The following is a 144179-nucleotide window of genomic DNA, read 5'->3' as shown; positions in this document are numbered from 1 at the left end:
ATTTCAGAACGGCGTCGACCTTGTGCAGGTCCATCCTGATGCCTCCTGGAGTAAGGATGAAGCCTAGGAACTCCACTTCGGTTACATGAAAAAAGCACTTTTCCATCTTGGCAAATAAACAATGTTCACGGATTTTGTTGAGGACCGAACGGACGTGTTTGATATGATCTTGTTTAGAAGTTGAGTACACCAGAATATCATCTATGTACACTAGGGCGCAGACCTCAATTAACTCTCTCAGGAGGTCATTCATGAAGTATTGGAATGCTGCCGGTGCGTTGCATAAACCAAAGGGCATGACTTGATATTCGAATAACCCATATTTAGTACAGAAATCGGTTTTCCATTCATCGCCGCTTCTGACCAGAACCAGGTGATACGCTCTCGAAGATCCAATTTGGTGTAAATTTGAGCGTCCTTGACCTGGTCCAGCATTTCCGGAATAAGTGGCAAAGGGTAACGGTTCTTCACCGTGATCTGGTTTAAGGCACGGTAATCAATACAGGTCCTTAAGCCCCCTTCTTTTTTCGGCACGAATAACAAAGGACTGGCTGCCGGGGACTTCGATGGATGGATGAATCAGTTTGCGAGGTACTGGTCTAGATAGGACTTCAGATGAAGATTTTCAGGTTCAGTCAGAGCATAGATTCTCCCACAGGGGACTTGGGCACCAGGAACAAGGTCGATTTGACAGTCGTAGGGCCTGTGGGGCGGCACGGTATTGGCTTGGTCCTTTTGGAATACATCCTGGAAATCGCGGTATTCCTCAGGTAAAGTACTGGTTACACCTAAGATAGATGTCGTGGTTCCGGGAGTCGTAGAATTACTGAAAGCAGTCTTCTGTTCTTGATAGTAACAGGCTGGAGAGCAGTCACTGGGGAAGGTTAATTTCCTGGCTCGCCAGTTAATCGAAGGATTATGAGCGACTAACCATGGCATCCTTAGTATAAGCCGAAATTGAGGTGCCTTGATGAGGTCGAACGAAATGAGTTCCCTATGCCCGTCCTGGCACAGCATTTTTATCTCAGCTGTGCATTGGGTTACGGGTCTGGAAGTGATTTCAGTCCCATCCACTGCAGTCACCTTATCTGTAATCGGCTTGGAACATAAGGGAAGTCCCATCTCTGCAGCCAGATCTTGATCAATATAATTCCCGACTGCCCCACTGTCGATGTAAGCTTCTATGGCATGCATTCTGGACGACCGTTGGTTATTGATCAAGATCACTGGTATTGCAAAGTGTGAGGTCGGTGGCTCCTTTCCCTCACTCGACAAACTGACCTCTGCGTTTGCCGAGCTGGGTAGTTTTCCAATTGATATTCTTTCTCTTGGTCTTTTTCCGTGGCCCCAACGACCTTCCTAGGGGGTTTCGCCGGGCAGTCCTTCAGGAAGTGCCCAGATTTTCCAAAATACAGACACAGTTGTTGTTGCCTTCTTTTATCTCGCTCTTGTTTTGTTAATGTGGGTCGCACTCCTCCAAGTTGCATGGGCTCAGCAGGATTTTCTTGTGCATGAGTTACATTGTCTCTAGACCGAACATACACTGCCCGTGGACCCATTTTGGAGTGATCTGCTTTTCGGTCTTGCAGCCGGTGGTCTAATTGTACAACCAAATTTTTGAACTCCGAACAGTCTCGAGGAGGGTCCACTACTTGAGCTAGAACATCTTTTAATTCGCCTCGTAAACCCCGATGAAACAACGTGGATCTTTTGTTTTCAGGCCACCTAGCTTCAGCGACCAATCTGTTGAAAGTAGCAATGTACGTTAACAGGTCCTGATTTCCCTGTCGGAGGGAAAGGAGTTCATTGTCCACTGCCTGTTCTCGGGTATGACGAGCAAAAAGTTTCTCCATTTCCCTCTGAAATCCCCCAAAGTCATGTAACAAAGGATCATCATGTGTCACCAATGGTACTGACCAGTCTGCTGCGCTACCGCTCTGGTATGACAAGACAAAGACCACCCGAGCCTGGTCGTTTGGAAATGCTCCAGGCCTGCAAAGAAAGTGAAGGCGGCATTGATTCATGAATGTGGCATATTTCCGTGGATCACCTGTAAATCGCTCCGGTGGGGCCAAAGGAACTGTTCCTGGTAGCATGACGTGCACCACAGTAGAAGTGGATGGAAAGGTAGGATTCTACATCGTTGGGTTGCTTCCCGGTAGGGGGATCTGGCCCGCTTGTGATTGCAAGTATTGTCTGCTAATGTCTTCAGTGCGCTCCTTAGTCACTATTAAATCTCTTCGGAGAGCATTAGTCTCCTGACGGGCAGAATGAACCTCGGCGCGCAGTTCTCCTAAAAGTTGGGCCAATTGGTCTAATTCTGAGGTTTCCATGGCGCCCAGGTGGATTTAATTTTGGAGGCTTCGTGTTCTGTTACGCTCACCTGGTTCCACGGGGGCGCCACCCAGCAGTTGGGGTTCAGATGTCCCTCTGTGCGATGCCCAGATGCGACGAGCGGAAGAGTTCTGCCTGGAATACACGTAAGCTATGTTCAGGACTGGGCAACCGGGGTAAACAGCCTCCCACCTCCATGTAGGTCTGCGACCCTTCTGGACTTCTCCTCAACTTGTTTTAGATGTTGACGGGTTCTCCGTCCTGCTGTCTTGGCAGGGAGGCATTGTGCTTGGTGGGCAATGGCGATCGAGTTGCTTCACTGATGCCGGCCCGTCTTGAGTCTTTCAGGTAGGTCTTATTGCTGTGAATATTGCTGTTCTTGCATGCCTTTTAACAATGTCTTTTTCTTCCTAGGTACGCGGAAGTCCAATATATGTGGCAAGGCGGAATCTGTGTTTCGCCAGTAAGTATGGGCGTTTTTGGAGCGCCTTGATGCGGTGAATAGGCGCTATGCCCTGCGCTTAAGATGTCTTGCCTTTGCTAACCTGTTATCTTTGCCTCTCCACAGGTCGCGGTACTCGGCCGGAGTATGGAATTTCCGTAGTGATGCTGATTGAGAAGCGGCTGGCGAGGTAAGCCTTTCGGCACAGTTCGTTAATTGTACAATGTCTAATGCCTTGTTTCTTCTCTTTTACAGGTCCGTCGATCCGAAGGAGCGCTGGTTCCAGGATGATGGTCGGGAGAGCTGCTGACCGCTGGCGATGAAGTTCAGGTAAGCTGCTGCCATTTCTCACAATATCCTCTCCTTTCCTTTGCAGGTGCTGTTCTTCCGAGGTTCGTGGCTGAAGCTGAACACGGTGAGCGTTACGTTGCAGAAATGCAAACTAACGCGAAGCGTGTCAGTCTATTCGGGTGTGGTTTAAATAGCTTCAAGAAAGAAGTCCAGGTAAAATAGTCCCCATGGTACCACACCCAAAAACACTACACTGCAAGCCTGGTTTCAAGGAGCCAGGGTATGAGGATGCCTCCACATGACTGGCATTCATGAAAAGTAGTTCCCAAGTACAAGTCCATATTCAAACATGAGCCTGGCGCCAAAGGTGCCAGGACTGGCCCCAAGAAGGCCTAGGATGCAATTTCTTGGGTTTAGTGGGGACTGGAATCAAGACTCTCCCTGGCCCATAGGTTGGCCAGGGGGGTCTTCAGAGTGTGGGTCGTGGCAGGACCCAAGTTGTACCTGTGAGGGTCGATCAGAGAGGAAAGAGGTCATCCAGGCCAGAGCCTGATCAGTGATACCGAGGTTGTCACAGAGACGGTTGAGCAGGGTGGTGTGGTTGACCGTGTCAAAGGCAGAGGAGAGATCAAGTAGGATAAGGACAGAGGGAGTTTTAGAGTCAAGGTTGGAGAGCAGATCGTCACGGATGTTCAGGAGAGCAGTTTCCGTGCTTCTGGCAGCTCTGAAGCCAGATTGGTGGTCATGGAGAGAGCCAACAGAATTGGAATGAAGGTTTAGCTGAGAGATGGCCATTTATGTGTTGATTGTTGTGATGTAGTGAAGTTTGTGCGGTTTGCTGTGCGAGAAGTGGTTGTGTGGGTTTTAGTGTGACCTAGGTATGCAGAAATTTGAGCTTTGGGTTAGTGGGTTATATTGTATTGTGTTGTATTTGGTTTTATATAGCGCCTTTCACACACCTCTGTGACCTCAATGAGCTTTTTCCTTGGTTGAATGTCCTTGGTGACCGTAGTTGATGTGGTTGGAAAATTCTTGGGGGATTAGTTTAGCAGATGTGTGTGTGCATGTTGCCGTTCTAAGACTGGGTGGCTGGCAAGGCTCGACTAAGCATCCCAAGAGAGGTCAGACGCATGGGTGGGTGCTGTTGTGGGTTTGAGATAGATTGCCATTGTTGAGAGAGTTTATATGAGGTCAGCTATACCAAGTTCCTTTGGACATTCCTCCAGCGCCATGGCACACCCTTTCCCTCGACTTCATCACGGATCTGCCTACCAGTCAAGGGTTTAACACCCTTCTTGTAGTCATAGTTCTAGTTTGAAACTGCATAAAAGAGTGAATGTCCAGATGTCCAGTCCCACTCACTGAGCACACCGAACCACGCTGGAGTTTGCTGTGTTGTACTGAGGGCCGATAGCTATCTGATTTGTCTTTGACTTTTTTGTAACTGTTCAGAGTAAATTAAAAGATCGTTGTATGTTCCTTTGTAACCTTTGTTTGGCGTATTTCCTTTTGGGCTACCCAGCCTCAATATTATTTCTTTGTTTTAACAGTTGGCGCCCTGAATAGGGACCCTCAAGATTGATGCCGGATTGTTGAAGGTTGACCCACGCTATCGGACCGGGATTGGACGGTGTGACATAAGGGGCCCCACTGAACGAGACGCGACACCTCAGCAGCGCTGCACGAGCCGATCCTTGGACGATAAGCGTGTGGTCCGAGACAGCAACTTGACGAGGGTCCTTTTCTCGAGGCGGGCAGATTTGCCGAAATCACCAAACACGAGGTCAAATTAGTTAGGTAAGTTCTTTGTAATCTGATCGGACCTCCTTAGGTTTGGTCAGGTGAGTCATGACCCGACTCTTAATTCAATCCTGACAATTTGAATTTGGCGCATTGTATCTGCAGACACAATTATTGACCAGGTAACACCAAGAATTTGAGATGTGCCTGGGAAATTGTCTACCTGCTTTAGGGCATTATTCTGCAGCGATAGACAATCTTTGGAATTTAGCCGTCCCGCACCACAGGAGGGGTCGCCGGCATGTACTATGTACTGTAAGCATGGCATTGGAAGTATAGTATTTAATGACATTTGGCACAGACAAACCAGACATGCCTCTGAACTTCAGTGGCCAATCAATGGTAGTTTTGAGATCCCTCGTCTTGTTAAAGAAAAAGGCTAGACCTGCAGCATTTGATGTTTTGCAGAATTGGGGAAAAAGAAGCGTTGCAGCAGCTTAAAAGTAGGGAAAAACATGCGCGCCGTCATAAAATGAACGCTGAAAAAGCGTTGTTATATGATCAGGACAAACAGTCTGAGGCGGCTAAAAATATGGATAGGGCTTTCTCACTTGGTATTCAGAAAATCAATCTTTCTAAAGATCTTCATGTTTCTGATGAGTTTATTGACAAATTGCTAAATGAACGAAGGCCTGGTGCCTCCGCACCACTTCCGTATGTTCCTCTTCCCGCTGCTGTTCCTCTTCCTGCTGTTATTCCTGCTCTTCCTGCTCAACCTGTTGTTCCTATTTCTCCGGTTGTTGTTCCTCCACCTGCTCCTCCGCCTCTTCCCATTGCACCGGTAATAGTACCTCCATTGAATTTGCCTGCACCCCCACTCCCAAGTAGTCCTGTACCGCTTGTGATCAGGGTGCGGGGTCGAGGGTTGTTACTCGTAATACTGTTCCTACAGAAAAGAAACGGGATTTGATTGCATGGGCTAAGCATTGTATGGAGAGGGATGATCGAGCTAATGTTCTTGCCACACTATCTAATATGGATAATTTTCCTGAGAAAAATGTTTTTATTGAAGGTTTAAGGATTCATTTATGTGTAATGTGGGATACATTACATAATGCAGATCTCCCACAAGGGTTGAGGGATCTGAACACTTTAGCATTTTCAAGAGACACTGTGGAGAAAGTAAATGAGCATGTCGAGGGGATATTTGAGTATAGAAAGGAGTTGGAAAGGTTACAGAATGAGGATGATGATGAAGAAGGTATGTATGTACAGAAACTATTCTTTCCGTGTCGTAAATCGATACCTGAGGAAACACGAATTTGTACGAAAGACGCACTTAGATGAATCTCAGATATGTCGATAACTCCAGTTGAGGTATATAATACATACAGTCAGTATACGCCAGAAATGCAGAGGGAAGGGATACAGGTTATGGTAGAGTACCTGCAGGATGAATGTGTAAAGAGAAAGATTAGTTGTCCCACAGAGTTACTGGGTATTTATAAGACGCCTTTTTCACTTGACACTTCTTCGACTGCTTTAGCGCTCGATTTAGCTCTGCTGCTTAGTAAGCGTTCGGAGTTCCCTACATCTCAGTTGCCTATGAGAGAGGTTCCTCTGACATTTGTCCCAAAGGTTGAGATTGCGGCCAATGCTGCACGGGGTATAGTCGCTATGGACATTCCTGCACATTATGTATCACAGTTTGTTCACGTCCCGTTCTCAAGACAGGAAGTGAACACCATTAGACAGTCTATTCCGACATTAGGAAAAATCTGACAGGATTCTATAAATAAATAGAATCTGTCTTACAGTCCTCAGTATTCACCTTGAGTGATATTGATTTGTTATTTCCCGTACTCCTGCCCGTAGATTTGTGGAAACAAGTTAGAACTATAGACGACGTACCAGGGTTGGGAGATACATGGGCCAACAAAACTAGGCTCGACAGGGAAAGGCCGGCTGGTGAAAGACCGCCTCAGGTAATACTAACTTTGCCTGATAGAATCGTTGCTAAATTAAAAACCATAATTCCAGAGAAAAGAATTATTTGGGACAAGCTTACGGCCTGTGTACAAGGAAAGTCTGAGGGTGCTACCGAGTTCTTTAATTGGTTCAAACAGGGATAATCGGATTTCAGTGGACAAGATTTAGGCACAGAGTCTGGGAAAAGATTATTTGTGGACAAATTTGTACGTGGATTGCTGCCTGACATCCAGTCACAAATTATGTCTTCCGAGAGCGCTTGGCAGGCGAAATCCCAATCAGAAGTACTGCACATGGCTCAGTACTATGAGAACCGGGTCAATAATGAAAAAGATAGAGTTGAGAAAAGGTGATTTAAAGACTAAAGTATTGTTGCAGCAAATTGTTAGAGGCCCTAGAGGGGGTAGTTCGCAGATTAGAGGTCAGTATGCTCCACAAGGAAATGTGCCCTTGGGTCCTGTGAACATTAATCAGTGTGCCTATTGTCGCCAGGAGGGTCATTGGCGTGCACAATGCCCCGTCCTTCGACAAAGGTCGAATAACACATTTGGGATTATGGATAGACGATCCAGAGGTCGCCCGGGTATAGGGGGCCCTGGTAGAGGTCGGTTTTCACAGGATCCTCAGCAACCTTTTTCACAGGATAATCAAACTTTGAGCGTGGATACTAGAAACATATTTGATCATCCTTCTGCTGCATATCTATCTGAAGAGCTTCCTTTTGATGATATTTTGTTTCGATAGGATTGCCCGAAGCAGGATTTGGAACCTACACCTATTCCCGTTAATCAGAAAGGTCCCTACGTTGAAATGGTAGTGGGAAATAGGAAACATCAGTTTTTGATAGACACTGGAGCACAGAAGTGTTCCATTAATCATTCACGGGTTCCAAACATTCCACTGTCAGGGCAAACTAATGTTTCCGTAGGGTTTTCTGGCACACCAGTTGTCTGTCCGGTTTCTTCACCGGTTCCTATTTCTTTGGGTCCCTTTACGGACCACTGTCCATTTCTGCTGACTTCGAATTGTGGAGAGAATTTGTTGGGGTTGAATCTGTTGAAGGAATTAAATGTGGTAATTCATTGTTCTTCTGATGGAGTGCGTGTGACGATTTCACCACAGCAATTTTCTGTCTCTCAATTCTTGACTAGACCTTTGCCGCCAGAATTCAGTAATGTACCAGAGTGTTTATAGGCAATTGACGACAATGATGTCGGTGTTCTACAGATTGAGCCTGTTAAAATAGTCTTGAAACATGGAATTAAGCTGCCATGCATTCCACAGTATAAGATCTCAGTTGAGGGCGAGCAAGCTTTGAAATGCATTGTTTCCGATTTTGTACATCGCGGGGTGATTGAGGAAATTACAGGTAGTTTGGGCAATAGTCCGATTTTACCCATGTACAAGAAAGGCGATAATGCAATTCCATTTCGTTTTATAATTGATTTGCGTGCCATTAAGAAAGTCGTTGCTCCGCAATTTCCAATTGTGCCTGATGTGACAACAATATTAACCATGATTCCAGCTACAGCTACTTACTTTAGTGTTGTGGCTCTGAAGAATGCTTTCTTTAGTATTCCTATACACAAGGATAGTAGATACTTGTTCGCGTTCACCTTAGGGGGACGCTCGTTCACATTTACTCGTGCACCTCAAGGCTACACAGAAAGTCCCAGCATCTACAGTAGGGCTTTGAAAGAACAGCTTGATACCCTTGAATTGCCCCCTACTTGTACATTGCTTCAATATGTTGATGATCTGCTTTTGGCTGCTGACTCCGAGAGCTCTTCTAAAGAGGACACTGTGTTGTTGCTTATTGATCTAGCTAAACATGGTCATAAAGCTTTGCTTAAAAAGTTTCAATATTGTTGCCAGGAGGTCGCCTATTTAGGCTATCTCCTGTCAAAGGAGGGAAGAAGATTGACACCTGAAAGAATAAAACTCATTTCTGGCATGTCTGTCCCAAATACACAGAAGGAAGTTAGAGCCTTGATAGGTATGGCTTCTTACTGTAGGTTATGGATCCCAAACTTTTCACTAGTGATCAAGCCGATGTTGGCCTTGACGAAGAAGGGCATTTCTTCACCATTGCCATCAAACACGGAACACCAGCAATCATTTCAGTTGCTCAAGACTGCATTGTGCTCGGCACTGGTTTTGGGCACACCAAATTATGAAAAGGCCTTTGTGTTGTTTGTGCATGAATGTGATGGATGTGCTTTGGCTGTATTAACGCAGGAACATGGAGGGAAGAATAGGCCATGCGGTTACTTTTCCTCCGCCCATGATCCTGTAGCATGCGCTTTGCCAAGATGTTTGCGAGCTGTCGCTGCTGCTGCTGCTGCGTCTGTTAAACAGAGTGAGGGAATGGTCCTAGGCCATGATCTAACCCTGATCGTGCCTCACTCTGTAGATGTTCTACTGAACAAAACCCAAACGCAACACCTCCCTTCCGCATGGTTGACGAGATATGAATTGATCTTGTTTGCCCCTCACATTCAAATTAAGAGGTGTTGTGTTCTTAATCCGGCTGAACTCCTACCTTTCCCGCAAAATACTGTTTGCAGTGACGAAGAGTCAGATGACTGTCTGTATGCTACCGAACAAGAAACGAAAGGTAGAATTGATCTAAAGGATGCTCCTTTGGTTAATCAACAAGGGGAGCTGTTTTGTGATGGCTCCTGTTTCAAACTTCCGGATGGTACATCCACAGTTGCTTATGCAATCACTACATTGAGCACGGTTGTGGAAACCAAGAGAATCCCGCATAACTCAGCGCAGGCCGCAGAGATTATAGCATTGACCCGAGCTTGTGAACTTTCCAAAGGGCTTACAGTAAATATATATATACTGATAGTCAGTATGCCTTTGGGGTGGCTCACAACTTAGGGAGACTTTGGTCAGAAAGAGGGTTTTTAACTTCGCATGGCACCAAGATTCAACATGGCTCCCTGATAGTACAACTGCTCTCAGCGCTTGCACTCCCTACTCAGTTAGCAATTGTAAAATGTGCAGCACATCGAAAGGTTATAGATGATATAGGAAAGGGGAATGCTTTCGCTGATCAGATAACTAGACAAACTGCTACCGATCTCTCTACAGAGATGTATGTTTTGAGGGAGACTGTAAATGCCTACGCAATAGATGAGGGTGTTGGGTCTGTACAGGATATCCAAGCCGATGCCACATTAGAAGAATCCAAGAGGAGGGCTGAGGGCTTGGGGAAACTGGATGATGATGGGTGTTGGGTGGACATGGTTGAAGAGAAATGGCTACTTCCTGACGCTTACATGATGATGATGGTCATCATGGCACATGATCCTACGCATGTGTGTGCCCAGCAGATAACAAAAATGTTAGAGAAAGTTTGGGTAAATGACAACATTTCGAAAATTGCTCAGCGTTACGTTCAGAACTGCATGATTTGCCTACAACATAATGTGGGAAAGGGGACAGCAACTCGAAGGGGAAGTTTTGGGCCACCCTCTGTCCCATTCGAAGTAATCCACTTTGATTTTATTGAAATGGAACGATGCAACAATCTAAAGCATGTCCTCGTGGTCATTTGTGCTTTCAGTAAGTGGGTCGAGGCTTTCCCTGTCAAAGATGCTACAGCCATGACCATTGCAAAGACCATGTTAAAGGAATACTTCCCGCGGTTCGGGCTGCCAAGAGTCATCTGGTCGGACAATGGTCCACATTTTGTCGCTGCTGAAATTCTGCAGATATGTGCGGCATTACATATTGACAAATGGTTCCATTTGGCCAGACACGCTCAGAGCGCCGGACTGGTAGAGAGACATAATGGTATTCTGAAGAACAAGCTCGCTAAGACGTGTGCCAGCACCAAACTAAAATGGCCAGACGCCTTACCGATCGTGTTACTAGCCATGCGTACAACCCCTCAAACTAAGACTGGGCTCTCTCCATTTGAGGTGGTAATGGGGAGACCTGCCAATATCTGGAACCGCCCAAAATGTTGAAAATGTATTACTTTCAGACTATTGTAGCCAATTGACTAAAAACCTGTATTTCATTTATCACCAGGTACGTGAAGCTTTACCTGCCCGCTACGAGGGCCCGGGCCGCCGCATACGGCCAGGGGAGTGGGTGTGGGTGCTCGTGAAGTCCTTCGAGTGCTCTTCCTGCCTTGCACCTCGGTGGCGGGGCCCATTCCAGGTCCTGCTGGTCACCCAGACAGCGGTTCGCGTCATAGGCCGGAAGCATTGGATCCACACGTGGCATGTCAAGAAACTTCACCCAGTGCCACACGTTACAGAAGAAACAGAACCCCTCGCTAACGCTGCAACCAACGATCCCAAAGCAGTAAAAAAGCGTGTGTGTCGGAGAATCTCTCTGAGCCTGTGAGGCTTGTGAGGCTTGGGGAAGCTGCCATTTTGTCTCTGCACTCTACAAAAGTTTTGCATCTGGAAACTGCTATCCCAAATTCGGCATCTGCACTTGTTTCTGATACGTTGCTTCCAACGGAGAGTGACAACACATTGTTTCCGGATCAATCAGTACCAGGAATAGCAATATACAATCTGCATCCAAGAAAATAGACTTACGGCACAGTCTTGCTGTGCATCTGATAGACTTATGGCACGGTTCGGCTGTGCTTTCGGAGAAGGAAAAGAGTCATCGAGGGCTTGTCTTTGCCCAAAATTTGAGGAAAGGGGATTCTGTTGGCTAGGGTTGTGGAAGGACTAAGAAGTCGCGCCACAGGGAGGTGGCCAGCAACGAACATTGGGGTGTCGATTGAAGACTACAATGCCTGCTTCCGCCACTGCTCATATTGGACTTGTAAATAATTGGGTGACCGGCCAGGACAATGGACATAATGCCTGGGCCCCAAGAACGTATTGCTGTGTTTTTATAATGATATTTGGATTTTTAGTAGTCACTGTCTTAGGATTGTGGTACCTTGAGGAAAGGCATCCTTTAGAGTCTTTGTTACCGACTGAAAATGTACCTACTGTTTCCACTCCTTTTGTGCATTTGCATACTCTGTCCCCTATGGACTCTCAACATAGAGAAAGGTACAATAATAATACTCTGTTACTTATTATGAAAGCTACGCATGCCATTTTTAATAGATCTAACTGTTGGATCTGCTCGCATTTACTGCAACATGGGGATAAGGGGCTAGGTTGGTATATTCACCCTTTACCTTTGACAACTGCTTGTTATGCTTCTCTTAGAGGACTGTTCTTTGGCGATTGGAATGATAGCATCTCGGGGGAACTTTGATGGCACTAATTTGAATAGTTTTGAGAAACGTGTTTTGACTCCCCTGGGATGCTCGCTTTTTGCATATAGGAGCAAGCTCAACGTTGCTCCTATAAGGCCTTCTGATAGACTGTCTCGTCCTTTCCAATCTTTGATTTCCTTTAAGATGGCTCCGATAGGCAATAAGGACGCCATGCCTCCTTCTTATACTGTTAACCATAGCCCCGATTCAGTTTCTTTCTGCATACAGAGGAATGGCACTCAGTCAATGGGGGATTTTAAAGGTTGTGCCAATGTTGCAAATTTGACTGCGGAAGAGAGATCGTTGTATGTATGCGAACCTGTCTGTTTCGTTTGCGGTAATGTAGCATTTCCATGGTTACCCAGGGATTGGCAGGCAACTTGTTATTTAGGGATCCTGTTACCTGGGGTGTTCATAGCAAGTACTGTAGAAGTTTCAAAGGCTCGTCCACGGCGGGATGAGAATGGTGACACTCCAGCACAGGTTTTGGGAGATATAGCAAAATCAGTTGTGCCATTTTGGGGGCAGATAGCGAATTCTGAAGATATCAGGAGACTAGCGAGAGTACTGGAGAGGACCATAAACCAGACCACAGATATACTCTATAACATGACATTAGAGCAGAAGGCGATAAGATTAGAAGCACTTCAGAACCGAATGTCATTAGATGTTGTTCTGGCTGAACGTGGTGGAGTATGTAAATTAGTGGGGTCCGCTTGCTGTGTTTTCGTGCCAGATTCCTCCCCAACTATTTTCAAGGCAATACAGAATCTGCACGTCCTTAGTTCAGAAGTGCATGTTCCCGAGGGAAACTGGGATCTTAGCGCTTGGTTCTGGGACTTCCTGCAATCTTAGGGTTGGAAAGTGCTTCATTTTGGGAGTTTTTTTGTTCCTTTGTTGTTGTATCCAATGTCTACCTAGTATATGTTCGATGCTAGGGGGATGTTGCGCTCAGGTGATAGGTATGATAGGACATAAAGTGTATGCCTGTATAAAAGAGTGAATGTCCAGATGTCCAGTCCCACTCACTGAGCACACCGAACCACGCTGGAGTTCGCTGTGTTGTACTGAGGGCCGATAGCTATCTGATTTGTCTTTGACTTTTTTGTAACTCTTCGGAGTAAATTAAAAGATCTTTGTATGTTCCTTTGTAACCTTTGTTTGGTGTATTTCCTTTTGGGCTACCCAGCCTCAATATTATTTCTTTGTTTTAACAATTCAAGGAGGTACCCCTTCCCCAGAATATTTTGACCGATGGCTTTCTGATGCTCTTCCTCCCCTAACTCCCACAAGACCCCCTCCCGCCGCACAGGTCCCTCCCCCAAGTGGTTCAGCCCATTCCTCAAATCCCTCTAAACCCTCAACCATCGTCTTGAACGCCTTTGGCGGGCCAACCCTACCGCCCAAAACAAAGCCACCCTTGCTAGACAGACGAGGGGCTACAGATTAGAAATCAGAAAATCCAAACAAGCCTTCTACAGCTCCCGCATCAACAATGCTGCCAACCCCTATGAAGAACTCCACAAGATTATCACTGAGTTAAAGACAACAATCTCCGCCTCCACTCCACTCCCGCGTATCCCACGCACCGAGCGACACCCTGTCTGACCACTGCTTCAACATAGCCATTAAAAGGAACCTCTCCATCAGTGCTAAACTATCGCCCACTTCCCCCTCAATTCTACTTGACACCCCTCCACTGAGCCCGACACACACCCTCTTCAACTCCTTCTTGGCAATCTCCCACCCTGAGTTCCTAAGGATTCTCTCAAATAGCCATCCCTCAGGAGCCCCAGGAGTCCCTTACCCCGTCCCTCGTCAAAAACATTCTCTCCTCCGCCTGTGCAGGCACCCTCGACAGATCTATAATGAACCACTCACTGACAGCTGCGATCTTCCCAGCAGCACACCAAACCTCTCGCATCAAACCGCTATTAAAAAACCTTCTCTTGACCCCATCATCCCCTCCAACTATTGCCCCATTTATAACAATTGCTTCACAGCCAAATTGATAGACTGCATGGCCTATTCCCAGATCAGCCTCTTCACAGAATCCCACGGCCTTCTTGGCCCTTTCGAGCCTGGCTTCAGACCACTGCATGGAACTGAATTCTCCCATGTCTCAATCTGGGACAATCTGAAAAGGATAGCAGACTTTGAGAGCTGTGCCGCACTCATCCTCCTCGACCTCTTGGCAGCCTTCGACATGATCCACCACTCCATACTTATGAACAGAATCTTCGACCTAGGCATCAGGGACTCCACCCTTAGATGAATCCCCTCTTTCCTATGTCACCGCTCCCAACACTGTTCTCCATCATTTCTCCTCTGCCCTGCACCCAGTCCCCCACAGAGTCCCGCAGGGAGCCTCCGCCTGCCCCCTCCTCTTCAACCTTTACCTTACGCCTCTCCCTGTGCTCATCTCCTCCCACAATCTCATCTGTTAGAACTACGCAGATGAAACTCAGATCCTCCTCAAGATTCCCAACTCCCCGCCCTCACCGCACCCTGATCTGGCATCTTGCCTCTCAGACATTGACCGATGGATGACGAACAACTACCTCCTTCTCAACCCCAGAACAAGTGAAATCCTAACACGTGGCAAAACATCTCTTGTTCCATAAACTACTCTTTCTCCGCCTTCCTTAGGAACCGCGTCCTTTGCATCCTCTTCAGTCAAAAACCTAGGATGCACCTTTAGCTCGGACATGACCCTCTCAAGCCACATCGATGCAGCCTCCAGATCATGTTGCTTCCACTTTTGCATTCTCAAGCAGATTTTAACATATCTCTCCCACCCCCATAGAGTCTCCGCAATCATGGCCATCATCATCTTGCGCCTAGATTATTCTAGGTGTGCCCGCAACTTAACTCAGAAAGTTCCAATGGATCCAAAATACAACAGCTAGGCACCTCCTCACACTCTCCACCAGAGAACACCTCCTCCCGCACTCATGGTACTTCACTGGCTGCCCATCAGCTGGCGGGCCTCCTTCAAAGCCATGTGCATTCCACAGGAAAGCCCTGTATTCCTCCAAAGCAAACTCTCATGCTACCACCCCACCCGAATGCTCAGATCCAGCTCTGTCCACCTCCTAGTAGTTCCCCCCTTTCAGTTTCTCCAGACTAGGAGATGCCTGCTTCTCTGTTCTTGCACCCACCTTTTGGAACTGCCTCCCCCTCACCCTCAGCCTCATAGAGGATCACCTGGATTTTAGGAAAGCCCGTTCGGAGGACTAAAGAAGGTATCCAGTAACTTACACACAATGAGAACCCTTAGGTGGGCCAGGTATTGCACTCAACTGGGCTCTGAGGGTGGGCAATGCGTTGACCTTAAATGCACCTACGGTCAAGCAATTGAATCTATTTGGAGGAGGCTAATTAGTTACAATTCTTTTATCGTTGGCGCTGTATGCAACGTGAAAGCATATGAGGGAAGTTATTGCCGCCGCAAAGACATGTGAGCTGGGAATCTTCCTGCACTTGATGGACGTGGGGCTGGCAATGTATCACTCCAAGCTTCACTCACACGGTGAGTATTTACATTTATTTAACAATGACACTTAGATGGCATGTGAGACTAAACACTGCCCTTTGCACAAAGAATTCAATCCAGGGGATAGACATTGTTGTTTGTACAGCTAACCCATTTTTTCCTCTTGCACTCCGCATCTTCGTAACTTAGCCAAAGGCATGGCCCCACTCCCACACATTGCTGCACTCACATACAACACAAATACTATTGTACAAAACAGCACAACACCTCTGCCATAAGAATGAAGCTACCTTTCATGACAAAGAATGTTAATTGTAGCTACTCACATAATTCTCTATCCACACACAACCTTTCCTACTTAGTTCATAGTTTACCTGTTTCCGCCCATTCACATGCCATTCAGACATGAGTGACTAGCAGGGTCTTGGTCACCCGCTCTAAACTTTAATGGCTGAAATGCACAAATGCTTAATAGCACCTCCACATTATTCCCATACTCTGGACTTTGGTCCCTCTGAGGGCGTTCAACCAACAGCACGTTGGGACCATAATCACGATGAAAGGCAAACTAATGAATACATGAATGATGATACTATTGATAGTAAGGACAATGGTAATGATGATGCCAATGCCAATGACGATGTTGATGATGATGATGATACTAATGACACTTATGATAACAGTAATGATGATACCGATAACAATGACGATGTTGATAATGATGATGATGATACTAATGACACTTATGATAACAGTAATGATGATACCGATAACAATGACGATGTTGATAATGATGATGATGATACCAATGACACTTATGATAACAGTAATGATGATACCGATGACAATGACGATGTTGATAATGATGATGATGATACTAATGACACTTATGATAACAGTAATGATGATACCGATAACAATGACAATGACGATGTTGATGATGATGATGATACTAATGACACTTATGATAACAGTAATGATGATACCGATAACAATGACGATGTTGATAATGATAATGATGATACTAATGACACTTATGATAACAGTAATGATGATACCGATAACAATGACAATGACGATGTTGATAATGATACTAATGACACTTATGATAACAGTAATGATGATACCGATAACAATGACGATGTTGATAATGATGATGATGATACTAATGACACTTATGATAACAGTAATGATGATACCGATAACAATGACAATGACGATGTTGATAATGATGATACTAATGACACTTATGATAACAGTAATGATGATACCGATAACAATGACAATGACGATGTTGATAATGATGATGATGATACTAATGACACTTATGATAACAGTAATGATGATACCGATAACAATGATGATGACGATGTTGGTACTGATGTTGATACTACTAATGATAATGATGATAAAATATGTGAGGGTATTAGGTCTGGAGAAGGGGGTCAGTGGTGAATGAAAGAGTTTGATCATTCTACACAGGAGTTCGCACAACAAAGCTCTTGTACCGCTGATGTTGAATTGGCTTCCAGATGGAACATGGTGGGTGAAGGGTTCATTTAACTGAGAGTCCCAGGGCCCATTTCAATGCTACAGATCTTCGAGGTTCGAGGCTTCAAAGGGAGTAGATGCTCTCAAGATTTATTTATTGCATTTTTAAAGCGCTCACACAGCCCTCAGGCATCGAGGCACTGTTACAGAAATTGTTTGTTTTTTAGTTGTGTAATTGTTTTTTTTGTGTCTTAGTTGCGTATTTATAACGTGCTTAAATCCCCAGAGGTTTCTAAGCACGACCCGGGGATCGAACCTGTGTTGCTTCGTGTCGTCTTGCTTCCAAAGCGAACACGTTGCCGCTGAGCTATCCTCCCGGGCTATTTTACCGTTGCATGAAAGGGCCACCACCTCTATAGGGGAATGGACTTTCCACCGCAGCCCCAGCACGAATGATACTGCACATTTCAAGCTCACAGCAGAAAAGGGAAATAATGCCACAAGGGATACAGGGGACGGGCCGATTACCCCACCAGACCTTGAGATTAATCCACATGAACCCAAGACCCTGGGAGGATTCTGTAGGGCCCTGAGTGAACAGTTAACCCACGAAAAGTTATAAAAGTCATCTACAGGATCTGCTAGGTCAGCACAACCACAAGAATTGGTGGACAGCATCTTCGTCTCTTGAAGGTGGAAATGTTATGGAGCAACCCATGACACGAGAAAGAGGAGTATTCCAAAGACGCATTCAAGCATATGAAAGCGGCATGGTGTGCCAGGAGGTCTCAACTGTGTATAAGTTGGGGTTTCAGAGGGAAGGGTATGAAAGGGAACGAGACCCAACAATAGAAAGAGAGAAAGTGTGAGAGAGTGACAATGAGAAAGAGATATAGGATGAGAAATAGAAAGAGTGGGAGAGAAAGAGAAAACACATAGAGAGAGAGAGAGTGAGAGAGAGAGAGAGAAAGAATTAGAGATCTGTCCCACATGTAACACTGAAGCATAGTAATACAAATACATATAATAAAGTACCCATACTCTGTGCAGGTTCTATATACTTTTATGATAAAACTCTCATCAATTGTTGAAAATCAATGATCCTGTAGGTTATGTTATAACATTTCTATAGCGCCAAAGCCCTAAGGCATCTATGCACTCCTTCACAAGCAGAATAGGGTCAGTGAGGATGGCCGAAGATTAGATAAATAGTAACATTTTCAAAAGCTTTCTGAAAGCCAAGTGGTTGGTCTCTTCTCTGAGCGCCAGAAGTAGATTGTTCCATGCCTTTGACTCAAGCACTGGGAAGGAGCGTCCATTTCCACGTGCTCTCTTAGTTCTTGCCACCTGTAAAAGCTGGGTGGAGGTGGAGCGAAGGTTTTTAGTGGGCTGATATAAAGTGATCTTATCCTTTAGGTAGCTAGGAGCTGTCCCGTAGACGCATTTGTGACACAGTGCCAGCATTTTAAAGGAGATCCTGGCTGATATAGGCAGCCACTGTAACTCCTTTCTGGCAAGAGAGGAGGGTTCACATCTTTTCATGCCGTAAACTATACGTACAGATGCATTCTGCATTTTCTGCAGTCTGAGAAAATCTTAGGTCGATGTTCTGAGTCGATTTTCTCTTGATGTGCTTAGCGCTCGGAAGTATATTGCACTGAGAATGGTTGCCTGTGGCTGGCTTACATACCCAGAAGCATACGTGGAGGGGAGGAGAGAGTTGGTTTGCTGTAGCATACTGGGAACTTCTGTGCATACTCCCCACCTGTTGCCTGTGCAGTGCATTGCGGTGCAAATATATCGGAAACAGTGTTCCCTAGGTCCTTGAAATGTGTTTTTGAAGGCCTTTAAGTTTTGTTACTCGCATTGAAATGCTTAAAATTAGCTTTGTCCCGTCCTTCTAGGACCACATTGAGGTTTTGCCAATTTGAGGCAACCTTCTCATGTGTGTTGGGGCTGAAATCCAGTGAAAGGGATTGGGGGTCCAAATTTCATGTAGCCAGTAATGTCCGGAGGGTCCTAACAGGTAACTATGCTAAATGTGGTGCATATTGGTGGATCGGTGTGGAATTGTATAAGGAACACACTAACATATTTTCTGTATATATATATATATATATATATATATGTATGTATTCAGTGAAAAAACGTTGTTAAAGGTACGTTATGGTTCAAAGTAAAACCGAAAAACCCCTGAAATTCGGCAGTTATGGTAAGATAAGCAACCATAACTCGTGCCGCCACCGTGCACTGCTAAGACTAACACCCAGGACATCAAAGACGACATCACAAATGTCATTGATGACATCACTGATGACATCACATGTGCATTTACCTTTCATGAAAACTCTGCAGAAGGGATTCTTCTTATTGTAATATTGACAAAAAAGTGTCAAGGATCATTGGAATAAATATCATGAGCTAATTAGTGCCTTAAGGAATGTGTTGATATACATAGCATTCTATTATGAAGTTCTATCCAGTATACTAAGCTATTCATGCAGAAACATAAGCAGTGTGTGCAGCATAAATGATGAAGGTGCAATATTCATAATCTTGCCATGTTGAATACTGAAATGATAACTGCTTTTTTATTAGAGTTTTGCATAATGTGAAACATGTAATAGCTAATAAAACCCAATTACTACATTATTGCATTACTGCACACCAAACACAAACAGACAATAACACATACAAATAGAGCATATACAGGGAAAGTGAAGTAAACATAAGTTTTACCCGACAATTTTCATAACGTAACTGATTATCTACATGTACAGAAATGATTGCTCTGCTTCAAAGCTACTACTTCCCTATGTATAACTATCACATATTGCGACTAGACCCTAATGAAAGTAGTGTACGTGCAATGTGTACAAATATGAGCATATTCAGGGAAAGTACAGTAATAAAAAAACAGAAGTATAACACAGTGTTGATAACCGTACTAATCATCTTCATACATAGAAAGCATTGTTGTCTTCCAAGTTTGTGTTTTCTCCCTTGTATATGGTTCATATGCTTTGGGTGGACCCTAAGTGAATTACTGTAAGAACATATTTGTAGTATAAGTCTACAAACATAGTACTTTGTATTATAGTATAGTGATTTTTTAGTTCCTGATTGTAACTGGCCTAGATATATCAGTAAAGGAAAAAAGAGGGAGCCAGACATGTGATGTCATCAGTGATGTCATCAATGACATTTGTGATGTCATCTTTGATGTCCTGGGTGTTAGTCTTAGCAGTGCACGGTGGCGGCGCGAGTTACGGTTGCTTATCTTTAACAAAGTTTTTTTACTGAATTTCGTAGTTTTTTAGTAGCACAACTTAACAATAATAACTTTGACTTTATGTACATATAATATGGAACATACTGAACCCTTTCTACTGAATTTGACGGTCCGCAGACATGTTTGGACAACAGTACCACCACCTAAAAACTCTGGGGAGGTATGTGTAATAGTTATATCATAACATAGGAACATTTAACAAATTCACAAAGCAGCACACATACAAAGTATATGTAGTAATACTTAAAAAATGTTACCCATATATGTAACACACTAACCATTCATGTAAATACAATATGTTTTAAAATGGAATATACCAAAAGAAGATAAAGTAGCTTCCACCATCATTACCTCACAGACGCTCCACAACCAACAGCAGACCAGACGTATACACTACTGATTACATATCTCACCAGACATAGTAAGTGCACTTCTTTTTACTCATATATTTATAAACTTTCTATATTAGGAAAAAGAAGAAATATTGGAGATTTGTATAGTATTTCTCGTAGATCGTGGTTGTTAATGGTATGAGACTTGTAATCCGAGAGATACACCGTACATTTGTAGTGCTGCTCTATGATGATGCAGTTACATGTAGAGTTATTGGATTTGATTGGTGGATGGTCATGTGATTGCTTAGCTACATCCAATGAGGGAATGGCACAGAGAGTGATATCGAAATGGTAGAAGGGCTGTACATGTTACGATACGTTCGCGGACATGGCGGTAGTTCTAGGACACCGCGTATTACATCCGGGGAATCTGGGGAGGGGAGGTATGGAAATGAGATTGGATGAAGCAAGGGATTGGTCAGAAAAGTTTAGCGAGTGTGTTGTGCTAGGAGAGGTTTTCTCAGATATTGTTTTTGCAGAGAGAAGAACAGATAGCTATGGCTGAGTGTTTCAAAACACAGATTGTATGGATTGTGGGAGACTCGTGGATTCATTGGTTGAAGGTGCATGCAGAAAGCTGTGGAGTATCTATACATCTTGGATTCCCACATGTGGAAGTGCACTGGCATGGAGTGCATGGAATGAAGTGGTTGGACTTGCTACCTCTCTGTGCAACTTTGAAGATAGAGGAACATCCAGACATAATTGTAATTCATTGTGGAGGGAACCGTTTAGGACATGTGTCTGGAATGTCTTTGCAATTTGCAATGAAAGAAGCACTTCAGAAGATAATGGACATGTTTCCAAACTCTAAAATATTTTTTTCACGGATTGCGCAGAGACAAGTGTGGCTTCATTCTTTCTCATGTGGTCCACAAATGGAGAAAGCAAGGCGTAATGTTAATAAGGCTGTTTGTGCCTTCCTAAGAGATTTTGGCATGTCCTCTTTTAACAATGAAAATATTTTGTTTCGTAGTACATACATTTTTACTTGCAGCTTGGTCCATATCCATATACATGAACAGAAAGTACAGGTATGCATATTTTCTACACAGTACATGAACACATTTTCTAACCGACTTTTACCTTCTATAATCTGAAAAATGAATGGACGATCATTGTTTCATTGTCCTAAAATGACCTGTCACTTACAAACCTTTATATCGTTTAATTTCTTCATACACACACACACACATGCAAATACTATTAAACTAACATTTTTGAAATAAAATATATACACGACATATAATCACACAAAATAACATACACACTCTATGATCAAATCTCAAACAATAATATTCAAACACATAATTGGTTTTAATTTTTTTCGTTTATATAAGTACTTACATACATTTATATAGGACAAGCAGACTATGACATTCACTCACTGTTACGTGCAAAAGCAGGCTATGACACATAGCTCTCAACTCACACACTTTTGGCGGGTGTCAAGCCTCCTGCACGCCCATTCATTCTAATGGGCGTCTCACCCACCAAAAACAAAATCAGGTGATTTCACCCGCCTTTGCGACACACATGGTTGAGAGCTATGATGACAATTACTCACTATTACGTGGAAAAGTTTAGTTACAAGAATAGTGGTATACTTTGGTAGATTATGAATTCCACAAACCATAGTAAAGATATTTTCTTTCCTACTCTTAGTCATACCATAGTTTTAATGGTTTTCAGGAAGGCGCTGAGCATTTCAATTTAAAAAAAATCTATGTCTAAAATGAAAACAGTGCCATATAGCAACCAAATTACTAATTTCTTTCTTTTACAAGTGCAGTGAAGCCCATTCTCCTGAATAGAAGCAGCCGAATTTGATTTACAAAGAACAACTAAGAAGCAAACTACTCATTTGTGAAAAAAAAGTAAGTAGATTGTTACCATAATATTTGATTTATAGCTCACACGCACTGTACGGTGCATTCATGGTATTTCTGTGCCTAAAAATAGAGATTCTGCACCATTCTGACCAAAAATCCCCCCCGTCTTAAACAGTGATCTCCTGTCAGAATGGCCCTCAAATTCCTATTTTTCGGCACACAAATTACCCAACTCAGCCGCTAGAATGTAGATGTTGTAGAACAAACAACTGTTTTAATTGTATAGCTTTACCTATATTATTTATTCTTCTCCACACCACCGCATTACTTTTTTCTGTCATCTGAACCCCAGTTTAGTTACACATTAATTGAAGAATACCCATCCCTGGTAGTTCAACTTCCCAATTCACAATCACACACCATTACATACATCTTTATCATCTTACTCAAACAATCATGCACACAACACACATGCATTGCAGAAAACCGCAACCCATACCTTCTGTATTTTTTTCAACAGACGCTACAGAATGCCCACCAAAAAGCAACTCCGTAGAAAGGGACGCAGAAGTAGAGCAAATGAAAAGAAAAGTCTCCAACATAAACACCCATCTATAGCAGAATTTGTAAAAAAACGTTGAAACAAAACAGCTAATACAGTCATGTTGTGAAACAGAAGAAGTTTCTAGTGCAAAAACTTTGCCTCCTCTATCACAAAGTAAAATGACCCAAAAAACTATTAACAGAAAATCAACTATCACTACAAATAAAAGGTCTTCTATATATCTTGATATAGTACAAAGTAAGCATACCAAGAAAAGTATATTAGCCAAAATGTTCTGTCACAAGGTCCTTCAAAGTCTGATAAAAAGAGGAGAGAAACCAGGTTCAACACTTCAAACCTATCGTAGGAAAGTAATCTTAGAAGCGTTGATAGACCGTGCAGTTCTTCTCAAAAGAAACTTATTTATTGTTGTGTTAAAAAGAATTAAACCACTAACAAAACTAATAACTAAACTTAAAAAAAGACTTCTCAATAAATGAAATGTGAACAGAAATAACTTCTTAAATAATATCTGCGGAGGTGAATGGAGTCACACTACAAGCACAGTGCATACTTTAATGAAGAAGCGTACAAACAAAAGCAAACAAATACAATTGCCATACATAGCAGTGGTCGAGGTTATGAAAAAGTTAATAATACCATAATGGAACAAGAAGTACTCCTTACAAAAATATGCCCTGAAAACTTAGATTTACCCCTCCATTCGACTGAATCAGAACATCTAATTTATACATGGCCATGCAAGTCAATGTGTAACATTCCCAAAAAAAATGTTCAAATCTTTACGCCTATTCCTCAATCAATATGTGAAAAGCAAAGACAAAATCAAAATTAAAATACTGCAAAGTATGGATGCTTGTCCAGTATGCAAGCACACAGGACTGCAAGGACATTCGTTGGCCTGCATATCGGGAGCTACTTGCAAAACAACCTTCCATGATATCAAAAGGATATCAACACATCATGCAAGTATAAGAAATCTAGTTTATAAACTGCATTATGCAAAAAGTCCTGCTTTAGCACTAGCCAATTTAAATAACATTCTTCTACATGGTACACCAAAAGGCCTACTAGAAGAAATCGAGTATATACAGAAAAAATATTTTGGAAATGAAACCCACTTACAAGATGAAATAGCTGTCAACCAACTTCGTAACAAATCTGCACATGGCAACCTTTCACTACACACATACAAAAAAGAAATACTAAAATTTCAAAGCACTTCAGCTGAAGTACCAAACCACGTGTGTGTATGTTGCCGGAGAACGTGTTATAAAAGTAACACAAAAAATATAGACCTTTCATACAAAATAGAAGACAATGAAGATTCTAAATGGTTTGAATTAGCTCTCTACCTTATAGCAGAAAACAAATACGAAATAACTGACCCCATAATACTTTGCAGTTACTGCACAACCAAACTTGACAACAACCAAACTCCTTCACACGCTATCTCAAATAACTTGGAATTACATCCACTACCAAAACTCCTTCAACAACTTAATTTATATGAGAGCATCACAATTCAAACAGTTCATCCATTTCAAGCAATAATACGCCTTCAACCAAAAACTGCAAAATTACCTCCCTCTGAATTAGTGAAAGGTATTCGTGGAAAAGTAGTGTATTTACCATTAGATCTAAAAGAAAATGTGCACACTCTAGGAGTGCAACGTCCAATGCAACAATCTTTAATTATCTTGGTAAATGGAGTTCCTACAAAAGACAAAAAAATTTGGCAACAACTGGTAGATTTACATAAAGTTAGAGAAGCCCTGCAATATCTCAAAGAGAATAATGATTATTACAAAGAAATTAATATCGAAGAAAACTTGAAAGCTACAACTGAAATAATTCAAGTGACACAAGAAGCTGGTCAATTTGAGCTCCTAGATCCTGCTACAATAGCAAACACTTTAGACCATTATACAATTCACCCATTGCACTCTAATGACACCACAGAAGATGCACTGGAAACGTACCAAATGTGTCAAACAAAAGGATCACCAATCAGCATATGGGAAAAAAGTATAGAAGCACGTGCTTTTCCTCTACTCTTTCCTACTGGCAAAGGAGGAACATATGATGATAGACTTGTTCAAATATCAGCATCAGAATATCGCTCATTACGAATGTATTCTGAAGATCCCAGATTTCGACAAAATGTGGAATACATATTCCACCTACTCTTTGAAAGTGAACTAGCAACTTTGTTACGGAGTTGCACACATATTAAAATCAGGATCACACTTTCAAAATATGACAGCCACACAATTATTACAAAACGTTCAACAAAAAGATGAGGTTTTACAGACAAATCTTACAAATCTATTAGCAAATATGCGAGGTACTAAAGAGTACTGGTTTCAACGCCATGGAGATGTACGTTGTATGATCAGAAACCTTGGCCCACCCACTTGGTTTGTTACATTAAGTTGCGCAGAATATGCATGGGAAGATTTACACGCTTTCCTACGCATATCAAACGAAAACAAACATAGATATACTAACACCTGGAGAACTTTGTTCTCAGGATCCTGTTAATGTTTCTAGATATTTTCACCATCGCTTCATTGCTATGCTACATTTTATTTGTAATAAAACTGTTCCTCCCGTTGGAGAAGTGCAACACTTCTTTTGGAGAAAAGAATACCAAGCCAGAGGAGTGCCACATGTCCACATGCTTTTATGGATTAAAGATGCTCCTAAATTTGGTCAAGACAGTGATGCCACTGTTTTACAGTTTATTGAAAAATATGTCACTTGTGAAATTCCGTCAGAATCCACAAATAGTGATCTTCATGCAAAATTCTTACAATTCCAAAGACACAAATGTGGCAAATATTGTCGTCACAAATACAAAAACAAAGGGAAAAACCACACCAAATGCCGATTTGGTTTCCCTAGACCAGTTACAAAAACAGGTCAAGTGAACAACCTCATGTCTTCTGTTAGACATAGTGTTAAAGGTAAGTCACCTAAAAATACATATTGCATAAAAGGAAAAGAAGAAGAAAAATATATCAATGATTACAATGCAATCATTGCCCACTTGTGGAATGCAAACATAGATGTGCAATACATTGCAGACAATTCTACTGCAGTTGCACGATATGTCACAGCATACTTAACCAAATCAGAAAAGACAAGAGCTCCAAGACCTCTGGAATGACCTGTCATCAGATAAAACAGTGTCTCAGAAATTATACAGCTTGGGCATAAAAATGCTGTCCCATAGAGAATGTGGATCCTATGAAGCAGCTGATCGATTAACTGGTACTGCATTGTTGTCAGCACCGGCTTCTACTACAATTTCAGTTCCCCTCTTTATCTCTTCAACCTCCTCACCTGTGGAGTCGAAGTCCTCCTCTACTGGGCTTAGCGCTCGGTGAGCCGTGTAGTCCTTTTCTTTTTTCGAGGCTGAGCGTATCTCCCACAAGAGGAAGCCACAGTGAGAGCGTGTAAATACGCCCTGACCGTGTCCCCCTCCCAGGAGGGCAAAAAGGGGAAAAAAAGCCAGAATAGGCAAAAAACCCCTAGGACCGGCAGGTATTCTGATGGCAGATGGGCTTGTGGAAAACAGACGAGAAATGGGATAAGGCAGCAACAGGAGGCACCGGGATACGTAAACTCCAGCAACACCGGAAAAGAATAGTAAACAAACAAGAAGCAAAAAGCCGGGAATACGAGGGAGTAAAAGGAGGAAGGAGGAAGAGTACTGAAGGCGGGGACCGGAGATGGACTGGGAAAAGAAAGGAAATGCGAAGGGAAATGCTCGAGGAGCAAGAGGTAAACAGCGTGTAGCAAAACCGCAGCAGCGAGGAAAGGCAGCTGACCGATGAAGGTTGCAAAGCGCTGAACCAAGGGAGAGGAGTGGTTAAATCACGTTACGGTCAACCAAGCGGAGAAAGACTAGACCGCTTAGTGAACGCAGCGTCAAGCGTGACGGGAATCAGGAAGCCCGTAAGCGGCAACGGGGCCGAAGGCGCCAGCTGGGAATGCGGCGCATGACAATTGTATGGTAAATCTGCAAATATAGTATGGCTAAGTCTTGGTCCAGCTAAATCTAGAAAAAGAGTTCTAAAATCATACGAAGATATAGAAACAATAGCCAAACATGATCCCAACAGCCGAGACAATATAAACAACAATTTATTGGACACATATTACCCAAACAGGAGTACCACTTTGGAAACCATGTGTCTATACCACATAGCCCAAAACTACACATGCAAAAATAATATAAAACCTGATGAGCAAAACCGTAAATACCAAGTGACAAACTGTAATGGCAGCTTAGTAAAACTCACCAAACCAAATTTAATTAATAATATCAAATTGTCATTAAAGACTCCTCAACATAAAGAAATATATTACATGTCGCTGCTACAATTCTTCAAACCATGGAGAAAAGAAGAAGAAATACTAGTCACCTATGACTCATATGAAGACGGTTTCAAAGCCAATAAAAGCAGTATAACTGATGTAAACTTTGCACAGTACAAAACAATGTAGCACAATGAACAACAACACGAAGAGGAACTCCAGGCCCAACTAGATAAGGACACTCCTGACAGTAGTCAACCTTCTGTCACAGGAAGCCAAGAACCACTGGGAGAACCACTAATAACAAATGAGGCAGAATTAGCTATGATAGAAGTAGAAAACACCATTTGTCACTATGAAGATAAAGAAGACTTAACTACACTACAATCAAAACTAAACAAAGAGCAACGTAGCATTTTTCAAGAAATAACAAAAGAAATTGCACATGGTGTGCAACATGAAAACAAAGAATGCACCTGCCAAAATTACAAAGCTATACTATTGTATGTCAGTGGTGAAGCTGGTTCTGGCAAAACATTCCTAATCAAAATCATCAGTAAGTTCCTTCAACAATTGACAAACAACAAACTGTCAGCTGTTGTCACTGCCCCCACAGGTTTAGCTGCCTACAACATAGGTCGTGTCACTTTACACCGATTACTACTCCTGCCAGTAGAACACCAAAACAAGTTAGATTATTACAAACTTTCTGCAGAAGCTGCAATGGAATTACGCAGAGTATTGAAACAAATGAAAATGCTACTAATAGATGAAGTGAGCATGGTGTCCAACCAAATGTTGGCTTTGATTCACCTCAGATTACAAGAAGTACTCAAAACAAACTATGAAGAGCTATTTGCAGGAAATCACATCATTGTTTTCGGAGATCTTCTTCAATTGACACCTGTAAAAGGTGAGCCTATGTTTAAAACATTAGGACTCAAACTCTGCCGTAAAACTGTTGGCAGCATTGGAAATGTCAACCTTTGGCAACATTTCCAATACAGAGAATTAACAGAAAACATACGCCAATCTGCAGATCTCACTTATGCCAACATCTTAAAAAGTATCAGAGTTGGTATACTTTCTAGAGAAGCAGAAGCAATATTGAAAACCCGGCACATTCATGCACTTTATGCTGATAATGCATGTGCTACAGATGTTATGGAACAATTAGCCCACAAAAATGTGAATTGTATGGCCTTAATGCCAACTCGCAAGCTGATTCAAATTCAATGAAATAATGTTAAGCAAAGAAATGCAACCAATTATGGAAATTAGCTCCACAGACAAACTAGATGTACATGGAATGACACTACCCATGTGTGACCAAGCCACAGCAAGACTAAATAGTTTAGAAAAATCAATCACAAACACAGCAGGCTTGGAAAAGATATTCAAATTATCCTTAAATTGCAGAGTAATGCTTAAACGTAACCTTGACGTGGACCAAGGACTAGTTAATGGAGCACTGGGTACAGTTGTTGGCTTTCAAACATACCCACGTGGCAACAAAATTCAGTTTGTCAATATTCTCTTTGACAAACTTTCAGAAGTAAAAAGAATAGGACGCTCAACAGCTTGATTCCTTCTCTTCAAAGACATGTATGTACGCAGAGAACAATTTTCTCTTACTCTTGCATACGCAGTCATCATTCATAAATCACAAGGTCTTACTCTAGACAAAGCAATGATAGACATTGGTAACACAGCCTTTAAAGAAGGCATGAGCTACGTAGCACTGTCACGCCTATGTACAATTGACGGTCTATTTCTAATAAACTTTGATGCAAGTAAACGCTGATATTCCTTGCATTTTAGAATACAATAGACTTCGTTCACTATACACCCCCCATCTACAAACATATCCTGTTCCACAAAAAGGCAAATTTTCTAAAAGAAAACTAAATCAAACAGAAATGCAACAGGATGTCACTGCAAATCCTCCAAAGAGACTAAAAGAAACTAAAACTTCATCAAGTACCACAAGCAAAAAAGAATCAATTAGGGAAAGTAAACCAGGTACTTCTTTAAAGAAGGAAGACAAACTCCAAAAAAAGCAGTTAGATCAGAACTACCTGGACCATTTAAATTCTCAAATATAGTTGGTGTAAATTGCTACGCAAATGTAGCAATGAATATTCTATTTCAATTACCACCAATTGTTGACAACATTTACTTACACAGTACAGACCCATTGTGTTTGCAAATGTTAGTACTTCACAGAAATGCAGCAAACAATCCTGACAACACGTATAGTGTTTTTGGAATAAGACGACAATTGGACTACTGTGCTGGAATGGTGAAATTCACTATAAACTCACAGGAAGATCCACAAGAATTTCTAATGTACTTACTATTAGTACTGGAAAACAAAAACATACCTATAAATGAAATCTTCCAGATTTCATACATGTGGAAACATACATGCACTCTCTGCAACAATGTGACACAAGAACAAATCCCCAATGAGCGCTTTGTCTACATATCAATACCGAATTGTGAATCCGTTCCATTTCAGCAACTTGTACAAAATGCAAACCACGGTAGATTATGTTCTACCTGCAATTCGGATAATCGCTCCACGTTACTAATACAAACACATAGTAAATATGTAATACTAATGCTTCTACGTTACAATGCAGATGGCACGAAAAACAACTGCAAGCTGACTGGATTCACACATGGTCAAATTTCACTTGGTAGGAAAACCTTCACAACGATAGGTATAATCTACCACGCAGGGGCCACAACCAACTCAGGGCACTATACTGCATATATAAAAAAAAATGTGGATGGGTTGAATGTAATGATAGTACCGTTACTCTAAAGCAGAGATTACCAGCTAATCTTACAAACACATATTTAATGTTCTTAAAACCAAAATTTGATAACTGAACTGTACTTAAACATTAAGTACACTTGTAGTAAAAAAATATAAACTGTCACAATATTTCAAAACCTATCTAACTGCCCAAAGATTCTACAACAACTAATCAGATAAATTAATACCACTCAAATAGAGCAAAAAATAGACAGTTAGAATACGCCAATTGGTATCTAACTGTCCCAAAATCTACAAATATGGAAACAGATAAATCAATACCGCGAAATTATATCAAAACATAAACAGTTAGAATACGCCTACTGGTATCTAACTGGGCCAAAATTTTATAATATCCAAACAAATACCTGATATCTTACTGCTCACAAAAACTGGAACAATCCAATGCATAACGCATTAGGCAGAAAGAACAAGTAAACGCGGAAAACAAACAAATACATAAACTGTAGCATAACAGAAAAATGTTTTTTTTTTAATTCAACATGGATTTTTTTTCTCCCACAGACACGATGATTTTAGCAACAAACACAGAAACTTTGCACATTGCACAGTACTCTGGTTTGTAATCTACTAAATATGAGGGTCAATAAAAAGAAGAAAATGTTGATTGTTCAATGTAATAAGTCATTATAAAATACTAATACTAACATGCTATTTTCTTTTATTACAGAAATGAACAAGAAAAACATGGACTCCCGTTACTAAACCAAATAGTACGTATAACAAGATTAATACAACTATCGCAGCATATCACACCCATACAAGCTTATAACATTGTTCCTTATAAATTAGTTTTTGACCCAAAGTAAAAAGCCACTATGGGTGTGATATGCTGCCGTGGTTGTGGCCAGGGCATACACTCTTGGGTGCATGGCCAAATGGCCATGCACCCAACATTCTTTACCCTGGCCACAACCACCGCAGCATATCACACTCATAGATGCAAACATTGCAACCATTGTTATGTCCACGGACAGGGGAAAGGTCCTATGACACATTCAACTTGCCAGAGGACAATACAAACAGCGTCCTCAGGACACCCCCATTTTCTTTATGTACGAACATTTCTGGACATCGCGATTGTTCTTAAAACATTTTCACCTTGCCAATGAAAAATACAGACAACGACTCCAGGACACCCCCTGCAAACATTCAAAGACCCCACGAGTGTTCTTAGAACACTTTCAAGTTGACACCGAATCCATTCTGTTTATTTACGAACATTCCAGAACAGCCGTGTTGTCCGCAGACAAATCGAATACAACAAAAGCATCTAGCACATAAATAAAATACAACTTTGAACCTATCTCATGCTCCCCCATCCTCCCCAAAGACTTCTACTCACCAACACACTCTACTAAATACACATTTTGAACAAACTTTCACCGTGCTGTCCGCGGACGTCCGCAAACGCAAGATGGCGGGCGCGACAGAAAATCTGACGCGCATCACGCCGCACAATCAGCAAACACGTCGCATGTCCGTGGACATGACGCAAGCTGCTGGGCCAATCGGGGTGCTGTCCGCGGAGCGAACAGGGAAGTCCGTCCGTGAAGCGAACAGAGATATCACTAATTTTTTTGCCTCACATTTTGGTCATTTTTAAAAAAACTACTGGACGGATTTATAACAAATTTGCAAAAGCAAGCATTCGGGACCAGGCCGCTGCTCCTGCCGCAAATAAATCCGTCCAGCAGTTCGGGATGTAGCCCGCAAAGTTTTTTCCCATTCAGTCTATGGGAAAAAAAAAGTTTTGGGACCCCCCCCCTATAACTTTTCCCCCCTGGACGTCATCAATGATATTTGTGATGTCATCTTTGATGTCCTGGGTATTAGTCTTAGCAGTGCACGGTGGTGGCGCGAGTTATGGTTGCTTAGCTTACCACAACTGGCGAATTTCAAGGGTTTTTTTGGTTTTACTTGGAACCATAACGTCCCTTTAACAAAGTTCTTTTCACTGAATTTCATAGGTTTTTAGTAGAGCAACTCAACCATAACGTCATTGAATTTCATAGGTTTTTATTAGTGCAACTTAACCATAACGTCCTTTTCAATAGATGAAGACCACTAGCATCCTAGGTCCTCAAAGTGGGAACCACGGGCGGTAAAAAAGGATTTTTCTACCCAAACCGCGACACCTGTGGCATCCCGGTGTAGGAAAGAAAATCTTTTACCAAGATGGCCACCATGGAAAGGGAAGGCGGAGTGTATAAAGAGAACACAACAGGGCATCAGTGGGGGATGTGGGGAACAAGAGGTCAACAAGGGGCATCATAGGAGGGGGGGACAAGAGGAAGACACGGGGCTTGAGCGGGGGGTGGGGGCACAGGAAAGGGACACGGGGCATGAGCGAGGGCTGGGGGGGTACACGAGGGAGACATGGGGCATGAGCGGGAGGTGGGGGGGTACACGAAGGAGACACGGGGCAGGAGCGGGGGTGGGGGGAACAGGGCAGACATGGGGCATGAGCAGGGGGCGGGGGAGACAGGAGGGAGACACGGGGCATGAGCGGGGGGTGGGGGGGAAAGGAGGGAGACACGGGACATGAGCGTGGGGTGGGGGAACGGGAGGGAGACATTGGGGTGGGGGGGAATGGGAGGGAGACATGGGGCATGAGCGGGGGTGGGGGGAACACGGGAGAAACGGTGCATGAGCGCGGGGTGGGGGCAAAAGGAGGGAGACATGGGGCATGACCGGGGGTGGGGTGAACAGGGGAGAGACACAGGGCATGAGTGGGGGGTAGGAGGGGAACAGGGGAGACACGGGGCATGAGCGGGTGGCGGGGGGAACAGGAGACACGGGGCATGAGCAGGGGGCGGGGGGAACAGGAGGGAGACACGAGGCATGAGCGGGGGGTGGGGGGAACAGGGGAGAGACACGGGGCATGAGCAGGGGGTGGGGGGAACAGGGCAGACACAGGGCATGAGCGGGGGGTGGGGGGTAACATGAGGGAGACACGGGGCATGAGCGGGTGGTGGGGGGTAGAGGAGTGTGAAATGGGGCATGAGCGGGGGGAGGGGGGGACAGGAGGGAGACTGACACGGGCATGAGCGGGGGGTGGGGGGACAGGAGGGAGACAGACACGGGGCATGAGCGGGGGGTGGGGGGACAAGGAGGGAGACAGACCAGGGGCATGAGCGGGTGGTGGACAGGAAGAAGGGAGACACGGGGCATGAGCGGGGGGTGAGGGGGAAAGAAGGGAGACACAGGGCATGAGCAGGGGTGGGGGGGAAAGAAGGGAGACATGGGGCATGAGCGGGTGTGAGGGGGAGGAAAGAAGGGAGACATGGGGCATGAGCGGGGGTGAGGGGGGAAAGAAGGGAGACACGGGGCATGAGCGGGGGTGGGGGTGAACATGGGAGACACAGGCCATGAGCAGGGGATGGGGAAAAGGAGGGAGACAGACACAGAGCATGAGCGGGGGTGGGGGTGAACAGGGGAGACACGGGGCATGAGCGGGGGGTGGGGGGAACACAAGGGAGACACGGGGCATGAGCAGGGGGTGGGGGGAACAGTGCAGACACGGGGCATGAGTGCGGGGGGTGGGAGGGTACACGAGGGAGAGAGACATGGGGCATGAGCGGGGGGTGGGGGGGTACACGAGGGAGACACGGGGCATGAGCGGGGGGTGGGGGTAACAGGAGGGAAGACATGGGGCATGAACGGGGGGTGGGGGTAACACGAGGGGGACACAGGGCATGAGCGGTGGGTGAGGGGAACAGGGCAGACACGGGGCATGAGCGGGGGTGAGGGGTACAGGAGGGGGACACGGGGCATGAGCGGGGGGGAACAGGGCAGACATGGGGCATGGGCAGGGGGTGGGGGGTAACATGAGGGAGACACGGGGCATGAGCGGAGGGGTGGGGGGAACACAAGGGAGACACAGGGCATGAGCGGGGTGTGGGGGGTACAGGAGGGAGACATGGGGCATGAGCGGGGGTGGGGGGGGAAGAAGGGAGACACGGGGCATGAGCGGGGGGTGGGGGGGAAGAAGGGAGACATGGGGCATGAGCGGGGGCAACAGGGGAGACACGGGGCATGAGCGGGAGGTGGAGGGGGAAAGAAGGGAGACACGGGGCATGAGCGGGGGGTGGGGGGGAAGAAGGGAGACACAGGGTATGAGCGGGGGGTGGAGGGGGAAAGAAGGGAGACACTGGGCATGAGTGGGGGGTGGAGGGGGAAAGAAGGGAGACACAGGGCATGAGCGGGGGCGGGGGGGAAAGAAGGGAGACACGGGGCATGAGCGGGGATGGGGGAAAAGGAGCGAGACAGACACGGAGCATGAGCGGGGGTGAGGGTGAACAGGGAAGACACAGGCTATGAGCGGGGGTGGGGGGAAAAGGTGGGAGACAGATACGGGGCATGAGCGGGGGATGGGGGTAACAGGAGGGAGACATGGGGCATGAACGGGGGTAGGGGGTAACACGAGGGGCACACAGGGCATGAGTGGGGGGAACAGGGCAGACACGGGCATGAGCGGGGGTGAGGGGCACAGGAGGGGGCCACGGGGCATGAGCGGGGGTGGGGGGAAAAGGTGGGAGACAGACAGGGGCATGAGCGGGGGTGGGGGGAATTGGAGGAAGACACGGGGCCTGAGCTAACTGTGCAGGCAGCAGATCCCGCTCCTCGGCCCTCCGCTGGCCACCGTGTGCCGATGGCATGAGCGGGGGGTGGAGGAACAAAAGAGAGACACAGGGCATGAGGGAGGGTGGGGGGACAGGAGAAAGACACGGGGCATGAGCGGGGGGTGGGGGGAACGAGAGGAAGACACGGGCATGAGCGGGGTGGGGGGAACGGGAGGAAGACACGGGGCCTGAGCTTACTATGAAGGCGGCAGATGCCGCTCCTCAAACGATAAACAAAGATGGCGGGAGTCTCTCAGAATACGACGCATTGCACGCTTCACCGCAGCCAATGAGAGGGCACGTCAGATGTCCGCAGACATCACGCAAGCCACTTGCCCAATCCCCGTCCTGTCTGCGGAGCGAACAGGGAAGTGTATCCGTGAAGCGAACACAGATATCACTAATTTTTTCTGACCTACTTTTTGGTCTTTTTTTAAAAAACTACTGGATGGATTTTCACCAAATTTGCAAAAGCACGCTTTCGGGACCAAGCCGCTGCTCCTGGTCCAAATTTGGTGAAAATCCGTCCAGCAGTTTGGGCTGTAGGGGTGAGCAAAGTTTTTTTCCCATTCAGTCTGTGGGAAAAAAAACACAATTTGGGACCCCCTCTGGACCAAACCTCACCAAACTTTCCAAAATTCAGAGTGTGCCATATACTTTTTTTGCAAAGTTTGGTGTGAATTTGTCCAAGGGGAGCAAAGTTATAAGCCGCCCAAAAAGTGCTCTTGCTGTATACTGATGTGTGTGGTTAGCTATGCCTGCAGCCAGTGGAGTAGTGTGTTATACGTACCTTGCCACCATTGGTGGTGCTTTGATGTTAGGGCGCCCGCTCAGGTATTTGGCTTCTTCTGATGGTTCCTTTGAATGTGATAAAAATGGTTAACAGAGGCGACAGTCTATGCTCCAACTAATCACCACAGGAGGTGCACAGGTTGTGCTTCCAAATTCTTCTAGTGGGTCAGGTGTACGATTGGGGTGGTGGTGGCATTGGTTGTATCACACCACTGTACTTCTAGTACTAGTGCTGTGATCGGCCTGCTTTCTTGCTTTCTGTACATGCCTGGTGCAGTCCTTCAGCAATCCTGTGACGTTGCACATGTGAGTGCTGTGAATCAGATAGTGGCACATGAGGGAAGGCAGGGTGATTATAGGTGTAAGACGGTGTGTGTGGTCCGGGCCGCTGCAAACATAGCTTGTACATTCAGGTGTTTGGAAGAAAAGGTTGGTGATGCCACAAACGCAGCTGGCACCGGCTGGTGGACAGTTCATATACTCAGGGTCTATGGGGTTTTCTGATAGGGTACTAAAAAGCCAGGTTTTGAGGACTTTTTTAAAGGAGAGGTAGTTTTCGGTGCGGCGGATGTGGAGAGGAAGAGTGTTCCAGATGGCGGGCACTACGATAGAGAAGGCTGAGCTGCCAACTCTGGTTGAGTCCTGAGGTGGAAGGGCCAGTAGAAGAGCTGAGCCCAATCAGAGGTTTCTCGGGGGCTGGTAGTGGGTGATTTTGTTCCAAAGGAACTCAGGTCCCATATGATTGAGTGCTCTCTGTGTGATGCACATGGCTTTGGAGGTTGCTCTTAGACTCACCGGGAGCCAGTGCAGAATTCTAAGAGCAGGGGTCATGTGTTCTCTGGGGCTAGAGGGCGAGGAGCAGGCTGGCTGCTTCGTTTTGTATATGTTGAAGTTTCTTTAGCTGGCGTGCTGGGGCGCTGAGATGGAGGGTGTTGGCATAGTCCATATTTGAGAAAAAACTTGGAGGCCATGATGTAGAAATGTGTCAAATACGCTTTTTGTTTTTTAATTGTTTTAGATTTTGCATGGCATTATGTGAACATGGAAAAGGAGGTACGGGTGCCCCTCTGTGAGAACGAACACGGCCTAATTACCTGTTCTATGGTAAGGTGCCCACTCGAGAGTCTGCAGCAATATTTTAGTTCACTGTACCTTTCACAAAGGAGAAATATCCTTTTGCATATCAGTCTTTGTCCTCAGACTTGAGCAGTCCAGCACTGAAATGCTTGAGACTCTCCCGGGGGCCATTCACCCAAGAACAGGTCAATGGGTGGTGTTCGTGTTGGTAGAGGGACTCCCAGAACTCCCACTCTTTTGCTTATTGAGTAACTTTGGGTCTCACCCTAAGTTACCTGGGGAATCCAGATATGGACCCCTTGCTCACTGTCTTTTAGAGAGGCACAGTTCCACCTCACTGATGAGGCTCGCCTCGCTGGAACAGGTGTCTGGGGTTGCTGCTGTGTCATGATTAGGGGTAAGAACCGCCTTGTATCAGTATCCAGGAATGGATCTGGGATTAGGACACTCAAGAGTTGCCTAACGAACCGCCGGCATAAAATATGCAGGTCGGTTTTCTCCAACAAAAGAACACACAGCTGGAAAACACTGTTCCGAGGTTGTTGGAATCTACCATGGAAACAATGGCGTCCTATGCACATGTGCACATGGGCAGAGCGGCGCTTCCGTGAAAGGGACGGAGGTGGGTCATGTGATCTAGCCCTTATAGCTTCGCCTGCTCAGAACTCGCTGCTTCTGAAAAATCGTAAAGTTCTATACTGTGTTTCTCATTTATATCCAATTGCCAACTCTGTGCTTTGTATATCAACTTGTCTTTGTCGATTCCTTGTCTGCTTTGGTGATAAACTCTGACCCTGCAACTTGTACGGAATTGACCCTGCTTCGTTTTCGGACCTGTCTTGCCTCTAAATTTGCCATCTGTTCCCTGAGTACTGCTTTAACCCGGACTGTTCCTCGGACCGCCTTTTCCCCTCCCATTGTACCATTTTGCCCGATTCCAAACTGACCCGGATTGTTACTGGACTGCTTTTTCTTGCATGCCTCTTGCCAGGATATCGCTTCAACAACTTGGACTCAAAGTTGGCTAGCGATACTTTCCCGATGCTGCATACGTCAAGCAACTCCACACGCTTAAAGGATACTGTTCGGCATCGGACATCTACCTGACTCCAAGGTACACGGACTAGAGACTGTCTGTGTGTGCTGTAACCTGTAGGCGTCTGCATTTCATCAGCGTAGGATTTTGTGGACGTTAGGCACCCTCGTGCCGTCGGATGAGGTTTGGGACACTTCTTGCTGCATTGAATGCTCTACACTTCAGGACAAGCAAGGATTCAATACAATAAGACTTGTTACGCTCAGCCTGTCGCATCTTGTCTTCCTGTTTCCACTTTGACTTTACTGAACATCTGTATGTGCTTTGCAGACTACCATCTGACTCCAATTATCCTGTTCATCTTGAATTACGGTTCTTCAGTATTTCTACAACTTGGTTAGCACAGGTCAGTTTTTGTTCTCTGACCAATGCATGCTTGTCATTCCATTGCAAAGTAGAAACCCTGTGACTTGTTTCTTTAGCAGCCATTGGTGTCTCGTTTGGATCCTATCTTTCAATTAATTGATCCCTCTGCATGTAGATCTCTACATTCAGAGGGGTACATTAGTGGGAAGAATTCTTCTTCTACACTATGGATCAACACATTGAAGAAGAGTTCTGACATGAGAATTGCCTAGCATTTCGGGGCTGGACTGCCCCAGGGCAGGACAAAGACTGATATGCTGGGAAATGTCTCGTCTGTGAAAGGGACAGTGAGCTAAAGACTTGGTTTAGACTCTCCCGAGGGCCATCCACACAAGAACAGGTCAATGGGGCGTGCTCGTGTCGGTAAAGGGACTCCCAGAACCCCCCTTGTTTTGCATATTAAGTAACTTTGGGTCTCACCCTAAGTTACCAGGGGAATCCAGATGTCGACCCCTTGCTTACAGTTCTTAGAGAGGCACAGCTCCACTCACTGATGAGGCCCGACTAAACTGAAACATGTATCTGGGGTTGCTGTTGGTACTTCTGTTCAGGGGTGAATTGCCTAGCATTTTGGTGCTGGACTAATTTTGGGCAGGACAAAGACTGATATGCGGGGACATTTCTCCTCTGTGAAAGGGACAGTGAGCTAAAGACTTGGTTGAGACTCTTCCAGGACCATCCACCCAAAAACAGGTAAATGGGCTTTGTTTGTGCCGTTAGAGGGACTCCCAGAACCCCTCTTGTTTTACATATAAAGTAACTTTGTGTCTCACCCTAAGTTACCAGGGAAATCCAGACGTGGACCCCTTGCTCACTGTTCTTAGAGAGGCCCCCCTAGGCCGAAACACATGTCTGGGGTTGCTGCTTGTACTTTTGTTCACTGGAGATTTGCTTAGCAGTTCGGTGCTGGACTGCTCTTGGGCCGGACAAAGACTGATATGTGGGGCAATTTCTCCCCTGTGAAAGGGACAGTGAGCTAAAGACTTGGTTGAGATGCTCCCAGGGGCCAACCACCCAATAAGAGGTTAATGGGCCGTATTTGTGCCAGTAGAAGGACTCCCAGAACCCCCTTGTTTTGGTTATTATATGAACATGCAAATGCCTCATCAACACTTTAATGCTTTGGAATAAAAATAGTCCTTCACATCTGTCGAAGTTAGAAAGGTTTGAAAAACTCCTTGGAGCAAGGTCATGTCTGCGGTTGTGCCCACTCAATAAAGAATTGTGCATATATTGTACATTAGAATGCCTTGCACTGGGTCATAGACAGAGGTGCAAAGCTGGCATCGCTCGATGTCTTTCTAGATCGCCCTGCCCGCCTCCTCAGAGGTATGTACCTGCCGCCCATCTGAAGAAGAGGCGTTTGTGGTGCCACCAGCTCATGAAGTACCATCTGCATTTAGCCTTTCCAGTATTTGACAAGTGCATCTTTTCATGGCAGCATTTTCAGGCATGTCCTGTAGTTTTGTTGATAGTTGTGGGCATATTATCAGAAAAGTATTATGTGCCCTGACAATGCAAGTATAGACTATCGAAACATGCAGGCAGCTAATAAAGCACATTATCTACCAAACAATTATTAATAATAATAATAATAATAATAATAATAATAATAGCAGCAGTAGCTTGTTGTTTTAGAAGCGATCACTATCTCTGTTTTGTCTCATAGCACCTTACAAGTATTTCTTATATTAAATGTACTCAAAGAATGAAATGACTCCTAAAATGTTGATCAACATGGGTTCAATCCCCAGGTCCGCGCTTAGAAACCTCTGGGTATTAAGCGCGTTATAAGTAACCTATCATATATCATATCATATCAAATAAACCATTTAGGAATTTCTGAATCTGGGAGTTGTCTTGGTTACTGGACCAAGATCAAACACATAAAGTACCACATAGGAGAAACCTAGTGAAATAGAGAGAGAGAGAGAAATCAGGAGCACATGTTCATGCCAGCGCTGATGTAACACAAATGCTTTGATGTTCTTGACTCACTGAAATAAAGCGAATTGTGAGAAAGAACTGTTGGGAAACCCATCCCTTGGAAGACCCTTGCTGACGCATCCTGTTTCTCACTGGCAGATGCTGCCAGGTCAAGCCTGCAAGGCAACCCTATCCGGGACCATGGCCAACCCAACACTGTCATGACACAAGGGCGTTGAGGTCTTCCTTCCTTCCTCGGCTTCCTCCACCGCCAGACAGGGCCACTGACAGATCTCAAAAGTTTTGCCAATTGACAGAGCTCTGGAATAATTTTTCACACTAAATGATCAGCTAACGTTGCTGTTCTCCGTTCTCACACAATCAGCTACTCGCAGAAATCGCTTAAAAGCAGTGGCAGAAGTGTACCCAAAAAAGTAGTGGAACAGTGACTGAGGCGGGGGACGGAATAGGCAGGAAGGGAGCAACATGTAACCCATTTGTCAGTGGTTGCCGCCATGCTGGTTGACAGCCAATCGACTTGAAACAGATTTCAGTTTAGCTGTAACTGCTATTGGACGGTAAAGAAGATATGTGTGATTTAACGTCACAAGGAACAGTTCCAGAGTGGTCAAAATGGTTACAAATAGTGGAACTGTTACCAGGACAAAATAAAAGTAGTGGAACGCACCTCCTGACCGTGACCGCCCACTTCGACCACTGGCTAAAAGCCAATGGCATGAGCGACGTCAACTGCTAAAAGAACCGTGTGAACAGAAGAGTCATGTGCTGATTCCGGAAATGTGTGTAGACGTTTCAGGGAAGCTCCCGCAGAGACACCAATCTACCTCTGGCACCTCAGGGTCCTGACACCACTTCCAGTCTTGAAAGATGGACACAATCTAAAATGAGCCAGAGTTTTCTCGAGACTTCAAAATGACCAACATTGGCTGCAGGTGTACAAAGGTCCGACGCTGTGAGAGTGCTGCGTTCAGGGACGGCCCGAAAGTGCTGACGATAGGAGCAACTTTGACAGGGCAAAGCATGTCTCTGGAAAGTGACTCTATTGTGGCGTCTGCCCGGGTCAGAATGAGGCTGTCTCTTGGGATCCTGGACCACCTACCTCTGCGGACCATAGAAGTCTAAAGCCAGAACTTACAACCTCGGTTGCACACATTCCTGCAAAGGAACGCCACACGCGCACCCCTGAGGAAGGAGGCACTTAAACACAGAGGGCCAAATTATCAAAACATTTTTGGTGCAAACCATCAGACACGCTAGGGTATCACTTCATTTGCTCCAAGAAACATGTGGCCCTGTGTTCAAAGGCCATTTGAATGTGTGCATCACAGATGCACACACACTCCGATGTTCTTTCCATGCCCCTAGGGGGTTCTTCTGTGCATTTCAAAGTTCATCCCCCATTTTGCAACGGAGTGCGATATGAAATGTGCAGTAACCAAACCCATCTTCAAGCGCATCCTCTTACCATATAAAGGGCTCATTCCTGCCTCTGTCATGTACCGTTTAAATTAGAAGAGGAGCGCTATGAACCTCTGCTGGTCGAATTGCATTTCTATCCCTCGAATGGGAATAGAAATGCTTTTTTTTTACATTTCACAAAGATTGGCCCTTAAAGGGCTCTTTCCTGTGGGAAGCGCTCCCAGCACCAACGTGAGTGCTGGGAGCCTTTCATACATTATTTGGGAGCGTGCCCCCGACACTAATATATGCACCGGTGGGGCAGGGGGGGTGCTGGGGGGTCTGGGTGTGCAGCGCTTTATTTATGCTATGGGTCAGCCACCCGGAAATGCACTTGTCACCTTTGAGAATAAGCTGACCTGCACATTTCCAAAACCAGCGCAATCAAAGAAAGCGCTGCCTCTGCATTTTTCCTATTTGCACTAGTTTTTATGACTATGCCCCCACAATGTATTGCAGCACATAGTGCTATTTCTCCTGAGCTAACACCAACTTTACTTTTTGAAAACGTGCTCCTGGTAAATCTTTTACCGCCAGTTAACCTCCTAATATCCGTGCTCAGATTGACCTAAGCACCTGCAAAGCATTGCCCACTGCAAGTGAGGGTGAAAAAATGTACCAACCTGTGTATTTTTTCCCCTTGTTCTGCTTGCGATTTGTTCATGAACCGAACAACTAGTGTAGCATCAAACTCTATAATTAAAATGATATAACAATAAAAGGCCAGATGTATGTTTGTCCCTGCATGTTGGTCTGATGCAGTTGCTTCGCCTGTTGTCAATGCTAGAGGGAGCTGCTGCCTTAGGATACATAGAGACAGTGCCAATTCGCATAGCCTCGCCTGTTGTCACCAGTAGAGGGAGCTGCTGCCTTAGGATACATAGAGACAATGCCAAGTAGCATAGCTTCTCCTGTTACAGTGGTCAAATTAGCATAGCTTCACCTGCTATCACCACTAGAGGGAGCTGCAGGTTTAGGATTGATAGTGGTCCTACTGTGTCAATGAAAACGTGCACTTTGGCCGGTGTACACGGGCCTGAACACCAGTATAGCCAAAATAATACATTACAAAACAGAACATAATAAACCACTTTTAAGACTCAACACACTGGTCCTCCTTATATGACCTCAGAATGTTCAGTTCAGTTTGCCAGGCCCAAAGGTTCCTGTGACTTTCAGATCGCATTCGAACGTCTATGGCAGCCGCATTAGCTCACTGAGCTATCTTATCACACGCAAAGTATAGCCAGCCAATGTGATTAACTAAGGACATATTTTTAAATATGGACCTTAAAAACAGGAAACGGGTCACTAGCTCTCCTCGACAGGGTGGAAGTGCCAAAATGGATTTAGGCAATGGGGTAATTCAGGTGAAAACCAAATCTTTAGTAACACGTTCATTACCCTCGGGACTTATGCACACATCTTAATCCCCATAGGAAGCCACTGAAGGGCCAGCACTAATACCGACGACCCCTTCAGAAAGGCTCATGCCTGCCACTGCCTGTCAATGTCCGCCCACCTTCCAGACATCAGCCTACATTCCTTCGCAAGAAAAGGAACGCCATCTACAATAGCAATCGCTACTTCTCTGAACGGTGTCCCTCTCAATGTTCCAACTCGCCCTCTGGTGTGTGATAGGAATGAGTGATATGTGCCATGTAGAGATGTCTGTACGGAGAAGCACGCAGGGCGGCCCCTGATAAGCTATCAACATTCCAATGAAGGCCACGGGATAGACAAGCTGAGGGCAACTGGATTAGGAAAGTAGTCTGAGTGATGTTGTGTGTCTATGTACGTGTAGTTGCACAATGACTTTATTTTTACATTGTGTAGTTGGACAGCGCAACGTGGGTGTTGAAATCATTACGCACGCATTTAACATTTTAAATACTAAAAAGGCACATTTCATCTTCCTATCGTGGGAAGCTAACATTGGCAGGCACAGACTACATCCCCCAGAAACCCCACCAGCACAGTATCTCTTACAGCATGTCACCGTAGCCAGTCCTGGCTTCATAGGCCGCCACCCTATGCATGCTGGTAGCTCAAAGGCCTTGGTAATGGAAAAAGAGAAACTACAAGTCCCAGCAGGCAGGCTGATAGCTTAGTGTTAAAAGTACATTCGGGAATGAGTTCACTGTACGCAGTCTCCTCCAGTCTATTCCGTCTCATTAAACTGTCTTTAGCCTCTGTGTTACATGTTTTGGGGTCATGTAACCTTTTCTCAGCGGTAGGATTCTTATGTTTGCACAATACCAGGTTTTTCCTGCTTATGTAACCCGACTTGTACTCACCATGTATCAGCAAAGTGCTCAGATAACTTACAAAGTCTGCCACCTCTGGCTCCCCATATATTTCTGATTACAATTCTCATGATCCTTTGAAATTGACTTTGTGGACTAGGGCTGATGGGAGGTGTAGTCCAACATATCTGCAGAGCCAAAGATTCCAGACCCCAGATTGTGACCGTTCTTGTGTTCAGTGCCAAAGAATGGAAATCCAGACCATATGAGGTTCTTGCTCCAAAGAACTTATCTAAAGGGGATGAATTAGGAAAGCTATGGAAGGTTTTTCCGGACCAAAGGATGGATAGTATTCACAGAAAGGTGCTCTTACCTTATGTGTAGCTGGTTTCATGGGGCCAAGCCTTAAGACTTAGCCCAGGCAAGGTCATCAAGTTTAGCATGTCCAAAAGGATGAGTTAATTTAGGAAGAATTTGAGGAAGTAAAGCAAGATCCTGGAACAATCCCTGTTCTCAATAGGAAGATAAATTTGCAGAACCAGAGTAGTAATGTAATGTAATGGAATATGGTATTTGTATAGCGCCTGTTCCCATTGGTATGGCCTCAAAGCGCTGCAGGCGCACACCCTTGGAGCATGGTATGAGAGATGCGCCGGAGGAGTCTAGAATGCATCATCAAGATTCTCTATTTCATTTCTCTTCCATGCAGCTTGTGTCAAAATCCTCATATGGGTTTGGCATCTTGCCTAACCTTGGCCAACGGGAATCCGCTCTCAACGAGGTCCAAATGCAGAAGAACATGGAAACTTCTAGTAAAGAGCCCTTGTGTTGGGATTAAGTTGACTTCATCAGCTAAGCTTCTTTAAGAAAGGAGTCCTTGCAAAAGAAAACGTTTTTTAGTTGGCATTTGTTTATAAAGAGAAAGGGGGTGTTGACTTCTGTGGAAGTGGGGGGGCAGGCCCAAATAGGGGAGGCAGTGAGGGAGACCCCAGACAGGGCTATGGTTTTGGACCAGGGAGTCAACAGACTGGTGGGGGGGTGTTGTGTTCGCAGATGGACTAGGTCCCCACCCCACTCTGGAAATAGGAGGCAGGCTGCACTGAAAAGTGGGAACACAAGGAAGGCATCAAAGTCTTTGTAGAAACTAGGAACATATTTATTACAGGAAGAGGAGTAACCTCATTGACAGCAGGACAAATCAGACATGCTGAAATAGCTAGGCACACCCACTAGCCTAGTGGCTGGGGGATGGGGATACCCTTGAATGTATGGGGGAGAGAGAAAGGAAATGGTTGGAGAGGGATTCGGAGTGAAGGGCCGGTTAAGATGGTGAGAGGGAAAAGACAGAGGGTCTTGCACAGAGAGGCAGAGAGAGAGACACACAGGGGGAGAGGGACACTGAAACACAGGGTGACAGACCCAGAGACACAGGGAGAGGGGGACAGGCGCAGAGATAGAGGGAGTGGGAGAGACAAGGGGGAGGGAGGCAGACAGGCCAGGAGCCCTACTGGTGGAAATCTAGAGCAAGTTGAGGAGAAAAGGAGGGGACGGATGGAAGGGAAGATAAGGGTGCCGGCGGAAGGGGCCTCCTGAGCTCTGCTGCCCCCCCATCAGCACACCACCACAAGCAACCAAGAAAGAGAGCGCCCCCCAGTCCTTTCTCCAGAGGCTTATATAAGGCTGTTGCACCCGCCCACTCCAGGGCCTGCCTCCCACCCATGCAAGTGTTTGCTTGACTGTTGCCAGGACACACTTTGTTGCTCCACCCCCTTCCAGGCAAGTGTTTGTTTGGCTGTTGCCAGGATCCTGTTTGATTCCTAGGTCAGGGGAGTTGAGCCCAAAGGTGAGGTTAATTGTAGGGGAGATGAAATGATAGAGCGCAGGGCAGTTGGGCCCAAAGGGAAGGTTATTGGACTGGGGAATGGAGGAGGTTCCCAGAAAGGGTGCAGGAGGTCAAGAGCGAGCTTGGTGACTTGGCAGAGGGCATGATAATTGCAGGGTGTGGGAGAAGTGGCATTCCAGAGCCCCCCACCCATGATGGACTCAACAAGTGGAACTCTTTTTGCAGGGTTCAGAGAGGCTTCATGCCAAGACGATGGGGAGATAGAAATCATAGAGGAAGAGCTGAAAGGGGTCCCAGGCTGCAGCTAAGCAACCGGTAGAACTGGCTCCTGTAGGGATCATGGCTTGGGTCCACAACCCCCCCCCACACAGTGCAGGGGACACAGAGGAAAATGCATTTGGGAAAAATAAAAGTCACCCAATACTTTGGAAAATTAAGTTGTGCAATACATTGAATACAGTGTTGAAATGAAAAGTCATGTACTACACTGCAGATGAAAAGCCGCATAGAAACTGCCATTTCCACATTTCTCACAGAGTTCATGGCTTTATTTCTTATTTTGTGACATTAGAGTGCCCCGTCCCTCGTTCAGCGCTCAGGGGGGACCTGAGCTTAGCATAAATCAGACACTTGGACCAATCCACAACCCTCAAATTGTGTTTCCAGATTTTGTGACAATTTAGGAGGGGACAACACTAATTAGCAAATGTTTCCCATGGTTACAAAGCACTGTGTCAAGCACTCAGCCTACTTTGCCTTAATCACCCTCTACCAGATGTTGTGCAGTTTCCACCGATCCGTGGCCATATGACACCTTGGTGACATAACTCTCCTGCGCTCGAACAGATGTTTCCCTTTATGCCTAGGTTCTATAGGGGAATCCTGGCTTAACTCATTCTGTTTTTTCAGATTTGTTTGCGCACACTCTTTGAGTACAATGTCAACGCTTCCATGGATGCGCATTAGAAGTAGATCTTTTTGGCTTATATCTTTTTGTGCTCTTTGTTTTAGTATTTTTGTATTTTAACAAATAATTTTGACACTGATGACTGAAACAATAGAGCATGAATGAATGAATGCATAGCTGAATGCAGGAATAAATGAACAAATTAAATAGCAATACAGAGTACCTCTGAGAAATGAACTACCCCAAGAACTAATAGGGGGAGTAGAATGGCACGGTATATGCATCGTCAGCAAACACGTCGAAGATGTTTTCCAAGTCAAACGATTCCTGGACTCACCAAACCAATGTAAGTCTGCATGTTTGGCTTCCTATAGAGCGCTTGAAGCTGCCACAGGGCAATTCAAGGTGCTACATAGGAAGGATGGAAGGGGAGTGGAAGAAAGGAAAAGAGTTGTAAAGCAAGGAATTGGAGGCAACACCAAGCATTATAAAGGTCATAAGGTTGTTTGTTTTGGGCCTAATAGTGTCAGCATATTACAAGGCAGGGGAGGGCGGTGGAAAGGTTAGGAGAGGTTTGGAGTAGCAAAGAGGAAGGCTATATGGGAATGGAGAGAAGGCCAAAGAGGCGGGGCCAAAGAAGTAATGTCACCCAGAGCAGAGTCGGCTCAGGGCGCATAGGGGGTTAAATCCCTGCATCTGTGTGGTGTGCAATGCGGTGGATGGGATATTCTGAATCCCAGATTCATACCCTTATAAACAGAAGAAGACATGTTCATGCCAATCCCAGTGAAAGCTGATACCACTACTACTCCATTGCCCACCTTGATAAGCATCTCGCCATGGCATGCCCAAAGCGGTTCTTATTAGAATGTTGCCTTTTCTTTGTAAAATAGCTTATGTAATATTTTCTCTTTTTTGGACTTTAGCCAAGGAATCCCTGTAATTGACTGTTTTGTTTCATCCCGTTGGACCGATTGATTTTCGGCAGTCCAGGCTGCAGAGAAGTGAAAATGATGCTGTCCATCTAAGGTCCAGCCATGGGTGCGAGTACAGGCAGCGTTGCTATGACGTCACTGTGTGCCAGTGCGGAAGTGGTTGCACTACATTAGGGTAAACATTTCTGGTGGCAATGCGAACCAATCATAAGTTATTCTGGGATTTTTATCCACTTTGAGGAATCTTAAAAGGGCAAGCTTGGCCTTATCGAGGGATTGCTTCAGAATGAGAACAAGTTGCATTGTGAACAATAAAAAATTGCAGGCGGAGTATACTGGCTCATTGGTGTCTTACGTCAAATTGAGGCTAGCCTCAATGAGTGCCGCCTTTGCAGATCAGAATGCAATGCCTCATATAAAGGGGTGAAATTAATGGAAAACAAAGAGCCCAAGCCACCAGTAAACCCAACCCCTAAATACTTAATTTGATTTACCTGAATTTGAAGAAGATCGTTTTCTATCTTTTCAATGATATCTTGCACTCCTGGATCCAGAGGGGGTATCAGAAGGGTGTCTGTATTCAACATATAACCTGATAATCGTCCCCAAAGCTGCAATTGATTCAATAATGCCTGTGATGGGTCTCAAATAGGCCTAATTTGTATTGAACGCCCCCGCCCAAATTCCCTGTATCTCTTTGCATTGCCTAATAGTTATGGCAAGAGGTTCATTACCCAGGGCAAAGAAGAGGAGAGAAAGGGGGCAATCATGTCAGCCTCCCAATTGAAAACCAGTGAATGTATGGTGGATTTTGTGACTTGTACCTCCACTGTAAGGGTGAAGACATGTTTGCCCGCCTATCACAGACAATGGGGACCAAACCTGTAGGCTTTAAGATGTTTGACAACTATTGCAAAGCTACCTGGTTGAAATCATTATCAGCATGTAACAAATGCAAGATTGGGTCAGATGTCAAGACCCTTGCCTCTTTTTAAAGCAGACCCTTTTCTAATATTAACTGAAGTCAGGCTGGTCCATACGTGCTGAAGCTGATAATATTCTATTCCAAGCTGAGGCCAATATTCCAGTAAATCTTCTAATAGCTATGTTCAGTAGTGATGTGGGCTAGATGAGGAGCGCTTCATCAGGCCTCTTCTTTCGACACGAATTATGGAAATCCAGGCTTCCAAAAACCTGGCCAGAACCTTTGCTCTTCAAGAACACTATTTAAAAAATCAGCCTATTTAGAGGGGGTTTATAGATTTGGACTCTGAGTCTTTTCAAATGGCAGACATCTACTCAGAGCTCCAACATCCCACCTATTCACAGGTTGCTCGGGGAATGCCAGCTATTCTTCTGTCAGTTTTGAAACCTTGATGTCATCTACATATTGTGTAAATTGTGACTGAGAAGTCTCATCCTCAGCAGCGTGGAGGACCTCACAATACTTTGCAAAGGTTTTAGCAATCCCCCATAGGGTGTCTAAAGGCTAAACCTGTATCTGCGTGAATCCCAGAGACCACCCTATTGGCCCCTTGCTTCATTATCCTCCCAGTTAACAATGAATCAGACTTTATACCCCTTCCTTTTGGGGTAAACTATTAGAAGCATGTTTACCTCTTCACAATGGGACTAAACGTTTTCTTTTAGACCATATTCAATTCATCTTGCAAACCCAACTGAGACCCAACTGTGCATCTCGGCTCTAATTCTCCATCCTGCAAATACTCTTGTGCTTTGATCTGCTCCCTTACCATTTACGTAAACCCTGAAACGCTGCTTTGTCTATGCCCTTCCACCCAGTCCCCTGCAAGAACGGATGTATTTATTTTCTCTGCCATAAACTCCCTAAAAAAGTGAATACCAAAATAATACTTCTTTACATTGCCACCTTCCCGTACCTTTTCTATCTACCTCTTAGATCCAAACATAAAAAAAAACACAATGCGGTCAGACCACATTACCTGGAAAACCAAGGTCTCTTGATCAGATAAGCTTGCTTCTCCTCTAACAGCAAAAGACTAACATGAATAGCTACGGTGCAGGTGGTACGAAACCTATACGTTCACTCTGTGGGTGAGCTACTTTCAAAGAGTCTACCAATCCAAATCTATCTAATATGGAACAAGCTGCTGCTGCCCGCAGATGTGCTCAATGTCAGATTGTCCACATTTTGATTATCAGCCAGTTTCAAATCCCTGTTGATGAGACGCCCATCAGCCCAAGACTCTCCATGATCAGCGCCAGTGAATTCTGCATGCCCCTCATTGTGAACATGGCAACCCTGACGGGTTCACCCTTCCTGCACCTCTTATTATCCTCCTCAGTAAGAGCCTATCCTCCTTGAGTATCGTGGCCGCAACCTGCTCCAGTTTAAAGCTGCACATTAACAATAATTCTACCACTACTCCTTTTTCCTTCAAAGCTAACGCCAAACCAAAGTGCTTCAATGTGCTTCTATGCCCCTATTGGTAGGGGGAGTCTTGTACAAGGTGTATGGTCAATACCAGCGGTAAGCCCTTTAACATCAATGGTGGCTATATTCTACACTTTAACAAAGCCACCAAGCAAGGTCAATAGTTGATTTAGTGTGTATTCACATTTCCCTCCCTCCAGGGTTCAAATTCCACCCAGACAAGAGAAATGAACATAATGGCTTCATTATACTTCAGTGCCATTTGACCATAGTTGATGCATCCCGTCTCCAGCTGTCAGTACTCTCCCTCCTGTCCATTACCTTTCTCAGCACTATACATGACTGTGTACCATCCTCGGCTCGTGTGAGGTTTTTAATGTCTCACCCGAGGCCTCACAGTGACCATCCCACGTTCCCATTGGCTCCCCAGCATGCTTTGACAAGTACAGTTAACTTTGATTACACCCTGATCAACAATTCAACGTTTATAGGCGTCTCCTCTTCAGCTTCCGGCACACCTAGAAGACATACATTTATCCTCCTTTGGCGATTCTCAATATCGTCGACTTTCAGCTCTAATTTTATTTCCTTATATCTCCATTCCAATGAGCCTGAGTTCATATTATAACTTCAATAAATCAATAGAAAGTTGAGAATTTTCCTCAACTTTATTTGTCCTCAGGCTTTCGCACTCTACCCTGGAGCTTAGAAATTAAAGATTGGGCCTCTAATCGCTGAGCCCTCCTTTCCATTAATGTACCTTTTAGGCCTGTTCATTGGCAACATCACTCTGTGACCGCTAAGAATCATCTCAGTGTATTGGTCCTCCGTAGCTGCCACTACACATGAAGTGCAAGAATATTGTCTAAAGCCCTGGAGATTTTGTTGCCAAAAAGTTAGTAAACCGGCCGCTTCTCTTCAAGGTTTACGGCTTTCACATCAGACGGGTGACACCTTCCACTGTCTAGAGCAGGAGTCTGCAACGTTCGGATCTCCACATTTTCTCGACAACAACTTCCATCGTTGGAGCTGCAGTCCAATACATCTGGAGATCTGCAGGTCGCAGAATCCTGGTCTACAGAGATAAGACGTTACAACTATAACGTTCCCACCAGAATGTACAGACATTGTCTAACTGCATGCAGCAAAGGGACGGCTCCCAACCTTCTCGATAGCACCTAGCGCCTCAAGGCCCTTGTTCAAAACTCTCCATTGGGAGAGAAAAATGAGATTCCAAAAGTTCTTACTGCCAGCACCCAGAGCATCAGCAGACCAAACGACGGGTCCAACACCAGATCATATGCACTGCCAACTTATTCCAAGAGGGGGCGCTCTGCAGATCACGTCTGTATTACTAACACACAGCCCTTTGCAGTGTCTCTCACTGTCTACCCCCACTATTTGGGGGAAAAATGTCTACATCGGGCAAAAAATAATGGTATGCAGTAATAAAATTGCAGCAAAAAAATCGCTTTTACAAAAAATCACAGCAAAATGCTGTTGTTTGCCCCGGTAAAGATGTGCCCCATTATACTATTTAAGGGGAGCAGGGGTTGCGGCGGTGTCCGCTGCTCCTCTTAAATGGTATAATGGGTCTGGGGGTGTCCCTTGCATCCTTTACATGGATTGCAGCGGCAAAACCACAGCCTTTTTGCTGTGATATTTTGTGTAAACGGCCATTTTTGCCGTGATTTTAACACATGGAACCAAAATTATTTGCCGAAGTTGACAGTCAGCTAAAGAAATGGACCAAACTTGCCGATTGGGCCGAACATTCATAGAACTTTACCTCCCTGCCTTGATCACTACCTGATATAGGCAGCTGCCATTTTGCAGGACATGACACAATGTCGTAATGGTGTCGTAACGGCTGAAGCCACCTAGCCTCTTGCACACCACCAGGCGGGTGGAATACCAGTTCAGTACGTGTTCCCAGTAAAGTTCTCACCCATCTCTCAATTGTCCACCCGGGTCCCTCTCCAACTCATCTCCTGCAGCAAGAGAGGACTCAGTGAATTGGAACCTCACCAGCCCACCTGATCAAGCCCAGGTGGTGGCTGCTGGCTTTTCCCGCGTCGGTAGCAGTTATGACCGAAATATCAAAGGGGGCATTCGCCTGGGACCCAGCTTGCTGACTTTGCAGTGAGCTTCAAAATTGCAGAGCCGAGCTGGCAGGGAACCATATAGGTTACACCTCACTTGCATCTCCAACAATGGAAACATCACAACAAGAAAACATTTCTGAATGCTCACGGTACCCTGCGAGTACCTTGACAAGCTCCCAACAACACTTTGCTGCAAGAGTCAAGCCAATACCTCACTCTAAGATTTAGAGGTGAGTAGTTGATAGATCAATAATATTATCTTTGCTCTTATTGTAGATGCAACGCTGGCTCCCCGGCCCTTTCCCATTTTACACTATAGGGGCAAATCACCACTCATGTCTCAGACTATACTGAGTAATTCAGAATATTTCCTGGCATCAAGCCTCGAATTACATGTATATTATCTTTAATGCATACTGAACCTCAGACCTCTTTTTTCATAAACACACAGGCTCACCAGGCTTAACACAGAGAGTGTCTTGTGCCCACACTCAGTGGCAATTAGGGATGTCTGAAGGAAATGTGGCGACAGAGAAAATTACCTCTGAACCCGAGACCCTGACGGTGGTCGCTGGCTTACATGCCAAACCCTCAGAGGTGCCCCTGTGGTTGTGTTTCAGACTTTAAGTGACTGTTGGCCACAGAAACACCAACTCAGCTGGAGCGGCATGCCAGCTTTTGGTTGTTTTTGATAAAAGCATGGGGTTTGTGGTGGGGGGCGGATGAGGTTAGGAGCCGCAACTCATGGTTTCACATCTTGGCTCCCCGCTGACAGACTCGGCAAGTCTACATTTCTGTATCTCAAAGAAAACCAGCTCTTATCGGGTGCCACTGCCAGGCTGTTTCAGCTGGGAGGAAAACAAACTAAATATGTTAACAGGAGCAGTAACCATGGTTACTTGTGTTGGGAGTTGTAATCTCCTCATTACTGACTGGTAATCTTCCTCTTCTTCGCAGTCAAGGCACCTTGAGGTTGACCCTTCCTTGTAGACGTCCACAAAGGCCTAAATCTGGAAAAAAAAACAGATGTTTATATCAACCGATGCCACGCCAAATTCGTACAAGACTCCGCCTACCTGCCTGCATGTTTATGACATGATAAGTTATTTGCAACACGCTTAATACCCAGAGGTTTCTAAACGCAGACCCGGGATTCAAACCTGTGTTGTTTCGTGTCATCTTGCTTCGAAGGCGAGCACATTGCCGCTGAGCTATCCTCCTGGGGCATGTTTAAAAAACAAAAAAAAGCAAAACACTACGCTGCTGAGTAATCAGATGCCGATAATGGCAGAATTTATATATCACCCGGTGTATCTGCCTATACCGCCATGTGACTGGCCCCTTATTTCGTTGTGTAGCCAATCACATGGACACATGGGCGGAGTTGCCGGGACTGCTGGAAATCCTGTAGACTCCATGCTCTTCCCTGGGGACCCAGAGAAAAGTGTAAAAACCCAGAGCCTCTGCGCTTAACCCGCAGGTTTGGAGACATCCCACCTATATAACCTTATCACTTTATTCAACACCTCCTGTGTCCAGTACCACAGGAGGGCACTATATAAACAAAGACCAATTCTCCACAGGACAGAGGGTGAAGTAGCACTGCGACGAGGAAGAGTAGGACTAAGTGGAATGAAGATTATTGGTAACCAATCGAGAGATGACCGTTACGTCCCTCAATATGAGGTCATAACGCAGAAAAAAAGACGCCATTTTGTCACATCATTCACAGGCCATTTTCATGGTTATGGTAGGAGTGGACAAAATATTTAGTATTTTGAATGCCTAGGTTTTTAAAATGCTACCAAATTATAAGATGGTATCCCATGGTTTCTGTTTCACCATATGAGTACAAAGAAAATATCACATGGGTTAAAAAACACATATTTACCCGATGATATAGGCTTTTTTGTATTCCACTATTGTAAATTCCCCCATGCTATCAAAACCCATAACCCGTGCAATCAAAACCCATAGACATTTTACAAACCATTCCTATTAAAAATACCCCATTATTTTTAGTTTCCACAATACCCATATTGAGGCCACAGAGTGAACATTTTCCACACATATTAGGAATATTCTTAGCAGTGAACACGGCGCCATGTCCAACCCATGTTGAAGGCACCTTCCTTTCATAGGCAGACTCAACAGTACAGGAATTGTAAAGAGTGGTCAAGAGATTAATATCCCGCCCTTGGGGGAGGAGCTAACAAACGTTCCGAGGATAACGAGTGGCCGTGGATCCGCTCACGTGGTTTCAGCTGAGGGATGAAGTGGTAATGGCGTCCATTCCTTTTGATGACCTTTTTAGCCTCATAGATTGACCGATAAATGAGAGTTTGGGACCTTAATCATCACTTCAAAAGAAAAATCACCCCACCTCCATGGAAATCACATACAATCTTAGCCTTGGTTTTAGGCTGTTGCTTTTAAGTGCATTCTCAATTGCTGGAAAAGGTGTAATTCTCTTACTGTTATGGGAAAGTCTAGGGGCTAGGATATCTCCAGGGGGATCTGTATGTTCACCTTCCTTAGGAAACATTTCTGTGATTGGTCTATTATGTGTTTTATTAGAACTTGCTGCCAGGCGTAGATATATACTCCAAGCGCCATGGCATGCGAAGAACCCACTGTGAAAGCACCTTGCTCTTTAATAGCATAGATTCTGATGGCATTCAACTTCCTTTCACCCCAAGATTGACGAAAGGCAAAGGCAATGATTGCCGCTATTTCTACTGAAGCAGTATTTAAACCTGGAACTAGTTTTCCTAGCATTACATTTCTGATGTGCATTCTTTCTGACGAGGCTCAGAGTATCGAATACATATGCCACAAGACTGCTTAATGCTCCAGTTTGCCGGTCTAGTGCTTCTTGGGCTTCTAACTTTGTGGGGGGCTGCAGTAGACTGCAGTCGACCCCTGTGACAGATCACCTAAGCTGAAAACTGTCCTGTTTCTTCTGTGCCCCAATACGCTTGGGTCTGGCGCGCATTATAAATAATGAAACAAACAAACCAACTCCCAGGGTGGACCACGGGTGAATATCGGTTTCTAAACCATCAATCAGCCCCACACCTCTAATACACCAGAAGGGATCTGAACAGATTGGAATAACAAGCAAATTATAAACTTCCTTGTCCAATTTTGGTAACATGGATGGAACGGCAGGCTTATCTCGGAAAGCTTGTGGATTATTGGTTAGTTGCAACACAGAGAGAAAAACAATTATTAACCAATGAGAAAAGGCACAGTGCAGTCAAGGCTGTATCAAAAATATCTACTTTATTTATATGACAAAGTTCTAGCAACACTACGAAATACAACTCACCCTGTATAGGAATGCAGAAGACAGGCAGTTTCAAAGAAGGAAAGGGTATGCACAGTGGATACTGTGAGGGGTCAGAAATATGAGGCAGACAACTTTTGGACAAATTCTCAAAATATGCCATTTAATTAAATCATGCGTTTCATCAAACGCCTCACTATCCCTACTGTGAAGAGAATTTCCCTGCCTATCCAAAACTAAAGGAAACACTCTAACATCAGATATCTGACCCTCACACTTAAGCATAATATACTGAAGAATATATATGGCACTACACAACAAAAATCAACAATTGTATTTCCAATGTATTCACATTATTTCTTGGTAACCTGGGTGAAACCCCCTTCCCCAGGTTTCAAGTTAGATTCAGTTCCAATGTTCAACATGAAGAAACAAGGAAATCCGGGTTTGCAACAAAGTTCTCACTCAATTCTTGATTCCTTCCCTTTGTCAAATGAAAGGTCTGGTAAATAATGTTGAATCAACAGAAATATTTATTCTTCTTCCTTGAATAATAATTTCCACTTCATCAAATAGCACCAATGATGTTCTGTGTCACGATACTTTGTTAAAACTTGGAAATGTCATAAAAGAAATGTAGTTCCTTGTCAGATTTAAAGAAACACAACATCTGGCAAGGAATAATAAACAAAGAATCCTAGAAGCACTTATCAAGTCTCTATTTATAACTTTAAAAATCACAAGTCATATCTTTGTCAAGATGACTGAACACTCTACCAGCCTGATAACTCTCCTGCCAGGTTCACTTCTGTAAGGATTCACCGCATGGGTCTATTCGCCTACCCCATAGTGCTCGACATTCAACTGGGCTTCTGAAGTTCGAAATCTACTGACAAACAAAATATTTACCACAGCTTCAACAATCCGATACATTGTGATTTATAATAACTTTCCAGAAATTACAATATTCACATCAGTGCGTTCAACACCTTCATGTAGACAAGGCACTCTTCCTCTGAACATTCACCTTTCAGAGGAGTAGCCTCTTTGTCTTTTGTCTTGCTGCAGCATTAGTATTTACCACAACTCCAGTAATTTCCACCTTTGTGACTTTTAACAACTTTTCAGAAAAGACAAGATCCACTTTAGTGCCCCTCAACACTTCCAAGTAAGCAAGGCACTCTTCTTTAGTACAATCACTTAGTCAAAATGGCAGCCTCTTTGACACTCTTGTCTCTCTGTCACATCAGCAACACAGCTTGACCTTAAGGATGCAATTGTAGCTTTCCTCCTTATGGCTTTGGCAATGGGAGTTATACCAAATGTTATGGAACATTTACAATCAGCAGACTTCTCCTTTTTACAACTTTGTATTCGCCTGTTTGTTTTCTCCCCACCAAAGCAGCTTCATTCTATGCCTTTTGTGAATCTCTTTTGGCTGAAGACAAACGTTTGCACAGCTCTTGGCTTGGGCAATGCGTGTGCCCTTCTTGGCCTAGGGCAATGCTTGCACTACACTTGGCTTTGAAAAAACATTTGTTTCACTCTTAACTTGGGCAACGTGTGTTTCATTCTTGGCTTGGGCAATGCCTGTTCCCTCAAACTCAGAATTCATTATTCAGTCACTTAACTCTTAACTTCAGTGCTACTTCAACTTTAACAGCTTCACAATTGACTCTTCGGTCATCCTTCACCTCAGAGTTACTTTTAAGTACACGCGATCAGCCTGTCTTTTAATTCAGATGGTTTTAAGATTCAATTAGCTTATTTGAAAGTGTTTTACTCTCACATGAGTGTTAGGGAAGGAGTTTGTTTACATGCTAGTGCTACTTTTGTAACTTTCCATTGTTCAACAATCAACAATCAGTATTTGACTGCTTTTAAGAGCACATGAGTGATTCTACTTGGCTACAGTAGCCGGCATGTATTTGCGAAAGGGCTCAGACCGCTTTGTCACACTCACTGGCTTCTGTCTTGCTTCCTTCACATGTTGCAGGACTTGTACTGCTTCTGGCTTCTTTTGGACACAAACCCATCCTCTGTGAAAGTGTCCTCATCCTCTACAAACAGTCACAGAGCTCCTCTTTCCCCTGGGACCATCGGCTGTACTCCTATTCTCAGCCACGGTCTCCGGCTCGCTTTCTACTGTGCAATCTCTGTCAATTAGGTTCACATGGGGAAAAGCAGTTATCCTTCATGCTTTCCGCTGCACAACCTCTGCATTTCAGATTTAGGGAGAACATGACTCTCTCAAGACAGGCAGCTGAAATCTGCTTGGTCAAAGTCCTGCCGTCCCTCCATTCTACTAACCTCTGTCTGGATTGCCAACAACGTGCACTTACTCTGCTGTTGCTACGGCTGCGAATATTCCAGCTACACCTCCATCTCCATCTCCACCAATAGCCTGCACCTGAGAGGTCCTTTTAAGCTTCTCTGCTTCTCTCGTGTGTGGTCATTTTGTATAACAAGCTGACCAATTCTGAAATATGGTTCTTGAGCCCTCTTCCTTGTAGCAGTACCTAAGGATTATGGTATTTATAGTCCCAATTAACAGAATTAGGTTTTCTTATCAGCTTTTTTATTTTTAAGTGCAGATTTATCGCTCTTAAAGTCATTTAAGAAAAAGTTACAAGAGTTTATGTGAAAAGGACAAGGTAGTTCATTTAAGCCATTATTTATAGGTTTCCTGTCACTGTACTTATGGGAGTAAGGGGATTTCTAACCTTGGGAATCTCAAACTGTCTTTCCTTCCTAGGGATAGTTAATGATGTCACACCAGCTTTACCCACAACAACAGATTTAATGTGTACTTTAAATGCATCATATCGACAATAAGCCATTACATGTCTTGGTACCTTTTAAAAGGTCGTTCCCTTTTAAAGATAAATACAGTGTCTCATCCCACAGGATCTCCTCACTACTCTGGGCCTTGTCTCCTCCCAGGTGATCCTCCTGCAGTATACCGCCCCCAAAGTCAGGATTAGGAAGTGTCTGGCCTCCCATGGGCAACTGGGAGGAGACTTTAGGCAGGGCTTTATTGAGGGATCATCGCAATACTGACAGCAGGGTAGTAGGTATGGTTAATAACCAAAACAATTTAAGGTTTCTTGGCTTCAGCACAAAGGGAGCAATGGGTCTTATGTCTCTAGGGGCCTTCTAGGAAGGACCAGAGGGACAGAACCACACTGTACCCTGTGTTGTATGTGTTCTTTGTTCTTGACAGGGTCGGGTTGGCTTCAGCGCGCTTTGCAGGCAGAGTTCGAGATGGGAATGAGCTGCGGGTACAAGTCAGCAAGATGGATCATGGATCAAAACTGGATGAACGTCTGTCGGCTGGCCTACACAGCAGCTCGGGCCAGGAATCACTGTCTCAGTGCTTATCAGCGGTTCTGAAGCACTGGTCGAGACTTCTCGGATGTCTTTAAGCGACGGCGGCTTGACAATGGTCAGCTTTGCTTCCAGTTACAGATCGAGTAACTCCATTGTCTGGAAAATGTCCATAAAGGCGTACATCAGTAGACACTCATCGAGGCACTACTCCAGCTTCTTCAATGGGTGTGTGTTGTCCTTTAAGGAGGATGGGTCACAGCTGTGGAGTGCGTTGGAAGAAGCTACCTTGGTTGTATTTTCAGAGACCTTCTGGCGCTCCCTGTCCAGGGAGCTTGCTGCAGAGCCTAGCAGGGCACGCTGTGTGCTGGCTCGGTACCGGTTCTAGAGCGGCTGGAGGGTCCTCCAGGTTCTCTATCTCCCTCTGTTCCCTGGGAGATGTTTAGGGGAGATATCTTGCTTCCCTCTTTGGATATGCTAGCCTTCCTTCATTGGTGGAGGATGTTTGGCAACTGTACCTTCAGCCAGGGTCCAAGGTTTAGTTCTTCTTGCTGCTTGTTGGGAAGACTTCAGGTGATCAGCCTAAAGAGGGCCCCAGCCCTCTTTCAAAGCCAAGTGGGCCACAGTGAATGGTGTAGACTAAGCCTGCCTTAATTAACTTATACTGGGGTCCCTACCAACATTCTCCTGTATTCATGAGTGCATAACAAGAGTGCTTTGCAACAGGGAAGGTAAGGGAGTGAACACAGGAACAAGGAGTGCCCCAGAACTAAAAGTGTTTTAAGCCTCTCAGCAGAAGGATCTCTGGCCACACTACCTTGTGATACTAAGTACAACCCAGCTTCCTGTCTGTTGTTGGTCAGAAAGTCTCTCTGGTTAATAGTCCTCTGTATGTGTTCCCTGTTAAAGTGGCAGGTCTCCCTTGAAGCAGATTCTCTGGATCCTGCAAGCCCCATTCTCGTACCTTATGAATGGGGTTCATTAGCAGGTTGGCTTACTGTAACACAGCAGTCCCAAACATGACAGCTGTCATTGATAATGGGGGCGGAATCTGGCTTCAGGTTGGCACAGTTACATATGAAAGGTTGTTGGGTTTCCTGTCTCCGTTGTTAACCTCTGCAGTCAGGCCCCATGTAGACTGTTTGAAGTACCTTCTATTGTTATGTTAATTGCTTCAACCAGCTGAAGGGCCTAACAAAAGCACACAGTGAATCCATGAAGCATTTGTTAGATAATCAGGCCGGACATGTCAGGCGGAAGCTTGGTCTTCTCCCTTATTGAACATGATATAGTGTACTCCTAGCTGTCACATTCCAACTAAATATTGCAGGGTGGACTGTGCCTGTGTAGGCTGTGTCCACCCTGAGTATGCAGGTATATGTGTTTGTCGTGCTGTGAGCATAGGAAAATGTGTGGGGATTAGTCACACACATTTTCCTGAGGTTGGTCTACCATTATTCCATTTCATTAAACATTTCAAAAAGCCCAGGTGAGTGCACGCCACCATGCGGATGGGAGAATTCCTCACAAAACCCAAGCTCTAGATCTTGTGCTTGAGGGCAGTCCGTCAGCTTACAATGTAGTCGCACATGTGACAGAGACCTTACATACAGAGGCTTCTAACTATAGATATAGTTGCCAGGACACACATATCATGGAGGACCAAGCCCCAGAGAGTAGAACTGGCAGTCTGGCACTCTGGTTACACCGACCTTACAGACTCAGACCTCAGACAGCCGAGTTGTTGTCTGTTGGACAGGCTCAGTTCTCCCTTAGGTGCCGCTCTTACAGGTTCTGGCCACAGAAAGCAGTGCTGTGCATTTGTTTGCCAGATGTGACATAATCACCTCTCAGATAACAGAGCAAGCTATCATATTCAATAACATGGGGTACATGTACACAATGAGCCACCTGCCTCCCTCCACTCACTTTCCAGCACCTTCCATCCTTTCATCTTGTAGCAGGCAACTCAGCTGTGATCAAAACATTTTGCATTGTTATGTCAAAAGGAGATTTCAGAAGGTGTCGGGTTGGTGGGAGGGTTGAGACATGTTATTATTACCCGTTATCCCTACCCTGTACCTTGTATAATGATGATTTGTCACCTATTGTCTCCCCTCTGCCGCTGTACTTTTGATATCAATTATATGTTTCTGATGACGTGCAACCAATCAATGGTATTTGTTTTTACATTATGCTTTTATTTTTAAATTAATAAAAAGTTATTGTGAGGAATTCAAACATCCGCGCGGTGGGTGTGCACCTGCCTGGGCTTTTCTTGAAATTTTAAATGAAATTGAATGATGGTAGATCAACCTCTGGAAAATGTGTGGGGCTAATCCACACACATTGTCCTATGTTCACCGCAAGTCATACACATAGACCTGTATACTCTGGGTGGGCACAGCCTACAGGTGCATTCCCCCGTCATATTTAGTTGGGATCTGACAGGTGGAGTAAACGATGCACCTCCAGAAAGGGGAAGGCCAAACCTTCCCCCTGCCATGGCCAGCATAATTAACTAACACAGACTCCATGGATCTGCCATGTCCTTTTGTTGAGCCATGTAACTGGTGGCAGCATTTGCATACTAATCAGAGTTAAATTCAAACAGGTCCACATGGAGCATGGCTGCAGAGGCTAATAAAGTAGACTGGAACCCCCAACACCATTTCATATGCACTGTGTCAACCTCATGCCACCTCCCACCCTCAGTATCAATTGAGAGTAAAATGTCATGTCTGGCACTGCATGTTACAGTAGTCATCCCTGCAGGAGACCCCATTTAGAAGCTATGCGTATGTGGTTTTACGGATCAAACACAAGGGCAAAATACTCACAAGGCATCCTAGGGACAAATTAGCAAAACTATAAACACAAGCTGGGGGGTCCCCAAGATGAACCATTTAAATTTTTAGTTTTTCAATCGGCCGGCCTCTAATTGGGCATGGCCCTTACTTAAGATGCTGAAAAATCTATCAATAGGCACACACATAAGCATCAAGCAAAACAATTGTTATTTTGTTAAATTTTATGCATTAAACCAAGAACTCCTACAGCTCAAGATACATTGTGGTTCTGTCCGCCTGGTCCTTCTCCGAAGGCCCCTAGTGACATTTTACAACCCATTGCTCCCTTTGTGTTGAAACCAAATATCCTTGAACTATTGCGATTATTTACCAACTACCCTCCTGTCAGTATACAGAGTGTATCCCTTTTCCTTCTTTGAAAACTGTCTGTCCTCTGCATTCCTTTACAGTGTGGGTTGTATTTTGTAGTGTGCTAGAACTGTCTGTTGTGATAATAATAAAGTAGATATTTTTATACAACCTTGACTGGACAGTCTATTTTATCATTGGGTAATAACTGTATTTTCGCTGCGTTGCAACTAACCAATGATCCACGACCTTGCACAGATAAGCCTCCTATTCTGTCCACGTTACCAAAATTGGACAGGGAGGTTTATAATGTGCTTGTGTTTCAAATCTGTTTGGAACCCTTCTGGGGTACTAGAGGTGTGGGGCTGATTGATGGTTTAGGAACCGATATTCATCCCTGGACCCCTGGTGCCCCGGAATTTGAGATAAGAGATAGCAAGGGCCTCTTTGCATGTTTGATATAAACGTGTGAACACCTCTTATATTTATAATCACATTGGGGCAAGTAGAAAGTACTGCAGGGCACACATAAGAGTTATTTACCACAGGAAGGATGTTGTACATTCCCCAATTCCATACATGCTACATGCAATACCTACCTGAAATTAGCTGCTATTAACATACTCTTTGTTTTATAGGTTCCACAGTTTGTTCAATGAGGAGCTTAATGTCTTTCTTTGCCTTGTAATTCCACATTCTTCCAGGACAACAGGGTAACTATGGCTTATTTACATCATGCAGACGCACATATGTGATGCAACCCCAACATTTAAAAGGAGGCATTTAAAACACCACTTGTTTTTCAGTCACTACCAATCATGTACTATGGCCTAAATCATGAAAAAAAACTATGTGAAAACATACTCCTAGTCTTGCAATTCACCGATGCCTCCATGTAGTACCCAAACCCTATCGTCATTTGATGTTTTGTGAAAGAAGGAGACTGGCTGAAAATAGGCACATTCCATAGAATTGTGCATTTGTTGGTTTACATTAGTTTCTTTGTTTTGCATTTTTAGCCTTTTCACTTAGCCTAACATACTAAAAATGAAAAGTGTGTTGACGTGGGTCCCAGCCTGGCTGATTCATTCCCAAGAAGGCAACTTCCCTTATCGAAACCTAGCAGCTCCGTTTGGTCCTGGGACTGACCATGGTTTGGTTTGTAAACTTCCAGGCCCTCATTACAACCCAGGCGTTAAGGGGTAATGGCGCCGTAAAAGGTGGCGGCGCCGTTAAACCCTTAACGCCTGATTACGAGGTCCCTTTGCGGGTTGGAGACTTTAACGCCTGCTTTTTGCAGGCGTTAAAAACCAACCCGCAAAGGGACCTTGGTGCTAAGTACGATGCCGCAATTTGCGGCACCGTACTTAGCGCCTTCCCCATTTCCATTGAGCCCTATGGGGCCAAAATGAGAATGGGGAAGGGCCATGGCGGCATGGGTAATTACCGCCCCGCCAACCTCGGAATGGGGCGGTAATTCCCCATTCCGCCATGGCGGAGTCGGTAAGTTACCGGCATGGACCATGGTGCTATCAGCACCATGGTCCAACGCCAGGGTCGTAATGAGGGCCCCGGACTTGAAATGGTAAATGCAATGTATGGCACTGTTCAGCTCCAGGCCTGCCACAATCATCACTGCTCCCACCTCTGTCTAGTGTGAGGGGTCAGAAATGTGAGGCTAACAACTTTGTAAAGAATTTTCAAATGTCGCCATTTTATTAAATGAAAGGGTTGGATAAACGCCTCACTATCCCGACCCTGACGAGGATTTCCCTGCCGAAAATAAACTAAAGGCAACCAGGGTCAGACTGGGACAAGAAATAGGCCCGGACACCCAAAATAAAGTAGGCCACCCCTCGCCTCAAAAAAGTGTCCCACCCATCGCCTCACAACCCGTCAACTCTGATCACATCACCGGAAGTGATGTTATTTGACCCACCCCAAAGTGACATTTCGGGAAGCGATGAAACACGGCCTTTCACCCCTTGACAAAACAGGAAGTGGCATTAAATAGCACTGTTCCTAAGTACACTACGAAAAATGTGGTTATGATTTAACTAATGTGATATACATTTCATACAAGAATGGATCACCTTATGTATCATTAATATCCGGGTGGATAGATGCATATTGTCAAATTACTGTAAATGCAAGAAGACATCCAAGGCCAAATGATAATATGTTATTGTATAGCACTTACTCTTAAGCTCTTTTTTATCTTTTTTATAGAACAAATATGTATAAGACATCACCCAACCTGTGTTGGTACTCATTTATCGACCTAAGAAGGATGAAAGGCTGAGATGGCCTTGCTGGGATTCGAACCTGCAGATCACACACACATCACATCAGCGAGCGCTCAACCCACTGAGCTATCATATCGGCTGTAGTAAAATGAGCAATTATTCTGTAGTGGATACCATTAAACTGGTTACTGAGATTTAACAGCAGACCAGTTAAGTTCATCTGCAAATCTGGTGCAAAGTTGGCACTTTGCAAGTCAAGCCTGCATGCATCTACTTTCAGGCTTCAGAGGTTGGCGAATTAGGGAAAGCTGCACACTCACAGGACATCCCATACTCTGAGCACTCGTTTCCTCATTCATTTAAACAAACATCCTCAACAGCATGCCAGGGAGATGGGAAAGATAGACACATTACAACAAAGCATTCATTGTGGCACAATGAAGTCAATGGCCACTCGATATGCAATGGTCAAATATTTCTACACTTACAGAAACCTTTAGGCATAAGGAGTTTGTCAAGTGACCGAGGACACAGAGATGGAATGTCTTGTGATGATCGTAACAGAGACAACGGCAGAAAAAAAACCTTGCTATTACTACAACTTGTGAAAGGAAAAAATCATAGTCCGAAATGGATGTTTATGCTACTCTAAAAATTGGTTGTTTATCTCTAATATCACTAATACATATTTATCACTAATACAACAGCACAGCCTCTCCAGGGGGCACTGTTCCACCTGGAATGGTGGCACGGTGACAGCTGCCGGCCTGGGGACGGGCCTGGCCCCTCAACTTTGCATGCTGCAGCAGCATGTGAATGATGCATCCATCATGATTTATGATGCACACATCATGCATGCAAATCAATCATCAAAGCAAGGTAACATTTCTTACCTTGCTTTGATGAATTATGCCATTGGAGGTGTTTATTTTTTTCCCACTTTTTTTGTTTTTCACATTTTCTTTTTTTTCACATTTCTTTTTTTTTTGTCCAAACCGGCCTAGGGGTGGGCAGAAACTGCCCCCGCACCCCAGGGACGAATTTGGCCCGGCCATGAGCCGAGAGGTGAGGGGCCAATCCAACCCTGAAGGCAACCCAAAGAATATCTGTCCCTCACACTTATACTTTCAAAAAATCAAAAAGGAAATGCATGATAGTTCAAAACAACAGAATTAATATAACAGTTGAGTTTGTAGTATGAACACAGTTCCTTTTGTGATCTGTGTGAATTCCCCTCCCCCAGATTCAAGCAGGATTCTTCTCCACAGTCCAAAAGGAAAATAAGGACATCCTGGTTTATACCAAAGTTCCAACACAAGTCTTTGTAGTGTCAACTTGACAACAGAACGTTCCAACACTTCGATGGGACCCAAAAGAAAATGGAACGTTCTTTCTCCTCTTTAAGCAAGAATGAGCCTCAGAATTCTCTTCTTCACGTGAGCAACAAAAGTTGTCTTTGTCAGGATGATTTGCCACAACTGAATACTTCTGAAGAAATGTAACTCCTCCACAGCAGATTTGTACAGTTCTTCATTCAGCACCACAAACAACATATAATGGGCCTCATTACAGGTCCGGTCGTAACCGTGCAGGTAAAACCGGCAGTTTGCTGCTGCACTTGTACATTTTACCGGTGCCTGGCTTGCCGGAAACACCGGGGCATTACAACCCCAGTGTTCCGGGAAGTCGGGCGCCGGTAATTGTAAATCCCCATCCCCATTCCCATGGCAATGGGGACCACGGAAGCACCACCACTGTTAATAACTGTGGCTGTGCTTCTGTTAAACTCTGCGGGCGGCTGCTGTTCCACCCGCCAAGTCTGACCTTGGCGGGCGGGATGGCACCTGCCCGCAGAGTCTTACTATGCTGGTCCGGTAACAATGGTGCCATTAGGCTTACCGGCACCGTTGTTACCAGACCGGCACAGTCGTAATGAGGCCCAATGACTTTGTTAGGACCACTATGCAGCACGTTATCAGCTGCTACCTGGTTTACTCCCATGCCAGTCTACCACTTCAAAGGTTTGCCATTAGGTATACTTTAGAAACTCTTCAGGGAAAGCAAGATTCACATTGGTACTCTTTGACACCCTTATGCAAATTATGCTCCTCTCCTTGTGAATAACCTTTACCAGAAGGGCAGCCTTTTTGCTACGTTCTTTTCCCATCTGCACAAGTAACCAAAGACTGATAAGAATACAGTCTTATTCTGTTCCTTTCTTGGCTTTGGCAATATGTGTTTATATCAACTGTTATTATATGTTTCACAAAGAATGAATAACAAGTTTCACAAAACTTTAGCCTTCCATTACTCCCATTTTGCCTTTGGCAGTATCTGTTAGACTTGAATAGCTTAGTTTTCGGTTTCTCTTTGCTTGGGTAATGGTTTCATTCATTAGCTTTTAACAATGTTGCTCCAGCTAGTTGTTGAATGCTCCATAAACTCACATGCTTAGATTTACTGTCATTTGGCTTTAAGGAATATGAGTTTATCTGTTTTCTGATAGTTCGGTATTCATATTTACTGCTAACACCTCCTCCACTCATACGCGAGTGAAAACGCCTGCCCTGTAAACGCAAGCAGTCTCAGAGTGCTCCGGGGTCACTTTCCAGCTGTGAACTCCCCGGGTAAGTCGCTTCTTTCAATACTTTTGGCATTTTCAGGCCTTCTGCTGCAGTGGTTTATCGCGGCCCAGCAGGCCATTTGTCCACATGCGCCTTTGCCCACGCCACTTGTTTCTGGAGCTTCCTTTGCTCCTGAGAGTCTCTTGTGTCCACATGCGCCTTTGCCCACGCCACTTGTTTCTGGAGCTTCCTTTGCTCCTGAGAGTCTCTTGTGCATGCAAGTGACTGGAGACCCCTAGAGGGGAAAACATCCCACTCTGCTTTCTCTTCCCACTGTACAAACTCTGCACAATGAGTCTTCAAAGACACACATCAGCTCGTCCCATCAGAAAAGCTCAATCCAACAGTCTCAGAATACCCAAGTTCAAGCTAAAAAAAATAGGAGGTGCCATCTTTGCAGTCCTGGCCGCGCAACCTTGGAACTCTATCCCAGATTCTCTAAGAGTCATGTCACCCTTCCACTGCTTTAAAGACTAACGTCAAGAAGTGGCTGTACTCATTTGACTGCTGACCATCTGATCTGCTCTCTGGCAAGCCTCTCTCTATCCCTCTCCTTTACAGAAAATATATTGTAAATGTATAACTTGCTGCCACACTCACCTGTATATACCTGATTATATCTGCACTTTGTACATTTCTCTCTGTTTATATATGCTCGCTGTATATTTTCACTGTATTCGTTTTACTGTCTTTCTATTCCTGTCTTATGTAACCTTGTTACCATGTAACTAGATCTGTGCCCAGAAGCCCATGGGCCCAGAGCGCACTATAAATGAATAACCAATTACAAAGGGCAAGCCTTCCTTTCGCACACTTTGCGCTGCACAACCTCTGCAATTAGAATAACTGGAGACATAGACCCTCTCAGGACCAGCCACTGTCTTTGGCTTCAAAGGGGTCCCGGTATCCTCTCTCTCCAGTCCCGACCTTGGCTGCATACATGGTCTGCACGACTCCTCCTGCTCCTTATGCCCTACTCCTCTCTCTGCCTGCACCTGAGGGAGCCTTTAAAGCCTCTGAGTCTCCCTCAAACGTAGGTCATTTACATAAATGAGTTGTCCACTCCTGCAGTATTGTTCCCCTTTAGCTCCCGTCCTCGTCCCAATACCTAGGGAATTATGGAACTTATAGTCCCCAGTGATAAAAGTAGTATTTCTCACATCGTGTTCATTCTTAAACTTATTGTTGTTCCCTATTCTTTCCTTTACAGAAACATCATAAGGATCCGTCACCATACTTGATTGGAAAGAGGAATCAAGTTTTTGATAGTTTAAGCTGTTATTCACAGACTTCCTTTCACTGTCTCTTTGGAAGTTAGGGGGGTTTTCAGTTTCATAGGTCTCCCTAGTTTTAGAAGGGTGGTTCATATTTCGTATAATGCCAAAGGATTTCAGATTAGTTGTACCCACATTAAGATGTTTGACTTGCGCAACCGGTAGATTGTTAGAGCAACAAGCCATTGCATACTTTGGCATTTGTAAAATATCCTCCTTGTGCAAGACAGATACTGCGTCTCATCCCACGGAATCCTCTCATTCCATGGGCCCTTTCTCCTCAAAGGTGATCCTCCCTTAGAACACCCTCCCCACCCCCCCCCCCCACCAAGGTCTGGATCTGCCTTTCCTTGGCCACCTGGGACGAGACCTTAGACAGGGTTTTATTGAGGAATCTGCACGATTACTCACACTAGGTACACATGTCGAGGTAGATTTATCAAACTTTTTGTTTGGTCAAGTGATGTCAATGCTCATCTCCAATTCAGCAACACAATGGAGAGGCGCAGAAATGAAACACATTCCCCTGCCCCTGTTTGGAATAGGTGAAGGGGGATGGGCAATGCAAGACAGAGACTTTCCCGACCCTGCCATGTATTTTCTTTTATGTAGAACAATACTGTCCCCCTTGCATTTCTATCCCCCTAACGGGGATAGGCATGCCTTTTCTCTTTTTTTAGCATTTCAGTTGTTTCTTTAAGGGCCTGTCATCGCCATGCACACTCAGCACCCATGTGGGTCTGGGAACAGTTATACATCACTGTTGGGTTATGTCCCAACAGTAAAGTATGCAAGGGAGCAGGCCAGCGCACCATTTGCACTACAGCTGAGCCCCCTGGAAATGCACAGATCACATTTGTTGATAAGATGACCTGCACATCTCTACAATGAATGTAAATGAAAAAAGCACATTCTAGGCGCGTTTTAGTTTTAGCTATTGGGTGATGTTTTAGCACCACCTATAAGCCAAAACTATTGCATTTGAGTAGACCTAGGTAGAAATGACATATTAGGAGGGATTCCAAGCTTTTAGGTGTTGGTTGGTTATTTACCCACTGATTGACTTTCTATGTAAATTCCCACCCAATTCTTGCCCACCCCACCCCCCGCCATAACACCTCCTCCTAGGATCTCTTTGAGTTAGTTTTAGCAAGCCTTACCATCAAACTTTACACTCAAAGTGCCTGCTAGTGTTTTTTAAAGCATTCTTCTGAACGTTAATGACTTAATTTGAGTTGTAAAGGGGATTTGGGTTTAATACAAATGTCTTAACCAGGTCTGCTTTCAGCCACTCGAATTAGAAGTACTATGCATGTCCTTCACTTAAGTCCTGTTAAAAACATTAATTAGCAAAGCCAACAGTTTTGGGTTGTGTATACAGGCATTAGGCATTTGCCAGGCACTGCTATTATGTGCCCGGGTACTCGCCCCATTTTTCAGCTGCTGCTATCGATGGCCAATTAATACCACTATGGCATTGCCTGGCAGATGCCTTTCCCATGCCTACACAAAAGCCAAAACTGTTTGATTTTATTTTGATTTTATTTTATTTGCTTGTATAGCGCACTGAACCCTGCGGTAGGGAGGTGCTTGACTTAATATCGAGTTACATACAGGTTATACATAGTTTATAACCTGTATGTAACATAGTGTTGGTATTGTCAATGCTTGTTTCATGTATGTTCAATTTTGAGAATCTGCCTCACAATGCTTTTCAGTTGTATGCATCTGAACAACACACCACACACCACACATCAGCAGACACACATTCTCCATTTTAATTCTTAGGAATGTCAGTAATTTTAACGAACAAGTTAAACATCTGGTGACTAACAAACTGCTGACAGACCTCGCATCAGCCAAACAGTTTTTTACTTACGCAGGAGTCTGAATAATTATAGGCAGAGCCACACATTCTGTAGTCACTATGCCGCTAGAGTGCAGGTATAAGGAAGCCAGTGGGAAACTCCCCATAAACCTCTAAGGCAGGGATCTGCAACCTTTGACTCTCCAGATGTTTTGGCCTACATCTCCCATCAGCCCTAGCCAGCATAGTCAATGGTGAGGGATCATGGAATTGTCAGTTGAAAACATCTGGAGAGCCGTACGTTGCCGTCTGCTGTCCATGGCAACTGTTTTCACAAATAACATTCACTGATCTATGTCCTGCCAGTGACCCAACTAAACCCCATTCAGAGCTGTCAAATGACCCCACAACTCGCAGGTTAGACCGGCCAAAAAACACAGCAAACTCTAGGAGCCGCAAACGTGTCAGGAAACCCACTAGCAGGTCAGGCTGAGAAAAAGGGTCATCACTTACTAAAACGAGGATACTTTTATACGCAAAGTGAGCCTTTCATCTCTGGACAATGGCTATACTGAGGTCTGCTTCTGCCAACGACAGACCTTTGACCTCCGAAAGTTAGCAGATTTTGCGTCCCAGAAGTGTATAGTCTTGCTGCCACATCAACCAAAAAAAATGATTTGAGTGCTTCAGGGGACAGGCACACAAGTTATAGGAGGGGCTGCGTTGAAAAAAATCATTCTCTGATATACAAGTGTTAACAATTAAGTTAATTCTAAGTCTAGATAATTGTGTTTGCCAAATCCTATATATATTACAGGGCCTGCGGTAGCTGCCCTGTAGTTATGGTTAAGTTGCTCAACGCATATGAAGAGCACTTGTTGGGCGATTTATCATTTCGCCCCCCCCCCCACCCCCAGCCCCACCCGGACAAATCCTCACGAAACTTTGCACCTTTGAGCCTTTCTGATTGATTCTGCGAAGTTTGGCAAGGTTTAGTCAAGGGGGCGGGGCAAAGTTATAGGGGGGTCCCAAAATGTGTGGTTTTTCCCATGGACATAATGGAAACAAATGTTTGTGATGTCATCTTTGATATCCTGGCTGTTAGTCTTAGCAACGAATGGTGGTGGCGTTTCTGGGGTTTTTCGGTTTTACTTGTAACCATAAACTCCTTTTAACAAAGTTCTTTTATTGAATTTGATAGGTTTCTATTAGTGCAACTTAACCTTAACGTCCCTTTGACAATGTTTTTTCAGTGAATATATATATTAATTACTGATGTTTCAATTTGTCAACAACGTCACCGCTAGAAAAGACACATTCTCAGAACAGTTTTTCCCAAGATCCAAAGGCAGTCCAGTGCAATCCCATCACTTCAGAATACCTATCAAGGGGTAACTCCAAAGGACAATGCAGTGAACCAAATAAGATAAAGTGCTTGTCTGTCAAACTATGCACACATCACTGTCGACTAAGGAACTGTCACCGCTATTGGGGCAAATGCACTTATTTACGCTATTAAATAATACAAAAAACCTAAATAAAAGGGAACTGTGCTTTTTTCTAATTCGAATGGAATTGTCCCCAATGTGGCGGGTTCACAGCACATTTTGTCCTTTTAGTGAGGTGGGTGGAGCTATACAAATTATGCACATTTTTAGAGTGCAGGACATGGGCGTTTAGGCAATGCATGCATGAGCCTTGGCCCACTGGGAACAGTTGGCATCAATGCCCATGTAGTCCCTAGCGTACCACAGCATCATGCCATTGCTCAAGTCTACGGAAGCATCGGTGGCTCCCAGCATATTGCAAGTTACAACACGCTGCCCTCTTTTCGATAAAGGCATGCCCATGTGATGTCAGTTTCATTGCTGGAAAAAAAGGCTCCAGCTATGAAGATTTTCTTACCCATTTAGCCATTTTCAATATTATCATTCAGAGTTCATGGTATCAATATCAGATTGCGTAAGTGTTGTGGTCCCCCTGAAAGCGGATGCGTGTTATATTCCACCCAATAATATTCTCACTTGCTACAGGGTGCAATGGACTAAATGACATAAGGAAACTGAGCACTAGCTTAATGATCAAATCAGCCTTTACTGAGTATGAAGGAAAAGTGTAAGGTTGGTCTTTTTCTGAAGACATTTATTCTGAAATCATGCATACGACTGTTGGCTTCCATTTGTATTCATAAGCGTAGACTGAGGGTGGTAGAGCGATGGGTGCTGAGGGCTAAGGGGAGCATAGGCGGGGTGGGGCAGACCTAAGAACAGTGCAGTGGCTGGAGTAGTTAAACATGGCAGCCTGGAGAGAGGTCGAGTTGCTTGAATGGAACATGGGCATTACTAATCAGTAAAGCCCACACTCCTGGCCACTCGATTGGCTTGCGCGTTGTGCTAGTTAAAGTTTGAAAATACACTGTATAGATAATAAAGGGGCTGGCATTAAGGAAAAAGATGTAATAGGGGATTGACTTTGTTAAAATATTAGATGAGGGCAGTGAGGGGAAGGGCCAGTGGCTTCCTGGGAGAAAAGGGGGGCGTACTTGCTGTTTAAATTGTGAGAAACCAAAGGGTGTCTCATCTGCTAGTCCCATGGGATCTCTCAGTCAAGTGGCCAGGAAACGGCCATCGCTTTTGGATCCAGTTCCTGTGGGTGGATCAGTGTGGGAGGATCACCTGAGTGAGGGGTCTTGGGGGAGAGACAGCCAATGGTGAGACGTGGTATTACCCCCTTTTTTGTTCATCTACCCCATCCTATTTTGTAGGATTTTCCAAAGTCCCAACTCCCCCCACCCATTTTTACACAAACACTGTGCCGAGGAAGAGGGTGACTGAGAGTAAACAGTCTGTCTCTCTCACATTGTACTGGACATGTCCCATTATTCGGGTCAGGCAAAGTCAGGCACTTTACACTAACTGCATACACCTGATACATTAGCTCTCCTCACATGAATAAAAGGCAACACCTAAAGACACACGCTGAGAAAGGCGGAACACAAGTATGAGCAGAACTTCTGGGACAGAGACACACCAACTGGAGCCGACAAACGGACCAAGGGACGAGAGCAGCAGGACGAAAACCCTAAGGGTTTCCTACTCGAGGCCGTTGCCTCTGACAGACCGCATAAGACACATGCAGATGGCCAGATCCCACAAGTGAAGATTGCATTGTGTTCCAAGGATGCCAGCAACACTCCCAGGTGAACCACAGAGTTGGGGAGGCAAGGCCAAGCCTGTGTACTAACCTTGACTGGTGAATTGGAAATAGCAAAACAAGAAAGAAGCGCACACAGTCAGAGAGTTAGCAAGCGACCAGAGAGACCGGTGTGTGTTAAAGCAAATTAAGTAGCAATATTATAGCACAAGTAAAGGTTGAACGCATGTGGATGAGACGCGAAGAAAGGCAGACCCATGAAAGAACTTTGAAGTAAAAGGCAGCTGTGAGATCAGAGATACTAAGTAACAGAGTAGTCTGGCAAAAGGAAGTAGCCCATTCGAAAGTCTCAGTGAATGGTACATTGTTTGAAGTTATAAAGCAAACAAACAGCGAAAGTGAATTAAGTGTGAACTCTGAGTCGGTCCTGCGGTGGTCTGGAAAGAAAGCCAAGCAGATTCAAGAGACTTCGACATCCGGCAAAGGGATCCGTGCCTGACTGAGGGAGACCCGAAGTACAATAAGCTTGAGGAAGGGAGCCCCCCCCGGCTAGTTTGTGTTGAACTGTGATGTGAGAGGTCTGAGCCCGGCATGTAGGGACCTATGTGATCTGTGTGCTGTAAGGTCTGAGCGCCTGGCAGAGGTGGGCCTTTGTGAACATTAGGTTGGAATACAATTTTGAGAGTCAAGAAAAAGACTTTAACGTGACGAGGCAGGCTTCAGTCCACGGTTTGGAACTGCTCAGAGCGTCAGAAACCGAGCCAGAGTATGTCATCCTGCCTACAAGGACAGCCTTACTCGTGAGATTTAATGTAAGGAGGAGAGCGGGTTAAACTACCTTTATTCTTTTGTACACCGATTTTTCCTTTGCATATATTTGTCCTTTTTACACTTTTTGTACAAGAGATAGGGCAGGCATAAGGTTTTTGTTAGTATAGGATATTTTGATTTGACCGACTCCACTAGGACTGTTTTGTTTATCTTTTGATGGCTAAGACTACACCCATCCTAGTTATAGGGAAAAATAGGAGTTTCTCCGATCCCAACATTTTCAATAAATGTGTTACAAATAGTATCCATTGTGATACCATGCCTGCCATATAAAATGTACCAAAATGAAAAGACGTAACTTAAAGAAAAGTTAGAAAGGTTGAGAATGTAAACTAGAAAATAAGGGTGCTAAAGAGGCAAATAGTAGGCAACAAAAGGAAAAATAATTGATAGAAAAAATACACCTTTTGAACTAATATTTTTCAGTCTTCGCTACAATAGTGGGATCAATAGTACACAATGTAATTTATAACTTAAGTATTCTGGAAAAGGTTTTCAAACTTTTAACAGTGTTAGTGAATTTTTGTAGGACACACGGGCCTCAGCACAACAGGCGCAATTCCTGCAGAGTGGAAATAGCGTTACTGTTGGGTCGTGCAGCAGAATTAGCTTTGCTTCACAACCTGGCATGAATGCGCCCCTGACTCCGGCGGTAACCCTGTTTGTGCCTCACAGAAACTGCACCAAAATAAGGGGGACTGCCATCGAAAACCAGTGCTAATAGCGCTACCGCCGGAAATCCCAGCGCTAATAGCGCTGGCGGAAATTGCATCACCGTCGTAATGGGAAGCATTGCAGTGGCCATTTTGAAAAACACAATCCATTAAATATCTCCACTTCCTGCAGCCATACAGCCCTGGAACGAAGCAAGAATGTCGCAGGAGTGGATAAGAGGCAAGGTGGCAGAACATTGCCTGCGCAAACCCAAATTTAGTGAGGAGAACCTGGTGGTCCTCACAGATGAGGTTATTTCCCACTGTGAGGAACTTTATGGCAGTTGACAGCAGAAGACCAATGGGCAGCTCAGGACAGCCATCTAGAATACCATATGCCAGACGGTGACTGCAGTGGCAAGTGCACCCCATGATGGAGATGACTGCCGCAAACGGTGGAACGACCTGAGGGTCAAGATGCGGGGACTGCTGTCCCAACAACGCCAGGAGTCCCTTGCAACTGGAGGAGGCACTGTGGAGCCACTGGTCCTCACGATCTTTGAGGAGAAATGCAGTACGGTGCTGGCTGGCCATCAAAGGGATAGAGGGAGTCGGCAGCCAGGAGGCAGGAGGTGAGTCAACACCCCCAACACAAGTGCATGCACAAATGACAGCCCAGCATTAGATGCTCCAGTTGACAGATACACATATCAGCAGACCCAGAAGCTGGGAATGCCAACAGAGCAGAGTGACGGGGTGGCCTATAAGCCACCCTTCACAGCAGCCATGGGGCAGAGCACCAAGGGCACCCATGAGTGACACTGCAGTGGGAATGGGTGGCAAGTGACCCAAACAAATGCCATGTGCACCACACCCCTACTGGTGCACCCCGTGCCATTGGGATTGAGGTGCGTGAGCAAGCACAACACTGTGCAGAAGTCCCACCAGCATGTTGCGGGCCCAGTTGGCCTGCCCCATGGCAGACAAGCCTCAGGGAAGTACACGTTCCCCACACCGACATGTGTCGAGCCTGCCAATCACTGTGTGCCACGGCGCAGCCTTGATGGCTGCACAGCAGTGCACCATAGAGACATGACTGTGCCATGGATCAAGCCACAACCCTCACCCCCACCACAGGAAGGTATGTGGGGACATGAAGGACATGAAGGACCACATGAAGGACCACAAGCATGCATGCCAGACGTAAGCTGCCCCAGCATGGATACCCTGCCACCGCATACACAGGCCAAAGACCAATACTACAAGCAAACCCATGATGCTGAGCCCACATGCAATCTCCCCTGACCAACCGTGTCCATTTGCCCATATGTGTGGGGTCCCACTCAATACCATAGCAATTGTGTGTCTTGCATGCCAACACGGGTGGGGGAATCATACCTGACTGCATTTCCTATGTCCTGTACAGGCACTCACGCATCGCCAGATGCATCAGAGGAGGAGGAGGAGGATGCAGGCCCATCTGGGAGTGGCACATCCAAGCCCTCAAGGTCTGCCACTGCCACCACCCCGCAAAGGCCCACTTATGCCACACCAAGGCAGATGTCCCACCGCATAACACTGCAACAGAGCAAGGCCAAGGAAACACCCACACCACTGGCCACCAGTAGCAGTGCAAGTCACACTGCACCCACACCTGCAGCCAGAGTCACAGACATTGAGGCCGCACCTGCTGGCAGGGTGTTTGAGGAGGCACAAGAGGACACCAGCCCAGTGTCACCACCTGCTGAATGGCCACGCTCCCCGGAGAGCCCACCACGCTGCCAGCGTCAAAGTTCCCTGAAGAGCCCACTACGCCACCAGCGTGCAGGGACGCCTGAGCCGGACATCGATACACCCTCATATGGCTCCTATTAATACAGCACATGGCCAGTGCAGAGCCCCTCACCCACACAGTACACACCAGCACATAGCATGCTGTCGAGGAGGCTTGAGGACATGGAGCACAGACAGCGGGAGATGGACGCAATTGGCTACATGCACTCCGAACACCTGCAGGCCATTAGGGATAGTTTCCAAGCGGCTCCCCAAAGGATTGTGCGGGCCATGGCGTGGAACAGGGGCGAGACAACAGCCAACATGGCCGCCCTGACACTTTACGCCCAGAGGGTCAGGGAGATGACAGAAGGCATTTCCGCACTGGAAGAGGCCATCCAGCAGGGCTCAGAGGTGCAGCACCAACAAAACCTGAGGACAGGCTCCGTCCCTTCCACTTCTAGAACACCCACAGAGGGGTCACAACAGGGCATGCCAAGGTGTCAGTCACATCGCCTTCTGCTCCCATAATAACTGGCAGATGGGAAAAGAGGCTATGGTTGTGATCTGAGACACTGATTGCCATGAATGGGAGGAGGGAGGGTGGAGAGTGTGATGGGGAGTTGGTGGTGGGAGGGGGAAGGGAATTATGTTATGAGGAGTTGGTGGTGGTAGGGGGATAGTGTGATGTGTAGTTGGTGGTGGGCGGATAGTTGGGGCACTACATTTCACTAAAACAATTGAAATTCATCAATATGAGGACATTCCTGATTGTGTCATTGTCATGCTTATTGATTGAGGTGTTGTCACGCAGTTGTGCATGGTGTGTGCCATGTGAAATTGACAAAAGAAATTGTGTATCAGTCCCTCTTGTGCCAATCTCCCATCCCTCACGTCATCTCTGGCAATGCGTGCATTTGCCTCAGTCACAGGCACTGCTTCCTCATTCTCTGGGGTTGGCATGTCCACGTCAGGGGTAGTGGAACACCTCCCCCAACAGATATTGTGCAGCATGGCACGCACAAGCATCATTTTACCCACTTTCTCTGGAGTGTACATCAAGGCTCCCCCAGTACGGTGAAGGCAGTGGAAAACGTGCCTTCAGGAGAACAAAGGTATGCGTGATGCACACACGGGTCCTGCTGTGAGCGTGGTTGTAGGCAATATCCTTTAGTGTTTGTGGATCACACACAGGGGTCATTAGCCAGGGTAGCTGTGGGTATCTGGAGTCACCTACATGGGGAGGCAGAGGCATTAGACACGGTGTAAGGTGTGGGTGTGGCCTTACACAATATCAGGTCAATTTACTACTTGTGCATGCACATGGACCTTCATTTCACAGCATGTGACTATTCTATGCATGTGCATGCAGTGTAACTTGTATCATGCATTGTTGGTGCTTCATATGCTCCCTGGTCCCTTGCAGCATATGTTGCGTGAGGTATCTGTCTGTGACATGTCCAGCGGACATGGTGGCTGTCATGTGGCTATGTATTTCCACCAATCATGTGGCATGCTGGGTTCCCCATGGGCATGTGCTTTACGGTGCATGTGTGCTGATTTTTCGACTCACCCACTATCCAGGTTTGTTGTCCTCTGTGACTCTCAATGTATCCTGGTAGTGCGCTGTTCCGTAGGACCATGGCATCATCGGTGGTTCCAGGATAGCGAACACAGCAGTGGGTGATGTACAGGTTGGAGTTGCAGGTCACTTGCATATTCAGGGAGTGGTAGCCCCTCCGGTTTCGGTACACTGCCTCATGGGCCTGAGGGGCCACCAGCTCAACATGGGTACAGTCCAGGGCCAGCAATCACATTTGGCATTTGGGCAGTGGTATAGAACTGTGCCTTCATGGCATTCACCTGGGCTGGGGTACTAGGCAGTGAGATGTGGCGTTGCACTTGCGCAAGGAGGGCTTCAAGCACCCAGACCAGCACTGCACAGAATGTGGGCTGTGCCATTCCATGCATCATTGCCACAGAGTGTTGAAAGGTTGCAGTTCAGAGAAATTGTTGGACAGATACTAGCTTCAGAAGTGGGGGCACAGCTCTCTGGATTTTGATCCTGCTCCATATGTCCTCCTGTATTGTGGTGCACAGCTCTGTGATGGGCTCCCTGTTGAGGAGGTACAGGGTGACCTCCTGAACTAGCTGTCGGTGATTGTCCAGGGTGAAGGCCTAACCCTGGGGATCGGTGCACGCCATGCTTGGGCTCTCTTCCTCCTGACCCCCTGCCCCCGTACTCCCTCTCTTCTTCCAGGCGCAGCATGAGCAGCTGCCTGTCCCAGCTCACAGTGGCTAGTGGCAGCATGGTGTTGGAAACAGTGTTTGGGGTAGGCGTGTGCCTTATATAGCCCTCTGGGGTGGATTGGGATCACCTGTGGCTTCATTTCAGACCCTATGCTCATTTACCTCCAGCTGCAAGCTGGAGATAACTGCACCATGTTTTCAGTGGTATTAGCTTGTTTGCGCCTTATGTGTCTGGCTGTAATAGCACGGGCTGTAATAGCGCCGGCTGTAATAGCGCCAGCTGCTTTTTGCAGTCGGCAGTATTTGTGCCGGCTCATGACCCAGCGGAGCGGTATTGGCAGTGCTAATTCCATTACCGCCGCTTTTAAGGTTTACCGCCGGACTTGTAATGAAGCCCACTGACACCATTTTCTGCTGGTCCTGATGAAGGCCATCCTTATGTAATGAAGGGACATTTTTTGTTCATGTACCCTTTCTAGGCTGCAACACAATGTGTCGACAGATGATAATGTTGATGTAAGTTGCATTCGCTGTTATTTTGGAATAGTTGCACCCATCAGGGAGAGATAACAGCCTGTGTTGTTGTCTGGGTCATTACAGTTGATAACAGAGTGAAATGCTTAAGAGAGGAACACAACTGTTATGAAGAAGAGAGCTTCGGGAACTGATCCTATGTTTTGTTTAAAAAAATGATACAAAAAAACAATCTATACATTGTGAATTGACGCAGATGCTAAATGGTATGACACTGTTGCACTTAGTAACCTCTTGAGCACAGAAATGCTTATAATATGATGCTGAACATGTTGTTTGATAAATAGAAAAAAGAGAGAAAAGTTTGTAGAAATTCTTGTAAGCTTTCTTGAAGCTATAAAAGCTAACCTTTTTATTTTTTGTATTGAATAAATAATTTACATATATGAACACAGTCATGACCCATATGTTAACAGTTTGTTTGTGTGGAAGAATGAAACGTGATGCTCATCATGGGTGCTTGATTACTGACAATGTTCTGCGTGCTTCTTCTCACGTGTTTCCGGAGTGCAATGACGCATGGCTTCCTTCGGTCTATCACACAATATCTGCCACTGTGTGATATTCTCTTAAGTATATCTGATGATCGTCATAGTATGGTGGGACTAGGCATGCAACTGACAAGTGACCTGGCATTGCAGCTTATCCTTAACATGTCTACTACATTTGTATGTGATTTGACTGTATTTTATTTATTGTGTACGACTTGATATGATAGGTTATTTACAACCTGCGATTTACATGTAAAGTATTGCAGAACCCTCAACTGCAGACAAGTGCCCTTAGGATTGACAGACTCATCCTCAGCCCGCTCCACCTTTGCTGCTGTGCTATAGAATATGGCTGAGTTCCACAAAAAATGCGGTCCAGCTGTCACATATTCACTGACAGGGCGATTCTCTCTGTGCCTGAACACTCTGGGCCCCATTCATGGAATATTTGCCCAGTTCAAAGTGACTTTGCCCTGCTGACACAAACCCTGATTCATGGAACTGTGCAAAAAACACGTTGCACGGTTCCATGAATCAGGGTTTGTGGCGGTAAAGTAAAGTCACTTTTCAGCAGTGCACATTCAATTTGAACCCGGAAAATATTCCATGAATCGGGCCCTGTATATGTTAGAGGTGATATGATGACATTAGACTATTTATTTCTGCTAATAATTGTGCAATTATGTAGTTGCACGCAGTGTAATTGCTCTGTTTATTTTCATGTATGTTCAGACTAGGAGTTGTGGAAGGGACACACACCCCAAAGCGCTTCGAAGCCAGAGCAATGGCAGTAAGGCGCTATACAAATATCAAATAACATAATTTTTCACACAAAAAAATCTGACTTGCTTCTTAACAACCATAATATAACCAAATGCGATTCTACTATGTCTTAAACTATGTCTTAAGCAGGTCAATCAAGTGACAATGAATGAGAAAGTGTGTCTGTGACATAAGTCCTAGATTTCAAAGCATGTTTTATGAAACCAGAAAAAAGGCTCACTTTCCAAAGGACTTCATTACTGCTGCACGTTCACCGAGGCTGACCATATGTAAAAGCTTTCAGTGATAAGTACAACACTATACATATGACACATAATGAACTAATTAGGCATTGAGACATACAATAATTTGCAATGATTACACTATAGTTTGAAATCGGGAAGCTGGGATGAAGCCAAGTTTCAGTGCGAATACTGGAGGGCCCCTTATCAGGAAGGAAACGGAGCAAGGCCACGAGGTGTGCGCTTTCTACACACCTGCCAAGTCATCTTCAAAGGTATTTAATCCCGCGTGGAATGCTTGCTCTGATGAGACGGTGAGAGTGTGATGAGTCACACAGCTTTGATTTAAGCTCCTCCCACTCCTTTGAGCACACACCATTGTGGCTCAAAATGCGCTCCTCGGACAGTGGAGTAACTTTGCTGAAAATGTTGGGAGGGACATGACAACTGAAGAAAAGGTGCCCCAGTCAGTTGAATGGGGACCGAATGGTGTGCCATGAAAGTTGGGGGGGACAAACACCCCTGTCCCCCCTAAAATGACGCACATGTCCTCAGAAACTTTCTTTGAGGATACTCGAACCTCAACCCTAGCTGCTGCCCGCGACCCATCGTTTCCTTGGACCAGCTGGCACTCCGTGAACGTGGCATGGAAACAGCGAGCGAGGAGGGCGGTAAACTGGAACCTGAAGGGGGTGTTACCCTTCAGAGTGGAAGGACCCACAGAAAGGGAACATACATGCCTATTCATGAGCAGGAAGACGGAGTCTTCGAGATTGAACGGTGTCAAGCTGCATGTATTTATTTTTATTTATTTATTACATTTATTATACGCCCAAACCCAGGGGTATCACGGCGTAGGTTACAGTATACTTCAAGTCTGGTTACAGGTAAGTAAAGTTACAGGTTAAAAATACATATCACATCAGGAATCAGTATCATTACTCGCTAAGTCTCTTGTTACAGGAGGGCCCAGAATACCATCCAGTCCAGAGCTACACTATACAAGCGTTGTACGGTCATAGTTCTAGGTTAGTATTGGGTGAAGAGCCAGGTTTTCAGTGCCTTTTGGAACTTCTGGTGGGAAGGCTCATTCCTGGTGGTGTGGGGGAGGGAGTTCCTATACAGATGTATAGGGTATGTATGGACTTTGCTGACTCCTTGGTTTGGGATTTAAGGTGGGGGGTGAGGGCGCGCTTGGGTGACAGCACCACACAGCGCACATCCATTTGCACTGTGTGCTGCTTATTTGTGGAGCTATTGAAATCATTGCAGAAAACCTCAGACATTTGTATCAAAGGAGTGACCCGAATTCTGCCCTGGAACGTTCATGGTGATATGGTATGACATGTTCACATGTTTTCTACGTGTTCCGCATGATCACATTCTAATCATTGTGGATGTCCAGTCCTGAGCCCTGTTGTGTGGCATAAATGACTGTCACAACTATGTTGAAGAAATTGAGGTTAGTCCAGAGAGCATTGATTCTCCGCCTCTAGGGGGCGAGCCTCACACCCAGAGAGGCATGAGGCTGGACCAATCCTGGTGACCACCCACCCCGTTCCACCCAGCACTGTTACATGCTCTCCAGTAACGAAATCAAAGTTAACTATTCCCTGGCGGCACAAATGCCGTGCTGCTAATAAAAGCCAATGTATGCCAATATATGCCAATGTATGCCAATGCATGCCAATATGTGCTAATGTCTGCCAATGCATGCCAATGTGTACAAACGTATGCCATTCTATGCCAATTTATGACAATCTATGCGTGAAACCGCTTCTGATGTTCAGTGCACTGCTGCTTCTCACCAGAGGCTCACGCTCAAATACCCAAAATAAAATACATTCTAAATAAAATAGAAGGGGACAGAATGGGAAAACCCATAGCTATTTTGTGACCCTTGTCGAAGTGAGCAGGAACGGTCGGGAGCGGCGTTACACTACTTTTATCTTTTGCTATTAACAATTCCACTACTTTGTGCAGCCATTTCACCATTTCCCGCACGCACGCACGCACAGAAACCCCCATCCCCTTTCTGCCTTCCCTTCACCTGCAAGTCCAACTCTACCCCAATGAAAGGCCAAAACTATTGGCTTTGTCAGTGATGGCTGAAACAAGGGGACGGCCTGTTCTAAAGAGCACATGTTTTGCTTCCCTTAGAGGGGAACCGATGTTTGACTCCAGGCCGCCAAGCTCCGTATGAATGCACTGGGTTCGTGCAGCGTGGGCGGTGTTTCGCATTTCTAAGCCTGAGTGTAATGCTCCAGGAATCGTCTCTGGGCACTGTGAGATCAGGCTGGTGCTGCCCTCGCTTGCTGGATGTTGGCAGAGGAGAAGCACCCACGGAGGAGGCTCAGGGCATGAGTAATTGCGCACTGCGGAGAGGGGGAGTTGGAAAATGAGAAGTCTGGTATTGGAACTATTTTAATATACCCGAGGAGGATTTGTTTATAGGATGCTCACATCTGACTGTAATGCAAGCATCGTCAAAGCCTACAGTTCGGGCTTTTCTAAAGGCAAATCCTTCAGGCGTGCTGACCTCCCACGAGGTGCCGGAATTCATGACAATCCGCCCCCCCCAAGCCCCACCCCCAACCTCCCACACAGCCTGCTCTCTCTCTGCACCCGTTTCCCTATCATTGATGTAGAGGAAGTCCTAACGAAGAAAGGCACAATGTAGCGGCGAGCAGGACCAGGGCAGCACAAGCTTGAGTGCGTTGGGGCAAAACTTTACACTTGCAGGTTATTAATGTGCGATAGCACCTTGAAGCATGTATTATGCCCAGAATGGAATTACCATACTAAATGACCCCAGACTCAACTGGACAGACCCAAAGAATTGTCAGTTCAAAATAAAGTAGGGAAATCTGGCGAACCGTAAGCAGTAGCCCGCACACTCACATACAATTTTTATTACACAAATGTTTTATACCTCAATATGCTTCAGCTACAGCGCCATCCTATCTGGCAAACTTGCAGCCTGTTCTTTGCTCTGGGATATTTGAGTGAGTGTGGGTACAGCCTTATCTTCATCCGAAGCTTATGAATGGCCCTTTTCACCCTCTGAGTCATGTGTCCGAAGACCACGAATTTGTCCATTTCGACCTCTTATTTACAGTTATTTGATTTGATTTAATTGTTGCTATTAGTGCTATTACTTACCTCTGCATTTAGAGACTTGCTCAATCCAGCTTGTAGAGACTTTTCACATCTTTAATTGTCCAATACTTGGCCCTTGCAGATGTTTTCTTCTTTGCTTAATCTAAGAGAAATATGTCTTTTGTACGTGGCTTATCCTTTTGACTCCCCTTGTCCCTTGCCATTTTTCCTTCAAGTAGCATCCTTGATCCCAAGCCAAGAGGCTCGTCTCCATCCATCATACAGAGCTTTTTTTCCCAGCGTCTCCCGTCCCTGCAGCCTTGTTTTTCCATTTCATATATCCATTTTCCCGCACCTCCACTTAATGATGGGAGCCTGCACTTTATATTTTCCTTGTCTGCATGCTTCCAAGGGACGTATTGTGGTCTAACCCCTCCCCTCTCCAGAAGTGGCATTAAGTTGTGTCCTGTTGGACCCCCTTGGTTCCACAAAATCGAGTCCGCGCACCCCTCCTCTTCTTCCGTGTCTCCTACATCGTCAATTGCGTCCATATTTCCCCTGCTCGTAACTGTTTCTCCTCCATCTCTTCCCCTTCTTTCATCATTTCCTTTATTTGATGTGGGCGTGTGTATTCGTTCTCCCTGCCTGCGTCCAGGGAGGTCTCTAAGCCTGCTTGCATAGGGTGTCAGTTCGTGGGAGAAGGGTGCAAGTTTAGGTGGGCATGTTGCACGTAATGAGTGTGGGGTGGTGGAGCATGTTGGACGGGATGATGAGGGTGTAGCTGCATGTGTCTGCCTTCCCGCCATTCCTTGCTCTTCCCCCTCACTTCCTTCCAGTTCTTCCTTTCTCCTACAGGCCCATGGTGAGTCTCTATTTGTCCGGGTGATGTATAATTTATCTAGGCTTTCCCTTTCACTATTTCTTCCTTCCTTCTCCATTCCTTCTTCTTCCTCACTACAAAAGTCACTCATAAATGGCAACCCCCAATCTGTCTTTTTCCCCCTAATCGTTACTGTTTTTAATTCTATTAGATCCGTTCCTCCCTTTTCTTCTTTACCAATCGCTCCCCTTTGTGCTGATGTTGTTGCTACTTCTGTGTCTCTGTATACCTATCTCCTTACTCCACTCTCCCCTCTCCTATCTTCTCTTTCCCCTTCATTTTTCTCCGCTATTTCTCTACCAATTTCCTCTCTTTTCTTTTTTAATTCCTCCATTACTTCACTACTCATCTTTTCCAATATCCTTTCATCTTCTTTCTTCCTTTCCCATCTCGCCCTTTCCCGTTCTAATATACTCTCCATCATCCTCCCTTCTTCGTATTTCCTTGTCGTTTCTGATAGTAATCTCCTCTTCCATATTGCCATTTCTTTTTCTTTCTCTTCTTCCTCTCTTTTCCTGTCACGCAGTGCTGCTCTGGATACCCTTTCTGCTACTGCCTTTACCCTTTCGGCTTCTCTCTTTTGCTCCTCAGTTCGTTCCCTCATTTTTTCCAACTCATTCTTACCTTCTTTCCTTTCCCGGGCCTCTCTCTTTCCTCCCTCTCGAGCTGCTTGATCAATGCATTCTGCTCATCCCTTAATTCTGCTAATCGTTCCTCCAAAATCTCTTCCTTTTGTCGTAACAGCTCTTCCCCCTTTCTTTTCCCCTCTTCCCCTTTCATTTCACTCTCCCTGGTATTATCCTCGTCCATTTTTCTTACTACCTCCTTCTCTTCTCCTGTTAATGAACCTCGTAATTTTAATAATACCTGCGCAGCTACCCACTTATCATGTCTTATTTCTGCGATCTGCTCTTCTCCAGTCCTCCCCTCCCCTGCTGGCATCTTCCTATGAGCTGATCCCGTCGTACTAGTCCGCTCCCCTCCCGTGTGGCCACCTGTAGCTGTATATGGTGGCGGGCTGTATGCCGGGTGTGACTACCCCTCAGCTGCCCTTAATTGTTCTCTTGCTATTTCTCCTAGCTCTCTTAAAGGATACAACCCCCCTCCCTCCATTTTCATTACCTTCGCTAGGGGTATATCGTCGCTCTGTTCCTTTTTTATTTCATTTTCCTTTGAGTTGTTACTCTTTTCTCCTCCCTCTTGTCCGTTCCCCGTGTTCTGTGTGCCTTCACTCTCTTTTTCCCCATTCTCTCCTTCCTCCTTAATCTCCTTTTCTTCCGTTGTTTCCCCCACAGTGAACATTCCGTTTGGTCCTGGTCGGGACCCTTGGAACATCCTCCATAAGTTAAACACCTCCACGTGGTGTGTCAACTTCTTCCCCTTGTATGTGTTATGCAGATGGGTTAATAGTGAATGTTGGGTATATGGGTCGAAACTGCCATTAGGCGGCCATGGTGTCGTCATTTTGTTGTCCGTCCCCTGTGTCCATTCTATGCTGTATTTGATCAGTTTCTCCCTATGGGGTGACAGTGTTTTACATATGTGCTGTAGCGGGGTAGTGAGGGTGTTCCCCCACCCTCCCGATCCTGTCCCATATGACATAGTAGCACTCCACTTGTTATCCTACCCCTATCTGGTAGCGGTTATCTTGCAAACAGTGTACGCTATACAATCTTAGATCTTTACCTGGCCCCGTAATTTTGGGGACTTGCGATTGTCTGCTAAGGAAAAATAGTAAAATATAGTATTTGCATTTGTATACTCTTTTCTTTCTTTTCTTCCTTTACCAAACACCTTTACGGCCCCCTGCGGCCGAGGTGCACGTAGCCCCCTGCGGCTGCGTGCCCCGTGTGACGTTCTTGTACACCCGTCCCACTTTCTTATACCCCTCCTCCTCTTTCTTCACTTGCCGTGGTCGGCATTCTCCGTGCGCATCCACGCCCCCCTTTTCACCCTCCCCCAATCTACTCGTTACCGTTTTTTTCTCCGTCTCCACTCCCTTACCATAATTCTCTTCCCCACCACTCTCCGAAAGAAAAAATGCCTCGTGTTCGAGATGTCCTATGAAAGCCCTACTGGTGACGTCACCGATCTCTTCCAAAACTACTGGTAAGTTCTTCACATGTTTTTAAAAGTTCAAAATACGCTTGTAATCTACCCCCGTTAACCCCACAGCTGTCTTCCTGTCACGCCTGGAACAAGGTAATCAACAATATAATCGGACTGCGCACACTGCGTCGCCTCGCGTGTGATACGCCCCTCGACAGGAGGGCTTAACCCGCCAATTATCTTCCGTATTAGGCAACCAGCTAGCTACCGCCTACAGGGAAACGTCATCTATCTATCAAGTTTCCTGCTCGATCAATAGGGATCCTCATCTAGTCATTGATCAATAATCACCAAATCGTAGGAAACCGCACACAAACACACCCTTACACGTGGTCGCGACCTAGGCCAATCAGTGTCTATGGGTGGCCGCACGTGATGTTTTCGTGCTCCGCCCCCTCCTCTTCCGTAATATAGCGGACTGCTCTCGCACTTGTCCAGCTACCATTCACTTCACCGTCAACACTAATTTATCAAACCTTCGCTGCGCACCTGTGTAACACCTCCCGCCTCCCGTATTCTATTCCTCCCCCCTCCCTCACAATTTCACATTGCTTGTTGGGCGTGGCATACTCACCAAGTTCTCTTGTTGCGTGGCCGCTCGACTGCGTGCACCCCTCCAAGCGGCTCGCCACCTCCCCTCGTCTGGACCACGTCTGGACACTCGCCAACCGCGGGCGGGATACTTCTCAACCGGCTCCCGAAGGCCAATATCCGGATTGCGCTGTCCGGTCGTCTCGCAGTTCCGCGATGGTCCTGTAGTCCTCAAAAGGGGGCAGCGGCAGAGGGGGCCGTGCCGCCGGGCCTCCTCGCAACAGGAGCACTCGGAAAAAATAAAATAAAAGCAGATCTTAAACAGATCTCAGCAGTGCCTCCAACTTGTCGGGGGGAAATTTTCCCGGGGCCGGCTGGGCCGTCCGCGGACCTCCGGGCAGGGAGGCCCCAACTCCTCCCGTGTATCCCAAAAATGAGTATGAGGCACACGCAAGAAGCAATGTGATTCTGCTGTTTATTAAACAAAACGGCAGGGATGGGTCAAGGATCGTACGCGTCCGTCCTGACACTCTCTCTTAATTCGTGGGGCTCGCAGGCCCTTTTTACCTTATTATGACGCACTACTTGCGTCACCTGGGAAAGTTAGCAAAAAACCTATTGCCACTCTGGATTGGTTCCTCGAGTGGTAGGGTTAGTATAGCATACGTATAGAGAACGCTGTTAGTGGTTGAGGGTCAGTCAGGTGGTATACTTGGGTTGTCCCTTCAATTAGATACATGAAAATTGTTACATCAAGACCCCTGAGGATTGGCTGTTAATGGTGTCAGTGATAAGAGCCCCATGTTCTGATTGGTCCACTTGCGAGCCCCCCAGTCTGGGACCATCGCTGTTCCCAGCTCGCGGTGCACCTGTCATTTGCAACAATGTATAACTATGGGTATGTGCAGACAATGCGAGGATTTGTTCATATGCTGGAGGGCAGACTACTCCCACTGCCGCAGACGTCCATTGAGTCGCTTAATTGTTGCTGCCTGTGTCTCAAAACGTGGGATCCAGGCGCCTCCCTCCTCCTGGGCCTGGCACCCTGTCAGGTTCGGCTTGGTCACGTGAGGAGGGACCGTGGTTGAAGCAGAATTCTGCACATTTAATATTGCATCTTCCACTGTGTGCCTGGCTTAGTTTGCAGGTGTGACCTTGGCTTCGGCTTGTGGCATGCGAGTTTGCAACATTGTGCCCTTGACTGTCTGCTCTTGCCGGGCACATTCTGCAGGGTCGGCAACTGTACTCTTGCTCGTTCAATGTTCATGGAGGCTCTTGCTTGCGGCCTACTTGGGCCTGGTGCATAGGTGGGGACGTTTGATGCACGGCGCTTTAGGTTATGGTATCATATTGTTTTATCCCCAGTATCATATCTTCGTTATATTTCTCATTGCAATGCATGGGATAGGAGAAGCATCAGCAAGCATTTTAGATGAGTTCGTTGTGCGCCTTGCGTTTCTGCATTTTGAAAAAAGCTATGTGAAAATAATAAAGATGCGCGTCAGTGGGTGTGCCGGTCACCTACATCATAGCACTGGATATGTTCTTCGTGTGGATTGGTGTGGGAGTGTCCAGTGTGCATGTTTGCACGGGTGTGCTGACCGTTGGCTAGGTCGTCATGGCATCTCTAACGATGTGTTCGTTTACTGTTGAATGGTTCAGTCGAGTTCATCCATGCCGCAGGCAAGCAGGGCAGGCTGGTGGGCACATCCGTATGTTCCTGTACCAGGGTTTTTGGTTGTCTGGTAGATAGGCAAACTCCTCTCGTGGCGGATGTCTGGGCCGCGATCCTCTAGGCCAGGGGCGTGAGGGGATTGGTGGGAGTCTTTTGTTCCATTCTCCCACTTCAGTCTGTTTCTGAGGGAGCTCTGTTAGATTCAATATAAGTCCGACGTCCATCTTTCCATCATGGCCGCTTTAGTCATATTATAGGTTATACCACAGCAAGCTCCTATATGTCTCCTTTACCTTGCATTTCCACATATATACATTTACTTCACCTCTTCTCACTTGTTTCTTTTATACACATGAGTTCTTCAGATTTGGTTACATGTTTCTCTTGTGGCTTCAGTTACATCTTTTATTCTTTTGAATATTCATAGATCGTTTCAGTGTGTCCGTGTGTCTTTACTTCAAGACATCACTCTGCAGCAGTTAGATTTTCTTTACAGTTCTTCAATGTTCATTGCAGTATGTTGACATCCGTCTGCTGTCTCAGTACGAGGGTACATTCGATACGGTTGTCTGAGTGCATAATGTCTCTCATACACTTGATGCGGCATTGGGACAATGCTTGATGTCATACATACTACCCTTTCACTGTCATTTCAACATGATGAAGGCGAGGGGGCAGAGCTTCTTAACAGTGAAGTATTTGTCTGCTCCTCTACATTCCACCCTTTGGTTGAGTCCTCAACCACCTCCTCTTCCTCATTCTTCATTATCTCTTCTGTCCATCTTGACTTCTTCGGAATCCACACCTTTGTCACTCCACTCAGGTCACCTGCTTTCTTCATATGCTCATCCACACTCCAGGTCATATGACAACATTCACCTGTAGCCTGGCAGAACAAGCAATGCCCAATATAGTTCTTACAATCCTTTGGGTAGTAGAACGTCATTCTTGGGTGTGCCAACAAAGCTTTCTTTATGTTTTCACAGGTGGTGTCTTCAGTCTGTGGTGTGTGACCCCCTTTTACATCGATCATTATCTTCATCCCAATAGCTTTCTTTGGAGTTTTCTTGCATTGTCCTATAAATATCCCTATAAGACAGAATACTAGCAATATCAACACTAGTATTGCTCCAAGTAGTTTGAAGGCATTCACCATCCAAGTTGGAACCCATGAGAAAAAGGACAAGAACCAATCATCTTCATCTACCTCATCAGCTTCTTCTTCCATTTTCATATGGAGAGTTGTCAACATAGTTATCGCCTCTGTCAGGGTTCCATTTTCTCCATCGTGGGTAGATAAGAATGTGCAGCAAGAAGGCCCGATTTTTGCTCAAACGCCCCCTTCCATTGCTGTGATTAGATCCAAAACATACCTGTTGTGGAGGGTCATCAGCCTGAGTGCCCTCAGTTCCTCTCTCATCGCGTTAAATCCTTTTATTGTCATTTTGATCATTTGTATCAGTTCCCATCTGGTTATCTGTAACCATATGGCGATCACTAAAGTCTGTAGTTCTGGCATGAATATATTACTTGTACCTTTATTAGGGAATGAAAGGGATGTCTCATTTTCAGGTATTGCACTTAATTGATACAACAATACCTGATGACATGCATAAATCATGAAGAAATAAACAAAAGTCATAAACAAAGGGGTACTAGAAGATGCATTGCCATATTATTCAAATGGCACATAAACTCTTGAGGAGTAGCTAGTCTCATTGGGAATGTGCATTTTATATAATGAAAAATTCCCATTTTTAATTCAGTTTATTCACTTTCACTTCTTTTAGATTGTATATTCGGCAGTATCAAATACTCGATTAAAATAGCAACAACAATTCTGCGAACAATAGGACAATTTTTAGGATCCTCAAAAAATATAGCCACATCCATGTGTTGTCTTACTGAAGAATATAAGTGTAAATCATATTCAGAAAAGTGTGTAACATAACAACTATGGGCTTCGTGAAAAGATATATACAGATATATTATTGCTTCGTTGTTGAATCATTGTTAGGGATATCACTGTGCTCTATAGTTATTTCTCCTGGTGCTCTGTAGTTGTGTGCTCTGTAGTTTTTATTTCTCCTGGTTGTCGTATAGTCTGTTTTGAGTTTTAATTGACAAAAAGTTTCTGGAACGGTAGCAAGTTCATTCATTTCCTACTTAAACTTTTAGGGAGTGTCTATTTGTTGCAGAATGTTTTTTATTTAATCTGTACATTTTTTATCCTTTCCCGAGGTAACCGATCTGGTCTGCATGTGAGGAACATCTTCTCTTGCTTTACAGTCAGCGGGTGTCGCAGGGGTTGGGGTCTCTCCTTTGTAGATCTTCACGTCAGTCAGGTGTAGCTAGGCTCCTCCTCCTTTTAGTTTAACGGCAGTGGGTGTAACCTCTTCTACTAAGTACAGTCCTTTGTAAGAGGCTTATTCCAGGTATGCAAAAAGCTTTGTGCTAAGACCTAGTCCCTGCGTGCAAACTTGGCTGCTTAAGTAAAGTGTCAATATCGCTGGATTGTCTATCTTCTTAAATCTTCTTCGACCCTTCCCTCCGATGCTTGATCTGTTGAGAAATTAAAGAGACAATAGCAGTCATATTTGTTAAATAATCATGCATTTTATCAACTAAAGCCTTTGCTACACTGTGAGCATCAGTTTCCACTAAAGTGGGAGGAGCAAGGGATATTCTCATTCCACGTCCAGTCACCAACTCATGTGGTGTCAGGTGGTGATCTGAACCAGGCTAGTTCCTAAGGGCAAACAAAGAAATAGGCAGACAATGCAGCCACCCATTCTTTAACATCATGTTAATCTTAGTTAAACTCTCCTTTAATCGTTCACAATTTTCACTCGCCTGTGGGTGATAGGCAGATGAGAACTTGTGCTTTATGCCTCACAGGATAACTATCTGTTCAAACAAATCATTTACAAAATGTGGTCTATTGTCAGACTTCAGGAATTCGCACACACCCCATCTTGGAAATACTTTGTGCACGAGAAACTTGGCAGCACATGTAGCATTGGGGTGTGTGCATGGACCTGCCTCAATCCATCTGGAAGAGGGACATACTACTACCTATAGCCATTGCATACTTGCAACATATCCACACAATCTACAGGAAGATGCTGAAAAGGACCATTAGGTCTTGGGATTGCTCCTCTCACTGTTCTTAAAGTGTTTCCTGTCGTGAATTTCTGACACACAATGCAATTTACAATAAACTGCGCCCCCTGTTCTAACAAATTTGGTATGAACCAGTCTTCTGTGATTGTGGCAGCAAGACTCTCTCTTGTTATGTGCGCTGGGTAGTGAAGCTGGTCCAGTGCCGCCTTCAATAATGCTAGAGGCATAACTGGCTTTTCAGCACTGTCTTGTCTCCACAAAGCCTCAATGGGGGATAAAAAACACTCTTGTTTTTTCCAAAGATGCTGTTCTTCTTGTGGTGAATGACCCTTAACTGAATTATTTGTACAATGGATAACATATTGGACCCTTTGGTGATTATCATGCACCATCCTAACAATTGTTTCACACTCTGTGTATCAAAATTAGAAATCGTTGGGAAATAAGTTGCCTTTTTGGCTTCTAGGTCTGTGGCCTTTTTACTGTGAGAAATCATGTCTGCCCTTTTAGTGTGGGCTACGCACTTCACGACTGCGATAGCCAATGGAAGCTTTAGCACTTTAATAAGGTTATCCAATAGCGGTGCATGTTGCACAGGCCAGCCATCTGTGTGGAGAAAACGCATCCTTTTCCAACATGACAATCCTGCGTGCACGGTTGACGTCACATAGGCAGAGTCAGAGTACACTGTAACTTCCTCATCCTCGGATCTCTGGAGTGCAGCGATAAGTGCCACTAATTCTGCATCCTGTGCTGAACAATGCAAAGCCAATCCCTCATTTGTCACTATTTCGAATACATGCTTCCTATTCAATTGCACTACTGTCATCCCAGTATGCCTTTCGCGAGTTGTTTGGTCAATTTTCGAAGAACCATCAATAAATAGAAACCCCACCACGCAAGAGCATTTTCGCAAACATGTGGAATATCATCGTAAAATTCAGTATACGGTGTTCAATAATGCATATAATTCTCTTTCGCTTCCTATTCTGCTAGAAATGTCACTGGATTCACTGTTCTGCATCTAACAATTTTGATCACTGGCTTTGAAATGATTAACTCATTACCTGACCCATGTATAGGACCGCTTCCTGATAGTATTGTAATTTCTCTTTGTCAACTTTATATCCTTTCTCTGCTAATATAGTCATGAGCTAAACTGAGTCTTTTATGCATCTTTCTTCTGTCTCATAGCACACTAAAATGTCATCCAATTATTGAATTCAAGCCGTTCATTAGCCGGATCCAGTGGGAGGACTCTGTTAAAGATCAAGGGGGACTCACAGTACCCATGGGGCAGGTAAATATGTTTCAGGTGGATATTTCTATATGAAAAATGAAGTCGGGTCCTGTGAGCCCTCATGCAGGGGAATTGAGAAGAACATATTTTTAAATCTATTACAGTAAAATACTTGGCTGTTGGTGGGATATTCCATAATATTTTATCAGGGTTTGGAATCCGAGGAAACTCTGCATCAACAATATTATTAAGAGGGCGGAGGTCCCGAATAAATTTCCATGACCCCCCTTTCCATTTCTTCACAAGGTGTACAGCTGTGTTGCATGGAGAGTATGAGAGTACCAATATTCCTTCCTCCATTAAAGTGAAAATGGATTCAAACATGCCCTCCTCAGCTTCTCTGGACACGGGATACTGTTTTGTCTGTGGCAAGATAGCTTCAGGTTCAGCTTAATTTTGGCTGCTCCGACCCCCTTCAGTAGACCTACAATAAAAGCAGTACTAGTCCACAAAATTCTTGGTACCTTTCCTAAATCCTCCTGAAATGATGGCGGTTTCTGTTTCACTAATGCCATCCCTCCCAGGATGTCTCTATCCTCTACTTTAATCCAATAGGTAAGGCTTATGAAAAATACCAATTCATCGTCTGAATAATCGTCTCTGAATATTTCCTCGTCTGCCAAATACTCGTTCATAAGATGCTTGGCACCTTTTTTATAGCTTCCTGAACAAATGACGGTTTATTTTTCATCAATGCCATTCTCTGCACGATTTTTCACTATTCTCAACTTTAATTCAACAAGTGAGACTAATGCATCATCTGAATAACCGTCTCTAAACAACTCTTCATCTGTCAAGTCTGTTAGTCTGTATTCTTCCCCGTGAGCTATGACTGCTCTTGTGAGGAACTCATGGTGGCAACAAGTAAGACCGACACAAGTGTTCACAGTTCAAGTGTGTTTATTGAACAATGAATACTGCATGTATGGAGAAATGCCTAATCTAAACCCAAATCTAAAATGGGAGCAAGCGTCGACCATCAAATGAAAATAAGTCAGTCCTTGTGGTGTTGTGTCAAAATAAAAGGGCCTATACTAAGAAATCTATTGCCAAACCTTATAACTAATGAAAAAAGGGTGTGGGATAGTTCTCAAGAAAAGAAAGAAGTGTTCTCAAATAATATGTCAAGATGCAGTTGCCTGGGTCTCCCTTGCCCTCATTTTGTGCATGGGGCAAGATGGGAATTCGGAGCACAGTACAGTCTCGGGCTTCTCCAACATGAGACAAAAGTTCCAATGGCAGCGCTCGATGGCCAAGTCTGGTTTCCTTTGAAAGTCTCTTGCCTTCGGGGTCTGATGTGTTCTAGTAACAAAAACACAAAAGATCCTTTAACAAATGAAAGTTCATTCCCAATGTTTCGCTGGGTGATGGGTTCACCCCTGGGTCCTCCTCTTCTGGGAGCTGACCCTTTACATATCGTATTCCTCAATGTATATGTCAGTTATTTTCTTACTTGAAGTTTGGATGAGAGCTTCACCCCTGGATCTCCCTCCGTTGGGCTCGGACCCCTCTTGACTGGCGGTACTCGGGCGATGGCTTCACCCCCGGATCTCACTCTGCCAGGCTCAGACCCCTCTTCACTGCTAGTACTTGGGGGATAGCTTCACCTCTGGATCTCCCTCTGCCTGGCTCAGACCCTTCTTCTCTGATATCCCTCCTTCGGGTTCACTCATGCCATCTCTTATCTTTGCTTTCACTTTTCTCAATCTTGAGGTGAAAAATGTTCACCCTTGTATCCTCCTCTTCTGGTCTTTGACCCCTTTCGATTCTTAGCCTCCCTTGCCTGGGTTTACTGTGGCTCTTGATCAGGGTGATAGTGGCTCACCCCATGGCTCCCCTCTTCCGAGCGCTGACCCCTCTTTATTTTCAGTGTTCTCTTTCTACGCAATTCAATGTTTGCAGGATTCACTTCCTTTTCTTTCACAGTGCTTGTAGATCAAAGTCTTTCTATTGTACAGGGATTTTGCTCAACCCTCTGTATGACCACTTTTACCTATTTTGCTGGCCGTTCTACGGCCTTCTGGTAATTGTAGTTTCACTCAAATGGGGATCAACCAGCATCTCTTGAGTTAGCCCTCTGTGGTGCCAGTTTCCCTCTGCAGCTGGTCTCCCCTTAACACTTTTACATTTCATTCACAGTTCCTTGAATTTGGTTGAAACTTGCCACTTTGCCATTCTCTCATTCAACACAGCCCAGTTCTTAGCGATTCTCCCCTTGACTCACCGGCTGTGATGAACCAATTCACCTTTTGGCTTTTCTCTCTGGAGTCAAGGAGGGTACCAGGGCGCAGGAACTTCCCTTGCTCCTGCTTATCGACATAAGCTTGCCCCGTGTACTGTTCATATCTGATACAAGACACTTGTGCTATTGTTTGTGGTGGTAGTCTCTCTTCTGCGAAGGTCCTGCAGGCCTGCGATGAAAAGGGCCACTTCACTTCTCTCCTCGCCACCCTCTTGATTTCTGCTGCCTTTCTCCTTCTTTTGAACTGCTGCGCCAGCTTAGCTGTGCCATTGTGCTGGCTGGCGTTCTCGCCTTGCTCGTACTTTGCTCTCTTACTCCACCTTTTATCTCTGTGGGGAAAAGGAAGGGCCATCAGGTGTGTGTGATTTAAATTAATTGCCTGACTTTGCCTGACCCTTGTGTCAGGACATCTCAGGTAAACAAGTGCATTACAAGTCTGTTGTCTGTCACAATATGAGGAAGTATTCAGGGTGGAAAAGGAGGGTAGAGTTCCTGAGTGTCCTACAGGGTAGGATGGAGAAAGGGTATTGTAGGATTGTCCTACGGGATACGATGGGGAAGGTTTCCGAAATGGATGAGAATGACGGGATGGAAAATAGAACATAGGGGACTGTGGGAACGGTAGTATTCTGTCATAGTAGATTGGGTTTTAAAAGATGACAATCAGAGGGATGGGATTGGTAGGGTTTGCGAAGCAAATGAGAGTAACTGGGATCGTGGAGTGAACAGAGGGGATTGTGGGAATCGTAGTGTTCTGTAAATACAGTATACTGGGTTTTCGGGGAAGAATAATTAGAGGGACATAAGGAAGAATGGGAAGGGCAATGACCAGTAGTATTCAGGTAGGGAACAGATAAACTGGGATTTTGGGATAGATAATCTTCGGGTGCAAGTGGGTTTGAAATCTTAGGGGATTGTTTCTGTATGGAGGAGTTAATGGATCTAGGTAGAAGAGATTTAATGGGAGGAGTTGAGGCAGATGAGTTATAACTTATAAAGGCCTCAGAGATATTATTCGCCTCTCCTTCTTCCTCGGCATAGTACTGCATCTCACCTGGGGCGTTCCCCCGAGCATAACCCTGGGTTCCCCTATCCAGGTGATCCTCCCTGGCCTAACCCCCAGGATTGGGATCGGAGAGCATCAGCCCTCCCCTGGCCACCTGAATAAGAGTTTCCCATGGTCTACTTGGGCAAACACCTGCATGTTTCTCATACTCTCCATCCTCTTCCATCATCATCTGTCCCATGAAGAACCACCCTTTCCTCTCTGACTACTGCTGCTTCTGACTCTAGAGGAATTATCTGCTCTTCTTCACTATCCATAGGTATTTCTGGTCTGAACAAAAATGTATCAGGTATTCTCAATATTTTACCCATTATTCTGGGGAGCCATGTCAACAGGACAGTTACTCCAAACAAAAATACTTCTGGATCTAGAGGAACTTGTCTCAGTGTTTTATGTTCTGAAACTGCTAATACTAGTTATTTTACATTCATCAAATGTATTCCTGGAGTGGAACACACAATCCCTTTGTCCCTAAAAGATATAATCATGTTTAATGTCATCATTAAGTCACGCCCTAATATGTTAACTGGCATTTTTTGGGAGAACAACAGTGACATAGATACGTCATGTTCTCCTATAAAAATCGGTTAAGCATCAGTGAAATGAACTAAAGTCGCTGCGCCAGAAAATCCCTGTACATTCATGGCAATGCCAGACATTGGGTATTTGACCTCTTGAACACAGGAATGACTCATTCCAGTTTCTACAAGAAACGAAAATGTTGTGCATCCAATCGCCACTCTAACCTTTGGTTCCTCTTGGGGGTCTGGTGTCACTGATTGTACTTAACACATCAGGTCATTCTCTGGGCTGTCCTATTGTGGGTATAAGTTCATCCCAGTACCTATGAAAGGATTTTCTCCTACCATGGTAACACTCCCTATCCTGGCTGTAGATGCCTGTGGAGCCCCTGCATTCGTGTTGCATCATAAAGCTGTTAACTCCCTGTTCTCTGCCTAGTCAGGTGGTTAAAAATGCCAAAAGAGGCAATGATATTCAGGAGGCACTACTGGACAAACTAGAAAAAACACAGGAAAGTATCTGCCGCAAAAATAGGTAGTGCTCGGTGGACTTGAAGGACACTGCAGAACAGGTAGCGCCCAAGTCGTTTCCAGAGTTTGCCTTCCAGCCCATCTCGGAGCAGTGTTTGTCCGAGATCAGCATGTTTAATCTTCCGGTACAGAACCACATCCTATCCACTTTTGAGAAGGCAATACTGCAAGACCTGAGCAAACTGCAGTTTAAAAGTAAAGGACGGGGAAGCTTCACAGCACGAGAGCGCCAGACATTAAAGAACTTGATGGACAATAACACAATTATCTTTAAACCAGCAGACAAGGGAGGTGCCCTGGTGCTAATGGACAAACAGGACTATTTGGAGGAAATAGAGCGACAACTATCAGACAAAGAAACGTACCAAGAGGTTTTGTTCAACCCGACGACACGAGTCATGTCTCTGATAGAAGAGATGCTAGATGAAGCAGAGAGGAGGGAAGTTATATCCGAGAAAACACAGAGGTTTCTGGAGAACAAGCATCCCATAACACTGGTTCTATACATACTTCCTAAAATCCATAAAAGACTCTTAAAACCTCCAGGACGCCCAATTATTGCGGCAACAGAGAGTCTCCTTGAGTCACTAGCGCAGTACTTGGACAAGATCTTACAACCCTTGATTCAGAATACGCCCACATACCTGAGGGATACTATGGCTTTTTTTTTAAACTCCAAGGAATACAGTTTGTAGAGGGACGTGATATATTGTTTACAATGGATGTGACTTCACTGTACACAAATATAGCTCATGAATCGGGACTTGAAGCAGTTTAATGGCTGCTGTTGAACTCGCAAATTGACAAGGGGGGTCCTGGGAGTCTCTCTGCCAGACATTAGTCCTGGTTACGAGAGACTTACCCAGAGTCTTTAGCTCACTATCTTTCGCAGAGAAGAAATATCCTAAACATATCAGTCTTTGTCCTGCCCTGGGGCAGTCCAGCACCTAAATGCTAGGCAATTCTCCTCTGAACAAGAGTACCAACAGCATCCCCAGACACGTGTTTCGGTCTGGTTGGACCTCATCATTAGGGAGGAGCTGTGCCTCTCTAAGAATAGTGAGCAAGGGGTCCACGTCTGGATTCCCCTAGTAACTTAGGGTGAGACCCAAAGTTACTTGCATATGCAAATTAACAAGGGGGGTCCTGGGAGTCCCTCTGCCAGACATTAGTCCTGGTTGCGAGAGACTTACCCAGAGTCTTTAGCTCACTATCTTTTACAGAGAAGAAATATCCTAAACATATCAGTCTTTGCCCTGCCCTGGGGCAGTCCAGCACCGAAATGCTAGGCAATTCTCCTCTGAACAAGAGTACCAACAGCATCCCCAGACACGTGTTTCGGTCTGGTTGGACCTCATCAGTAGGGAGGAGCTGTGCCTCTCTAAGAATAGTGAGCAAGGGGTCCACGAGAAAGGCCAAAATACGCGGGACGGAGCATAAATCAAATATCCGCACCAAGAACCAGAAATCACCAGTGGTGGTGCACTTTGCAGAAGCCAGACACACAGTGGCACAACTTAAATGTGTCATATTAGAACAAGTGAAACTGGGCCCAAGGGTGGCGACATTACAAGGAAGCTCCAACAGAGAGAAATCCTATGGATTGATCTGCTAGACTGCATCAGTCCAAGGGGCATGAATTTTGAATTCGATTTGATGTGTTTTGTTTGAAAGGTCTGTGCTTTGGGTCAGGAACTTCCTGAGCAACTTGGAAAAAGGGTGAAAACTGTTGTTCTCACCCATTCCACAAATGGCATCCGTGTGATTTAAAGTGGAGGCATCCTTGATGGTTGACAATTGTGATTTATGCTGTTAAGTTGTAGGCCACCGAAATATCATTAGAGTGTGAACGGCCTGGAGACTCTGCTCCGGAGTTCCAGGTGCGACAGGTTGATGAGACGGACATGGGTCTCTCACACCATTATGGCCTTTGGATGAAAGTGGAAAGTTGTCAACAATCATAATATATGTCACGCTTTGTGCTAAACAATATGCTGTTAAATGATGCCAAAATGTGAATGGATTGGAGACTCTGAGTAGCTATGTTTGGTGCAGTGGAGTATATGAACCAAACGATGATGGTTTATTCACACTATATAATCATAAAAATGTGCACGCCGGGGATGCCCTATTGAGGTGTCCTTAACGCTGCAGCATTGAGAAGCAGGTCTGTCCTTTGGTCAGTCATTGACTGTGATATGAATAACTGTCCTAAACCACCTGTCACTATGGGATGAGGGGGGATGGTATCTGGTGTCAGGCTGAACACTTACCTTATACATTAACAGGGGACAGCCCATCTCGGAGCAGTGTTTGTCCGAGATCCTGCGCAAACGTAAGCCCACTAACTCGAAGATTGATGTCTGTACGGTTATCACAGTTAAAGCCTGTTCCCAACACCTGGTGCCTCTGATAACATTTGTCAATGCATCATTCAGGGAAAATACTGTCAGCATGGATCTCCCCACTAATAAAAAAGCCCTTGCTTGACCCTAGCTTAGCGGGCAACTATCGCCCCATTACGAATGTACTTTATCTATTGAAGATGTTAGATAAAGTAGCACATCTACAGATCGAAGCCTACCGGCCGCACATCACATCTAGGGACCTAAACAGTCAGGCTTCAGAAAAGCTCATAGTACTGAATGGTTTATAGTCATAATCTCGAATACAAATATGTCGAAAGTCAAAAAGTCGAAAAAAAAATGTGGAAAACAAAAATGTCGAATTTATTTTTTATGACGTTTTTTTTTCGAAATGGGGGGGTTCCCCCCCAACCCCAGTTTTCTCTTTTTTTTTTTTTTATATAAACTAGAGCCCAAAAAAAAATATCGAAAAAAAAAATAATTTGACATTTTTTTTTTCGACATTTTTGATTCGACTTTTTTGCCATTCGACATTTTGTATTCGATATTATGACTGGACACCGTACTGAATCTACTGGAGTTTAAGACCAACATAATGCAGTCCATGACAGTGGGCAAAATCACCATTCTTATGCTTCTTGATCTCTCTGCCACTTTCGATCTTGTGGATCACGTCATTCTGGCAGAGAGGTCACGGACATCAGCGCATTTCTCCAGTCCAGCGATTGAATGGATCAAATCATTCCTGATGGATCGTAGAGCAAGGTTTTTTTTTTCAAGGATGTCATGGCTGAGGAGTTCACTGGCTTGTGCGGGGTCCCACAGGGTTCATGTGTGGCACAACTCTTTTTAACATCTTCATGCTCCCTTTATTGAAGCAACTAAACAAACAAACGTGGAGTGGTGTATGCTAATTATACAGATGATACGCAGTTCCTTGTGCCCCTGACAGGGGTTACACTCTTGACTCTGCCTCGATTAACTCTTTCCATCATGGATGCAAGTCAATAAGCTGGCCCTAAATAGTTCTAAGACAGAACTCATGATGCTAGGTACTGCGACGCAGCTGAAGAAGCTCAATTCGAAGTACCTCTCCTTTAAAATCGAAGACTGCAATATCGACACCCAGCACAATGTTAAGACACTTGGTGTGATTCTCGACCAAGAATTGTCCATGAAAAATCAGGTTAATGGTCTTGTTTTCTGAATGTGTTACCATCTGAAGCTCCTAGCCCTGTTACAGCCCTTTTTGTCATCAGCCAATCGTGCCATAGTGGCGTGAGCCATAATAGGAGGTAAGGTGGACTACTGCTCTAGCCTAATGTTAGGAATCTCCAAACAAGACATGACCCGGTTGCAGGTGATACAGAACAACGCAGTGCGCATTGTCGCAGGTCTGCAAAGGAGAGAACATGTCACAGTGGCTGGGAGAGCATTACATTAGCTTCCCATTCACAGCCATATTATCTAACGAGTATCTGGCCAGCCGCATTTCGCACTTAGCGGTGCGCAGAGTGCTGACATCTAACAACACTGGCTTGCTAGAAATGCCAAGAGCTCATCATTCCTATGTGGAGCACAGATCTTTTCCTCACGCTGCCCCATGGATATGGAATGCCCTTTTATTGGATCTTAGATCGGGACCTAATCTGCAGCTCTTTAAATGCAGGCTGCAAAATTACCTATTTGAGTAAATTTATGACAACCATCTAATTTTGCGCTTTCCATGACCTCCACTTTTCCCTGTTGATTCTTTTTCTTCTTTGTGTTCATGTATTGTTGGCACCCCTATGCCTCTGGGCTTTATCCTGTGTGCAGTATAAATAAAATAAATACATAAATTAATAAATTATGGTGCCGTTTGTTTGCTACGTCTGTGTTTGCTGGGTTTGTATAGGAACCTGCTGCAGTTACTCTTGTGGCATCTGCACTTGTGCTCGGCTTTGTTGTACTTGCTGTATTTTCGATGTAATTGTCTGATTCAGTGTGTGATTTTGGGCTCAATATTCTTGTGGTTCTGGATTATACTGTTGAAAGTAGCCCATCCCCCTCTTGGAGTCTGCTAGTTCTGCTGCATGCCTCCTCCTCTGCTCCTGGACATTCGGGCTATATACCCCATTCTCCCACAATTCCATAATTGCTGCAGCTGTCCTCCATTAAAGCCTCCTTTTCTCCTGGGGAGTTCTGAAATCCCCCTTGCCATCCTCTGAATGCAGTCCATCTTTCTTGTGGCCAAATATTATATCCACCTTGATCCACAAGATACCTGAATTACCTCCTATACTGGCAGCACCCCTTGTGCTACCACTCTTTCACCCCTTGTCAACACTGCTCCATCTATATCAAACCTCAACAATTGTTTCTGGACTAACTTTGCTTCCTCTTGCTTTCTATCTTCAGATTTTATCTTGTTCCTTTCTTGCAACAATCAACAATGATGTACAATGGGCAATTGTATTTCTGGCCAGTTTTGCCTCCATTCCCACCTGCTTCTTCATCTGCGTTTGCACTGCCACCGTTTTGTCCCACGGTTCACGAGTGTCAAGCCTCCTGAGTTCTTGAATCTCTTGAATAAAGCATAATTAAGAACATTGTTATGTTTTATTTTTAAGGATTATTGCTGGCGGTATTTACAATTACCACTGTTGGTAATCTGAGGGTTTTTAGTCCTTGCAACTTTAGCACTGATTTATTGGAAATGGATGGAGATTTAATTAAATGTTGCAGGCAGTATTTCATTGAATCTGCAATCCTGATCTTGCGTTTTGAACATTAGGATTGTAAAATGGCAGTGGCATCCAGTTAGTGAAGTCCAGGTTTGGCTAATACTGCCTATTAAGTTAAAAGTTAATACTTTTGGGCACATTTATTCATGCAGAGAAGGTGGTGAGAAGGAGGGCAACAGAAAGGCCTATTTTCTCATCAACTATAAACTCTTGATATCCTGGTTTACTCTCCTGCCAGGAATATACCCCCTTTGGCCCACTGAACTCCACTGATGTACTCTCCTGCCAGCTATCCTTGTCCAAAAAGGTTTCACTATCTGATATCCTTATCAGGCTTCTCTGCACATTTACTTTCTCCTTAACTGTTACTTGTATCAAGTTACTCCAAACCGTCATCTAATATCTAAAGGTTTGTTCAAGCTTTTCCTTTTAACAATCTCTCTTGACTCTTGGCAATACTTGTTCTCATTATATCCCAACTGACTTATTTAAGTCAGGAGAATGACACTATAGTTGCCCCGTTTGTTCTTTTTTCATTGTCTCTTGGCTAAGGCAATGCTGGTCCAAAGATTCCCCCAATTGAAATTGCACCACATTTGCCTTTCCCATTCAATTCTATTAGGTTGGTAGTCAAAACTGCTTTTCATATGCTTATCAGCATATGTGCACCTCAAAGGGCCCCCTTGAATATAAATCTGACTCACCGGCTCTTCCTGCTGCAAATGAGAGATGTTTGTGAGGGTCTGGCCCCCCTTCAGTGGCAGCATTCCACTGGGTCTCCACACAGGCTCTTCCATACTTTGCTGGCAAGCCAGGAACTGCTTTTCTAGACCGTGTCACCACACATGGCTCCTCTGCACACCCTCCCCTTACTCTTGACCGGAGCTCCTTTTCCGAATCCTCCAAAAGCAGCTAGCAGACTTCTGGTCTGCTTCTCTCACCACATTCCTTTGTGAGATTTCTTCTTCTACCAGCCCTGCTTCTCGCTCTGCGCACTCTGCAACCTGCTCTCTCTCTGCATCAACGTTCCAGTTCTCGTTCCTGTCCTTGTCTCTATCTCGTCAGCTGCAGGTGACTTAGACATTTAAACGTCTCATGTAGCTGATTAGTTTTGTGACAACTAGACTATGCATTGTTCTCAACGTCACATTCCCTCCACATGAACTCCTTGCTCCTCTTCTTCGTCACAGTACTTGAGGATTTCTAGATTTTTTTTATTGTGATATAGTTTGGTACACCTTTCACACCCTATTACCAAACATTCCAGTTAAAAAAACCAAGACAATAAAGTCCGCACTCCAAACAATACAAACATTACTGTCGGCAATCATCCGACTCCCGCCATGATAACATTTCCAACATATTTGCAATTTCGCTCCAAAAAATGCTAAGACAAATACAAGGATGGTCATTTCCATTCATAACTTCATCCCATACCAAATTCACAGAAGCGTTTCCCTCCAGACCCACTGCAGAAAGTGAAGCTGCCCTTAGCTCACACACAGTCACACATTCACGCAAAAGATGCCTTACGGAGTCCAGACCCTCTCCCCACAAACTTGACATTCCCTGTTTACTCCAGGCACCTGAGACCAGATGCCCTCAATTTCCTGTGCTCTTACCATATTACATTTTAATTTAGGTAATCCCACACTAGGTAATTACTCAAAAATAGTTGAATGTAAGGGAGAGTGCCAATCCATCCCTGAATGCAGGCCACAAACTCTGCAACCTGGTTCTTGGTGCCAAGGTTGACTAATATGGCAATAACTGCCGAGCCTGTGGGCCTTTCCCGCCTAAGGTAATACCACCGTGGCCCAAAGATAAAGACCCGAGTGAGGTGGTTATTGTCATTAGTTTAGTTGTAGCGAAACCTTTTCAAGCAGCATTTCTTTTGCCATTTGAAAAGGCTGTTGTAGCAGTACAGGGGAGTTCTAGGAAAACTAGAACGTGTGTACTGCTTCATTACACAGAACGACAGGGTGCCATTTTGGGCAAAGTTGCTACGTAGTAATGAATGGGAGGAATGTTATAACAACAGTGTGCCCGGAGCGCGTTGCACGTAAGTGCGTCCACCGGATTACACTGTGGTATGGCTCGGAAACCCACATGAAGTGTATCCCGTGGATTCGCAGCACTGGGTACAAATGCATGTTCTGAACCATAGGCAAGTAAAATAGACTTCATAGTTTGCTTAAAGCACAGAAGGGATGAACCCAGTATATTTGCAGGAGCTAGTGTTAGCCATTTGTTTGCTGTGTGAAACACCTTGAACTAGCTCTCGACCTGAACACCTCAAGAATTACATTTTGCAAAGAAACTTCCGGAGCATTAACCAGTTTCCAAAATAAAGTTAAGCAACCAAGAAGTATTTTACAATGGGCAGGCATGATGGTTGACGCCAAGAAAACCATCTCGATAGTAGTGCGTGATGGAAGACGCAGCAGGCTCGTTCTAGTTTGCGCGTCTCTTCAACCCTTACTAGCACCCATGATTCAGCGCCACAGGGTATGAGAGATGCCACTTTGGCTTGGTACAACTGGACCAATGATCCAGATGAGAACCCTTCCCCCTTCTGAGCAAAGGAGCGGATGCCACCTAATGTTACATTGGACTTTAATCGAACAGTCCAAGTGAGAGCTACCCCTTAGCCTACAATTCAGCCCACAAGTTTGGTTCCTTCTATCTCCCAACAAACCCTTTTAATAATCCTTTTCCTTACAGGACTGAAAACCGTTATCTTCGATTTAGAGATGTTTATAATAAGGGAATTATCAACAAGGTATTTTTTTAGTTTATTGAAAGAAGCTTGTAGCCCTCCAGGGGTGAGATCCCGAATAGCAAGGCCATCCGCATAAGCCACCACACTGGAGTTGAACCCAATTTAGGAGGGATGGCAATTGGATCTTTAATGGCCGCCTCCAGGTCAGCGAGATAAAGACTGAACAACATGGGGGCTAAAATACAGCCTTGTTTAAGTGCTTTTTGCGTTGATATTCAAGCTGATGTCCCCCTGTGTTAATGGATTTTACATCAAATGTTGAAGCGGTTGCACCAACATTACAAACACCATAAACATCAGAGGGTTCTCATGATTTACTTTCCCCTTTACTCTCTACGTGAAGACTGGATGGGTTTGAGTTTAGACAGAGTATTTCTCATATTCGTAGAATCAGGAGGTTGTAAACAATGGCTGAAAACCATCAAAAACCCTTGAATTAATGGATCATCTTGACAATAAAGAGAAGTATATTGTTTCTCTCCTTGCGGAGTCACCGCTCTCCCCTTACAACCATCTATTCCCATGTGATCCACTTTCAGAATACAACCCCCAGGGTCAGGATCAGGTAGCGACTGCCTTGCCCTGACCATATGGGAGGCAACTTTAGGCTGGGGATCAGTGATGACTCCACAGATGGTACTTCCCTCATCATCTGGATGGCCAATCCTTTGATTGTTCTCATTAGAGAATACCATATGCTTTGTTTTACGGTCATTGATTTCTAAGGACTTCATCCAGAAAACACTTTTAAAGCATTGGATTTGCTTCTTAGGCCGGAGGGTGCAAGTGACAGGAGAATGGCATTTGCTTCTTGAGGCCGGAGGGTGTAAGTGACAGGAGAATGGCATTTGCTTCTTGAGGCCAGAGGGTGTAAGTGACAGGAGAAAGGCATTTGCATTTTTAGGCCGGAGGGTGTAAGTGACAGGAGAATGTAACATGCTTCTTTAGGCCAGAGGGTGCAAGTGACAGTAGAAAGGCATTTGCTTCCTGAGGCCAGAGGGTGCAAGTGACAGTAAAAAGGCATTTGCTTCTTGAGGCCAGAGGGTGCTAGTGACAGGAGAATGGCATTTGCTTCTTTAGGCTGGAGGGTGCAAGTGACAGTAGAAAGGCATTTGCTTCTTGAGGCCGGAGGGTGCAAGCGACAGGAGAATGTCATTTGCTTCTTTGGGACGGAGGGTGCAAGTGACAGGAGAATGGAATATGCTTCTTTAGGGCAGAGGGTGCAAGTGACAGTAGAATGGCATATGCTTCTTTATGCCGGAGGGTGCAAGTGACAGGAGAATGGCATGTGCTTCTTGAGGCCGGAGGGTGCAAGTGACAGGAGAATGGCATTTGCTTCTTGAGGCTGGAGGGTGTAAGTGACAGGAGAAAGGCTTTTGCTTCTTTCTTTAGGCCGAAGAGTGTAAGTGACAGGAGACTGGCATTGTCTGCAAAAAGAAGGATTAGGCACTTCTGAGCAGCAAACCTAGGTGCATCTGCCGGAATAGCCAACTTGTCTTTAATGTACAGGACAAATAGGGTCGGACCAAAAACGGCTCTGTGGTCTCCCCACCCATCCACACCTTACAGCTGCCTGCCTGATTACTGATCTACGAGTGAGTCCCATCCCTTTGTCCTTGAGATGCCATCGAAGGCCGTGCAGAGATCTATAAATGGTGCATACGGTAGAATATGTGTAATGCTGCTTGTTTTAGCATCGGGGATGAAAGGAGTCCTGCCATGTATGGAACCATTCTTAATAAGGGTGGCTCGAATAGGTCAGCCGTGCAGAACCCTTCAAAAGCGTAGTATAAGGTGGATACTGTTATCCAGATAGAAATGTACCCTCCACCACATTTCATGCAAGTAGACCTTGTGAAGTTAACCAAATCACTTGTATTACTGTTTCCATGTATTCATACATTGGTGGGCTGCTTTCTTGCATTCATCTGAGGCATTTTTTTCTCTCTGCTATTATCTTTTTTTAGCTCAACTTTGACCTGATTGTGGGAGTGCTTAAAAAACAAGCTCTGCACATAAATCCGTATTTCTCCCTTAGTTTATGGACCTCCTGACCTAAGTCCATGTGTATAGGGTGCAGGCCCTCCACCCACACTGTAGTTACATTCTGGCTACACCACCGCACGCATAGGCACCTCTCCTAGTTTGCTGCACAGTAACCCACGGGCACTTTTGTGTTCTCCAGAACAGCAGGTCCACAGGCCAAAATAGAAGCACAGGGCTGCATTTGAGCAGGATGCCCACCTTGCACCACAGAAGAAGGGCAGCTACACTTCACAGACAATGTGTCTGATTGTTTTGCTGTCTGTCCTGTCTCCGTGCATCTATGGCTTTTGGCGTTTTCCCAGCACGTTCCAAATAAATACAATAAATAAATAAATAAATAATAAACAGACCACCCTGGCACACCAAGGGTACTTGAATGGGGACCTCAGCGGCAGCTGCACCAAAACAAAAGCAATAGCAACTACTTCTATCCCTCCATCACATAATAGTAGCACACACTTTCAAGTACAATGCATAGATATTTTATTTATTTATTTATTTATTTATTTATTTATTTATTTATTTATTTATTACCATTATCGTTGTTATTGTTATTATTATTATTATTAAGCCACTAGGGAAGCAAACAGTGGGGAGCAGATCACCCAGTCTCAGGCGGGGGAGGAGGGAGGAGTGTACCTAGGTGTTCGGGAGGAGCCATTCCTTGAAAAGGTGGGTCTTGGGTTCCTAGATGAAATGTAGAAGCGAGGGGCCAGTCTGGTCTTGACGGTAATGTGTCAGTGAACCACCATAATTTAGGACTGGCTCTCAGGATGGCGAAGAGTGTAAAGTACGACACATTCAAGATTATGGCGAATCGGGAAATATGCCACGTGTAAATGGCGCCAGTGATTACATCTGGGACTGCTCTTTGTGTGAATCAATGGCACTGTACTACCCCTCCCGCCCCCCTTTTCAGGTGAGAGCATATACAGGTGGGAGACAGAATAATACAATGCAGGGACAATCCTGGAACAGTCCCTACGTTATAGGTGAAATACAGTGCAATAGTTGGGGCATTTCCTTAAGAAGCCATTTTCTGATAAGGGCGTGATAGGCCAGGGGCGCCTAAACACTGAAAACAGGAGCACACAGAATTAAAGGGGGTTTCACACATGGACCCAGTTGAGGACATCTCCCAGGTTAAAAAAGGTGGCAGTGTAGGGGCTTACAAGTGGGCAACTCACCAGTTGAGAAGAGGCAGGTGACAGGCTCAAAAAGGGTGCAGCTCGCACGCTCCGAGGTGGGCAGATCACAGGCTCAAAATGGGGCAGATCCATGCCATAAAAGGGCACTCCACAGGCTCCCTGGAGAGCTGCTAATGGGCTTAGAACCTCATGGATCAGAAGAGGGAAGCACACAAAGGGTTACATTACAGTCTCAGAAGGGGACAGCAAACATGTTCCCAGCGTGAGGGTGGGGTGTCAGACAATGTGACTCTGGGGGGGGGGGGCGGGGGGCAGCTCACATGATCAGAAGGGCCAGCTCACAAGTTGAGAAGGTGCTTTTCACAGGCTCCACAGGAGGCTGCAACCAGGCTTACAAAGTGGAAATGTATGGGTTCAGTGAGTGCAGCTTTCAAGCTCAAAGGGGTGGCTAGAAGTAGACAGCCCCCATCTCAAAACAAGGCAGCTCACAGGCTCAAAGAAGGGTGGCTCACAGGCTCAGTCTGGTCAGCACACAGGCTCAGAAGGAGGCGTCTCATGCTCTCAGAAGTAGACAGCCCCATCTCAAAACAAGGCAGCTCACAGGCTCAAAGAATGGTGGCTCACAGGCTCAGCCTGGTCAGCACACAGGCTCAGAAGGAGGCGTCTCATGCTCTCAGAAGTAGACAGCCTCATCTCAAAACAAGGCAGCTCACAGGCTCAAAGAAGGGTGGCTCACAGGCTCAGCCTGGTCAGCACACAGGCTCAGAAGGAGGCGTCTCATGCTCTCAGAAGTAGACAGCCCCATCTCAAAACAAGGCAGCTTACAGGCTCAAAGAAGGGTGGCTCACAGGCTCAGCCTGGTCAGCACACAGGCTCAGAAGGAGGCGTCTCATGCTCTCAGAAGTAGACAGCCCCCATCTCAAAACAAGGCAGCTCACAGGCTCAAAGAAGGGTGGCTCACCGGCTCAGCCTGGTCAGCACACAGGCTCAGAAGGAGGCGTCTCATGCTCTCAGAAGTAGACAGCCCCCATCTCAAAACAAGGCAGCTCACAGGCTCAAAGAAGGGAGGCTCACAGGCTCAACCTGGTCAGCACACAGGCTCAGAAGGAGGCGTCTCATGCTCTTAGAAGTAGACAGCCCCCATCTCAAAACAAGGCAGCTCACAGGCTCAAATAAGGGTGGCTCACAGGCTCAGCCTGGTCAGTACACAGGCTCAGAAGGAGGCGTCTCATGCTCTTAGAAGTAGACAGCCCCCATTCAAAACAAGGCAGCTCACAGGCACAAAGAAGGGTGGCTCACAGGCTCAACCTGGTCAGCACACAGGCTCAGAAGGAGGCGTCTCATGCTCTCAGAAGTAGAAAGCCCCCATCTCAAAACAAGGCAGCTCACAGGCTCAAAGAAGGGAGGCTCACAGGCTCAACCTGGTCAGCACACAGGCTCAGAAGGAGGCGTCTCATGCTCTTAGAAGTAGACAGCCCCCATCTCAAAACAAGGCAGCTCACAGGCTCAAAGAAGGGTGGCTCACAGGCTCAACCTGGTCAGCACCCAGGCTCAGAAGGAGGCGTCTCATGTTCTTAGACGTAGACAGCCCCCATCTCAAAACAAGGCAGCTCACAGGCTCAGAGGTCCACAGGTTTGGAAGAGGAAAGCACCGTCGTGCGGCTGTGAGGCCTTGTGTCGAGTCTAGTAAAGGCCCTACCCGGGTAGTAGGACCTTCTCGGAACGGTAGGGCGACGATGGGGAAGGAACCTCCAGATTTCAGCGTCGACCTTTGCAGCATTCACACTCGTAGCCCCTGCTTCTCAGATCCTGGACCCCTGTCTTCTGTTGCCTCCAAGCTGCCTCCTCTTTGCCACTGTAACTTGAAAAAAAAACAAGTTGCCCTTTGACTTTCTATTCCCAGGAGTGCCATGAAATGCTTTCGGCCGGACTATCTCCTGCGATGCTCCCCTCCAGCCTCGAGGCTTCTGTGATTTCATTGCATGGTGCTGAAGTGCCCCTTAAAAGCCAAAACTATTACATTGAATTACAGAGAGGCAGGGAACGTGAAGAGAGGTACATAATGTTTGGGTGTTGTTTGGTTATGTACCCCCCACAATTGATTGCATATGGCCAAGCCAATCCCTATAGCCACTCCCACCCCACACCTGCCTCTCTCTGCACAAAACCATCTTTCTGGGGTGTCCTTGAGCTAGTTAAATCAAGCAGTAACATCACACTTTGGTCTGCCAGTGTTATTTCTAAGCAGTCTTCTGAGAGAGTTACTGGTTTAACTGCAGCTCTAAATGTGCTGCTGGAGTACTAACATTGTCTGAAGCAAGCATGATTGCAGCCACTCGAGTTATATCCCTGCCTTTCATGGAAGTCCTGCTAAAAACAAGCAATCAGAAAGCCAACATGTATGGTTTGTGTGTAGTTACTAGAGTTTCTGGGCAGTATGATCATATTTACAGGTAATCACACCGTTTTCATGCTGTTGCCATCCTCTGACAGGTAGTGCTGTTATGGCAGTGCCTGGCAAGTGCCACTGCATGTCTGCAAGAAAGCTGAAACTGTTTGCTTTGCCAAAGCTTGTTCTCAGGCTTGGCCACCGGAAGAGTAACTTCTTTTTTCCGTGGCAAGTGGCCATCTCTCACACTACATGGCAGGTCCTGCACTTCAGGCAATGTACCAGAGAAGACCAGGAAACCATGAGGGGCTTGAAGCCCCAGGGTACGCACGACAGAGTACATGTCTGCTTATATCTGTTTACATACCCTCTTCTGACTCCGATTGTCCTCGGCGCTCAACCTCAACATCCCATACCCTTCCTGTGCCACCTCCCTCTTCCGCTCTTTCTCCCTCCTCGCCCACTGTACTGGAACTCACTGCCCATAACAACGAAAAAGCTGCCCAACTGTGTATCACCTCAAAACTCAAAATCAACTTCACTTACTTGCTAAAGAGAGAGCTCCCCCTGCCCTCACCCCCATCCTCACTACTGACCCCCGCACTGACACCAGTGACATTTGTTCCGACAGGGGCAAGGGCCTCCCACTGCCACTTCCCTGTCTCCTGAGGGCCTTTGGGGCCCTCCCATTACACTGCACGCCAGCATCCTATGTGGAACACACTTGGTGTGCCTGATTTTAAGAAAGGCATAGGGTCTGGAATACAGAATCTTTGCATGCACACTTTTGCACTGAATTAGCATACATGCCAGCATAATCCATTCCATTCAGGGGATACTCTTGAAGTCTTGGGTTGATAATGGCGACATCCAGGACTACAAGCCCCAGAATGCAAAGTTGAAGCTAGAATGGACTAGTGTGCCCCAAGGTGAATGGAAAATGTTTGCAGGTAGCCATTAGCGGGAGGACACACTGTAACCAGGAGTAAAAAGGCACAGAGAACATATGTTTTTACATTAGGGGAAATGTTTGCCCTAGTATTAATACAGTGCAAAACTGCACATGTGTAGGAGCAATGTTTCTGCGGTACCATAAATAGATCTGCAGGTATTTTGTAGCCTACAAATCTGCCAGGATTGCCCAATCACACGCTCAAGCTCCACACACTCGCTTCAGTGATCACAGTGAGTGGGAACGGTCGGAAGCTGTGTTCTACTACTTTTATTTTTTATGTTTATCTAACTCTACAATTTATCCTATTCATCATTCTATATACAGGATCTGCCCATTCCTGTCCCTGTGCATGTGTACAGTTGTAATAGGAGCCTTAGTTACTAGCAACTTGACATCCTCTAGCTTTTGCCTTCTGTGAACTGAGAGCTGTTCCAACTCCTTCAAGGCTGACATTTCGAAGTCAAGGTAGCCCCACTGATAAATGAAACAACTCTACCATCTGGTGGTGATATTTAGAAATTGCATGTTGATTTGAATTATGTGTTGTAGAAATCATTCACTCCTAGTCATATTTTTACACTTTTCCGGTGGCCCCAGTATTGTAATTGTTTATCTATACATCGCTTATACACAGGTGGAGTACTTCATAAGTATGCCTTGAAGTTTCCGAATGATCCGACAGAAAAAAACTAACATACTAGGCCCGGGAGGATAGCTCAGCAGCAAAGTGCTCTCCTTGGAAACAAGATGACACAAAGCAACACAGGTTCGATCTGTGGGTCCGTGCTTAGAAACCTCCGCTTGTTATAAATACGCAACTAAGACATATTCCTGTAACAGTGCCTCGATGCCCCCGGGCTCTGTGAGTGCTTCAAAAATGCAAATTAAATAAATAAATGAATAATTGAATAAAATAGGCCTGACACATGTTTTCACCTAGTGCAAGTGCATGAAGTGGTACCGTTGAGACCAAGCTCGGGAGGGGGTGGGAAAGAGGGGGGCATACAAACTTACTAGTCCTTGTACACTGCATGCATACAGACTGAGGTGTGAGGAAGGAGGGGGGGAACAAGCGGGTCCAGTCCAACAGGGCCATGGGTTAAGTGCAGAGAGGTTGCCCCGCTCAGGAGCATAAACTGAAAGGTTAGTAATACTGAAAATAGTGCAGTGGCCCGGAGGCAAGTGCAAAAGACTGACGGGGGAGCCTGGGACCTGTTAGGCTCTGGAGGTGAACCAGGCAACCAGTCAGCAAAAACTGAGCAGAGTTAGGGAGGAGAGGGGGGAAGGAAAGGTGTAGAGAAAAAGAATGGAAGTTAGCAAGGTAGAGGGAGAGAGAAGAAGGAAGAGAAGAGGAAGTTCTTGAGGAGTTTCTGAAACTTAAGGTGCTCCGGCCCAAGACAGTGAGAGGCAGGGAGGCTGTTCCAGAGGGAGGCACCTGCAGAAGGTAAAGATATACCCCCAAATCTCTGTTTGTGAAAGTGGCTCATCCACAGAGAGTTGGAGGAGGACAAGCAGAGGGCTCTAGAAGAGAGTATTTGGGAAGGGAGCGTTGTAGATAGTGCGTGCCCCAGACACAGGCTTGTGTATTAATCAGAGGGTCTTGAAATTGATCCTAGCAGCCACGGGTGCCAGTGAAGGGATTTCAGTGCCGGAGAGATGCGGTCGTAGGGCTTGAGGCCAAGGATAAGTCTCGCGACCTGTTCTGGATGAGCTGTAGAGGACCGAGAGTAGAAGAAGGAAGATTGAGAAAAAGGCTGTTGCAATAGTCCAGCCTAGAGAGAACCAGGGCTCTCCAGTTGGTGAGCCTCTGGGGGAAAGTGAGAAAAGGTAGAATACCTTTGAGGAGTTGTAGTTGGAAGTCCTTTGGTAGGACTGTATAAGAGAGCTGAGCGACCTCTGACAGGCCCATGGGTCAGAGCTCACCCTCGAGTACTTTTAAGACGAGATAGCTACACCTTGTGGAGGATGGGGTGTAGGATTCTCCAACTCCAACACAATTCATTAAGGACAACTCAGTAGTTTGGCAAAGGGAAGTCAGTTTAATGACAAGTACAAAATACAGGGAAACAAATGGAAATCAGCAGTGTTGCGATCACCTGTCTCGCTTCAACTTTCATAATCTTCATTCAAACAGTAACAGTGATACCCAAAATTTGTCATCATTGACGTGTAACACTCATAATTTTGTCATGCAATTCTATTGGTCGGAAAAAAGGTAACTTAAGTATAGGTGCTATATCTGTATATGGTAACAGAGCGTGAGGATTGGATAACTCTTATCGGGTGGGCGTCTATGCCCATCCCTCTACATCACCCGTGATAGACGTCACTACAAGTACGACGTCTAATTGGTTCTAAAAGCTATAGGACCCTAGATTATTTGGTCCGTTGTGATTGGGTAAGTTACACCACTAGGCATAAATCTCCACTTTAATTAGCAGCATGCAGAATGGACACCCAGATGCGGAGTGCCCCAAGATTCGCCCTGCCTCCCTTCCATCAATCAGTACTTTAGGGCTATGTGTCAATTAGTTGGCTGAGGATGGCCTTGAAACTGTAGCTTCTTATCAGGAAAAGTTATGGCATCCTCGGGTTCTGGGTGACATCAGATGTTGGTACCTCTTTGCCCTTGGCTGGTCACTTGTCTGTTCACTGTGAATCTGCTTCATTTTCCTTGTATTCATGTATTTGATTCTTCCCTAGCCTTGCCACCTGCCTGGGGCCTCTTTATCTCGACCTTTGCTGGCTGGCTGGTATGCTCTGAAGTTTTGATTCTTCGAGGTTGCCGCTCTGCTCCCTTCCTTAGGTTGACCTCCAATTCCCAGGCATGATCTGCTTCTTACTGAGTTTTGATTCTGCTCTTTCCTTTGGCTTTAGTTGGAATATGAATCTTGGCCTTGTTAGCCCCTTGCAGCCTGGGCTTAATTCTGCTTTTACAAAATGGAGTTGCACTTGTATAGTGTGCTTCAATGAGGTAGATATATAATTGGTGCTTGCCGCTCTATTCTTCTACTAAGCACTGCAAGCAGTACCGTTTCCTTGGCTTCTTGCATTCCAAGCCTATTTACAGGAATTAGTTAGTTGCACATTTTCATCTCACTTCATGGTTACGTTTCTTCGTGCTGCCACGTTGGTTCTTCTTTTAAGTCTGTTGCACCATTATTCCTAACTTTTCAACTTGTGTGCCATCCTTTTCGCTTATCATTTATGTTCATCTGTACAACTGTCCGGGCTCTTACGTTGTCACCATTTGCCTTTCATTAAGGCTCTCTGGGTCTCTTGTCTGTAAGTAGTCTTCACTTTGTGCCAGCTGCTGGTACGGTTGCCTCAGCGGGTACCGAGCTGCCCATGGTTGTCATGGTTGTCTGGTTATAGGCACTTCAACAGGGATTGCTCTTCTGATGGGTACTGGGCAAAGGCCCAGTGCAGCTCTTTGTTGGTTCAATTATGACGTCACGTACCTCGGTGAGTATGTTCCTGGTACCTCAAACTGTGGGGCTTGGGTGTAGGCCATGCCTGGGACCTCCTCTACACTCCCCCCTCTGGTCGGTTCATCGACCACTTCTGCTTCCTCCTTTGGATTCATCTTAATTGGTTCTTCTGTATCTTGTTCATCGTCTTCTGGGTTTGTACATGATGGTGTGAACGTGTGTGTCTTTGGAGTCCATATCTTTATCACTCCTTTCAAACTTCATGCTGTTTTTACATGTTCGTCTTTGTTCCAGGTCATTAGCTGGCATTGTCCATTTGGGCTGCAATAGACCCATTTTCCTTCATACTTTCTTCGTTTTCTGGTATACGCAAACTTTGTTCCTTCTGGTGCAAATTCGCTGGCATTCACAAAGTTTCTTATTTCTTCATCATTCAGGTCTCTGGGCTTCCATCCTGGTTCGACATCGACCATGATTTTCATCCCAATGGATTTCTTCAGTTTTCTGGCACTGTGTGATGATTATCTTGATAACACAGAATCCTAGCAGTATCATTACCAGTAAGGCTCCCAGAAACTTGAATATATCCGTCATCCATTGTGGGACCCATGAGAATAGTGCTCCAAACCAGCTGTCGTCATCCACCTCGTCGGTTTCGTTGATCATCTGGTTCTTTACGTTCGTCAGCATACTTATGGCTTCTGTTAGGGTTCCATTTTCTTCGTCATGTGAAGGTTAAATGTGCAACATGATTCTCCGATTTTTGCGCAAACACCTCCATCGCTGTGATCATGTCAAGTACATATCTGTTCTGGAGGGTCATCATTCGGATTGCTCTTAGTTCTTCTTTGATCGTGTTGAAGAGTATTGTTGTGAATACTGACGAGGTGAGGCTAAACAGCCTGTGTTCATATGGGATTGCATTAAATGCTTCTTCTGATTTGGCAGAAAAGTAATTCTCTCTCTCTTCATTCGGGATACCAGTTCCACGGACCTCTTCTTCCTTAGGTGAGCATCTGCTTTCAGGAAACTGTTAATACTCAGGTCACTTTTTGGGATCACTAGTGCAGGAATGTGGACGTTCACTAGTGTGCATATGCCTCCCCAGTTTTTTGGTAGTCTTATATATGCCTTGGATCCACACGCCCAGTAGTGATCCATAATTACTGCAGTCTTGTGAGTCATTCCGGGAGCTTCAAAGATTCGTCCGCAGTTTTGATTCTCCCCCATCTTCCTTGTGCCATTGTTTCTGAAGCACAATTTCGGGCTTTCCACTGGTACTATTGGCAAGGGTCCTCCTCTGTCTTCGACCCATGTCAGCAGCTTTACCATTTTCAGCCATAGAGGTTTGCATAACCTCCGTGAGTTCTCTATTGCTTCTTGGCAGGCTCCAAGGACCATCCAGGCTTGGCAGATTACCACTCCTTCTTCCCATCCGTTTGGGGAAACCACTGTTGCCCAGATAAACATTTGGCCTCTATTCTTCCAAATTTGAGCCTCTTCTGCAGTCTTTCCTTGGACGTTCAGCCTCTGGTTTATTTCCCATCTTGTTCCTGATCCTTTCACTTCAGGCTTCTCGTACCTGATCACGTGATTCTTAGTGTGCGTTCTGTTTCTTGTCTTGATATCCTGGACGTAACCGTCTTCATCGGGATACTCTGTTTCAGTTGCCCATATCAATGAGGCATCTCTTCCCATAAATTGTCCTCTGGTGTTGCACATTGCTACGTGTGACATATAGTGTGCTGTGGGGACATCAATTTCTACAGCCACAAAGATCTTGGATTTTCCCATGCTGTACGGTAGAAGTGCACAGACGAAGCATTCTCCTTCAGCTTTGCTTCTTCCGACCTCTTTCATGTGTTGGTACCAAATGTTGTTTCCTAGATGTGCTGTGCTGTCCAGGTAATCGTTTAGCTCATTTTAATCTTCATGTGGGCTTCTCTTGATTCTTAGTGTCTTTCTGTAGTTAGCTATGACTACATCTCTAAATGCGTCTTTGTGACTTTTTCTTGCTGGAGGATTCTCGGTCATTCTTGTCAGTGATGCAGGTTTCAATATCTGCATTGATGTGGTAGGAGGAGGTTTTGCATTTCTCTTCCTCTTCTCTTGTATTCTTTCATGGAGTGCCTTTAACCACTACCTGTTTACCATCTGTCCAACGTATGGCTGCATTGTGCGCCTGGTGCTTGTTCCTTGTATTGGAACTGGTGTGCTTGTCATTACAGTCTCTGTGGTTCTATTTTTCAGTTCCTCATGCAGTCTCTTCACTCTAGCTAGAAATGGGAATGAATGATCTATCAACATTTGTGTCTTTGCAGTGAATTCTCTCGCAGCCGCTTCTGTCTTTTGCTATATTTTCTTTAATTGGTCTTTCGCTTGATTCTTCTTGGTTTCTTCCACTACTTTCTGGGACTGGTTGTTCAGTAGGCAGTCTCGTACTCTCTGGTGCCATTGTTCGAGGATCTGCAGTCATTGACACCTGCCCTGGTTTGTGCGTATTCAGTGTGTGGGTGCGTATAGTATTTAGTGCTACGTTTTCATTCATTCCGTGCTGATCCTGTCTCCAGCTTTTCTCTTCAATCGCTACCTCAAGTGTATATGCATCACTTCTAATTACATTCAATTTTTGCTCATTTATTTTACCATCAGATTTTCTTGTGACTAGAATAACTATATAGGGTCTAGGTGCTTTCGTGGGACTCATGCGTACCTTATCCGGTGGGTGCACTGAAATTGGGACTCTTCGTGCACCAATGAAAAATGCAGTTATGATTGTTAAGGACAGAAAAACAATGATAATCACTATGCATATACACATAATCGAGCCGTATGAAAGTTTGCAGCATTTCTTTCCAGGGAAGCGGGGGCGCCTCTCTGCTTGCGGGACGACAAGGTTACTGTTCTGGGCCCCCATTTCGATCATGTGTCAACTGTCAGTGTTTAATTCTTTTCACTTACTCCGTTCTTGTTTCTCAAAAGTTTTGTTTCATAAAGTGTCTGGTGCTTCTTCACGTGACCCCCTCCTGTGGGTGGCGATTGTCTTTGGTTATGTGAAACAGTTCTCTTACTAGACTATGGAAAAAGATTAGACTAGCCCCTTTGGTAAATCACATTCATTATGCATATTAAAAATAGGGAAGCTCCCAATGCACCCCCCGAATCTGCCTGAGTCCCGAGGACATGCCAGAACCTGTTCAATGCGAAGAAATGGAAAAATTGGTATCACTCAAAAATCAAACCAGGAAAAAATAAATAAATAAATATATAAAAATAAGAAAAAACAAGACAGTGGAGTTCTCGTCTCTGCTCTTCTTGATCTGTCCCACGGTGGAAAGATGAAGTGCTGTGTCTCTGTCTCCTGGATTTGTCCCTTGGCAGAATGATGAATTGCTGTGTCTCTGTCTCCTGGATCTGTCCCTCGGCAGAATGATGAAGTGCTGTGTCTCTGTCTCCTGGATCTGTCCCTCGGTGGAAAGATGAAGAGCTGTGTCTCTGTCCCTTGGATTTTTCCCTCGGCGGAAGGTTTCCCTGGAATCTCCTTAGGTACTCTCTTTGAAAGTTGGACAGCTCTACTTGGAGCATGATTCCATGGAGGAGTGTTCCCATGTGTGCGACATTAGCTGGATCTCTGAGGAAGGTGATGACATCAAACTATGCAGGCCTTTCCACCATTTCTGGATAGTAAGTGACTAAGCGGAACAGGACATTGTGAGCCAGTCGGCTGTCCTTGGGTGACATTGTCCTGCTTTGCTGGGTTCTGTATCACAGGCTTTTCTTTTGACGTGAACAGTCTCTACACTTTCCTGCTGCGTGGATTGCGACCACGTAGTTGAGCTTGATCCACAGCTGGTTCAAATGTTCAGTGTTTCTTGGGTCTCTAATGTAGGTAAGTGTGTCCGTGGTTCTCCCGACGAGTCTTGGGCATTCCTCAATGATGCGAAAGAAAAGTGTATATGTGAGTTCATCAATGATCACCTGTGGTGGAAGCATTTGTGTCCTTATCACTGTATTCAGGTAATTCTGCAAAGGCTTCTGCGATGACAGTCAGCAGTTAGCAGATTACTTTTATTACTGAAAAAAAGTCAGCATTTGCCAGATTACTTTCTTGTTGGCAGGATCTTGAATAAAGTCTGTGACACTGGTGACTCTCCCTGCAAGTGACGGATATGAAATTACCACTAACTGGAAGTAGGTGAGTACATCCCATGTGAGATTTCTGCCGGGAGATACCATAAGTTCTGCAAAACAAAGTCTTGGTGTTTGTTGCTTCAGGTGACTGTTTTACACTATTAAACAAAAAGTCTTTGCTCACAGTCTATCAGAGTCTTATTTTTCAACTATGCTTAAGTGTGGCTTGATTCAAACATTCGTAATATCAGTGTGTTGTAGCTTTGGGTGTACGATTCTCTTCTTCACCCTGCAACTAGGCTGCACAGAGTGTCAGTTTTATTGTCCTTATCCCCTTTTTATGTTTAGAGGAAATGTCCAGTTTAAAGCCACAATTTTCAAACATAGTTCTTTTGTCTTGGCTTTGCTGCTCATGCGTCCTTCTTCCTCGTCATGGATCTCGTCTGCACGTGCTGTGGTTATTCCCCGCTGTCTGTGATTTCTTCGCGGTGGGGGGCAGCTAGAGGGATCTCACCGATATAGGGTTTAATGTCATTAAGGAAGATCCATGCTCGCCTGCCTTGCAATTTAACGCTGACAGAGTGCAGTCCTGTACGATGAAAGGGTTGTTGAATCTTGGCTCGTCCCACCTTTTTCTAGTGTGCTTCTTTATCAACACAGCATCTCCAGGGAGGATAAGAGCTGCACATAGACCTTGAACTGCGTCTGTTTCATCTCCTGCTGTGTTTTGGGCTGTGCTGCACCCTTTTCGTCGTCGCTGTAGTTGGTCTGAAATTACAGTGAGACTGGATGTCATACAGTTCAGGTACTCCTGCAGCTTGGCTCCTAATACCTCTCAGGTTGGCTGGGCATCACATCTAGCTCTATCTCGAGGGGTAAGGAGGGTCCTCATTCTCCTTCTCGTGACTACCTCGTGTGGCGTAAGATGATGGTCGGAGCCTGGTTGGTTCCGAAGTGCGTACAATCCCAGTGATAGACAGTGCAGCCATCCCTTCTTTAGAGTAAGCTTCAACTTGGCTATGCTTTCTTTTAACAAGCCATTGAGCCTCTCACAAATCCTGTTACCTTCCGAATGATACGCCGATGAGAATTTGTGCTTTATACCAAGCAACAAGCGGATCTGCTCAAAGACTGTGTTAACAAAATGAGCCCCGTTATCTGACCTCATCACCTCACACACCCCCCATCTAGGGAACAATTCCCTCACCAGGAATTTGGCAGCACAGGTTGAGTCTGGGTGTTTACAGGGACCTGCATCTATCCATCTAGAGAATGGACACACCACTACAATTAAGTACCTGTACCCGTTACATACTTGAATCATTACAATGATATGTAAGTGCTGAAAAGGCCCATTAGGCCGGGGGATGATTCCTCTCACTACTTTTAATGTGTGTCCAACTGTGAATTGCTGGCATATTGTGCAGTTCACCATAAAGAATGCAACATGCTCCTCTAAATTCGGTATAAACCAGTCTTCTGCGAGCGTTGCGGCAAGATTTTGTTTTGACATATGAAGTGGGTAATGCAATTGTTCCAATGCTATTTTTAGTAGGGCTACAGGCATTACTGGTTTACCAGTGCTGTCTTGCTGCCACAACCCATCTGAGGGGTTTAAAGAACACCCTTGACGCTTCCACAGGTTCTTTTCGTCCTGCGATGTCTTCCCCATATTACTGTAGGCCTCTGGTGTGGCTTGAGCTACCATAATTCGTTCATGGGTGCATGCCACTTCTACTTTCATGGTCGTCTCACTTTTAGACGCCATACGCTTGACCACCGTATCTGCTGCATGGTTTCTAAGTGACACGAAATCTGTCCCTTTGGTGTAGGCGGTGCATTTCACGACCACTATGCCCACTGGGAGCTGCAGTGCCTTTATCAGCCTGTCCAATAAGGCTGCGTGTTGCACTGCCGTGCTGCCCGCTCGGAGGTAGCCCCTCCTTTTCCAGTGCGCTAAACCTGCGTGCACTGTTGACGTCACATAGGCGGAGTCAATGTACACCATTACTTCCTGATCTGCATGATTCTCAATGGCGAGTATCAACACCAATAGCTCTGCAGCATGTGCTGAATAATGAGATGGTGTTCATGCACTGACAAGTACTTGAAATTCTCTGTTTGCTATGTGTCTTATTACGGCCACGCCTGTATATCTTTGTCGGTCTTCTTGGTCGATTCTCAAAGACCCAGCAATAAAGACGATGTCCCCTCGGCCAGAGCATTTTATTTCATCCTGGGGATTTCATCATAGAATTCTTCATAGTTCGCACAGTCATGTATCGGCTCTCCTTCAGTGACTGGTTCAGCTATGAACGTAGCTGGGTTTATTGTTTTACATCAAACTATTTTGATCAATGGATTATATATGATCACTTCATATGCAAAAGCTCTCTGAGATGTCAATGTGCCTTTTGTTTTTTCTAAGATGGCAAATATTGAGTGCTCAACGTATAACGTCATGGAGCATCCCATTACAATGGTTGTCACCTTCTCTATGGCAAACGCTGCAGCAGCTAAGCTCTGTTTGCATGGGAACTGGCCTCTTATTACTGGGTCCAGGTTCTCACTGTAATACGTCAGGGGCTTGTACCCCAACGAGGTTCTTTGGGCGAGCACTGCCATCATAACGCTGCCATTCGTGTACAGGAACAGGTAGAATTCCTCTGCATAATTGGGAATCCCGAGAACTGGAGCCGCGCAAATTGCTCTCTTGAGTCCTGCAAACCCTTTTTCCATTGCCTCAGTCCATTCATTTTTTTCTTTTGTCCCCTCGGCCTTCTTTAGGGCATGGAGCAAAGGCTTGGCATACGTGCTGTAATCAAAGACCCATGCTCTAACATAATTGCACAAGCCTAGGAAGCTCTGCATTTGCTTTATTGTGAGCGGCTTAGCCTTGTTCATGATAGCTTCAGCCCTTTCTGGGGTGACCTTTTTCCCCCTCATGTGAGATTAACTGGCCTATGTCCAGCACCTCTTGTTGACAGTATTGTAACTTTTCTTTGTCAACCTTGTATCCTTTCTCAGCCAGTAAAGTCAGTCAGTATCTATCCAGTCAGTAGATGGATAGAATCGCGCCTGCATTGTTCTTCAGTGGTGCTGCAGATCAGAATGTCACCCACATACTGCAAAACAACACTGTCTACTGTAATATTGCTTAGGTCCATTTGTAAGACTCTGTTGAAAATGGACGGGGACTCATAATACCCCTTTGGCAACCTCGTACTTTTCAGGCGCATTTGTCTGAAAGTGAATGACATCAGATCTTGTGAGTCACGGTGCAGCGGGATTGAGAAAAAAGCATTTTTCAAGTCAATCACCGTGAAATATTTCACCTCGATCGGTATGTTACACAGGATCGTAGATGGATTAGGGACTAGAGGGAACTCGGCTTCGACAATATCGTTTACTGCTCTTAAATCTTGGATTAAAAGCCAAGACCCTCCCTTTGATTTCTTGACATGGTAAATCATTGTGTTACAAGGTGATTCTGACATCACTAGGATGCCCTGATCCATCATGGTGGAAATTGTCTTCGCGATCCCTTCATCCGCTTCTCTGGACATGGGATATTGTAACGCTCTTGGTAAAATTGCTCCTGGTTTCAGTTTGATTTTCACTTCTCCCACCCCCTTTAGGAGGCCTACGTATTAGGGTCCTGTAGTCCATACTGAGACAGGCACCTGGGCCATGTCGTCATCAAAGTATGCAGGATGGATTAGTGCCAACATCATTCTCTGTGGCACTTCTCGTTTGATTATTTTGACCCAGAATATGAGACTTACTTCCACCCTCGTCTCTTCCAAGTCAGGGTGTTCTTCAAACAGATCGTCATCAGTGACGTCAGTCACTCGATACCCTTCTTCATTGGCGATAATCGCACACCATTGCCTGCCTTCGTCATCGTACCCTTCAACCCATGCTACTTTCCTTCGTACTGCTGCAATATGTATAGTCAAGGGAAATACTTGTCCCCCTTCTTCATGCATAGGTATTCTTGGTCTGAATAGAAACTAATCAGGGGTTCTCATGGCCCTATCTGCAAGGCCTGGCAATCCCGCCATGACCACACGCATGCCACATGCAAACATTTCTGGTTCTAATGGAATAGCTCTCATAGCTATGCGTCGGAGTATGCTCTGATCATTTCGCACACGTTTGAATAATGCTTTCCAGGAGTGGAGCATACTATGCCCTCCTCCGTGAACGATATTGTCATATTCAACTTTGTCATTAAGTCTCGACCCAAAATGTTTACTGGGGTCCGACGTGAATATAATAAGGGTACATTCATCTCACAATCTCCTACAGAGACTGGGAGGTTGTCCATAAAGGGAACTCTGCAGTGAGTTCCTGTAAAACTCTCCGGACAAGGAAAACTTGCCTTCTCGTATGCACAAGCGTGTTGCACCCGTGTCAACTAAGAAGGAATATTCTTTCCCCCCCATGACAACATTCACCCTTGGTTCCCTGTTAGGGTCTTGTGTCACTGATGGGATAGAACACATCAGAGTTCCCAGTGAGCTGTCCTAATTCATGTATAAGTTCGGTCCACTGTATGCTTGTGTATTTTCTCCATTCCCAGGGTTGTCTCCCCTTCTGGAGTTTGTGCCCTGAGACATTTGCGGTGGAGCCTATTGGGATTGCCCCTGTGGCAGGTTCCCTATGTTCGAGGGTTGAACCCCTTACTGTGCACCTTGCTGCAAGCTCGGCGCTTGCTGCTGCACTGTGTGATTCTGTGCACCACCCTGTTGTCGGATAGCATGCGGATTCACCGTGCCTGCTCCTATTCCTTGACCATTTTGCCACGCGCCTCGGCTTCTGCACGACCGCGCCACATGTCCTGTCATTCCACACAGCCAACACACTGGTGGTGGTCGGGCTATCTGTCCATTTGACATATCTCGACTGCCCATCCGCATGTTTTGAAAGCCTCCTTGATTATTCTGGAAACCTCCCTGATTACTTTGTAACACTCCCTGATTACTCTGCCATCCTCTTCCTCTGAATCCCCTTCCCCTCGAGTAAAATCCCACGTTACCCTGGTTATTCTGTGGCGGGTTAGTTGCCTGTTGTACGTTCGGTTCAGCTGGGCTTGTCAACATAGCTCCTTCGAGAGCATACTTTTATAATTTCCTTTGCACCAGCTTCGCTTCCTCACCCTTACGAGTTGCCTCCTTTTTTCGATTCTTTTCTTGCAACAATCTACAGTAATGTGCAATAGTCAACTGTATTTTGGGCCATGGTTTAGCTTGTACTCCTACCAATTTATTGAGCTGTTCTTGCACCGGTTCAGTCAACCCTTGGCACAATATATGGTAGAATACAGGGATAGATTTCGTCCAAGATTCATGCGTTTCGAGCACCCACGCGTCTTGGAAATTCTGGATATAAATCAACGGATCTTCTGACTCCTTCATTTTTCGAATCATTATAGCTCCCATATTGGAAGTGTCCGGGTACAGCACTCGTAGCGCTTTCCACACTGCGGCTCTACAGTTATTAAATGGCGCTCCATCATGGGTAGTGTTAATTATGGTTACACCAGTGTACCCTGCCCGCTTCCACACATCTGCTCTCTCACCAAGTATGGCGATCAGGAGACCCTTAATGTCCCCTATAGCTAACGTGACCCCCTGTCATTTTTTCTAACTCGTGTATCCACTTCCCCCTCCCGATGTCAGCATTTGAAGCTTGTTTTTCAGGTTCTCTTGATCCATGTGTGGCCATGCAATATATTGTGGTCTTGCTCCCCCTTTTTCTAGCAGCGGAAATTGGAATGTGCAGTCTTCCTTCTGTTTCCCCATGGCTTTCCTGTCTATCGCCGGGGTAACATTCCCGCATCACCATCTACCTAGCAATGTCCTCAATCTGTCTACATAGGCGGGTGCTGACACCGCCCTCTGACCGTGGGGTGTTCCTTCATGCCGGCCGGGCTGCACAGCAAACTCTTATGCCCTAGGTGCAGACCCGCTAGCGTCTGACCAACGCACCCTCTTGTCGCTTGGGAGCTGCCTTTCACGCCGTCTCCCTTCTTCATTTGTCTCGTCCTCCATCTCCTCTCCGGAGTCGGACACTGATTGTTCCCAATTCACGCAACTCCTTGCCTCTTCGGGTAACATCCTCTGTATCATAGAGCTGAATGCTTTCCAAGTGCTCGTCTTCTCTTCCCCTATGGGAATTTCATTCTAGCCCCATTTTTTCGTATATTTTATCGATCGTTTCCCCGATGCTTCTGGTGCAGAAGTCATCTTCAATATTTGCCCCACTTGTGCCTGATACTGTGTCATATGCAGGAAAGAATTCTTCAATGTCTTCCCATTCTACAACAGGATTGGGTTTCTTAACTTCCCGCTCCAAATATTCGAGACCCCGTGCCCTCTGTCTACGCTTACGTTCAATATCATCAACTTCCTTGCGCTTCCTCGCTTCTTCTCTAGTCTTATCTTCTTCCCTTCTCCTTACATTTCTATGTTCATTTGCCCTTCTAACTTCCTCATCTTCCCGTCTCTATTTTCTATTTTGCTCTTCTTCCAACCTTTTCTGATTCTGTCTGTACTGGTCATAGGCTGCCTTCTGTTTGCGATCGAGCTGCTTTTCTTGATCTTCGCGATATAGCTGTTCTCGCCTCAGCCTATCTTTCCTTTTTATCCTTTCGTCCCTTATTTCCTTCTCCTTTTCTTTCTCCCTTCTTTGTGTCTCATCAGACTTCTCTTTCGGTCTCACATCATCACCTCCTTTTCCATCGAGTTTCAATGATATCTGTCCTCCCATCCATTCGTCTTTTGCGAATGCTATGTCATCAGCTCTATCTTCACTTCCTTTCCACTTCTTTCCCTCTGTCTCCTTATCGAGAGGTGCACTAATTTGTGGCTGGTCCTTCCTTTCATCATTGCGTCTCTCCTTGTCCCTCGGGACAGCAGAGGTAATATTAATTTCCTGCTCCTTCCCCTTGATTTCGCCACTACTGTACGTAGGTGACTCATACGCGGGGTTGCTATATCCTGTGGCTGCCTTGAGCTCTCTTAGCGCGTAAAGTCCCTCTGACTTACTTCCCTGGATTTCTGGCTCAGGCGGGGGTGGTGGCGCGGTAGGCATCTCATCCCCCTCCGTGCATACATTTGATATCCAGTCTGCGGGTGGCTCCTCCTCCTTCAGCTGTTTGAACATTTTCCAAAGTTCTAGAACAGCAAGGCGTTTCTCTAGTTTTTTACCTGTATAGGTGGCATGGAGATAAGTCGTCATATGCTGTAAAACGGCTTTAGATAAGGACCCGTTCTGTGGCCATGGCATAAAAATCTTGTGGGCGGTACCATTAACCCACTCTGTGCTGTATTTCTTAAGCTTGGGTGCATGTTTAGGTAGTTGCTTACATAAGTGGGCAAGTGGTGTAATATCCTCGATGCTTGGGTTGTATTTCCAACAATATTTTCATGCAATTTCAATACTCCCGACAATATGAGCGAGCACTGAATACCGCAAGCTCCAATCCAATCTTTTCCACCAAAGTTTTATCTCATCAATTCACTCGAGAACATCAGTCCATGTGCGATTCCCTCTCAGTTACAGAATCACGTAAAACCCAAAACTTTGTTTCAAACAATCAATGATACACAATTCTTTGCATGTGACATACAACAGAACACGTACAATAGACACTTGACAGACCAGACAGACACCAGCTGGACACATATATCTCTGCCTTCTAATCACTACCCCAACATGGGGTGTAAACGAACTAACTTAACCAAGGGTCTCATCACGAGTTGGTTGATAATTCCGGCGCTAATAGCGCCGGCGTTATCTGCCCTACCGCCAAACCCACCGGCGCTATTAGCGCCGGATCACGGGTTTGGCGGAACGGGAAATCCCCATTCCCCATTTAGCCCATTCGGAAATGCCCCATTCCCCATTGGGCTCAATGGGGATATTTCACGCTCTTACAACCGGCGGATTTCCCGCCGGCAGTATGAGCACGAAATTTCGGCAGATCACAGCTTCGGATGATTTCCCCCCAGCTTTTAGCTGGGGGGAAATCAGCCGAAGCTGTGATTTGGTAGACCCTTAAATGCGGAGGTAATAGCGCTACGCCGCATTTAAGGGTTACCACCAAACTCGTGACGTGGTCGTATACTAATCGTCCCCCATTCAGTGGGCTCTGAGTTCACGTTTCTTCTGACCGCTATATTAAAGCGCAGGAACAAGGCGAAGCCTCTCTCTTCCTCAGGTGTCCTCCCTGGTATCCTCTGTTTTCTCTCGGGTGTCTATCCCAGTAACTGCTATTTTCTCTCGGGTGTCCCCCCCGGTAACCGCTATTTTCTCTCAGGTGTCTCCCCCGGTAAATGCTATTTTCTCTCGATTGTCCCCCCGGTAACCACTATTTTCTCTATTATGCTCGAGTCATTATCCCTATATATATATATATATATACAGTCTTCTCTACTTCTGACTATTTTTATTTTCCGCCTCCCTCTGTTACCTTTTCCCTTACTTGTTCTAATGCCTACAAGACATTTGCCAAAATATTGACTTTTTTGGTTCACTCACCGCTCGCATGGTTCCTCTCTGGATCTTCGGGATCTTCACCCCTCCTTTACCACCTCTTTCGGTCTTTTCGTCCGATCGGCTGCCCGTAGGAATGAGAAGTATTAATGCTCTGTAAGGCAGGTTCCTTCAGACCCACTGCAGTTTTTTATGGACTTACACTATCATTGTCCAGGGGAAGCTTGTCAGTCTCCTCAGCCAAATGGTGAAGGACTCATGATATTGCCGAAGGCCTAGAGTTACTTCGTGTCGACGGTCAATAGGTGTCTTATCAATAATTAATCAATAATTGATGGTCAAAACCTTCCTCTGCTACCAAGTGTACAACAGAGCGAAGCGACCTCTGACGGGCCCATAGGTCAGAGCTCACCCTCGAGCACTTTTAAGACGAGATAGCTGCACCTTGAGGAGGATGGGGTGCAGGATTCTCTTACTCCAACACAATTCAATAAGGACAACTCAGTAGTTTAGCAAAGGGAAGTCTGTTTAATGACAAGTACAAAAAACAGGGAAACAAATGGAAATCAGCAGTGTTGCGATCGCCTGTCTCGCTTCAACTTCCACAAACTTCATTCAAACAGTAACAGTTATACACAAAATTTGTCATCATTGATGTGTAACACTCATAAGTTTGTCATTCAATTCTATTGGTTGGAAAAGGTAAGTTAAGTATAGGTGCTATATCTGTATATGGTATAAGAGCGTGAGGATTGGATAACTCTTATCGGGTGGGCGTCTATTCCCATCCCTCTACATCACTCGCGATAGACATCACTACAAGTACGACGTCTAATTGGTTCGCCCTCGGCGAAAGGGCGAGTCGTCTCTGTTGTGCTGCTGGATTGGTTCGACTGCATTGCGAACTGTGATTATTCTACGGACCTGACTTCGGACCCGGAGACTGCGAGGTGCGTGTGCCTTTAAGGGTGAGTCAGCTGACTTCTGCAGCCGCCCTTATCTAGGCCGCCTCAACGCCCTTGCGGCGTAAGCCCTCGGCGAAAGGGCGAGTCGTCTCTGTTGTGCTGTTGTGCGGGGAGTGCGGCCAGGACAGGGGCTATCGACTGCAGTAAAGCGGGTGTGACTAAACTGCTGCCTGCAACCCATAACCCTGCGGAGTCTGTTAAAATGAGCCGCAGAATCGAACATGCTGGGGCAAGTCCATCCAAACGGCCAAAAACACGAGCCCAATGTAAGAACTGGACGCCGATAGGGGAGGACACAGAAGAACCGGTGCAGCTGGCCTATGCACTCACAGACCAGGTAAGCTACCCAGTAACCACTCCACCATCATCCAACAGTCCACTACAAATACATAGTGGTGATAATTATGGAACGGATGCTGAAAGTATAAGTGTTACGTTACCAAAGGATAACACAAAGGTAACCGTTATCCCGCTGTCGCCTGTTCCGACTACTATGCATAATCCTATCACATGCTCGCTTACACTGATGAACGTTGCGACCTTGAATAGTGCTAGCATGGATCAAACAGGAGAAGTCGATCCCTTATGTGAGCAAGAGCACAGTCGATTTCGCGGATACGCTGGGACTGCCGTTGTTGGCAACACTCAAACAATAGAGGGGATAGGCGTAAATAGTGGATACTGTAGCCAACTAAATTTCACACAAAGTTCAACTAATGACAAGCAAGGCGAAATCGCTATCGTTGTACAACGCAAGGTCCCAGTGTTAAAAACTCTAGCCTGGAATTGCTACAAATCTCTAACTGGCACACAACAGGAAGATTCCGTGTATCAAACACAACGTCAGGAGCCTGGCACGCAATCCATACATCAGACACACTTAGATCTCACCAGCATCCCCCTATCTACTGGTCCGGTAAAGTCAAGATCAGTCTACTACAGCACACTAGAAACCCAAAGTGATAAAGCTCTCTCTAAACAAATACTTAATGACGATGTACTAGCTCACTTAGATGAGGAGGTGTTTTTACTGCATTCTAATGCGCTGAGCACAGTAGTTCCAAACACGACAACAAATACTGATGTCCATACTTTCCGAAAGCAAGACGCGACTGAAAACCGTCGTAACTCACTGGAAGTAGTAAACAAACTGCTGTCTGATCTAACCCGAATTAATAAAACACGTGCCCTGAGGTGCGACCCAAACATGATACCAACAACTTCACTACAAATTACAGGACATTCAAATTTGGACAACTCCACACATGAAGTACGGTCGTCACTTACTACAATTCAAAGAACGGGGTTCACAAAACGAAGTAGAAGAGATGTAAGCAGTATTGAAAGCTTAAGATGCTCCCAAAGAAAAAAATCGAAATGGGAAAGCACGGTGAGGCGTTCTTCGCCTTTTGTAGAAAGAACAATAAGGAACAGCAATTTAAACATCAACTTGGACACACAAGACTCGATTTCCTCCTCCACATCCTCCGATTCTTCAGTGGACGAACCTTACTTAAAGAAACAATCTCAGGCAAAGGGGCATAAAACCAAAATTGCCTCGCAAGACAGGCGTGCCCAAGATCACAACAGGGCCCCTCCTACAATGAATCCCAATTGGATAAGCGATATGCAAGCAACCATTCTATCATCCATGGCCATTTCTCTGGCCCCCTTCACAAAACTATATGAACATCTAAATGAAAACACTAAAGACCTCTCAACATTGGTAGCTATTTTAAACACAAAAATTGTAGCCGTGGAATCTAACTGTGACCTGACAAAAGCTGCTCAACATGACCTAGCCCTTAAGCAAGATCACATGATGACTGCGATAACGGCCCAATTAAAAAACAACAATATGGACAAAAAACTTCTGGCCGAAGTGGCAAGGGAGGCCTTGAGCATCTTTAAACATAAACATATTACAAAAGAAGTCACGCAATCAAGCTGCCCAGGCAGTGTGGTTTGCCTCACTGAGCAGGCGGAATCAGAGACTCCACGTAACTACGACACTTCAAAAGCCACGACCACAGAATTGTTAACAGGATCTGACCACCAAAGCATTGAAAATAAAGGCGACGAATTTCAAAAGCCTAGCGAAATCAGCTCGTTTGACGAAGCACTGAGCGCTAGCAAGGCCATGGACAATCTGGCCCTCGCAAACCCACAGATTGCCTCAACATCAGATGACAAATACGTGGGTAACCAACCACCTGATGAGAGATGTGCAAAGAATGATATGACAGAGGATTCGACACGAGTCGCTCCTACACCACTTGCTGAGCCACTGTCATTGATAACAGACGTATCTAACTCTGGCCAAGCATCTACTAACTCAGATACAACGAAACCCTCTGTGTTCGACATTTTTAAGAACACACAAGGGCAAAATCGATCAACCGCGGCAACTACTGCTGTCAACAAGCAGATGACAAAGAAAACAAAAAACCAACTCTCAAAAAAAACGAAACAGACTAACAACTCAAGAAAATTCTTGCGCAATCTGAAAACGGTAAACGTCATTGTGAACACAAATGATCGTAACGAACGAACACAAGCCTGCTCGCAGAAAAATAAACCTGAGAATAACACAGAGTCAACTGAAGAGCAGGTGGCTGAGCAACTCGAACAGATAAATCTGTCAACGTACGATGACGAAGCTCTGTCCCAGGACATCGAACTGTTGGAGACCGCAAGGTCTAACGCAGAAACGGCAAAAGAAGAGTGTCTTTCAGATGATGGGAAAATTATTCAAGAGGAACTGAAACCTCAAAATAATCCGCGCATTTGTATAATTACCGAAGAAGTTGATATCAGTACTGTAACGGCTGTGGCTCACTCACCCATATTCCTAACAATGGAGGAAAAACGAAACAGGTTATCTAAACTCAGCACTGCCACAAATGACACGAAAATCGCCACGGAAAAGTTTAACGAAAAACCACATACTGTCACCAACTTCCCTAAAGTGACACCATGTAATAACACGAAGAGATACGTGGGCCCTCGAAAGAATGCCCAGAAAGCTTCAGTGGACAAATCAGAATGGTTCAGTCCTCATAAAGTGACCTTGGAAAGAATTGAAAATGTAGACAACTTGATTCTAAATCGACACAATGTGCTGTATTTGTTCCAACTAATCCCTAGTTTAAGAACGATTCAGTCTGAGGACTTGAAAATCGTTGAATTTTGCGACGAAAAAAGGAATGACAAAGTGACCCTACATACGAAATCAAATATAATCTCGGAGATTATATTGGAAGCTAGCTCCACTTTACTATCACTAGGGTTTGATACTTACAGAACCTGTGACCAAGGTGAGGAAGAAACGTCACAGACCGCTCAAAAGCTTGAGTACAACAAATCTACCCTTGAAAGAACAAATGCCAAAGATAAAGGTAAAGACGCACAGATAACTACCTCTGAGTTTTTCAACAAGGAAGAAATACGTATGAAGCAAAATCGGCAAATACAAATAACAATCGACGGGTCATCTACTGTTAAGAGTAGCTCTGAGGCCAACCAAAAAAAGAATAATGAGAGGAATGAATGGGATTGGATGGCGGCTGCACTAAACGATAAGTCAAACTTATAATGCCAGGTGCGCGATAAAAAAGAGTTAATTAAACTAGGATCCTGGAACACAAGAGGTTTCAGTCATCTCTTTCACACACCTTGGTCACATGATCTGGACTTGATTTGTTTGCAGGAAACTTGGCTAGCTGACACTCCCATTATGCAGGACTTTGAAATTGTATTCAACCCTGCAATAAAACAAGACAAAGGAAGACCAATGGCTGGACTGCTGATTGCGGTAAGGAAAGCAACGGGCCTGCAAATCGTCTCAGCAACAAACGTTTCACCATTCATTCAGACCGCCAAGGTGACATTCCTAAATGGCACTAATAATAAATCAGAAGCTCTGAATATCATCAACATCTACTGGAACCATGCTAGGACAGAAACACAACAGTTTATTGATCAAATAACAACAATAATAGACGCCCTTTTTGAAGCTATAGAAACTCCAAATTTGATTATATGTGGAGACTTTAATATAAACTGCCTAAAGCATGTAGATGTGAAAAATGAAGAGAAAGTAGTAACTAATGTCTGTAAAAAAACAGCGACAAAATGGTCACAGGAGATGGAAGCAAGAAGCATGTTTATGCTGAATGGAAATACGACAGGTGATATTCCAGCAAACGCTACATGGAACAGACTAAATCAACAATCCGTCTTGGATTACATATTTGTGTCAGAGGCCCTTCACCTACGAACAACTAAGTTTGAAGTTAAACCAATGGCCTACAGTGATCATGATATGGTGGTAATGAACCTAAATGTATCAAGTATGACACTGCCTGACCACTGGTCATGGCCTGTACTAGTTCGATCGAGTAGAATACGGCTCGAACTTGCAGACGCAGAGGTAATCAAAATTGTGTCTAATCTAAACTCGGCTATAAACGAGGTCGAATACTGCCACCTACTGACCGACTTCACAGAACATAAACAAGGTCTCAGGAATAAAAAATTTAAACATACACACAGTTTCGACTTAAAAATGCAACAGCGTAAAAGACTGATGCGTCACGACCTGCGAAACATAGTTACGGGGGATAAAGACGCAATGGTCTTAAAGAAAAAAGCAATCAAACAAACTTACAAGAACTGGTGTAAGTCTCATAAAGCAATCATGCTTCAAAATGACTCAGAGGCTATGTTGACAAATCTACGAAACAAAAATTCTGCGAACTTCTGGAAAACTATAAACAGCAAATTTGCCCCGCAGGATGCTATGCAGGCAAACTGTATTTCGGAAGAAACTTGGACTTCCTTTTACACCAAAATGTTCAGTGCGAATGGGCTTGTGAAAGATGATGTCCACTCAAATCTAGTGACCTGGGAGTTAAAGTTTGATCGACACGACATTTTAACTACAATAAAGCGAGCAAACGCATCGAGAGCACCTGGCCCTGATGGCCTCACGAACTATACGATCAAGCGTAACCCAGAAGCGTGGTCCAATTTCTGCATGACCCTGTTCCAAAGAATAGTCGACAAGCGACTATCGCCAACATCGTGGAAAAGTGCCATAGTGGTCCCAATATTCAAAAAAGGCAATAGAGCCAATCCTGGGGACTACAGACCTATCGCCTTGTTGGATGTAATTGGTAAAATCTACGCAACACAACTACAGCAGATGTTGGTAAGGTGGGCAGGAGAAAACAACCACATTGATCAAAGGCAAGCTGGTTTTGTGAAGGGCGTGGGGTGTGGCCTAAATTTGCTAATATTGAATCTGTTTAAGATGGAAGCAATAAGACGAAATACAAAAATACACCTAGCCCTCATAGACTTTTCCCATGCCTTCGATAGTATCGATCGAGGAATTCTATGGAAAAAATTAAGAGCCTGGAAGTGTCCGGAAAGTTTGGTTGAAGCAATCAAGGAACTACATTCTAACACAAATATCAGAATACGTTTGGACCGGCAGGGGACCTTATCAAAGCCTATAGAAACCTTTAAGGGCGTGAAACAAGGATGTCCTCTGGCCGCTGCAATTTTTAATTTGTTTTTGTCCGACGTAGGAGAAGCCTTTAGCGAAATCTCCACTTTTCCACCAAAGATGAATGGCACTCATGTGAGCTGGCTCGTATACGCGGATGACCTCATAATTCTAGACATGACTCACATCGGTCTCCAACGAAAACTAGATGCCCTGGAAACATATGTACATCAAAATGGACTGGTGATTAACAAGCAAAAGTGTGAGATAATAACACTCCAAAATTTAAGATCCGTGAAGAAAAAACAAAATAAACAAAATTGGTACATAGAAAAGACAAAGTTAAACACTGTCTATGACACACGATACTTAGGCATGAGAATAAGTTCCAAACTAGACGATGCACCGTGGGCAGAAGTTGCAAAATCAAAATGTAGACAATTAGCATGCCAAGCAGCTATCATTAACAGACAGTTTGGAAAATTTTCGCTAAAACCAACGATTGATTTCTATCGTCAAAAAGCTATGCCAGCAATAATCTATGGGGCCGAAAATGCCCTAGGATGCTCCCACAAGCTCTGGAATACTCTAGAAAATATTTTTTGGGTAAGAGTGCTACACTTACCCCGTGGCACGCCAACAGTATGTATTAGATATGAATTGGGGCTAATATCTATCCATGCTAGGGTGTGTTGGAACATTCTATGCCTCTTCAGGAAATGCTCATTAAACACACCTGTGCTGCAGTACGAAATACTAAAAACAAAACAGGATCTCGGTTGCTCCACCTTAGCACTATGGAAAAAGTACTGTACTGAGACATTAGACCTGTATGACATTAAGCTATCAACGTTATTGGAAAATCCGATGCTAGCGAAGAAAAAAGTATGGAGCTCAGATTGGCACTTAACATGCGAACAAAGACGGAATTGCAGAATGATGGCAGATGTCCCAGGGGAGGCCAGAGCGCATGGGAGTTTGCAAGCTTACTTGACGCTATTTCCCAACGCGCAAGCTAGATCGATCTACCTAAGATTCAGACTAAACTTAATGGACACCAAAGAGCGCCGTCATGCATACAACCCTACCACAGAGTTATGGTGCCGCTTTTGCAAAACTGGAAACGAGACGTTGAAACACCTTACACTCTTTTGTTCTAACCTACGTACACTAAGAACTCGTACGTTTGGTCCGGTGTTTGCAAAAATGCAGACACGGTGTGCGGATGATTGGTGGGAAGGGATATTTGAAGGTTCAAACCGCCCGTTGATGTTTGCTTTAATAACATTTCTGGAGGAACTGAATAAACGTCTAAACACAGATTTAGAAACAATAGCTTCGGAACATTATACTCAATGACACCCCAAGGAGAAATCACTTGTATCTACTGTGTAATGATGATAATTTGCACCGGTAAATGACTATTCTTAGGAGTTTGAAGAAATACATGGAGAGGGTTTAATTTGAATTTGAAAGAAGTTGTGTCGCGTGTTGCGCCTGCCTCACGGGTACAGCTTTGGGTGGTGACTATTTTCTTCTTTTTTTTTTTAAAGGTTTGTATAAACCGTATAAAAAAAAAAAAAAAAAAAAAAAAAAATTGGTTCTACAAGCTATAGGACTCTAGATATTTTGGTCCGTTGTGATTGGGTAAGTTACACCACTAGGCATAAATCTCCACTTTAATAAGCAGCATGCAGAATGGACACCCAGATGCGGAGTGCCACAAGATTCACCCTGCCTCCCTTCCATCAATCAGTACTTTAGGGCTATGTGTCAATTGGTTGGCTGAGGATGGCCACGAAAATGTAGCTTCTTATCAGGAAAAGTTATGGCATCCTCGGGTTCTGGGTGACATCAGATGTTGGTACCTCTTCGCCCTTGGCTGGTCACGTGTCTGTTCACCGTGAATCTGCTTCATTTTCCTTGTATTCGTGTATTTGATTCTTCCGTAGCCTCGCTACCTGCCTGGGGCCTCTTTATCTCGACCTTTGCTGGCTGGCTGGTATGCTCTGAAGTTTTGATTCTTCGAGGTTGCCACTCTCCTCCCTTCCTTAGGTTGACCTCAAATTCCCAGGCATGAGCTGCTTCTTACTGAGTTTCAATTACGCTCTTTCCTTTGGCTTTAGCTGGAATATGAATCTTGGCCTTGTTAGCCCCTTGCAGCCTGAGCTTAATTCTGCTTTTACAAAATGGAGTCGCACTTATATACTGTGCTTCATTGAGGTAGATATATAATTGGCGCTTGCCGCTCTATTCTTCTACTAAGCATTGCAAGCAGTACCGTTTCCTTGGCTTCTTGCATTCCAAGCCTATTTACAGGCATTAGTTAGTTGCACATTTTCATCTCACTTCATGGTTACGTTTCTTCGTGCTGCCACGTTGGTTCTTCTTTTAAGTCTGTTGCACCATTATTCATAACTTTTCGACTTGTGTGTCATCCTTTTCGCTTATCATTTATGTTCATCTGTACAACTGTCTGGGCTCTTACGTTGTCACCATTTGCCTTCCATTAAGGCTCTCTGGGTCTTTTCGGGGACAGTCTGTAAGTAGTCTTCACTTCGTGCCAGCTGCTGGTACAGTTGCCTTAGCGGGTACTGAGCTGCCCATGGTTGTCTGGTTATAGGCACTTCAACAGGTATTGCTCTTCTGATGGGTACGGGGCATAGTCCCAGTGCAGCTCTTTGTTGGTTCAATTGTTCCTCATACATCACGTACCTCAGTGAGTATGTTCCTGGTACCTCAAATTGTGGGGCTGGGGTGTAGGCCATGTCTGGGACCTCCTCTACAGGACTTTTTGGAGATATCTGAGATGTGAGTAGATAAGGAGAGAGTGGAGTCGAAGATGACACCTAGATTTTTTGCCTCATTAGTGGGTGAGGGCGCAGGGACAAGGGGGGCTGGTCAGTGTGAAAGTATGAAAGTGGGAAAGCAGGAGCAGGGATCCCAATGAGGGTGATCTCTCACTTACTGGCATTCAGGCAGAGACATCATTAGCAGCACACCAAGACTGAATTGCGGATAGACAGTCATGGATGAACGAGGCACAGGAGGAGGCTGTGAGGAGCCTGAAAGAGAGCTGCGTGTCATCTGCATAACACTGAATGTTAGAGGTAAAGGTAGAGATCCTGTGGTCCGAGGAGGCCATGCAGATATTAAAGAACCAGGGGGAAAGGTTAAATCCCTGGGGGACACCACAAGTAGAGAGTGTGATAGAGGAGCGAAAGGTCCCAAGTTCCACCTGGGAGGGCCAGTCAGAGAGAAAGGAGGTGAGCCATGACAGGGCCAGATCTGTGATGCACAGGGTATCACAGAGACAGGTGATCAGGATGTTGTGGTTTACCATATCGAAAGCAGAAGAGAGGTCGAGAAGAAAGAGGACAGAGGGAGTGGTAGAGCCAAGATTTGAGAGCAGATCTTCACTGGTGTTCAGAAGAGCAGTTTCTGTGCCTCTGGATGCTCTATAGCCAGACTGGTGGTCATGGAGACAATCAACAGATTCAGTGTGGAGGATAAGTTGATTGAAAACCAGCTTCTCCCGGAGTTTTCCCAAGGAAGGGGTGATGGAGATCAGGCAATAGTTTGCAGAGGTCTGCCAAGGCTGAAGCGTGAGTGTCAATATTGTTCTTGATGGTTTTGGAGGGACAGGGCTCCACCTGTTTGCAGGTTGCTTTCATAGACTGAACTTGTCTAGTGACCTCATCCGTTGTGACAGGGGAGAGGGAGGAGAAATGAGGTGGAGGAGTGAGGGTGGCCGAGGGGTGCCCAAGAGATGCTGGTGCAGGAGGGGGGGCAGAAGAGAGAGCGAGGACAGGCTGTCCTGTGTTTTGGTGGGGAAGTGTGCGGCCAGGGCCGAGTACAGGGCCTGGGTGTGTCCAGAAGAGGATGCGGCTGCAGTAGGGATGGCCAGTTCCTTGCAGACTTTGAAAAGTTTGGCCGTGTTGTTAGATGCCGCGAAGATGCAGGCTTGAATGTAGATTCTTTTCTTGGAGTGGATGCAGTCTGTATTGCCTTTGCAGAAGGCGGCAGGCCAGTTTTTCAGAGGGTGCACCTGAAGATTCCCATTTCCGTTCCACTGCTCTGCACTTGCGTTTAAGGTCAGCCAGATCAAAGTCGTATCAAGAGTTGTACTTTTTGGCAGGCTTCAGTGGGACCCTTATGACAGGGGCAAGAATGTCAAGAGTGTTGGAGATGGAACAGTGAAGGTTAGACAGGGCTGTATAACGGTGGGAGTCTGCTGTAGGAGTAAGTGGAAGCAAAGGCAGCCACTGCCACTCTTTTCATGGGTCGGATGACCTTGAAGGCAGGAGGTGGTCTATGGTGTGACATTGCAAAAGGAGAACAGAGCTTCAAGTGAGAAGAGAGAAGAGAATGATCAGTCCATTACAGTGGGGCAGTGAGGGAAATAGAGAGTGTGATGTCTGTGGTGATGAGAGTATCCGAGGTGTGGCCAGCAGTGTGCACTGGACCAGAGGGTAGAATGGAAAGAGGAAGGGAGTCACACAGATTGCAGAAAGATCCTGAAGAGTCCGGAGAGTCAAGATGGATGTTAAGATGCCCCGGCAGGAGGGGTTGGGAAGAAGAGGCCAGATTAGCCCATTCCGAGAGGAAGAGGGTGGACAGGCCCAGTGGCCGATAGATGGTGGCCAGAGTAAGGGAGTTGGCAGGCCGGAGAGAGAGAGCCTGCAAACCAGGCATTCAAAAGAGGAGTAGGCCTTAGTGGGAATAATGGTAACAGGGATCCACGCAGGAAAGATCAAGGCTACTTCACCTCCAGGTCTGTTGGGCATGGGCACGGAGAGGATCTTGTAGCATTCAGGGAGAAGTGTGTCCAAACTTGTGACGGAGCTGTCCTTAAACCATGTCTCAGTGAGAGCAAAAACATCAAGGTCCAGGAGTTAAAGTAGGTGGGAGATGTCAGAGGTGTGCTTAACAGCAGAGCAAGAGTTTACTGTGGCAACATGGAGCAGGTTGACACTTTTGAAGGACTTACGGGGGGCGTGCAGGGGACAGAGTTCCCCCTCGTAAGGGCCAAGAGTACCTGAGAGATAGAGGTAGGAGGAGGTAGAGGAGGCAAGGCTGACAAGGGTATCAGTGAGGAGGGGCAGACAAGGGAGATGGGATAGTGGAGGATAGCAAGGGAGCCAGTGTGGGAGGGTCCGCAAGAGGCAAGGGAGCTCCAGATGCAGCAGCAGTAGGTGGCCAGGGCAGCAGGGTAGAAGAGGCTGACGAGGTTGCCACTGTAGTGTGAGTAGGCAAGGGAGCCTGAACAGTTGAAAGCGACAAGGGGGGAGTTGTGAGGGAGGTGGTGGGGTTTGTAGGAGGCAAGGTAGCCAAGGTGGGCAAAGTTGGCAAGTATGCATCCGTTTGACAGTAACTGGGGTTCATTTCTGCCTCAGCCTATCTGGCAGGGAATTAAATAGCCTGAGGTGTGGGAAGCGTTTGTCATGTTGCCGGGGGAAAAGCTAGTTCTTGAGGGCCTTCCAGAAAGCAACGTGATCCTCTTGGTGGCGGATGCTGAGGGGAATTGTGTTCCAGATTGTGGGAGCTTGGACGAGAAGGTGGATCCCCCCTTTCTTGTCGAGTTGATGGAGGGGACACCAAGAAGTGTGGTCCCTGATCTCAAGTTTCTATTGGGTTGGTAAGGGGTGAGCATGTGTTGAAGGTATTCTATGCCTGTCTTGCACAGGGCATGGTGGGCGATGCACATGGCTTTGAAAGTTGAACGTCGCCCAACAGGGAGCCAGTGGAGTACACGAAGGGCAGGGGGTGATATGCTCTCTGGAGCCAATGGCTAGGAGGAGCCTAAAGTAAACATAGGGAAGAGCCTAAAATCCGATAGACTATAGGACCTTGGGTCTGGTTAGCCACTGATGTGAGAGAGTGCACCAGGGCTAAAGAGTAGAGATTAGACATGGCTCGGTTAGTGTTGATGTGCTAATGGCTAGTCCTGTGTTGGCCATCTATGGGGCATTTGTGTGTGTAGCGAAAGGTGGTAGGAGATCATAAAGTGGAGTTGGTTAGTCAGGGGAGGGAACTGAGTAGGTATTACAAGGCAAAATAACCTGCAATGATGCACACAGAGCCACTAGCCTCTTGCAGACAGGTTCATTTTCACTAACTCACATTGCCGTTCTCTCTATGTGTGTCTCTCTCTCCCTCTCTCTCTCTCTCTCTCTCTCTCTCTCTCTCTCTCTCTCTCTCTCTCTCTCTGTCTCTCTCTCTTCCTCTCTCTGTCTCTCTCTCTCTCTCTCTCCTAAATAGATACATTGTATCCCAATGTGCAACAAAACAAGCATCTGGTAGATGGCAGATGTGGGTTATGGGAGGCAAGAGGCGTTTGTTCAGCGCATGGGCCACACACATTTTCTCCTTCCTTAGTATGCTGGTTGGCAGGCTGAAAGACACCTCTAACCTCACTCTTTCAATGGGAGATGCTGTGCTTAGTGGCCTGCTGGATATTCTGCCTGTCAGGGCAGGGCCTGTGTTGGGCAGGCCAAGAAGACATCGTCAGGCGTTTGTCGGGGCACTGAATCCCAGGGCCAGAATCCCTGCTCGTTTCTCCTAAGGGTCTACACTGCTGTCTTCCACATGCCCCAAACTCTTCTCACACACGCAAATATGACAGGCCCCTCGCTCCCGTAAGGGATGACTGAACCGTGATTTTGTTTTTACAACTTTTACACAAGTTGGTATGATGCCTGAGGAAAAATGCCAAAGCATTGTGTTTGTTTAGATTTGAAGTGGTTCGCAAAGCTGTGGAAAAGCATTTGCTTTGGCCATGTGGGCTCCCTCAACTTGCCTGGTCAATTTTACTTTTTTTGGTGGTGCCTGGGCTCTTCATGTAGGGGTATAGCTCTGCAGTCTAAACCCTCAGCATGCAAGGTTTAGACAATGGAATTTAGGAAAATAGTTATACAAAATAACTAACCCAATTTTCTTTCCTTAAAATGTCACACACTTTCTTTCTCTCGGAACCAGAAATCCGATCAATTTAATAATGCAATTAAACTTATCATCCCACCACGTGGAAATACTTAATTGAATAACCAAATGCTTAGCGATAAACAAACAGAAACAAGATGCTTAGGGGGTAATTCATAGAAATCGGCGCACAAGTGGCGCACGGGGCTGGCGCACAATGTGCGCGTGCGGCAGTCTGCGCCAGCCGCGTGCGCCAAGACCCATTTCAGCGCACAGCGTATTCATGGATTTTAACATCCGTAATCAGCCGTGGCGCAGAGTGGTGCTGCGACCCTGCAGCAGCACCAGTTATGCCACCAACCCCACCCTGTGCGCCATGAACAGCGCACAAATCCAGTACATGGCGCATACGCCAGTGGACCAGCATACAGCCCCTCAACCATCAGAACGCGAGTAAAACTCCCTGCAGACCCCTCAGAATACATGTATCCCTCTTGCGCTAGCAAAATCGCATGTAAAACTCCCTGCGCACCCCTCAGAATACACATGCCCCTCTCGCGCTAGCGAAATCGCGTGTAAAACTCCCCGCGCACCCTTCAGAATACACGTACCCCTCTTGCGCCAGGTAAATTGTGTGGAAAAAGTGGTGTGGGCTGGCTGTGGGGCATGGCCAGGGTGGATGGGCTGCCTGTGAGGCATGGGGAGGGTGGATGGGCAGCCTGCGTGAATTTCCGGGGGTGCGCGTGAAGTTTCACACGCGATAGGCCATGTGCGAGCGGGGTACGTGTATTTGTGGGGTGCGTGGGAAGTTTCACACGCGATAGGCCTTGTGCAAGCGGGGTACGGGGTTTTCGCTAGCGCGTGAGGGGTACGTGTATTCTGAGGGGTGCGCGGGGAGTTTTACATGCGATTTCGCTAGCGCAAGAGGGGTACGTGTATTCTGAGGGGTGCGCAGGGAATTTTACACGCGATTTGGCAGTGTGGGTCCTCCCGGGTGTGCCCCCTTCCACCTCCCCAGGCCGTGCAGGCAGCCCACACCACAGGGGACTACCCTACACCCCTGGCCATGCCTTGCAGGCAGCCCATCCAGCCTGGCCGTGCCCCGCAGGCAGCCCATCCACCCTGGGCATGCCCCGCAGGTAGCCCACATGGCACCATGCACTTGGGAGCCCCAACACATGTCCCACCCAGCATTGACGGGCACCTGCCAGCAGGCCCCGACTCATGTCCCCCCCAACACGTCATCACGATCCACACTCATGGCCCTTATGGCCACCCAAATCCCACCCCACGCCACCCCTGTCCTAACACCAAACCAAGTATCCCATGCACTCCACTTTGAAATCCTCATTACATGATACATCCCAAATGTCAAGTATGCACATCAATACATGTCCGTCACACACACAGAATGGGTGCAAGTGAATGAGAAAACCCAAATCGTGACATGCATGAAAGGGTGATATTTGGTTGTATGCCATTTTTTGAAAGGATGCAGAGGGGTTTTCACAAATGCAATGCACACTCACTGTGCTGTGCAGTGTGCGGTGTTTGATATGGCCATTTGCTATTGTCTAGTGTGCATGGCGAAAGGTATTCAGACTTTTGTTGCTTGAACGACTGGTGGCATGCATTTGTGGAACCGCTTTCAGGGTGTTAGGTTTTGGTCACTCCTTTCTTCCGATTCCATGTGAGGTATAATTGTCTGGTGACTACTTACTTTTCTCACATGGCACTTCATGACTATTGTGTCATGTGTTGTGCATATGGGTGGATGTTTTCACGTTGCATGCCATGGTATGGTGTGGCAGTCAGGGTTGAGGAGTGTTGGGAGGGTTTGGGTGGCATGCCAGTCCTTTCATGCCCTGTTTAGCAAGGGGGGGGATTGCCTTGAATGTGTTCCCTTTGGTCACATGGGATTGGTTGTGTTTAAGTATCTAGGGATGCACACTATGTTAACTGTTCCTTTGTCATCATCGATTGTGACCTGGTATGTGCCAGGCCTGTGTGCACTCCGCAGGGGTTGGAGTTTAGGTGAAAAATGTGGCCACAAGTTGGGTATGGGCTGCCTCGCCACATGCCCTTTCCCCTCCCATGCGCAGCGGGCGTGCGTGTGGTTGGGGATGTGGGGGCACCACCATGTCCACCGGTACGCCATGCCGTGTTGCATCGTTGTACAGAACACATGCTGCCACAATGATCCTGCACACTACTGGGTGGGCAATTGTAGCTGGCCACCAGAGCGGTCAAGGGAGCGAAAGCGTGACTTGATCACTCCGGATGTGCGCTCCACTATGGCTCTAGTTGCAATATGGGCTGCGTTGTATCTTACCTGGGGTGGTATGGTGGGGTTCCGTATGGGCGTCATCAGGTAGGTGCTCAGAGGGTAGGCACTGTCCCCTGGTAAGGTGATAATAGTTGTCATTAGTGGGGCTTTTGTATTTGTCTGTGTGTGACATGTATGCATGCGTACAGGCATTTGTACTCACCTAGGAGCCATGTGTCGCAATGCTTCCCAGCTTCCAGGGCCCGGCTCAGGGCGGACATTCTGAATGTGAAACTATCATGGGTGGACCCAGGGAAGTTGATCTCCTTGGCATCGCACACCACCTGCACATTGATGGAATGCCAGTGTTTGCGGTTTTGATAGATGTGCTCTGTGGCCCTAGGTGGACGTATGGCACATGGGTGCAATCTATGGCACCGAGCACT

This window comes from Ambystoma mexicanum, chromosome 13 (assembly GCF_040938575.1).
Source record: "Ambystoma mexicanum isolate Mex_15411 chromosome 13, UKY_AmexF1_1, whole genome shotgun sequence".
Classification (NCBI taxonomy): Eukaryota; Metazoa; Chordata; class Amphibia; order Caudata; family Ambystomatidae; genus Ambystoma; species Ambystoma mexicanum.
The sequence above is the reverse complement of the archived record's forward strand: the minus strand, read 5'-3'. Positions refer to the sequence as shown.